We start from the raw sequence: 138,500 nt of genomic DNA on the forward strand, positions 1-138,500 counted from the left end.
ATTTAATCCTTACAGCAGTTATCTGAAGTAGGCATAGCAAGTATTAGTTCTGTTTTGCTAATGAAAAGAATGAGGCTAGAGAACTTGAGAGTTCTGTCCAGGGTTGCTCTGCTAGTTCGTGTGAAAGGCATGACTAGGACCCTGGTTTTCTGACTCCTAGTGTTGTCTAATCATTATTATGTTTCCTGTATTTAGAGATATCTAGTCTATTAGCCAAGCATGGTGGTGTGCACTTATAGTTCCAGCTACTGGGAAGGCTGAGGCTGGAAGATCGCTTGAGCCCAAGAGTTCCAAGCTGGAGTGCACTATGGGTGTGCCACTGTGCTCCAGCCTGTCAGACAGAGCAGGATCCCATCTCCAAACAAACCGTGATCCCTAGTCTGTTTCTCAGAACTAAACCAATCTGGAACTCCCTGGCATTCTGTCCTAAAACTCTGAAATCTAAAGAACCCTGTCTCCTGAGGGCTCTTTATGTTATAGGCTAGCCCAAGAAAAGCTGTCCCCCTAGCTGTGTCAAAGTTTAGAAAGCAGTTTTCCTAAGTTGGATACCCAGGCCCTAGTAGGAAAAAGGGTACAAACTAAGATTGCTGATTTGTAAGCCTGGTCTTCTGAGCAGCTAGTTCAAATGCTTGGCAGAGGATGTTAGTGAAAGGCTAGAGTGAGCTTAGGGCTCATTTGTCATCACAGCCCTCCAATATCGGTAATTCAGAGTCTCTTCTCTCTGGTAGGAGTGCAGTATGTTAGTTAAGTGTTTCAATAGAAAGTGCAGAAATACCATAGAAAGTGTTGATAGAACACTGAAATTTCAAATAAACCTCACTCTTAAGAACATAAATGCAAAAAATACAGTAAAATGTCAGTGCCTTAGAAAGCAAAATTCAGACATAAATTTGTATGACTCAATGTAAATCGAAGTAATTTATGAGAATTACTTAAAACTAAATATTGGTATTTTTTTAAGACTGGACTGAATTTGTTTTCTGAAAGTTAAAACATATACTGTATTTTTTCTGATGATAAATGCATTTAGTCTTCCCAAGATTCATTTTAGAAATTTTTCTAATAGTAGGGAAAATAACATCTTTATAGTTAAATCTCTCTTTTTAAGAGGAGGATCTAAAATCAGATTATCACTGCTGCTTCCTACAGTGCAGTCAAATTGAGGATTCTGCTCTGCACTGTAAAGCCAGAGGGCACTGTTGCTGCCTTTCCAAGCAGCTGTTTTTCTGGGGCTGCTGCATGATGTCATAGTAGAAGAAAAATTAAAAACACGAAGAAAACTATTTCAAAATAGACATTTAATTTTTAGGCCAAAGAAAAAAGCGATCATACATTGTCTCCAGTGGACCATCTGTGCCAGAAAAGGACCAACTCAGTCCAGCTTTGAAGGCCCTGATTCAGCCCTACTGGTATCGTTTCCCTTGATTGATTTGTGTATGCTCCTTATGCGTCATAAGGTGCATTTTACTCTTAAAGTTCCCAGCACCTCCGCTATCACCGTTTAGCTGCACAAGCAGTCTTCCCAGTGGGAGGGTTTCTTACCCCTTTCCTGCAGGGGTTCTTAACCTTCAAGGAGTTTGACAATCTCATGAGTCTCTTGAAACCTTGCCCCAGAAAAATGTATATATAACACAAGTCTACATATAATTTCATGGGGTTCATGGACTGAAGGCCCACTATGGTTTCTAAGGCGTCGAGGAACACCTGTGCCAGTGATTTGAGCAATGCAGTTGCCCCAGGGAAAATACTGACAAAGGGCAGGTGAAAGGCTATGTCACATGACCAAGTGACAGGAAGGAATAATCTTACTATTTCTATTTTGATTTGGGGGCAGAAATTAGTTCTCAGGGCCTCCCTTTTTCAAGAGCAGAACTACTCAAGAACCTAAGCAGCTATCAGCACAGGTTAGGAAATTGAGAATAGCCCCTGTATGGGGAATGTGCAGCGTTCCTCATTGAGCTTCTAGGACCTCACTTAGCTCCTTAACTGGAAGCTTTACATTTGATCTGCAGTGAGGGGGCATTTCTCCCATCCAAGTACTAACCAGGCCTGACCCTGCTTAGCTGACAAGATTGGGCATGTTCAGGGTGGTATGGCCATAGACTGGGGGAGTGGGGGGGCATTTCTAATTTTGGTTTGACCCACATGGAAAAGTGGACAGTGCCTATTCTTTTTTTTTTTTTTGTATATAGAGCACTAAGCATTGGACAATTAATTAGGGTAAGTCTTTGGAATCCTCATTTCCTTTATAAATCCAATATTCCCTACCTCTAGACATCTTAATATAAAGAGCTGCCCCACAAATTTATCTAGTCTAACCATTGCTTGCACTAAGAATCAAGAGGTTTAGCAAGAGCCTCTTCCAGGCATCCAGAACTCCTTCCAGCCTTATTGGAGGAAGGAAGAGATTACTGAAAACCAACTTGTAAGAATGAAATGAGGCTGACAGCTGTCTAACCTAACAGACTGCCAAATTAGGTTTACACTTTTTTATTAGACTTTTGAATGGCTGAGAGGCAGAATTATTAAATTTTAAACTTACGATTGTAGCCACCTTCCACTCCTGCAAACACCCAACACTGGTTTATTTTTCCAGCATGAAGAAAACCAAGGCACTAGAAAGCAAGCACATTTAAGTATTGAAGATAATTAAATCTTTATATTTTGCCTGAACTGTATATATTGTAGCATACTAAAACCCGTTCAAGGAAAAAAATCAGCAAATTGAAAATTCTCCCATTCGAGATTGGCATTTTTGCTAACTGACAAATTTAAGATTTCATTTCTCTTCCCCAAAAATGCAATCACATAAAATCAATACTATTTTGAATTAGCTCTAGAAATCACACTGAAACTATATTACATTTACAAATATTAAATTTATTATAACTAAAATGAATTTAATGGTTCTCAGATTTGGCCACCTTATAGCTCCGTTTAAGGAGGGGATTTTTTTTTTAAACAGAAAAATGCATTATAACTTGGTCAAATTACTTTCACATTTAAAAAATTCTAAAAAGGAAAATAAGAAAAGCAACTCTTCAATTTCACATAATTAAAGAACAGGAGAAAGCACGCAAGCTGCATCATAGCTAAATTTACGAAACCAACCAAAGCCAGGGGGATTTTCTCTTCTGATTATGTGTCATAAAAAGGTCCACTGTCTTATATACACATGTATATAATGTTACATTCCATCACTGTAAAAAGTCCCCTTTGCTCCCTCCCCCAAAAAGTTTCAGTCTAGTCTCCAAACTTGGAAAGCGGCGCTCGCTCCTGCTGCCGGTGCAGTTCGTTCTCGGTCAACAGCTGGAGATTCTCGGCGCGCAGCCGGTCCAGCTCCAGCTCCAGCTCCCGCACACGCGCGTCGTCGCTGCCCAGTCGCTTGCTCTCCAGCCGCAGCCGGTTATTCTCGTCCTCCATGCGCGAGAGGCACTTCTCCAGCTCCAGGTACTCTTTGATGAGTTCCTGCTTGCTCATGTTCTGCAGACTCTCCGCGTGGTACCGCTCGTAAGTCTCCGAGAAGTCCCGCTGCAGAAACTCGCTGCCGTCCCCTCCCATCCCGTCGCTGCCCCCATCCTCCTCGCCCGCTTCTTCCATAAAGTCCTCATCGCTGGTGTCGTCGGATTTGGCGGCGGCCCGCTTGGAGTAGAGGCCAGTTTTGAGATCCGGCTCCTCCTGGTCGTGATCATCCATGAGGAACTGCGTAGTGTTATAGGGCGCGACCGGCTGGCCCTTGGCGAACATCTCGGCTCGTATCCTCGAAGCTCGCAGGCTCTGTTTCTCATCGAACTTTTTCTTCTCCTCCCAGGTCAGCTTGATGTACGGTTTCCAATGCCGCTTCTTCTTGGAAGGGCGTCTCCTATGTTTTTTCTTGCCCAGCTGTCTCTGCTGCTGTCCGCACGCCTCCTCGCCCCCTGCAGCAGGAGACCCCAACTTGTTGGCCTCAGAGTCCTGACGAGACTGGGCGATCAGCTCGGCCTCGGGCCTCGGTTCCCCTCCCGCCGCTGGCGGGGAGTCGCCACCAGCGGACAAATCGTCCCCATTCTGGCCCTTCTCACCCGCTTCCAGGCAGCTCGGTTCCGAACAGGCCTGAGTCTGCAGGGGAGGCGGCGGGGGCTCCAGGCTCCCTTCACCCTCCAGCCCTGGAGGGCCACCCGGCTGGGGGGACGCTCTCGATTGCCACCTACTGTCCTCCTTGGGCACCCGCTCCTTCGCGCCTGGGGGGCGCTCAGGGTTTCGCTCTTCATGGACAACAGCAGCACCTGTACAGTTGCTAGTTTGAGGCTGGTGTTGATATTCTGACAAGAGTGGCTCGGCCATGGCTAGTAAAGTCCTCTTCTCGAAGTTTAAGAAATTTTGGCTAGTAAGTCCTTAAGGAAAAAAGATTTTTCTTTAAAAAGAAAAAATGTCCAGCAGAGTCCTCTTCAGTTTGTGATTCCTGCAGTGATGCCTTTAGCCAGTCCTTCCGTCAGCAAACTCCAATTGCAACCTGGAGAGCTCAAGTCAGCAAAGGGTTAAGCGCCCACAGCGCGGCCAGCAAGCGGGTCCAAGGGGGTGCAGCGCAGGAACAGTACGTAACGTGCGGAGGGGGTGGGCCTCAAGCCTCCCCGCAGAGCGCCCCCACGATCGAGGAGGTGGTGAGCAAGGTGATGAGGGTTAAGTCCAACGGGTTAAACCCAGCCCCGAAGGGGTTAAAACTACCGATGACGCTGCCTCCGAGGGGCCAAATCCACAAAGGGTTAAATCCCCTGCCGCAGAGCCCACAAGGGGTTAAAGTCCTAGAGCCACCTCCTCCCACTTCCACGGGTGTCGCTCAAGCCCGAGTTCCCAGTTCCCTAGGCCCGGCCGGAGCCTCAGCCGAGGACAAACTCATCTCCCCTTTGGCTCGAAGCTCTGCTCAGCTCAGTTCTCCTCCGCCTTCTCTTTTCCTCCCTCCCTCCTCCCCCTTCCGACAGCTCCTCTTCCGCCTCCTCCCCCGGCTTTCCCTCCCAACCTGCCTTTCCACCTGCCAACTTCCAACTGCTGCCTCCCAGGCCTTTGCGCCCCTTTTATAAAGAAGCCTGTTCGCCCCGCCCATGCGCATGCGTAACGGGGTTCTCGTCGCTGGAAGCTGGGAGTCGTAGTTCTCATCTTTCAGGCCCGCCGTCCTCGCGCGCCGTGCGACGTAGCCAATCTCAGTACGCGTAGGGGGCGTCTCCCAGGCCACCGCCTTCTGTCGCTTATCCCTCGCTAAAGAAACGTGAGCGACCATTGGTCAAGAGTCACACGCCTGGCGGAGGAAGGAAGACCAATCGCAGAGAAAATGGGGCGGGTTCTGGACCATACCATTCTGTTTCAGGAATACGAGAAGATTCGATGGCCTGTGAGAGCACACACAGAATATTTTTATGAAAAGGTGCGTTGTAAAGGCTATCATCGTATTCTGTCCTCCGCGGAAGAGTTCTGAAGGTCACAAACCTGTGTTAACTAAAGCAAAAATGGTTTATTCCTAAAAAGTAGTCCCTAAAGTGTAAAAGAGCATTCAGTCCTATAAAGAGAGATGTTGGCTCACGGCTTCTACCTCTAGATTCTTAAGTTGACATTAATGGCTTCAAGGCGTGTGGTCAGTGCCTGCGTCTGACATTTGCGGAAGGATACTGGATCGCATTTTTGTTAAAAAAAAAAAGCGCATGAAGAAGTAAACAAATGAAGAATAAAAAGTGCCGTCTTAAAGGGACAGTATGACTGCGTTTAGTGCGGCAGACTTCGGCTAGGCCTGGGAAGACGAAAGGGCCGGTTCGAGTCCCGGTGACGTCGACCCCGGGACTAGCCTCAGACCCTCAGGGGAAGGTGGCTCAGCCCTAGGTCTCTGAGAGCCGCCTCCGTCTCAGGGGCCAGTGCAAACTGGTGATCCGCGACTGAGGGGCTCTCCTGGGAGAAGGCGAGCAGGCGAGCCGTGGGGGTGGGGGTGACGGCTTTGCCCCGGCCTCAGCTTCTGTCGAAGAAAATGGCCTCCTGGGGCCTACTTGGTCTCTTCGACCAGGGGCATTTCATGAGCCGGGACAGGGCGGGTCCGGGCCAGTCAGTCAGCCTGTTTGTTGGGGAGGGGCTCGAAATACTGATGAGTTGGAATAATTAACCCTGGCTATCCAAGAGGCAAGCGGGTAGCATCCACGGAGGCCCCTCCTCAGTGGGCGCTGCGCAAGACGAAAGTTGGGGGCAGAGGATTCTGGCCCAGGACCATGGGGTAGAGTCATGGGTAGGGCCACAGTCTCCTTTGAGAGAAATTCTCCAGACTCGAAGCAGGCGCCCAAAGGACAGGGACTGGGAGGACCCAGAGAACCCTCCACTCCAGTCACTTAGGCCTAAAATCGTGGCATCATCTCCACTTTTCCTCTCCCCATACCAAGTCAGTGACCCATTCTTATTTCTTCCTTGACAGCAATCCCTTACGTTCCAACTGATTTGCACTTTATAACTTTCACATCCAGAACCGTTTGACCCCTCCACAGCCCTGTGAGTTAGGCAGGGTAGAAATTATTGTCTCCATTTCAGACATAAGAAATCTCCATGGCTGGGCACAGTGGCTCACACCTGTAATCCTAGCACTCTGGGAGGCTGAGGCAGGAGGATCACTTGAGCCCAGGAGTTTAAGGTTGCTGTAAGCTAGGCTGCACTCTGGCCCAGGCAACAGAGGAGACTCTGTCTCAAAAAAAAAAAAAAAAAGAAAAGAAAAGAAAACTCCAAGACTGCAGAAATTAAGTGACTTGTGCAAGGTCACATGGCGACTAATGGCAGTTTTTCTTTCTGTCACAAACACTAAATCGTCCCTTTTTTCAAGAACTCAGTATTTAGTTCCTTCTCATTTCCCAGTTGCTTCAACCTAATTCAACCTGCATTTCTTCATTTGGCTAACATTTGCTAGGAGGGCACAAAGATGAATAAAATGGCATCCTTGCCTTCAGGTTGCTCCTGGACTGTGTGGAGAGGCCAGCAAACCACCTGGAGCCAAAATGGCAAGTGAGGAAAATCCCTGTGGGAGCTTGTGAGCTGAGCTGCTTGGGAGTTGGAAATTGAGGACAGGTGTCATGGAGGAAGTGACTTCCTGGCTGGCTCTGAAGGATGAAGACTTTTCTGGGAAAGTGGCATGCAGAAGGGCATTTTATGAAGAGCAAGCATCATGTCCAAAGAAAGGGTTAGTCTGGGAACTCAGTGGTGCCTCTGGGCAGTGTGGGGTATGTGGGGGCAGTGGTGGCCACACCTCCAATCTCCAGTCGGAGGGGTACACACACTGGCCTCTGGGGCCCAGCCAGGTGTTCTGAAATGGACCATCCTCGCCCATTTTCCTTAGGCTTCAAGGATTCAGATCCATCTGAGAGGCCTTCCTCTGTGGGCTTCATCCATCCCTTAGGAGGCTCCCTGAGAGCTGAATTCAGGGAGCCCCTCTCACTGGGTGCTCCCTGAGGAAAAGGATTTTTGCAGAGAACTTGGGACAGAGACTTCCAAATAGTTAACTGCATTTTCAGACTCCAGAGGACCCCAAGTCAAGGGATTTGGAAGGTACAGCTGAACCCAGCCACAGTTTATTGAACAGGGCTCAGCTGTATGGTCTCATTTGTCATACTGGGGGAGGGGTGGCCAGACTGATAGATTGTGGAATTCTAGAATTCTATCAAACAACGGGCTGGGCAACCTTAATATTTGCTGAGTTCTAACGCTTTGCCAGGCATTTTACATGCCCCATCAATGGTTGGTTTTGCTTCTGTTTTTTGTTTTTTTAAGGACAGGGTCTTGCTCTGTCACCCAGGCTAGAGTGCAACGGCCTAATCATAATTCACTGCAGCCTCAAACTCCTGGGCTGAAGCAATTCTCCTGCCTCAGCCTCCCGAGTAGCTGGGACTACACAAGTGTGCCACCATGCGGGGATGCGATAGTTGTTAAACCCCAGGATTGCCTTATGGTGAAGATCATCCTTGTGTCACAAACAAGGCAACCCAGGCTCAGAGCAGTTAAGAATTTTAACCAATTTCACACAGCTACTCTGCAAGTGGTAGAGCTGGCTTCAGCCCCATGCCTCAGTCACAGCATTGGTGTGGTCCCTCTCCCCCTGCCCTGCTGTTGTCCATCCTTATTTATAAGGCGTTTATCCAGCCTCTCTGCTTGTGACCCCTAGGCTAGGCCCTGTGGAGCAGGAGGGTCCTTGTTGTGTCTATGCCCTCCCTCCCTTGAGAGAACTGATGACTAAAGAGTGATGGTGACCTCCAGTGGGGGCAGTGGTCACGGCCAGGGGCTGACGGTGGTGGTAGCTCAAGAGTTTAAGGGTCTCCAGCCAGCGCCCTTCAGAACTGCCTCTTTCTCACCGAGGGGCTGGAAGGTCCTGGGGTCCAAGTGCTGGCAGGTGCGGGGAGCTTGGGGCTGCTGCGAGCGAGTGGGGACCCTGGCGCCAGGCATCAGGAGGCTCTCAGAGTCTCTGGAGCCAGGGCGCCCCAAGGCAGAGGACACGGCTGCCACTAACTAGCCAGAGGGAGGCCTAGGCTGCCCCAGGTGAGAAAAAGTTCGAAAGCTAAGCAGCGGGCGCCACCCGGAGGTCTGTAGACATGCGGGCGATCGGCCCACCTCTATGGGGGGCTCCCAGCCGCGCTGGGGCCTGCCCCCCACTCAGGGCGGGGCGAACACGAGGCTCCGGCTGGGCCTTGGTCTTCAAGAAAGTTCCCTGGGGAGGCCTGGGAGCCGAGGTAATGGGTGGGGAACGCCAGGAACGAGCGGCTGAGGGGGCAGCCGACACTTCCGGGACCCCAACCCTACATCCAGGTCGCAGAGCTGGAGCAGCAGCCCTCCCCTTTGGGCGGGGGCCGAACCAACGCCCCGGCCCCTCCGAGCTCTCCCGGCGCGCAACTGGCCCGACCCCGGGACCCCGACCGGGTGGGACGACGGGCCGCACCTTCGGCCCTCCAACGGCCCCCTACCCCTGCCCGGGCGCCCTTGGTCCCCCTCCCTTACCCCTGCAGACCGAGGCGTCCTTTCCCTTCACTTGCCCGGGAGGAGGGAAAATATTCCTCATTCAAAAACACCAACCGCTGGCCTTTCGTGGCGTCCACGGAAGCTTTGGGGGAGGGAACAGGAAAGGGGCTTGTGCCTCGCGCGCCCGGACTCCGCTTCCCGCTCCCTCCGTGGGGGCCCAGACGGCAGAAGATGATTTTATTTTATTTAATGAAACATTCATTTGTAAAGTGAATCTTCGGTGAAGACGTCCTGAGTGTGTCGGGGGAGGAGGCCGCCAGGGAGGGAGGCGAGCAAAGCGGTGCTCACCCCGCTCCCGCGGGGCCTGCCTCTCCTGCCAACTCCCCGGCCTCCTGGCCTCCCTCCTGCGCCTACCGCCAATCAGCCTCCCAGGCCCCGGCCCAAGTCCCAACTTGCCCAAGAGCTGAACCTCCTCGGGGAGAAGCTAGGGTGGGAAGAAAGTCAGATGACCCAACGAGTGGGGAGGGCAAGGGCTGAGACCAGGCAGCCCCGCCCCCGCGTCAAGGCCAACCCCGAACCCAGGATGTGCCCCACGGTGCAGCCTCCCGGAGAGCCCGGGTGGCTGGGGGAGGCGAGGAAGGGTCCTTGCGAAACAGCAGGGAAGGGCGGGGTCTTATCTGGCACCCCCACGGGGGGGGCGGTTTCCAAGGCAGACAACGGTGGGAGGAGGGATTCTTAATGCTGTTCTCCGAAACCCCGGGCCAGCAAGACTGAGGCTCCCAGCCTCCTCCGTCGGCTGTAGAGACCCCTTCATCGAGAGTCACCTCTTCCGAGTCCGAAAGAGCCACTGGACGACGAAGGGCCACAGGAGGAGGAAGAGCAGCGTGGGACCCGAGAGCCTGAGGGGCCAAGGCCGAGCACTGGGCCCTGGCCTCTGCTGTCAAGAGGGAGGGAGTGAGAGGCCAGCCCAGGCCTCCGCACAGCCCTCCTTAGGAACCTGCTCCAGCTCAGTGGGAGACAGCCCCCAAGTCTGCCCCAGGGAAGAGCCCCAGTGTGTCCCTGACAGGTGGAACTCTGCTCCCTCCCACATGTTCCTCCCCAGGGCAACCCAATGTGCCACACTGGAGGCTGGGGGAGGGGCTGCTGAGCATAAGGAGGGGCTTCCAGGCTGTCTCCTCTGGGCCACAAAGTAGTTACCCTGTTGGTATGACTTGAAGACCCTATATTGTGAAGAATGTACCACATATTTCAAATGAGAACCTTCAGAATTTAGTTTCTAAATACCATTCTCTACTGAAAGGAGCCAGGACTCTTTGAAGAAGTGGCAGATTCCAGGTCTGGGGCAGGGAAGGTAGGGGTGGATGTAGGACACTTTGTTCGAGAAAGCAAGGTCACTTTTAAACATTATTGGGGTCACGTTATAAGAACAAAGGACCCAGCTTGAAAGGGTCCCCACTGGCCAAAGTTGTGACACTCTGAGCATCAAAAAGAATGATTGCACTTGACTGGAATCTGTAAAATCCATGAGTCCATAATGATACTCAAAGAAAGAAAACCATCCTAGCACTCTGGGAGGCTGAGGCAGGAGGATCGCTTGAGCTCAGGAGTTCAAGACCAGCCTGAGCTAGAGTGAGACCCCATCTCTACTAAGAATAGAAAAATTAGCCAGGCATGGTGGTGTGCCCGTAGTCCCAGCTACTTGGGAGGCTGAGGCAGGAGGATCCCTTAAGCCCAGGAGTTTGAGGTTGCTGTGAGCTAGGCTGATGCCATGGCACTCTAGCCGGGGAAACAGAGCAGGACTCTGTCTCACAAAAACAAACACAAAAAACCCTGGAAATTTGTCACCATTGAGGTAGGTTTTAAATCAATTCCTTACTTTAAAAATAGATAATTAAAGAGAAAGAGCACTGTATTTCAGGGAAACCCAAGATGATCAGGGAAACACTACAGAAAAATGATAGCTAATAGATATTAAAGGAATAATAGAATTTAAAAGTCAACTTTTTTTGCAATCACTAAATAAATTTTTCAGGCAAGGATTAGCAATCGTTGCCAAAAACTGTGTGGCAAATGGAGTTGATGGGGAACTGGATATTCCCTGGCTGCAGGAGGAAAACATGACTTTACAATGGTGGGATCAGACTGCCACACCTTCATCTGTGCCAGCAGTCCATGCTAGAATCACTAATGGTGGGACATTCAGATATCATGTGTTCCTTGATGTGAAGAACATCACCCCTGATGTAATCTGGTCCAAAATGTTTAATTTGATTCTAATCTAAGTCCTTAGCTCTAACCTCCAGTTCACAGGGAATACAAAATGTAAAGGAACTAACGATGAGGTCATGACCAGACCCAAAAGGTGGAACATTCTATAGGACACTGTCCTGGTCAGGTCAGCAAGTCAACAGCAAGGAAAAGGACTGGTCTCCATTAATGGAGACTTAAAGGACAGGGGAAGCAGATGCAGTATGTGTTCCTAGACCAGACAAACAGAGCAGCTGGAAAAGGCAATTTCAGGATAACAGGGGACATCTGAATTTGGATTGGGTATTTGATGATATTAAGGAATTAATGATTGTGTGTGATAAAATGTTGTTTGGGCTAGGTGGTAGAATGTTCTTAGTTTGAGAGATGTGAACCCAAGTACTTCAGGGTGGAACATCATGATGTCTATAATCTACTTTAAATATTTTAGCATTTAAAATTAATAAAAGATAAAAAAAAAAGAAAAGAAAAGAAAAGAAAAAGGAAGCAAGCCCTGTCATGGGGGAGGGGCAGTGTCGAAAAGTGAGCCACTGTGGATCTGAGGAAGTCCTTGCCCCTACAGCTGACACCCACTGTGCTGAGAGATTAGGGGTCACCCCAAAGATCCCCCACATCAGGCAACTCAGCCCTCTCCTGCCCCCACCGCCCCCAGCTTCTCAAGAACAGACCCACTCAGAGTTAATGGTGGGTACCAGCTGTGGGGGGAGATAGACCAGGGTCCACTCCCAGCTCCATCACTTAATGTTAATAATAATATTAATATTAATAATATTGTGCTGGGCACTGTGTGATCTAATTCTCAAGGCAGCTCAGTGAGGCTCTCCCAGGCTGTGTGCCCTCAGGCAAATTACTCAACCTCTCAGAGCTTGAGATGAAAGGGGAGATGAAAAGAAAATCTATCTGATAGGGTCATTGTATGGATTGAATGAAAGAATGCAAGTAAGTGTTTGGCTGGTAGCTGGGGCTCCAGGAATGGCAGCTGTTGTTTATTTTGCAGGCGCCCAGGAGCCTGGTGTATGGAGCAAGCAGGATGGGGGCGGGGGTCATGCCACGGCTGAACTGTTTGGAGGCAAACCCTAAATCTGCGAACAGAAGTCTTTACTGAGGGGCAACAGGGACCCCACACCCAATGCAAAGAGCAGACACATCATGGCACTTCCAGCTCCTGGGATTAGTCCCCAGGCTCGGTTTCTCTCCAGGCAGAGGGACATAAGAACAGGAATGGGCCCTTCCTGCCCTGCCTGCCAGGCGGAAGCTTCACTCGACCTCCCTGCCTGCAACGTGAGCCACGTCATTCTCCAGACAAAGGTGTAGGCAGGTGGAGGCTTGAGGACAAAGACGTAAGTGCTGGATGAGGAGCCCAGAATAGAGACACTGAGAATTCTGCCCCAATATTGCCCCAGAGCAAGGGGGGACTCACCTGCTTAGGGGGCCGGGGCATGCTCTCCAAGCTCTGCAGTCTCCTCTGTACATTCCGCATGCTCTCCTGTAGTGCCTGAACTGTCCCCACCAGCCATGTGTCCAATTCCTGGGAGCCCAGCAGACTGCCTCCCAACCCTTCTGCGGAGCACAGACACACAGGGAAGGGGACTCAGGAGGCAATTTAGCTACTGGTTGGGTGAGGGCAGGCTGTGGCAGGTCCAGGGAAGGGTGGGAGTAGAACACGGTCCCTGCACCAAGTGTGACTCTTGCAAAGTCCATCCACGTGGCTGAATAATGGGCTGCTGGGGGTTTGAATCTCAGCACTGCCACTGATTATCTGTGTGACTTCAGGCAAGTCAATAACTTCCCTGGGCCTCATTTTCTCATCTGAAAATTAAGGGAAGATGTCACTTCTCTCACAGAGCTGTTTGCTTGGAGCAATCAAGGAGATAATATTTATGAAAGTGACCCTATGGGACTTGGCACACAGGAAGTTCTAGAAGGGAAGAGGGCAGAACTCACTGTTGTCATTTGATTCCCAAATGGGAGGCCCAGGGAGAGAGAATGACTTCCCAAGGCCACGCGGCTGTGGGGGAGAGAGCTGGATGGGACTCCCATTCTAGCTGTCCTTACTCAGCACCTGGTGGCCCTCAGGGAGAGGAGGCAGGGCAGGGACTTTGCCCATCCAGGTAGGTATCTGGCAACCCTTCCTGGATAGAGGCTGCTCTCCTCAGTGCCCAGCACTAGACTTTCCCCTCTGCCCGAAAAGGGCAGCCCAGGGAAGGGCAGGAGGGGGTGAAAGGTCAGGCAGGAGCTCACCCTTCTGTGCAGGGGGCACGGGGCTGTTCCTCGTGTCAGGCTCTCTTCCAGGGGCTCCCCTCTGTTCTGTCCAAACCTGCAGAGAACAGTCAGAAGTCTGAGGGTGGGAGCAGGAGCAAGCAGGGCACAGTGGGGTGAGGAAGGGGAGGGAACAGGGGGTAGTCTCACCAGCTCAGGCTCCAGCTGCTCCAGGGAATCACAGAAAACCTCAGAGTCTGGGTCCTTGGGTGGCTGGGACTCTGGGGAGGGGGTAGGCAGAGTTATTGCCCAGAGGGAGGACATGGAGGGAGAGGTGGGGTGTGCACCGTGCAGGAGACATTAAAGTTACTGCCACAGGATGCACAGGTGGGCCCCAGAAGTGAGGGCCTGGAACAGGAATCACAGTACGTGTCGCCCCTCCACCCCCACACTCCACCCCAACTCCCCACCTTCAGGAACATAGGAGGTCTCAGGGTCTGTGGACGTGAGGTGTGCAGGGCACAGTGTGGCATCCAACCTTCTCCCCTCCACCCCTCTTACATTTGGTCCTCTGTCCCTCCTGCCCAAGCACTAACCTGGGCTTGGGGGTACTGGTTCCTTGGGCAGGCAGGGAGGCTCTCGAACAGCCCCAACATCTCCATTCAGTACCTGCTTTTTGCAACCTGCCAAGATATAGAACCCAGAGGTGGGGCTGGGAAGAGGCTGGCACCTCCCAGTGACATCAAGTCCCTGTTTTCCATTGGCTGTGGACACTCCCTGAGACTCACCCCATCAAGGCACTGGCTGGGGTCCTTACAGGGACATTACCTGGAGCCCTCTCCCCCCACACCGGGCAACCCCCCCAACTGAGCAGCCCCCTCACCCTAGACCTAAGACAGTTCACTCAGCACATGTGGAGCTCCCATTCTGGGGGTCTAACCTGTGACCCTTTTCAGGAAGGTCTCTGGGGGCCTTGGCATGTCAGGGATCACCTGGTACAGGGGCTCGAAGTAATCAAACATGTCTTCTGCCACCTCGCCCAGGGGCACTGTGTCGATCACCTGTTGGGGAGGGCTTCTATTGGGGGAGGGGCTGGCCCTCCTGTCCACCTCCACCCTGCTCCTGTCCTGTCATACATCTCCACTCTGTGCCCAGTCAGGGACCAGAGATAGGCAGGGTTGGGCAGAAGCAACATGAAGGTGGTGATTCCCACAGGGGTGTCAATGTGTAGAAAACACAATGGGGGTGAGAACTGGAAGGGTGAGGGCAGGCCACCTGGCAGGGAGCTTGGGGACAGAGGACTCACGGCCCCTCCCTACCTTCTGTGCCACCAGCTTCATCTCAGTGATGTAGGCGGACATGGCCTCCTCCCTGCTCATCTTGCCCAGGCTGTTCCAGGCATCCCTGGGGGCAGAGGGCTGTGAGAGGGCTGGTTGACAGCTGAGGCTTGTTAGCCCAGCCAGTGGGGAGCTCACCACTTATATCGTCCGATGGGGTCCCAGAACCCAGGCCGGGGGACCAGGCAGGGCCCCATGGTAGCCTGCTTGTAGTAGCTGTAGAATCGCAGCATCTCTTCATAGGAGGGCCGGTAAGTGCCTGGGCAGAGGGTTGGGAAGTGGAGGAGCATCAGCCCCAGCTCGAAGAGAACCGAGGTGAGGGGAGAAGTACCCTTGGAGAGAGCAGAGATGGGGGGGGGAGTCCCACCCATGGCATCTGGACAGGGGCAGGAAGCAGAAGGGACCCCCAGGACAGACCAGCCAGGGACTTGTCAGCAAAATCTGTAGGGACGAGGGTCATTTCCTCTTCAGAGTCAGACCCCAGCTGTCCTGAACCCCAAAATGCGGGTCCCCGCAGCCTCACCGTTCTTAGGTAGGTTCTGAATGACGCTGACTGCAGCCTGGAACTGGGTCTGGCAGTCCGGCTCTGGGCTTTCGTTCTCGGTGCCCATGCTTATCCAAGCCCTGGGGCCCCACTTTTGAGCGACTCTGCAAGAACAAGCCTTCGTGTGGGCAGCCCTCCGGGATCCACCAGGCATGGTAAGCCACGGACCCATTTCCCAGAGGGGCAAGCTGAGCTCTTTAAAGGCCTGAGAGAGATGCCCCGGGAAGTCATAAGTTGCAACTGAGGAAACTCCTTTCCCTACCTCAAGGCAGCGTGGTGGCGCCAGGGTAGCGAGGACCTTAGTGGGTGGGTGGAGAGGCAGGTGTCAAGGGTCGCAGTGCCGGATGTGTACCCAGATGGGCCTCTCTAGGTGCACATCTCCAACTCCTGGACAGGCCAATGAGCAAACGAGGCGGAGTCAGGGCGAAGTAAACAGTCTCCCAACCTGGCCCCCAGCACCCCGGCCCGGCCCTCACGTCACCGCGTCCACTGTCCGGACACCTGCGTCCTCTCTCGCCACTAGCCAGCGGCTTCCGACTGACCTCGGGGTCCAGTCTGGCCGGGATGGGGCCGCAGAACGAGGGGAAATTTAAGCCAATGAAAGAGCCTGTTTCACATTCGGCTTCTCTACCTCACCCACTCAGTGCTTCCCTTTCAAGATTATGCAAATAGCTTCGCAGTGCCTCTCCCAATCAGGCGGGGCTCATCCCGGAGTCGGATTTCCCAGCTCCGGAGTGCAGAGGCGGGCGGCAGCGCCTCCTGGTGGACATAGTGAAAGGTCGCGGAGTCTTCGCGCCCCCTGGTGGAAATTCGCGTCTGTCGCTGAGCCCAGGCCTGGCAGGTCCGAGCCACCCACCTGGCTCTTCTGGCGCTTAGGCGCTGGGCATAAAAAGAGTCATGTCCTGGGGTCAGGCATTCTGAAGCAGGGACATCACAGCTGAATTTTGGAAACTTTAAGAGTAAGGCCGATGGAGATAGTAGAATGATGGTTACCTGAGGCCGGGAAGAGTAGTGGGGGGCGGTAAAGAGGGGTGGTTATGGGATACAAAAATAGGTATAAGGAATAGGATCTAGCATCCGGTAGCACAATAGGGCGTCTATAGTGAATGATAACATATTGTATATTTTTAAATAACTAAAGAGTGGAATTAGAATGTTCCTAACACAAAGAAGTAAATGCTTGAGGTGATGGATACTCCAATTATCATTACACTTTGTATACTTATATCAAAACATCGCATGTACCCTATAAATAGGTACAACTATTATGGATTCATATTAATGAAAAATAAAGGGCACGATCCATGTGGTGACCTCACGTTCTCCCCCGCTGCCCCAGACGAAGGATGGACATTCATGGCGAATGGGACCCCTCTTCTGTCTGTGCACCCCTCGCCTCTCCCTGCTGTGAGGAAAATATGTATATATATATATATATATATATTTGTTTTTTTATAATTTTAAAACTTTAAAAAATAGACCAGGTGTGGTGGCTCATGCCTGTAATCTAAGCCCTTTGGGAGGCCAAGGCGGGATGATCACTTGAACCCAGGAGTTCGAGACCAGCCTGAGCAAGAGCAAGACCTCTCTCTCTACAAAAATAGAAAAAATTAGCCGGACATGGTGGCACATGCCTATAGTCCCAGCTACTCGGGAGGCTGAGGCAGGAGGATCGCTTGAGCCCAGGAGTTTGAGGTTGCTGTGAGCTAGGCTGACGCCACGGCACTCTGGCCTGGCCGACAGAGCGAGACCCTGTCTCGAAAAAAAAAAAGTAAATAAATAAAACTTAGCTTATCAAAAAAAAAATAGAGTAAGCCAGGAGAAAAATGAGGAATATTATTCTTGGAGGAAAACATGGCAGGATCAAAAGTACAAGGGCAGAGACTTGACATTCAGGAAGAAATTTCAGGCCCCCAGAGCCAGGTGGAGACCCGATCCAGAATGTGTAGTCTCTGGGTAGGGAATATCTGAGAATGGGCTAGAGCGGGGCAAGTAGGTAGCAAATCCAAGTCCTAGGGAAGAGGCTTTCTCCGCGGGATGCCACACGGTTGGCGGCCACCGAGTGGCGGTGTGCGCCCAGCTCTCCGCCCGACTCGGGCACCTGCCGCGGACAACGCTGCCACCTGGACATCCCACCCTTCGCGCCCCTACTCCGGTGGTTTCATACAAATAGTAGGTGACACCTGACACGGCCACCGGAACCTGCACGCGGACGCCCACCCGTGGGGTGACGTCACCGACAGCTATACCGCGGGCGGCGGCTGTCCCGGGACCATCGAGCGCCGGGCTGGGGTTCCAACCTGTCCAAGCCTCCGGAGCCCCAGAACCAGCTGACGGGGACTCCAGACTCCGCGCCGCCTGGCGCTGTCTAGGCCAGTCAGCTTCGAGACTGTAGGAGTCTGAGGGGGCGGCAACTGGCCCCGCGCGGGGGTGCAGATCCTATGACGTCACTGCCAGAGCCCCCCCGCCCCCCAGCCCGCAGCCGCCGCGCCCGGTCCTTCGGGCTCGCGCTGCCGGGCCGCGCCTCAGCTCCCGGGATTCTGTGGGCTCTCCGGGCCCGGGGGCCCTTAGCCCAGGACGGGCGGCCCTGCACTCCCGTCCCCAGTCCGGCTCCCTGCTGAGGCCCGCCGGCGGGACGCGCACGCAGAGGGTAGAGTGGGGTCCTGCGCCCGCACTGAGCCAGGGTCCCGGAAGGGGAGAGGGTGTCTGTGCCACAGGGCAGCCCTCGCCCCCTCTGGCGGCCGCTCCCCCCACCCCCCAGACTGGGGGCTCCGGCCACCCATGGGGCCGAGATCCGAGGACCTCTCGGACGATGGGGAGGCGGACTCACGAGCAGGGGCGAAGGCGGTGACTCGGGGGACTCACGTTCCCGGGCCTGGGGTCCCGGCCGCCGCCTCGCGCCACCCCCGCGCGGTCCTCGCCCCGCCCCCTCCCTCCCTGGCCCTCCCTCCCTGAACCTCGTCCCTCCCTCTTTCCCTCCTCCCGGCTCCTTCTGCGACTCGCTCCCGGCGCCACTAAGTTTCTTCGCTCGGGACCGCGCACGGAGCCGGGGCCGGGCCGGAGCGGCGTCCCCGCTGCCCTGTCCTAGCGCGCTGACCCCGGGCCCGGCCCCGGCCCCGGCCCCGGCCCCGGCCCCACCGAACCATGCTGTGCGGCCGCTGGAGGAGATGTCGCCGCCCGCCTGAGGAGCCCCCGGTGTCGCCCCAAGTCGCAGCGCCAGCCGCGCTCCCGCACTCGCCGGCGTCTTCGGAAGGCGGCACCAAGAGGCCCGGGCTGCGGGCGCTGAAGAAGATGGGTCAGTGTCGGGCAGAGGGGCTCGGGGTGGGCGCGGATTGTCCCCAGGGGCGCAGCCTGGGAGGACAGGTTGCTCCGGGGAGCCGTTCTGAACTTCCCAGGCTGCATAGACTTGGGGAGGCTGTGGCGACGGGCGGAGTGCCACCGCTGTCCAGCCATCCAGCCGGGGGTCGCACCTGGGGTCACCCGAGATCCCCAGGCCGAGGCGGGCGCCTAGGATGTTCTTTTTTTCCCACCAGGAGGCGCCCGCGGGGCGTGCTGGAGCGCGAATTTGGGCGAGGGCGCGGACCGGGGTCTCTAAGAGCAGGGAGAGTGGAGCGGAGATAAAGGTTTGGGGTGCCCCTCACCCACCTCCCCAGCAACTTCTAGGGTCTGCGGGAGCTCCGAAACATCCTGGGGACTTGGCGGCCCTTAGGAGGGATGAGAGCTGTTTGCGGCTGGCCTCTGTGGAAGAGGCTGGCCTCCCAAGCCAGCCCTCCATCCCTGCTGCAGGGGCAGCAGCAGCTAGTGAGAAAGAACACTGTCCCGGGAGTCAGGAGGTCAAGGGGCCCATCTCAGACTTGGGGGAAGTCACTAGATGAGAAGGGAGTAACTGTGGCTTATGAAGAAGCATGTCTCAGAGACAGGCCGCCACCAGGTGATTTACATACCTGGTGTCGTGTCATCCTCTTCACCTCTCTGAGACGTAGGTAGGTAAAGCCCCATTTCAGATGAGGAAACTGACTCAGAGACGTCAAGGAATTTGTCTATGATCACACAGCTAGTCAAAGGCAAAGTCTGATTGGTCCCCAGGCCATGCCCCATGACCTGGCCACTGGTACCTTCTCAGGGTCCGGGCAGAATAGGACTCATGAGCATGGGTGTGAGAGTACTGTGTGACAGAGGGGACCGTACAGCCCAAGTGCTGTATTGGAGCTGCTGTTGGTAGAATAGTTAATGACAGGGAACAGAAGGGCAAGGCTGACCCGGGAAACCCGTGTGAATCTGGGGGCAGAATTTGGGGGTCCTGACTGCCAGTCTTGCCTTCTCCTTGGTGCTGGCCCTCCTCTCACTCACTCAACCTGCATTTATTGGGTGCTGTGCTCTGAGCACTGTGCCTGGCCCGTGCTTACTGAGGCATGAGACGCATCTCTGCATGCGCGCATTCCACAAACATTTCTGGAGGGCCTGTGCTGTGCTCTGCCCCGGGGCTTCTGCCCTGGGAGAGCTGAGGCACCTGCAGGGAAGCCAGACCATGAATTGGAGGGACAAGACCGTGGAAGGGGGGCATGTGAGATGCTGGGGAGCCAGCGAGGGCCCTGGCTGTCCCCCAGACTGGAGCGGTGAAGGGGAGAGGCTGGTGGGGGCTGGGTCCTCCAGACCCCTCCTTGTAGAGTTGTGGACTTGTCTAGAGGGCAGCAGGAGCCCCAGAAAGGGCTGAGGCAGAGTGAATTGTGTGGAGCAGAGGGTGGGGTGGAGGCAGGGGGGAAACAGGGAGACTCAAGGAGGAGGGCTGGGGAATCAGTTGGGCAGGGGTGGTGGGGCTCAGACTTGGGCAGGGGCACCCGAGATGGACTCCAGAACCCCCAGGAGGTAGGCTGGGCTGGACTCTGTGATCTGCGATATGAGAGGTATCTCTGGGTGGGGGGTGGTGCCATTCTTTGGGCTAAGAAGCAGTGTGGTTTGGGGACTGGAGGGGGCCGTGGCCAGGTAGCCCTGGGAGTCAGCCCCCGCAGGGCTCCTGGATACCGTGGCAGGGGCAGAGGTGAGCTTCAGAGCCGGCGGGCCCCTTCATTCCACACATGTTTGCTGAGCACCGTCAGCGGGCCAGGGCGCTGCGCTGGGGCTGGGCTACAGAGCTGCATATCACACAGCCTTGCCCTCCGGGCATGCACAGTTTAGTGGGCAGAGACATGTGTAGACAAATAATTATTATGGCCGAGGCCAGGATGCAGCACCTGTCAGCTGAGTAAGGCTGCACGGGAGCTCTGGGCACCTCATCAGGGTGACAGTGTGGGGAACTATGTGGGCATCAGGATGTCATCTCAGCCACCCTCCCTCCCCACCACTGCCCCATCCTGTTGAGTGACTGCAGAGGCCACAGGGAGCCCAGGGACAGGGTGGAGATGAAATCCAACCCTGGGGCCCCTCCCCTCGGGCCATCAGGGCCAAGGTCTAGGTCCATCACCAGGTAGCTTCCACTGCCCCCAGAGCCACTGCCCGTCACCACCACACCCTGCCACTGCCATTGCCACACCCCTCAGGCTAGCAGAGAACAGATTTTATATCAAATCAGGTCAAGAGACTAGGGCAGGGAGTGGCTCAGAGGGGCCCAAGGAAAAGAGAAGGCCTTTAGGGCCATACCAGGGAGAATCAGATGAGGGAGGGGGAGGAAGGAACCCGCCACCCCACACTGAGTGTCGAATGGGAGTTGTTTGTGCCCTTTTAGTCCCCTGTTTCTGGGCTGGGCCGCTGGCCTGGCAGGGAATAGTTGAAGAGAGAAGAGATGTAGAGCCCAGGGATGCTGAGCTTGCAACAGGCCTGATCCTGCTTAATCCTTGGGTGTCCCCGTGGGGAAGGTGCTGTCCTCACCTTAGGTCACTTACAGATGAGAAACTCAAGGTGGAGGGGAGAAGTCACTGCCCAAGGCCACACCGTTGACAGGCAGCGATTGCCGTCAAAGCCTAATCTTCAATGATAGACTAATGAATACTAACTAACACCTTTATAACACTGTGGCAGGCACTTGTCACATAACAACTCATTTAATGCTCACAGTAATAGGAGATAGGTACCATTAGCTTCCTTTTACAATCGAGGAAACTGAGGCTGAGAGGCTTTTGGTAACCTGCCCAGAATTCAAAGCCAGGAAGTAGCTGAGAGAAGGTTTGGAACCAGGCAGTGTGGTTCATAATCCGTGCTCATAGCACAATGAATGAAAGAGAAGCTTGTACCTGGGGAGGGCCTGCTACTCCTCTCTCCCCCATGGCCCTGCCAGCCCCAGGGGTGTCCTCATAGGATTGCCAAATGAAATACAGGACACCCAGTTAAGTTTGAATTTCAGATAAACAACAAATAATGTGGGGCATACTTACAGTAAAAATTATTTTTTGTTTATCTGATACTTACATTGAACTGGTGTCCTGAATTTTTTCTGGCAACCCTACCTCCCTAGAGCCCCATCTACGCCTGTGCCCCACGCTCCACCCCTGCCCCTAATCCTCCCAGCGGGCAGAGGCCTGAGTGGGCAAAATCCTGCTCCTGTCCCTCCCCGCCCTGCACACACCACCAAGTGCCCCTGGGCAAGAGGGCTGTCCCGATGGCCTGCCCGGGCTGCCTCCTGCAGGGTGAGTGGGGCTGCTATGGGTGGGTTTGGCAGGTGGGGTCTTTAGAGGGACCCTCAGCCCTGGCAGGTGCCTGGCCTGGGTGGTGGGGAGGGGTGGGCAGCCCTCCGGGGTAAGCAGGGGCATGCCAGGCAGGGCGGGGGTCCTGGCTCTGTCAGGCCTTGTGGCCCCCTTCCCTCTCCCGCTTCCCTCACCCTGGCTTCTGCCCCCGACCAGGCTTCATGCCTGTTCTGGCCCTGCAGGGAAGGGTGCAGCCACCTTCATCTCTCTGCGTCCGGCCCAGGGCCAGGGGAAGCACTGCCTGCCTTTCCTGACTTTGTTGACTTTCCAAGGAATGTTAGGACTCTGGCACTGAGCCCCTCGGGGGTCCTGCCCTGGGTGTGGCAGCCAGCTGGGACATGGGAGACATCCTTGTGCCTGAGGTGCTGAGGCTGCCTTCTGGCTAATGGATTAGGGTGGGCAGGTGTTTGGGACCCCTGGCTGTGGTTTGTCCTCTTCCAGCATCTCATAGCCCCAGCCACCTGGAAACTGCTCTTTCCCTCCTCCCGCCTTGGCCTTGGCCCGAGGCTGTCGCTGTTCCCGGCATGTCTGGCATTCCTGCTGGCTCTCTCTCACACACAGCCCGCCTATCTTCCTCCCCTGCCTGACCCACCTTCCTCCCGCCCCACCTCCCAGCCCATGCACAGGTGCACACACTCCCCCTCTACGTACACCCTGGCACCCTGCTGTCCGTGTGCTGCCCCTGCGTGTACACGCCTGGAGACCACACAGAGCTCCCACCCACCCCGCTGGCCTGCTCTGGCCTCTGCCTGCCCCTGCATAGCCCCTGCGCCCATCCTGGCCTTGGGCACCCTGCACGGTTTTCAGCACACACGGCTTGCCCTCTCTCAGCTCGGCGGCCCGTCTGTGAAAAGGGTGGGATTTGGGGGCCCATTCCAGCTCTGCAATGAGGAGTTTCATGCCCCCAGCCTTGGCCACCCGGACAGAACTGCTCAGGCCCCACACCCCCCAGACTACCCAGGCTGCAGGTAGACGTCCAGAGCCTCTGGGCCTGCCCGGCACTCACCACTCCTGGCCGCTCTCTGTGGGCTGAGATAAGCGGCTCAGGGGAGGTGTCTAAGCCCAGCTGACAACACTGAACTGGCGGGAAATGGGCCCAGCTGGTGGAGGCCCCGGGGCACCTGGTGCCCCTTCCCTCCTGGGGCACTAACACACTTCCCCAGAGCCCTGCCTCAGTTTCCTTCTTTATTCTCATTTATTGAGCACCCACGATGGGCCAGGCCCTGGACTGAAAGCTCCGTGTGCCTTTGCTCATTGTGGCCACACATAGCCCTCTGGGGCCGACTCCCCAACTTCCACCACATGCCAGCTCCATTGCTCTCCGACCTGGTGGCCGGGGACAGCCAGCTAGCTGCTCTCTGCCTCTTTAATAGCTTTATGGAGATATCAATTCACATACCATATAATCCATCCATTTAAAGTTTACAGTGGCTTCTGGCATATTACATTATTAAATTTTAAAAATTATAGTAAAATATACATAACATAAATTTGGCCATTTCAACCATTTTTAAGTGATTAAATCACTGGCATTAATTACATTCACACTGTTGTGCAATCATCACTTACCTATTTCCAAAACAGAAACTCTAGCTCTTAAGCAGTGATTTCGGCCAGGCGCGGTGGCTCACGCCTGTAATCCTAGCACTCTGGGAGGCCAAGACGGGAGATCACTCGAGGTCAGGAGTTCGAGACCAGCCTGAGCAAGAGCGAGCCCCCATGTCTACTAAAAATAGAAATTATTTGAACAACTAAAAATATATATAAAAAATTAGCAGGGCATGGTGGTGCATGCCTGTTGTCCCAGCTACTCGGGAGGCTGAGGCAGAAGGATCGCTTGAGTCCAGGAGTGTGATGTTGCTGTGAGCTAGGCTGATGCCACAGCACTCACTCTAGCCCGGGTAACAGAGCAAGACTCTTGTCTCAAAAAAAAAAAAAAAAACGGCAGTGATTTCCCTGTCCCCGTCCCCCCACTGAGGACCTCCAATCTACTTTGTGCCTCTGTGAATTCTTTGCTCAGTGTACCTCGAATAATGGAATCATACAGTATTTGTCCTTTTGGGTCTGGCTTCTTTCAATTAATGATGTTTCCAAGGTCCGTCCGCGTTGTAGCGTACATCAGATTTCACTCTTTTATGGCGGAATACTATCTGTTGTGTGTAGAGACCACATTTTGTTATCCCTTCCTCTGTTGGTGGACAGTGGGGCTGTTTCCACCTTTTGGCTGTTGCTCGCCCTCCTTTTTACTGCTCTTATCTCACGAGGGTTCCCACCCACTCTGCTGAAGGTAGCCTGGCACTGGCCTGACAGCTGCCGGTCAAGGCAGAGATGGTTTGAACAAATGGAAAACCCACGGAAACAGTAGGGGGTGGGCGGTTTGGGCACCTGCTCAGAGCAGGTAGGAATGAGGTCAAGGCAACACCTGTGGGTTTGGGACTGGCAGGTCCTATGAATGTTTCCTGGGTGTCTGGGCCAGGACCGGGGGCCCTCCTGCTGCCCTCCCCGCCTTACCTCTGTTAACACCCGGGCCCCTGACCGCCCCAGGGTTCAGAAGCACCAGCAGTGGAGAGATGGGGCAGCCAGCTGGGCCAGCAGGTACTGCACCCTTGTTCTGTTTGGCTTTGCCATTTTGTGTGTGGCTGGAGGCAGGGTCATCCAGAGGCCAGTGCCAGTCAGGCGGACAGCCTGGAATGTCACTCCTTCCCCCAGCATGTTCCTGGGGAGCTGGGGGGTAAAGGCCAGGAGCAGGGGCCCCCTCACTGTGGGAACCTGCGCCAGTGGGGGCCCAGTCAGGTGTTCAGGCTGCCCGTCTCCAAGGCCTGTTTGCGGAAGGCTCTGGACAAAGCAGGCCCTAGTGACTCACCTCCATTTCCCGTCTTAGTCATTCACCAGCCCTCCCTCCTCCCTCACCGTGGGCTTGGCATCAGAGGACTGGCTGGGTTAGGGGAGGTGGCCCCAGCTGCAGAGCCTGGTGTCATGGCAACGAGCAGTCCCCTTTCCCACGGCTGAGGGAGAGGGGGGCCCAGCCATAGTGGCACTGCTGTTCTGTCCCCACTCGTCATTTCCCAGGATGAGAGAATTCAGAGGTTGCCAAGATGTGGCAGAGGGGAGGATCTGGTGAGTCCCTTAGCCTGGCACATGCCTTTTACACCCAGCTCTTTGGAAAGAGGAGGGTTCCGCTTCCCTTTCCCAACCAGAGCGCACTGAAGGGGTACTGACCCAGAGAGCCACATGCTGACCCCAGAGGGGACCACAGCCCACTAAGGAGGGCACGCTTCTCCTCCTGCCCCTGAGACCCTGATTCTCAGTCATGGTCACCCTTAAAGTCACAAGGTGGGTTTTTTAAAATACAGAAGCCCACTTCCCACTCCACATCTGCCAGGTGAGACTCTCTGGGCAGTGGGGTTTGCAACCTCCCCCAGGTGATTCCCACGAACAGCTAGGGTTGAGAAACCCTGGCCCATAGGCCTCAGCCTTGAAATCAGACAGATGGGCCAGGGCTGGGGTAGGCTGCACTCAGTCCCCATCTGCCCGTCTACCTGCCCCCGCCCCATTAATACACACTAGCTGTGAGCCTGGCTCCGGGGTGAGTGCTGCAGGGAGGAGATAAGACCTCATTCTGCCCTCAGCTTTATTAAAATCCCCTGAAATTACATTAGAGGTGGGTTTTGTTTTTTCTTTAAGTTAAGAAGTGCTGTTGGTGGTCAGAGAGGGAGAACTCTCATTTGAGGACAAATCAAAGAAGGCTTCCTGGAGGAGGTGGTGTCGGAGCTGGTCCTTGAAGGACTCCGATATGAGGAGGAACACGGGGAACGATCCTACAAAGGCTCCAAAAGAGAGCAAGAGGGGAGTTCCAGGGATTTGGACTTGATTCCTTAGGTCGGAGTTTACAGCTGGGCAAGCAGGAGCCTTGGGAGTGCAAAGCCAAACCCAGTCTTGGGGGCCTGTTAAAATAAAGGGAAGAGGAGAGGCCCACTGATGTGTTGTGTTTGGCCCACACAGTGGTGGTTTTTTTTTTTAATTCCATTTAGTTGCCAAGATTAAAAGATCTGGTGGCTTCACATACAGATCCAGATTCCAGTTCTCTGGAAACTCTGGGCCCTCAGCCCCTCCTGGCAGTCCTCCCCCTTCCAAAGGGCATGCACTTTCCAGGTTGCCTGGTTCCTGCTTCTTCTATTGTCCCCTGGCTCATAAACCTTTAGTTGTGACTCTTGCTGAGGCATTTCAGAGCAGGGTGTGGCACCACCAGGGTTGGCCATCACACGTTCGAGGGGTTAGGGCCAGGGGAAGGCCAAATGTCTTTAAGGCTCAGTGTTGGTCACACTGGAGAGAGCCCTGGATTTTGGATTTTGCAGCAAATATTACTGTGGTCTCCATTTTATGGATGGAGAACATGAGGCTGAGAGCAGTCAGGGGTTAGTGCCACCAGGGCCATGTAACTGGGAAGTGACTCCCCCAGCCCCTGAATTTAAATTGTTCTCCTCCCACCTCCACTGCCCAGGGTGGCAGCAGGGAGCGGGAGGAAGGGAGACAAGGGCAGCAGAAGAGCTGGGCAGCACATGGGCCCAGGGCCAAGGTGCTAGAGTGCCACCTCTGGTTGCTGCCTGTGTCCACCACTTCCCCGCTAGGGAACTCTGGCGAGCGACTTAAGCTTCCCCGAGCCTCAGTTTCTTCATCTGTTAATACAAGAGCAGGGCCTGCATGAAGGAGGTGCTTTGTGAGCATTTGCTTTTATTAAGGAAGGTGGACAGTGGCTGGAGAGGGCATGTGGACTGAGGGGTCGTAGGGGTTGTGGCAGTGGCCTAGCAAGAGGGATCACCAAATGTCATGGAAGACCTTCCTTTCAGCAGGGCCCCACCAGGGCACAAAGAGGACACCTGGAGATCAGCCAGGCAGGGCTGGTCCTGGAGTCTGTGGCCTGTGACCCTGGAGCCAAGGTGGCCTCTGTTGTCCTCCCATGTCTTTGGGAAAGCAGAAGAGAGGTGCTTGGGTTGCAGCAAGAAAGATTTAGGTTAGATAGTGAGACTACTTTCCTGATGGCCACAGTTTCACACCAAGGGAAAAGGCTGTTGGTGGCAGATTCTGGGCTTGAAGGCTGGAGGCCATGGTAGAGGAGGGTGGCAGAAAGGGTGACCTTTAGTGAGGCCTGAGTCCCAGGCACTGGCTGAAGGGCTGCAGGGACCACTGCTCAGAACTGGAGAGGGAAGGCCTCTTACTGGGACCCACCTCCATCCCCACCCTGGGCCCCAAAGCCTAAAGCCAAACCCAGTGATGGTGGCTGGTTACAGTAAGGAGAGGAAGGGAGGCCTGCGAGGGGCGGCGAAGCTCACTGCAAGGTGAAGGCCTGGGTTTGGGAGGCTGGGAGATGGGAGCAGCCGGTCCCGGGATGGCCTGCAGGGTGAGGCCAGCACCGTCCTCCTGTCACGGTCCTATCCACAGCTGGACTTTGAAGTGTTGGCCCAGTTCTTGGGCTCCAGGCTTGAAAGAATCACAAGCCTTGGCCCTCGAGACAGAGAGAGATGACAGACACTCAGCAAGTATGCGTGCAGAAGTTATTGGAAGGAAAGTTGAAGGGTGCAAAGCGAAAGTACATTTCCCAAGGGGACATGGGTCTGTCTCCGCCAGTGGAGAAGACACTGTCTAACTTCTATGTTTTTCCTTTTATATGCTAGTAGTTTAGGTAAAGGTTAGTTATAATTATTCACAACTATGTGTCACTGTTTTGAGGACTGAATTCCTTTCTATGTTCGGACAAGACTGAACGGCTCTGTTTCAGTCGTACTTTCTAACGTGCGTAAGGTGGGGAAAGCGCCATCACCTGTTTCCGGCGTTTTCTCCTTCTCTGACTAGTGGTCCTTTTCCATGGCCTAATTACCCCATTCTTTAAGACCGAAATAGCCGTTCCCTCTTTTTATTTTTCTGTACCCATTTCCTCCTTATTGCTTTTCTATAACTGCTTTCTGCTTTCTGCTTTTCCGATTTCCATTCCTCTCGCTCGTTCCCCCCCAACACTCCCGCCCGCAGGCCTGACGGAGGACGAGGACGTGCGCGCCATGCTGCGGGGCTCCCGGCTGCGCAAGATCCGCTCGCGCACGTGGCAGCAGGAGCGGCTGTACCGGCTGCAGGAGGACGGCCTGAGCGTGTGGTTCCAGCGGCGCATCCCGCGCGCGCCGTCCCAGCACATCTGTGAGCGGCCGGGCCGGGGGCGCCGGGCGGGGGAGCGCCGGGGACGTCGCGACCCTGCGGCCACACTGACCCGCCCTCCCCGCAGTCTTCCTGCAGCACATCGAGGACGTCCGCGAGGGCCACCAGTCCGAGGGCCTGCGGCGCTTCGGGGCCGCCTTCGCGCCGGCGCGCTGCCTCACCATCGCCTTCAAGGGCCGCCGCAAGAACCTGGACCTGGCGGCGCCCACGGCCGAGGAGGCGCAGCGCTGGGTGCGCGGCCTGGCCAAGCTGCGCGCGCGCCTCGACGCCATGAGCCAGCGCGAGCGGCTCGACCAATATCCTGCCCTGGCTGGGAGGGAGGGCCCCGTCCCGGGACAGCCCCCAGTCCGAGGGGAGGCACGGCCCCTGCCCTTAGTGGGCACAGTCTGAGAGCGGGACCGAGGCCGCGGTCTTCACAGCTGACCGTGGGGACACACGCCCTGGCTTGGGCTGAACTCCCACCAGGAGTGGAGGCAGGGCCCCTCCTGCCTTTGGGGAGCCCCAGTCCCATTGCTCCTGTGCTCAGGGCGTCCACAGGCCAAGGGGAAAGTGCAGCCCCTAACCAGAGAAGCCCCCAGACCCAGGTGCCAGCGGCAGGGGAGGGGACGCCTGTTGCTGGTATTTCCTGAGCACCCACACTTGGATCCACTCCTATCTGCACCGGGCAGACTCCAACCAGGACAGCAAGATGAGCTTCAAGGAGATGAAGAGTCTGCTCAGAATGGTCAACGTGGACATGAATGACATGTACGCCTACCGCCTCTTCAAGGTGGGCCATGGCCTTGGACTTTGATCTCTGGCCCTGCCACCCCTCTGGCCTCTCCCAGCTGAGTCATCAGCTAGCCCCCTGCCCCAGCTTTTTGGAGGGAGCAGCCTGTCCCTGCAGAATGGCAACATCTGGGCCTATTTACCTTTTTTCCCTCCCCTGAGGCCACTGGGCCAGGATGGAATTGGGGAATGGCCATCCAGAAATTCTTCTTTCACCAGCAGTAGAGTGGCACCTTCCCGCCCCTCCAAAGTGAGCAGCCAAGTTGTTTTCGCTTCTCTAAGTCTGCAGGGCACCTTTTGCACCCGGTAGCACGGGGGGGAGTCAGCCTGCAGACACACATGTGCACACAGACTACACGCACACTCTCCTCCGTGCACCTCCCACGTGACCATGAACACCTCCTGCATGGGGGCACAGAGGCACACAGGGGTGGGCCCTGCATCTAGGCCCAGTGGAGCACATGGCAGACACCTGCGTAGATGCTGACTGTGACCACCCTATGACCCTGAAAGACAGCAAAGACCATGGGACCCGGACACTTGGGCCACAGCTCCACAGGGACTGCTCCATGGGTTCTCGTTCAGGTGTCGCTCTTCTACCCTGGGTGTGAGTATGTGAGCGTGAGGATGGTAATGTGTCCATGTAGGGGGGGTCTTGTGGCCCAGGGTTGCCGTTTTTCCTCCCACGTCTTGGTTCTGGGGCAGGCCATGGTACAGAGGGACAGACACTGACCTGAGACCTTCCTTAAGACGCGGTCCTGCAATTTACCAGCAGTGGGACCTGGAGGGGCCAGAGTCTTGATTTCAGTTTCTCCACCTGTGAAAAGGGGGATGTCGCCTTCCCAGCTGTGCTAGACGAGGGCATGTCAATGGGTCCCCTGCTCTGAGTGTCTCCCCCTGCTCCCCAGGAGTGTGACCGGTCCAACAATGAGCGGCTGGAGGGGGCTGAGATCGAGGAGTTCCTGCGGCGGCTGCTGAAGCGCCCAGAGCTGGAGGACATCTTCCATCGGTACTCGGGCGAGGACCGCGTGCTGAGCGCCCCTGAGCTGCTGGAGTTCCTGGAGGACCAGGGCGAGGACAGCGCCACGTTGGACCGCGCCCAGCAGCTCATCCAGACCTATGAGCTCAACGAGACAGGTGGGGGTCTGCATAGTCAGGTCTTGGCACCCGCCAGGGCTGCGCTCCCAGCCGAGCCGTCTCTACTGTGGGCTGGCGGTGGGCACCATCTCGGGCAGGTTCTTGCCTCTTCCAGACTCTGCTTCTATATCTATAAAATGGCGTAATAATGTGTCTTCCTCACGGGGTTTGGTTGATGATTAAATGGCATAACTTATGTAAAGTCTAGTCTGTAGATAGTCTAGTCCTCATTACTCAGTTGAATGAGCCTTGGGGAGGGAATTTGGGGCTGGACATGGGGGTCCTCCAGCTGGCCTGACACCCTCTCTTGCCTATCCCTGTAGCCAAGCAGCACGAGCTGATGACACTGGATGGCTTCATGATGTACCTGCTGTCACCTGAGGGGGCTGCTCTGGACATGGCCCACATGCAGGTGTTCCAGGACATGAGCCAGCCCCTTGCCCACTACTTCATCTCCTCCTCCCACAACACCTACCTGACCGACTCGCAGATCGGGGGCCCCAGCAGCACCGAGGCCTACGTCAGGTACCATGGTGGGGGTGGACACACATGGGAGCCCCGCTTGGAGGGGACATGGGGCTCAACCCTCACTCTGGGCTTCCTGGGGCCTCCCTGGCTCAGCCTGCTGTTGCTGTGGCCCCCACACACCACCTTGGCCATCTGTCCCTCTGTCCGTCCGCAGGGCCTTTGCCCAGGGATGCCGCTGCGTGGAGCTGGACTGCTGGGAGGGGCCCGGGGGTGAGCCCGTCATCTACCACGGCCACACCCTCACCTCCAAGATTCTCTTCCGGGATGTGGTCCAAGCTGTGCATGACCACGCCTTCACAGTGAGCCCCTGCGACCCCCACGCCCAGCCCCAGAGCCTTCCCAGCGACCACCTGCCCAAGAACCACTCATTCACCAAGTGCTGCTGGGATAACTGTCAATGGGGTGGGACAAAGCTGAACAACATGCTCCCTCCTCTCCCACCTTCATATTTAATAAATGTATTAAAATCACAAGGTTTCCAGAAGAAAACCTTGGGGGTAGGGAAGGACATTTAATCATGACTTTCAGAGTTAGCGATAAAAGAAGCTCTCCAGTGGCCTCTACGTAAACATTGCAACTTCTGTCAAGGTGTACAAATCAACAAATGATAAGTTTGCAACATAACTGACAGGGTCAATGTCATTCACATGTAAAGAGCATTTATGATAGAAAACCATGCCTGCAGCTGCCCTCAGCCTCCCAGCAGACCACGCCTCCCGAGGCCTCAGATCTGACCTCTGCCCTCCACGGACACACGGTGCCCACGTGTGTCCCACATCCCATCCACTCAGTCCCCCTCCAGTGGGTTCTCCAGAGCCCGGCCTTGCCTGCCTGTCCTGAAGGGGTTGGGGGCGGGGTGGGTACTGGCAGGGGAGGGAGGAGTGGCTCTGAGACTTTATCCTTCCCCCCACAGCTGTCCCCATACCCTGTCATCCTGTCCCTGGAGAACCACTGCGGACTGGAGCAGCAGGCTGTCATGGCCCACCACCTCCGCACCATCCTGGGGGACATGCTGGTGACACAGGTGCTGGACTCCCAGAACCCTGAGGAGCTGCCGTCTCCAGAGGTGATGTCCCCCAGGTCTCCAGCCTGAGTGGAGTCCCTGCTTGTGCCGCCTCTCTGTCCAGGACCCCTCACCTCTCTTTGCCTTGACCTTTCCCTGCTCCTCCATCACCTGACATCTGCCACCCCCAGTCTTGTCCCTCTGCTGCCCTCTGGCTCTCCATTCTTGCCTGGGCCCACCCCACACCCTTACCTGGCCTTCAAGGCCTTCCTTGACCTGGCCCTGCCCTGCCTGCTGTGTCCCTGCTCACAGAGTCCCTGCAGGCTCAGCCATTCCCCTCTGCTGGTTGACACTGTCTTCTCCACCTGGAACTCCCCTCCCAGCCATCTACATACACCAAGTGCCACCTGCTTAGAATTCCAGCTCAACGGAAACTGCCTCTTCCAGTGGCCTTACAAACTTCCTGAGCTCTCTGGCCCGAGGTGGCCTTCCTCCCTTCCTTCCCACCCCGGAACATTGTATCTGCCATCTCAGGACATTTATCCTGTTCAGACTCCTTGAGAAAACTCCCCTACCCCAGTCTCAAATGTGCGGGGAATGTTGCCTTACCCTTGTGAGATTTGGTTTCTGTTAGTATGAAAATCACATCCATATGGTAAAAAGCAAATCAAGCTGTACAAAGGGTGTGAAATGGAAAATGAGTTTCCTCCACTCAGGCTCACCCTGTCCCATTTTGCAAGAAGTAACCATCTTCGACAGTTTGCGCGTCCGTCCAGAATTGCACGGCATGTACACAACACACCCACGTGCAGAAACATCTTTTCTTGCAAATGTTGCCAGAAAGGGGCCTGTGATTGCATGTTCTACACTCACTCCCTCCACGTAAGCTTTCTGAAGAGGGCTTCTCCTCCTCCACCCCCGAGCTGCCTCATTTATTTCAGCAGCTGCTGTGACTATTCTGATGTCTGGAGGGACAAACTTTATTAACCCTCCCGTGTTGATGGCCTCCTAGGTTGTCCCCCACTTTTTCCTATGAGAAACATCCCTCGTCTGTGTGTCTCCTTCCTGCCTCTCACACTGTGGAGGGTGAATGACCCACCTGCTGCCATAGGGGCAAGAGTCCTTGACCCTCCCTATTGGCCTCTACAGCAGCTGAAGGGCCGGGTCCTGGTGAAGGGGAAGAAGCTACCAGCGGCTCGGAGTGAGGATGGCCGGGCTTTGTCAGACCGGGAAGAGGAGGAGGAAGAGGAGGAGGAAGAAGAGGAGGAGGAGGCTGCAGAGCAGAGGCGGAGGGTGAGTGGGCTCGAGGGCTGGGCCTGGGTTAGTCCCACTGCAGAGCTAGGGGTGGGGGGGGAGGGGGGAAGGGGAGGAGGGTAGGTGCCAGGGGGCTGGAGCCAGCTGACCCCGCTGGGTCTGGTCTCCCAGGCCAAGCAGATCTCCCCGGAGCTGTCAGCCCTGGCCGTGTACTGCTGCGCCAGCCGCCTGCGGACCCTGCAACCTGTCTCTGGCCCTGCCCAGCCCTGCCAGGTCAGCTCGCTCAGTGAGCGCAAGGCCAGGAAGCTCATTCGGGAGGCAGGTAGGCGCCGGGATGGAGGGCATCCGGAGGCAGGAGGGTGGTGGGGGGTCTCCTGAGATCGGTGTGGAAAGGAGATGGGGAGGGCTTTGGGGCTGGCCAGCCAGTAAAGAGGTCAGGGACCCCAGAGAGAGGCTTTTGGCGCAGGGAATGAGGGTCCAGGTGTGGCTGGACGGGAGAGTCACAGGGATGAAGGCGGCCTGCTCTCTGCCGTCTCAAGGCTCACAGCCCAGTGGGGGCCAGACAGATGGGGGGGACAGGCAGGCCCTGACAGGGGCCGGGGGAGTCCAGCAGAAGCGGGTGAGATCGGGGAAGGGTTCCCGGAGCAGGTGGTGCCCGGGAAGACACATCGCTGGAAGGATGAGGAGGGAGCAGCCAGGTGGGGCAGGGGACTGGGGCTCCTGGCGGGAGAAGTGGGCTGCAGGAAGGCCTGGAGGCATGACCTATGAGCAGGGTTCCAGGCACCACGGTGTCGCTGGAGGGGTGTAGGCAGGATGAGTGAGGAGTGGCAGGGAATATGAGCCGGGGGCCAGGCTGTGTGGCCAGAGGGCTCAGGGGAGAGTGAGGAGGGGACAGGGAGCTAGGGATGGGACTTCAGCCTCTGCTCCCAGGAAGCCACAGGCCCTGGCATGGGTGAGGGACCCCAGGGGCCTGTCACAGTCCTGCCCCACTCTGCCCCAGGGAACAGCTTCGTCAGGCACAACACCCACCAGCTGACCCGTGTGTACCCGCTGGGGCTGCGGATGAACTCGGCCAACTACAGCCCCCAGGAGATGTGGAACTCGGGCTGTCAGCTGGGTGAGCAGGGCCGTGGAGGCGTGGAGGGGGCCGGGTGCCCATGGGGTTGGCCTCTGGGAGGCTGGGTGCCCTGCTGGAAGGCCTCAGCAGTGAGGGGGCCACACAGCCTTCCAGAAGGTGGAAAAGCGCATTTTGTTCATAATAACTATTTAAAAAGCTGTCAGAATTTTGGTGGGGAAATCAGGTTTTGTTTGTTCTGGACAGTGTACAAGTCTCATGTTTTAATGAGGTAGAAATGAAAACCTCCCCTCCTATATACCCCGACACACTCTCACACACCCTAGTGGCAGCCCTGCCAAGTCTACAATGACAAGGGTGGGCTCTGGGGACACTGAGCACTGCCCGAGGAGGGAGCGTGGTCCCCTTGGGGAGGTGCAGAAGCCCCAGGCTTCCTCAGCCCTGGCTCTGACCCCAGCTAGGCTGGGCCCTGAGGGTGAGGGCTTCTCCAGCACCCCCACCCCAGCCCACCCTCCAGGGAAACCAGGGATAAGGTACAGCTGACAGTGAGGGCTGGGTCCCCTGGCTGTCATGACCCCCTCCCGATAAGTCACAGTGGGGACAGGTAGCACTAACCAGACAGGAGGCCCCGGGCCCTCTGCAGAGAGGAGCTAAGTCCCCTGAAACTGCGCATGAGGCGAGGGCCACTAAGAGCCCTCTCTGGCCCTGCTGTGTCCACAGTGGCCCTAAACTTCCAGACGCCAGGCTACGAGATGGACCTCAATGCTGGGCGCTTCCTCATCAATGGGCAGTGCGGCTACGTCCTGAAGCCTGCCTGCCTGCGGCAGCCTGATACAGCCTTTGACCCTGAGTGCCCTGGACTCCCTAGAACCACTCTCACCATCCAGGTCAGCAGCCTGGACCGTGCCCTCGGCTGGGGTCAGAGTTGGTTCTGGAGAGGCCCTTCCGAGCTGGAGGAAGACAGGAAGCCTGGGGGTGGGCTTGTGCTGCGGGTGGTCCGAATGCCCATGGCAGGGGTGGGCATGGGCCCCAGCAGGCCAGGCCGAAGCTCCCTCCCTCCCTCCCCCAGGTGCTGACTGCACAGCAGCTGCCCAAGCTGAACGCCGAGAAGCCACACTCCATCGTGGACCCCCTGGTGCGCATTGAGATCCACGGGGTGTCTGCAGACTGTGCCCGAAAGGAGACCAACTACGTGCTTAACAATGGTGGGGGCCCACTGCTGGGAATGGGGGGGAGACAGCAGAGAATGGAAGGGGTGCGGGCCTGGCTGGGCACTGGGCTCTGACTGCCACGCCTGTGCCCTAGGCTTCAACCCCCGCTGGGGGCAGACCCTGCAGTTCCAGCTGCGCGCTCCAGAGCTGGCGCTGGTCCGGTTCGTGGTAGAAGACTATGACACCACCTCCCCCAATGACTTTGTGGGCCAGTTCACGCTGCCTCTCAACAGCCTGAAGCAAGGTTGGTGGAGGCTGGTGGGGGTGGAAAGGGGCGGGGTCCGGCCTTCCTGTTCACCTCTGTGCTTGGCCCGGGCCTGGTTCAGGGCTGAGCCCAGGGCTGGGCAGAGGACCTAACACCTGGCTGCCCTCCTCACAGGGTACCGGCACATCCACCTGCTTTCCAAGGACGGGGCCTCGCTGTCACCAGCCACGCTCTTCATCCACATCCACATCCAGCGCTCCTGAAGGCCCCACTGACCCGCCTTGGGGGTCTGCAGATACCAGTCTGCGTCCCCTGCAGAGCCCTCGCCCCCTCTGGAGTGGAGGGGCGGTGGGAGTACCAGCCACCCCCCCCCAGCCTGCCCATTGGGCCCACTCACCTGGTGCTGGGCTCACCTGGGTGCTGACGGGTGCTGAGGGCTTCCTGGGTCCCTCCTGAAGATCAGGTATGATCTGTTCCCAGCATAGCGGCTCACGTGACTTCAGTGAGCCCCAGCTCCTCTTGTCCTCAGCCCTCCTCCTCACCTCGGCTGATGAAGAGCCAGGCCTGTTGCTGCCAGGAGACTTGGGGAGCAGGACACCTGTGAGCCCCAGCCCCTCTCTGCCCGCCAGCAGGGCCATCCCTGCCTCCTTCCCCTAGAGGAGCACAGCTGCCCCCTTGCCCCCACCCGGGGCATTAGCCAGCTCCTGAGCCTCCTTTCCTCCCAGGCTTTCCTGGACTCCCCCAGCTCTTGAACCTGAACTCCCTTTCCCTTCCCAAAGCAAGAAGGGAGCACCGACACTCGGAGCCCTGGGGAACCTGGCAGTAGGTTTTTAACTTGTGTCCTACAAGAGCCCTGGAGAACAGTAGAAGGAGACTATCTATTTTAAAAAATAAAGACAGCCGGGCATGGTGGAAAGCCCTATAATCCCAGCTACTTGGGAGGCTGGGTAGGCACTGACCAGAGGCGGGAGGATCGTTTAAGCCCGGGAGTTCGAGTCCAGCCTGAGCAACGCAGTGAGACCCCACTCTAAAAAAAAAAGAAAGAAAAAATAAAGAAACAAATTTATTTTACCACTGCCATCCCCTGAGTCCCTCTGTGATGCCACACCCACAGATCCATGGGGGGTGGCTTGGAGTGAGAGTCCCTTGGGCCTCTCCCCTCAGCAGGGCTTTGATTTAAGACAGCCAGGGAGTGGCAGGAGGAGATACCACAGCTCAAAATAGCCCTGACCCCTAATCCCTGCTCTTGGCTTAAAGCTGCTGCCAGTATCACAAGACTGTCTGAGGACACCAATTCACAAGGTCACCCCTCTCCCCTGAAGGCACGCACTCGCACACACACAGGCCTTGAATGGAGGGCAGGACTCAGGGACCCTCAGACAGACACCATTCCCCAGGCTCACCTGGGTGCAAGGCCCCCGTCTGCTCAGTAGGGCAAATCCCAGGGACTTGGGGCTCCCCTCCCACCAGCCAACCAGCCTTTTAAGCGAAGGTGGGAAAGCAGCAGGCCAAGCCAGGGTAGTGCCAGAGAGCGCATGGGCACCAGATGACAGAATCCAGAGAAAGCCCTGGGCCCAGACCTGGCAGAAAGGTGACTTTATGGGGTTAAATGTGGAGCCTTGGCATTTTAGGTTCCATCAGGGAACAGCACCAGCACTGGACAAGGGCAGGGCTTGATGGCCATCTCCATAGAGTGGCCCGGGATTAGGCAGGGCTAGGCCTTGAATTGGCCCCAAGCCCTTCAGGAACCAAAACCCAAGGCTGGAGCGGTCTCGCCCTTCCTGCAGCCCCATGACCTGACACAGAAAACGCCAGCCTCCCCTGCTCTCCGTTTGTGCTGGGAGTGGCTCTTCATTCTGATGAACTGGTGTATCTGAAAGAAAACGATCAGGGCTCCAAGGGCCCAGAAGGAACGGGCTGGGCAGCCCAGGCACCTGACATACAGTGCTGTCAGGAGGGCCAGGCAGCCAAGCCGCAGCCCCGGGGGGAGGCACAATGAGGCCAAGTCCAGTTTTAATGTACAAAGAGCAATGAGTGTTATCCAGCCCCCACTGAGCCAGCTCTGTCAGGGGCTGGCTGGGGTCCTATGTCAGGTGAGCACCAGACCCAGGGCCGGGCCCCCATGCTGCTTTGCTTCTCTGGTTTGGTGTTGCAAGAGGAAGGGCTGACGCCTAGGATGGGGGCCCAGAGCTGGGAAGACTGCCTTGAGAGGGCCATAGTCTTCAAGGCTAGGAAGCTGACAGGATCTGAATATGGGAGGTGGGAACAAGGGGGAAAGCACAGCTTTTAACCCTGGAGGTCCCTGGATGGAGACTACCCACAAGGCTGTGTTCTCCCTGCCCAAACCTCAGGGCAGGAAAGAAGGCATGAGCCTTCAGGAGCCACAGTGACCTGGTCTGGGACAGGAGGGTGGCAGACAAAGGTGAGGGCTTAGCGGGGGTCAGGCAGGTCCTGTGTCCTCTAAGTTTCCGTGGAAAGGGGCTGGAAGTCACCAGCCCGAGGGGCCTGAAAGGATCATGGGGTCCAGAAATAGGCAAGTTCGAAAGGACTAGAACAGGAGCAATGGGCCCCAGCAATCTGCTGTGTTAAAATGCACCCTCTGGGGGCCTCAACAGAACCACCTGGCCACAGTGGGAAGGCACAGGGCCTGCACCCTGCATTGGAGGAGCCACTGCTGACCTGGGCCGAGGGGGCTGCTCTGCTCCCAGCTGGGAAAGCCCGGGCTGGCCACCCTCCCAAGGTGCTCGGGTGCTGGCGTAGAGCCCAGCCACTCCTCTTACATGGGGTGAACCCGGGTCAGTACCAGCTCCTCTCTGGCAGGTGGGAAAGGTTGGGGGGAAAGAGCCAAGTTTGCCTCAAAAGAAGGGCAGCCATGCCAAAGGCAGGGCTTCCAAAGCTGGGCGGGCCCTATGGGCCCGAAGGCCCTTCTTGCAGGGCCCTGTTGCCCTCGCTGTAGCCCAGGCCCCAGGACTCTGTCGGTTCGCTGTCACCTGCTGACCAGGAATACCAGGAGGGCAGAAGGGTTTGTTCAGCTGCTTCCTTTATTAGAAACAAGTGAGATGTATTGAGCGGAACAATGCATTTGGTATTTCCTCCCCCACCCTGGAAATGGATGCCCCCCTACAGCCCAAAGAAAAGGCAAGACAAAAAGGTGAATCTCCCCCCTCCCTGTTCCCAGATGTGGCACCTGCCTGCCCATCAAGTCAATATTTTGGAATTTAATTGAACCAAATTGTCCTAAACAGCCTCCCTAGGAGCAGTCTGCTTGCAGGCCTGCCTTCACCTTGCAGCAGGGCAAAACTGACGCCTTGGGGTCTCCTCTGGTTCTGTGGCAGGTGGGCCAGGCTGTAAGAAGGCTGCCCCCCAGGCCGGTAGGTGATGACCAGGGACATTGCTGCCCTCTCCCCTGACCTGACAGTTAGTCCGTCTCTCTCCTAGACGGCAGCTCCACGCAGCTGTCCAAGGTCTTTGGGTCCTTAGGTTGGTTAAATGCTGGTCATCTTTGGGGAAAGAATTCAAGACCAAAGGGACACCCACCTCTGGACTTCAGAGAGCCAGCAAATAAGGGGGGCCGTGGCAGTTACAAGGGAGCTGTAGGCAAGACCTGAAATTTTCCATGAACCTTGGTGTTAAAGTAGCTTGGCGTAGGCTGGCCTTCAAACAGGACATCAGGCTCCGGAAATAGGCATGTGTGGGGAGAATGAGCCCTGTGTCGGCCCCAGTTGGGAGCTGAAACCTCCTTTCTACCCAGCTCTCTCCCTCCACAGATACTGGAGTCTGTGGTCAGATGCAGAGTCAATCCAAAGGCAGGGGGTTAAGGTGATCTTCAAAACACAGCAGTCAAAGGACTGGGTGGCAGAGGGTGGGGCCACAAGGAGGTCGTCCAATAGCAGCTGCTTGAGGCAGGTCAGCTTGGAGGCGCTGGGGTCCTTCCCTTGTTTGGTTCAGGCCAGCCATGGTGCCACCATACTGCAAGGCTCCTGTGGGGAGGCCCTGAACCCCACGATGGCACTCTCTGACCTGAGGTCCCAGAAGGGGTTGAGTGATGAACCCAGGGGCTGTTTGGACAAAAACAAGACTAACAGCACCCCCCGAGCCAACTCCTGCAGACCGGGTAGGGTCTTCACGATGAGCAAGAGTCCAAGGAGCAGGCCATCTGGTTTTGGCAAGGGAGATGCCGGGGCCTTTGCTAGGAGATCTGTTTCTTCCAGACCAGCCACCGGGGCCTCACCGTTTCCATTCCACAACCTGGGTCAACCAAAGCAAAGCTCACTCCACAGATACGTGCAGCCCAAATCTCAAGAGGCAGTTCAAGCAGGGACCTGGCCCAGAACTGATCCAGACTAGGACAGGGAGCCTTTCCAAGTTCCAGGTCACCCCAAGGTAGGAAAGACTTGGGCACTTTGTTCTTTGATATCCTCAGAGGTCTGGACAGGGTGAGCCACTCTTGGGGCGCCGTGTGTGCCTGTTGTGAGGCTGTAAAAGCATGCCCCTGCCTCTCCGACTCCGCCTGTCTGTGGAATGCAGTGCGCATCTTGCTAAGAACAGTAGCTTCTTTGGTCTGGATATCTTGGAGTCAAGGAGTCAAAGGTTAGCCGTGATGGCTAGTGTCTGCAGTTTGCAGCACAGGAACAACTGTGAGAAGGGAGGCCCCTGGAGGCCTCTGATGACAATCCGCCACAGTAGGGCTGCTGGCTGTTAGCAGCAGCCTGCAGAGAGCGGGCAGCATTCCCACCGGTGCCACAGCCCCCATCCCAAGCACACAATTTCCTCCAGCTTTGGGGACTCCGCAGAGTTAACCTCTACTCTAGCAAACCACACCAAAACCCACAGCCTGAAACAAACCCCTCTTGGCCTGTAGACAGTTGCTTCAGTTAGTGCGACAAGGCTGAGCCTGACCTCCTGGCTAAGGCTTCATTCCTGTACAAGCCGAGCGGTGAAAGCAACAAGGAAACCCCCCATGTCACACATCACGCTGCCCACCCATTCGCTTCCTCCTGGAGCAAAAGCTACACATAGCCCTGCATATGGGTTGCTGACAACTCTGCAGCCCGATCCTCTTCCCCAGGCTGAACTGAAGAATGCCAACACGGACAGCCATGTGACCAGAAGCTTGACTACTTTTTGGGAAACCGGCAGCACTGATAACCACCACCACCACCACAAAAATCCACAAAACGGCATCAGTGACAATCAGACTCAGACAATGGCAATGTGAAACCCTTTCTGTTGCCAAGTCCAGATCTGTCTCTAATCACCATTTCCTGCTGCCACTTGCAGGCTGTGTCTTAGAAAGGAGCACAGAAATGGCTAATGGGCTGGAAGGCACAGGCCAGGTGGCTGAAGGGGTCTGGGCACTGGCTCCATGCCGTCTCTGCCCAGCCACCCTGGGGACACCCAGGTGCTGGCTCTTTGCTCTAAGATGAGCTAAGCAGGGCTTACACTGATGTGGTCTTCACAGGTCCCAGATGCTACCAGGAGGTGCAAGGGCTCCTTCGCACCGCCTGTCACCCCAGGCAGTGGAAAAGCAAAATCACAGAGGACTCATCCCTATAAGGTTGGCAACAGCTGGCTAGAGAGCCCTTTTAAATCAGTTGGCAGGATGACGTCCTACAGGGAACAGGCCAAAGGGATGGAAGGGACTCAATCAATGAAATCTGTGTCCACACATCGTCCCCGTTGCTGTCTCAGAATGCAGAAAGGCCTGGCCCTGCAGCGATCAGCCTCACCCGGGAGCTCGACCTGCCACTCTGTGAGGTCTGAGCCTGTTCCACCTTCCCTTCCTTCTCAAAACCAATCACTCCAGCCGATTCAGAAGGGGACCTGGACAAGGCCCCCTAAAGCCTCTTTCTCCTTCTACCCCAAGAAAAGTCAATGCCTCCTTTTGGAGGAAACAATTAACTGTACCAATATGTCTGTCTGCCACTATCCTTGGGTCCTAATTTTGAGGAATGATCTGGATTCAGATTTTCATTAGAGACCAAACATCCTTGTACATTTGGAACATGAAAGATAGTTAAAATATTTATATATATATAATATATATATATACTTTTATTATTCACCCGTTAACTCCATAATATGCCAATCACGAGCTAGTTTTCAGCAGTTACATTCCCTTGATCACGGCTGCATGAGGATGTGATTAACTGGAAAACAGGGAGACCAGAGACACAGCCAAAGGTGACGTCACGCAGCCCACGCCATTGCAATACATTGTCAAGTTCGCTGGCGGTTTGGTAAAGCCGGTTTAGCTCTGTTCCCTTTGCCAGGGATTCTCACGTTTGTGAAAATTGGACCAATTTGTGGGGTTCCATTTCCTGGTTGGAATTCTCAGTGGCTTTATCCAGAATCTCACTGCCGACTGGTTATTGTAGCACCAGCCCCACCTAGAAGAGCCAACAGGGAGAGGCAGAGTTGAGTTGACAGTTGCCCTAAGACACTCCCACTCCCCCTAGGCCTGAAGTTCCAACTGACCGAGCCCGCAGTAGCACCGGTGCCAGGCCTCCACTCAGCCTCCACGCCAGGGTCCACACATCCACCAGACCCTCCCAGGCAAGCAACACTCAGCTTCCCAGGACAAGTGGCTCCAGCTCACCTGTCAGAGTTTTGTAAATGCTGCCCTGTGGCGCTAAGGAGGAAGAGCTAAGTGCGTGGCACTGGGATCAGGGCATCCCAGGGCGGTAGCCCAGGAGAGGAAACACTCGTCAGATCCTCCGACCCTAACCTCCTGGCTACCCGTGGGCAGCTCCACTCCCACAGTTCCCTCAGGCAGTGCGAATGCTCGGCCCAGCCAGATGAGGCAGGCCAGCTGGTGGGGAGAGAAGCTGGAGACAACCTTCCAGCTCCTTTCCTTTGGGGAAAAACTCGGGGAGGGGGGCAGGGGGGGGAACCTTCTAGTTCCCATGTGGCTCTGGGACTGTCTGCTATCCTCACACCAGGTGCTGAAAGGGGAACACAGACCTGCTGACCTGGCCATCAGAGGGAGGCACTGTCAAGGGCCCAACACCAGGTAACGAGGGCCTAGACTGTTCCAGTATCCCTGACCCATGACCCTATTTCTGCTGGAGATACCAACTCTCTGAGCCAGGTGGGTCCAGACTCCAGGTGCTCGTGGCACGTACCTTCTCTGCCCCCATGCTGGGGCATTTCCAATTGTAAAGGTAATACTGCAGGTTGCCATCCCCAATGCCAAACTTGAGCTTCTCCAGGAAGGTTTTGTTCTCCATGAGATCCAGTGCATTGAACACGTCAAAGCCTTTCTGCATGGAGGCAGGGAGAAACACGAACAGGTGAGGACAGGTGAGCGCTGCCCTGCCTTCCTGCCCGCTTTGCTATCATATCAAAACCGTCCTTTAGGTGGCCACAAGAACAAGGTTTCTTCAGAAGCTCTGCTGCTTCTGCCTTACATCCAAACTCCAGCCGGCACCCAGCTTTCCAGGTGCAGTTCTCAGGACACCGAGTGCTACCCCTCCAACCTGGCCTATCCTCAGTGTCCCTCTGAGTCACACTTGTGTATTCAGTGTCCAGGCCACTGCTCTTGCTGTTCCTTTCTATGCCTCCCTGAAACTCTCTAGTACTTTCTAGTCCTCTCTAGGGACCAAGCCCTGAGCCCTTCCTCTGAGAAGCTGGCTCCTGTCAGCTACTTGGCATCTGTGTTGCTTCCTTACTCCACGGACACCCCAACTCTCAGGCCCTCGGTGAGCACCATGTGACTGTACGGCACCTGCTCCTAAATCTCATCAACTGGGTCGGAAGCTGTCACAGGGCAGGGATGGGCTTGCCCACAGTGGGCTGGGCTGGGCGCAGGAGGTCACCAGAACCACGATGAAGGACCAATGACCTCTCCGCCCCAGCCTCGCTAGTCAGATGCTCCAGTGACTCACCATGACAGAGACCAATCTCCCCTTTCCCACGCCGGGCAAGCTGTGAGGAGAACCCCTGTACTCCCAGAGCAGGCCTGGCTATTCAGGCTCCTTGGCCACACCTTCTTGGCCACACCTCCTGTGAGAACGAAACTCACTGAAATAAATCAGGAGGCCTTCAAGGCCTTCACTATGTCTGGACGCTCCTCTCCTCCTCCTAGTTTTGAGGTTTTGGCTGAAAACTGTGGGGACACTGCCTAAGTGGAGTGGGAAGGAGAAGCGGGCTCAAAGCCTCCCAGCCCCCTCCTGGGAGCTACGCTTCCCACTGCTGCCCTGCCCTGCCCCCATGTCTCTGGAGACCCTCCAGCCTGCTCCTCACCATTTTGGCGAGAACAAGGGCGTCGCTCATGAGGTCTAGAAGAGGGGTCTGGGTGTGCACGTTGTAGAAAGAATAAGCAGCTTTTAGACTCTTGTGGGTTGGATGGTTCATGATGGTGGAGGGAAGCGTATAAAAGCTCAGGAAATCCGTCACCTCTCCATTTGCATTCTGAAGGGAAGATAATAAAGAGGCCATGTCAAGCATGCACAGGGGCACTGCAGCCGGGAACAAAATGTTTTCTCTTACTCCCATGCCACCTTCAGGCAGCTCTGCCCTGCCAGACAAATGGGTGGAAATGGCAAAAGGATATGTAGGGAGGAGACACACTGGCTAAGGGCACCTGAGAGCAAAGCCAGGCTGACCATGGGCTGAACCTTTAAGCCCTTTTGCCCAGCCTGGGCACTGCCAGGGACCCTCCTCCTACAGCTCACATCCCCCCAGACTGTGTCTTTGATGTGTGGCCAGCACTGGATTTAGCCGGGCCAGGCAGGGGATCGAAGGCTCGCTTGACTGGGACAGGCTCGATTCTCTCTATTCTGTTATCAGAGGTGGGGGCAGGGACAGGAGGGCTCAAGACAGGCCCAAAGGGCATCTTTCCAGCAAATGCAAGATACAATGTCCTGTGTTAGGGAGGACCAAACACAGGTGGTGAAGGAAGCCTAGGGTACCAACACTCGAGCCCTGGGAACCCGGCCACTTCAGGAGGATGCCTCTCTGGGAACGAGCCAGAGGCCCCGCACGCTGCCCCCCGACTTACCTCCACCACGAAAGTGTCAATGATATTCTCCTGGGGGAAGAACCAGTGCTCTACCTCCTCCTGGTTCATGACTGGCGTGAGGTGAAACTGCTTCAAGTACCTAGTGAGGAGCTGGTGCACTACTGGAATGTCCTTTTTTTCCATTGGTCGCAGCCCAGCTGTCTTGGGAGTCTGGAAGGAAGACAGAAGAGGTGGCTCAGGCGTGCTGATCACCCTAGATCTATTCACCCAGGTCCTCAAGAGAGAACCCTTAATCATCCTCAGCACCTTTGGCACCTTCCTCCCACCCCTGTGCCTGTTTGCTCAGGGTAGGTCCCGCCCTGGGCTTTCTCCTGGCCCTTCCCCTCCCAGTCCAGGCTGTCATCCAGGCTCCATTATCCGCAGGGCCCCAGGCTGTCTTCCTAAGAAAACACACCCATCACCCCCTACCCTTGTTTCAGCCTCCCAGACCTAGAGCACAAGACCTTCCACCCTCGGGCCAGTTGGCTATTCTAGCTGTACCTTCTGTCCTTTATCCCAGAAGTTCTCAAAGGGGGACAATTTGCCCCCCAGGGTGAATTTCCTCTGAGCCCTCACAACCTTGTCACACTGAACTACAGCTGATGTCTTCCTACACTCGCTGGTCTCTCAGAGCGCCTCACAGACAGCCCAGGGCCAGCCAGGGTCTGTACTGGACGCATGCTTTGTCTGCTCACCCAGACGCCACTGCACTGGTAGTGGCCCTGACAAGACACTGCTGCAAGTTACATTCAGAAGAAAAGCACCCAACTCCCTCCAACGTCCTACCCCACAGCTGCTTTTCCTAGAAAAATGCTTCAGTGGAAGGAAATCACATGATACTGGCACCGAAAGAACATCCCCCAGGGGCTCAGACACGTAAGGGCGGGGCCAGGCCAAATCTGCAGTCAGGGTGGTGTCACAGTTTATTGGCTTCAGCCTCTGCCCAATATAACGCTTCCCAGCACAGGAAGTACTTTCAAAGCTTCAGTTACAGGTCTTCCAGCCTCCAAGATTCCTTGTCAATCCTTGTCTCTCCAGGGAACTCATACTGACCCCTCTCTACATGGCGGCTCCCACAGCGACCCCTCAAGTCCTGACTGAAAACACAGGCATGCTGGGGTTCTCATCTTGACATGGGGAGACCCACACATTCTTTGAGACTGCTGACGGCCGCCCATCTAGAACGCAGGGCAAACCTGCCATGACAACAAAGTGAGAAGGCAGCCACCAGGGCCCCCCAAACCTGTTTTACAGCAGTGTCTAACTGCACTGCAGCAGTCTCTCGAGATGGGACACTTATGACCCCAATCCAATGGATTAGCCTGATTCCCAGGTGACTAATCCTGTTTGGTGGCTCAGGGACCATGGAGGGCAGCCCTCTTATCAGCTGGCTCCCGTAACTGTTTGGACTGACAGCCAACAGGGAGTGCTCGGAGGAAAGAGGAGAGATTTTAAGAATCCCTACCTTGGGATGCTGAAGCCAGGCATAACTGAAGAACAAGGAGCGCTGGTTTTGGGAAAGTAGGAAAACTGAGACCCCAAACAGAAACCGGCTCACTCAGGTTGCCCAGTCCTTCGGTGCCAAACCTGGGCTTCCCTCACAAGCTCAGGTCACCCCCCTCCTTTGCCTGACTTGCGGAGAGGTGCAGCAGACACTCTAGTGTCACTTGCACTGGGACCTGGAAAGTGCTGCCGTGTATATGAAGGTACAGTGAGTGAATTCATCTTTCTATTTATGCTTCACTTGGGCTAAAATTACAGAGACTAGGTGTTCTCTGAGCCTATCAACAGATGGCAGGGAACTAGCCCAGGTGCAGACTCAGGGGAACCGAGAAAGTCAAACTAAAATAAAACCCTCGCTGTAGATAACAGGAGCAACAGAAATAGAAAGTATAGGAATCTGGAAACAATGAGCAGGTTCACTTTCCTGGTAAAAGAGATGCCGTCTCCCCACTTGAAGCCCTCCCTGATTCTCTTCTACTGACAGCAAGGCTGTCCCGACCACCCTCCGGCCCCTGCCCCTCGCCTCCAGCCACCACTGGCCTCTGGCAGTCGGTAGAGCTTCATGGTACGCTGCATGGTCATATTTCTGCTCAGGTGGGAGAACTTCACTTCAATCAACTTCCGTGGGTTTAGGGACCGATGCCAGTACCTGTGGGGACACAAATGTCCTATCCTCACGACTCTGGCCATTAGGAGGACAATGGCAGGGAGATCTCCAGATGGCCAGCAGGTGGCGTGAGAGACCTATGCACCCTGCTCCCCAGCTTCCCCTTAGTGAATGCAGAGCTGCCTCGCCTTCTGGATTTTCTTTCTCCCTGTTTTTCTTTCTCAATTTCAAAAAGCCACTCTTCTGCTATAATAGTTGTCTGGGGAGAACAATCCTCACCCTGAGAATCAAGTCAAAGGAAGAGTTAAAACCATGCCCAGAAGACTGAGGCAGACGTGTTCACCCTCCTCCCTCCTCTTCTGCATTTATACCTGGTGTTTCTACTTTTAAAGGTCTCTAGGCAGAGATTATTCAATTGTTTCAAACAACTTCCTAACGCAGAGGCTGTCCTTGGATCAAACAGGGATCAGACACCTTCTCTTTGGCCCACATAATAGTCAAAACAAAATTGGGCCACCCATTTAACACTTTAGGATGTTTCCCACAACAAAGTCCAGATTTGGGCTCGTCCTTAAAAACAAAAACAAAACCCCCAGCAGACCGACACCCCCATATCCAAATGCCAGTGACAAGCAAATGCTGAGAATGGCTCAGCCCTCTGGACAAGGCAGGCACTCTCCAGGCCGCCATCCCCACAACCCTCTCCCTTCAACCCCCACGCTCCCCGCCTGGCTCCCACCACCCACCTTACCAGACACTAGAGAAGCAAGGTGTTCAAGGGCATGCACCCAGCCTAGGGCACAGTTGTGACATAAGCTCCTAACTAGAGCAGGGGCACCAGTATTTCCAGGACTTTACAGGAAGAAATTTTTACCTGCAGGTGCCAACAGGCTTTGGTAGTACCACACCGGCAGTGTAAACAGCTTGGAAAATGCCCTCCAGGTGAACCCGCCTGGTTATCTCTCGGATCAGGACTGGAGCCACCCTCTTGGAGCGCAGCTTCTTGTGTACACACAGGAAGTTAATCTCCACCATCTTCTTCTCTCTGAAGAGGGAGGAAAAATACAAAGACGGTAATGGTAATCCCAAGCATGGGAAGCCAAACCTGGGAGGGCAGGGCCTCCAGCACAGGTACGCATTTTGCGACACCTGCACTCAGCACTCAGCACCAGGACTCACTCCCGCTCCTCTACCAGCTTCGTCCAGGCGAGGAGCCTGCCTGGCCACACCACAGCCTCCACTTCTAATGGAGAATGGGAATGAAGCAAATGCCCTTGTTTAGAGGCACCACCAGCATGTCCTTAATAAATTCCCAGTAGTGGGCTGGGGAGCCCCCACTTTAGCATGCAAGGAAGCAGCATAGGGAACCCCACAGAGCAGGCCAAGGCTACTCTAGGGTTTCAAGGGTTCTGATTCCCCCAAGAACACAGCCCATAAGCCCTGAAGACTGTGGCAGATGGTTCTGACACTTCCAGGGAGAACGAAGAGCAGAGACTGAAGGCCCCAAGGACTATCTGAATCTGGGTCGCTGGCTCTGGCCCATTTCTGATGCTGCTCAAGTACATCCACATGCAAATGGTACGGGAGTTCAAAGACGAGCCCCTGCTGAGTGGGCACACTGGGCTCCAGGTGGGCTCCTCCCAGCCCTGACCACAGACAAGGGAGCCAGCTGCAACTCAAGTGCAGAACAGGTGGCTCCCCTATGATGAATTTCTATTCCCAGCACCAGGTGTCCTCCCTTCCTGAGACCTTCTCTCTGTCATGCGAGGTTTATGTAGCTTTTTTCTTCTCCCTCCCAGACCAAGCAGCATGGTGGTGACGTGGGGGTTGCGGGTGCTTACGTGTCATAGACATGGATGTTTGCTGGGATGGCGCTAATAAACCCAACCAGTTTCCGACTTGAAACCACTCGAACCCCGCAGTGCCACTGGGGGAGCCAGCCGGGTGGCCGGAGAGCCCTGGAAAAGAGACAGGGGCCGGGGCTGTGGTGCTGCTTGCCGGCTGGCTGGACAGGCTGTGTGGGTTCCACAGCCAAGTCCTAATCTGGCACAACCACCTCCCTGAGGGTTAAAAGCCTAATTCTCTTCAGGGCCAAGCCCTCCTGGACACAAACAAATCAAGCCATTGCCATCTCTGGCTACTCAGCCCACTGGCCTACTTACTCAGCCAATGCAAGGCTGTCACACTGAGAATTCTATGCCTGATCTGATTTCTGTGTGTTCATTTTGAAAGCCTGAATCAGGGGACTGACCTCTCTGGTTCAGAGACCAGGGGGTTCCATGGCTGGGAGCTGACTGTGGCACCCCTGGGGCTCTGGTCTCCTGTCTGTCCTCTGGGTATCACTCCCCTCCTTCTGCTTACAAATTATTCCTTTCCCACCCCTCTCAAGTAGTCTCTCTCCATGTCATGCCTCTACCTTCCTGGATATTAAATGTGGCTCAGGCAAGTGGAAGGCTCAGCCAGGCCAGGCCATTTCCATACAACTGAGCACACTCAGGAACTACAGAGAAATGACCCTTTTTTTCCTTTTAAATCTTAGTGGGTCTCACCCCTCCTATACATTTCCCTTCTTGTGTAAAGTCACCATACAATATATGATCTTTTCTTCTGCATACCAAGTCTACAAAGGTCTCCCTCACTCTGTCAATCTATCTTAAATAAGGTTTCAGTTCTAAGCACCACTGAAAGCAAGTCTCCTTCAGATGCAGATCTCAAAAATGACACACTAATTTGCCATTCAGAAGTTGGCAGGGATGAGGCCGGGCGCGGTGGCTCACGCCTATAATCCTAGCACTCTGGGAGGTCGAGGTGGGTGGATTGCTTGAGCTCAGAAGTTCGAGACCAGCCTGAGCAAGAGTGAGACCCCCTCTCTACTAAAAACAGAAAGAAATTATCTGGCCAACTAAAATATATGTATAGAAAAAATTAGCCGGGCATGGTGGCACATGCCTGTAGTCCCAGCTACTCGGGAGGCTGAGGCAGTAGGATCGTTTAAGCCCAGGAGTTTGAGGTTGCTGTGAGCTAGGCTGATGCCACGGCACTCACTCTAGCCCAGGCAACAAACCAAGACTCTGTCTCAAAAAAAAAAAAAAAGAAGTTGGCAGGGATGAAAACTCTGGTGTTCCATGGTGGTTCTGCTCTGTGCCTTGCCCTCAAGAGCCTTAAGAAAGCCCTTACAACTTACCATAAAAGAAATTCTGGGGAATAATCAAATCGGAACATATTGTCATCATCTTCCACATAGTTCTCATTCAGGAGGGTGTATAGTTCTTTCAGCTGCAGAGAAATAAGGAGCTTACTTAGAGGTTTAGAGGTGTTCTGCCAGGTGGAGGACCAACTCCAATACCCTGCGGCTCCAGGCTTTTCAGAAGGACCAAGAAAACTACCAAAACCTGTGTCTAATCTCACAGATCTTTTTCACTCCGGGCATGGCAGGCACTCTTTTGGAACAAGCACCCTAGCTGTAATAGGAGAGTAAGCCACCAAGGGGTAAAGTGGCAGACCAAGAATGCCAGGTAGCTAACCAACCACTCCATCAGTCTGCTCCGCCAGCAGTAGAGAGCCACTGGGCTCTACTGCTGTGACGATGCTCTGGAGAGATGACTCTTGGGACTGGCCAAGGAATTACTCTGAGGAGAGTCGCTGCCATTTCCTACCATGTTTGGTTTTTATCCTCTGGCCCAAACAAAGGCCTTTTGGCATTTTTCTGTCTACCCAGCTATCTCCATCTCCTGGCCCAAATTTGGTATTAAAAAATTCTGTTCGCATTTTCATCATTTCTTACAGGGGAAACAAATCCCTCAGGTCAAAAGAAGAGGCTCTGGGTGCTGGGGTGGACAGGGGAGAAGAGACTCTCATTTAGCAGTCCCAGCTCATCAGTTAGGAGACAGACTAGAAATCAGACAAGGGAATAAATGAATGAATGAACAAAAAATGAAAATGAGTGAAAAAAGGAGGAGCTGCAGAGACTAACTCTTAACCTGCCAGAACAGCCAAGTGCTATTTATGGGGAGCCTTGAGCAGGCCCCAGGAAGGAACAGATGGCGGACTGTTCAGACCCTGTAGCTCAGCTCTCAAGAGTCTTGAGGAGGCCTGGCGTACCCGCTGTCTCGGGATGACTGCAGGGCTTACTATGAAAATGGTATCCAGTTGCACTTGTAACCTGCCAGGGGCCCACTCACCACACCACGGTCCCCCAGGTCCAAGGCATCCCAGGTGAAGCCCTGGGGCAGGGTATAGGGCTCCTGGCGGATGTTGTCTTTGTCAGGTTCCACGGGACCGTGGGTGTTCACCACTTCGCCTGGAAGAAGAGCACAGCCATGAGCCTCACCCTCTGCCTCCTAGGGGAGAGAAAGGGCTCAGCTCAAAAACTGACCAGAGCAAATTCCTCCTGTCCCTAGGAGCCCTCCATCTGAAGAACATTCTGTGCTTGGCAGCTGCAAACCATCTCTCCAGCTACCCTGGCCCCTAATTGAGGGCCAATTCACAGCAAAACTTCAGAACAATCACTAGCATCCAAGGTGGTTCATTTTTTGGAAATCCTTTCAAATCTCCCTTGGGGTACTGAATGACAAACATTTATCTTTACTAATTTGGCTTCCTGCCTCCTAGTTGGTGTAAAAAGTGCCGGTTGGAACAGGCCAACCGATCTGGATGGATTTATAGGGAGTTGCAACAAGGCTGCTTTTGTGTCAACAGCAACAACAATGTCCTGGGCCCATTCCTGAACCAGATGATGGCTTCTAGGCGCCAGGCTCAACTGTGGCCCTGCCAGCCTTGGCTTTCAGCAGTGTGGGCCAGTTAACGGCTACTGCCAACTCAGGACTTCAGTGTTTAGAGTCCTACAAGTGCCTTTAGACTGAATCTCTGAGTCTACACAGTGCTGCCGGGAAGTCACCCACCGACCTGACATCCCCACCCTGAAGAGCATGCCCCTCCTCTGTGGGAATTTGTGGGGAGCGCTGGGGAGTGCTTGGGAGTGCTCAGAACATACAGCTCCCAATTCCTACCCAGAGCTAAATCAAATCATACTCATTTGACAAATGTGGACAAATTAACCACTTAATTTTGGCCATTGGAATTATTTAGTTTCTACAATTCAGAGCTCATTCAGGTTCACAGTCTTCACAAGGGACCCACTCAGTATAGTGCTCCTAGCACAGGGATCTGCATACATACACTAGGCACTCAATTCATGCTTTCACTGACTTTTAGACTCCTGACTCAAATATTTCATTCTAATAGGTAACAGGCAGCTCTAGACCTTCCCAGAACGTATCCCTGGGGCAAGTGTAGTGGAAATGGCTACACTGGGCTACAGCTGAGGACACCACCCCCAGGACTGACCATCTCACTCTCCTCCATTAGACACATCTGCTGAACACCCACTGCCGCGTCATTGACTGTGACGGGCACTAGGATACAACCAGGTCCCTGTTTTCACAAGACATAGCATCTTCGGGGGAAACAGTAAATAAATGAGTCATCATCCAAATGCTAAGGCTCAAAAACTGGAACGTGCAGGTAACAATAGAGACACATAGCAGGGAAGCATCCAGCTACCTCTACTTATAATGCGACCCCCCCCCCCAACAAGTTTGCTTAGGAGAGAGGTCATATTTTTCTCCCCTAGTTAAGAAACTGACCTTCTAATTTATTTACAAAGTAGCCCTTGTGAATTAGTTTAATATAAGTCAATCTGCCATGTATATAAAAAAATTTTTTGAGCCCACAAAACCAAGGGCCAGACCTTATAGTCTTGTCTAGGTGCTAGCCAATTTCCCATCTTGTATTGAATTTATACCTTTTCCAAAACATACTTCAGAACCTTTAAATCTTCTCATTTAGGCTGACTGCCAGGTCCTACATGCAAGAGGCATTTCCACTCACTTTCTCCTTCACCAAGTGTTCACTGAGTCCTAGAACGTGCCAGTTCTGTGACAGGAGCTGGTGAATGAAATGGACACAGGTCCTCTCACCATCATAGACATCAAAGAGACAAGCAGGCAGGCAGGCACCTGCCACCCAGCATGGCATGGGGCTATGAGAATGAAGCATGGGCTGCTACAGGACCTATGTGTGCACGTGTGCATGTATGTGTAAGGGAAGACTTATCAGAGGAAAATACAAAGATAAGACATCAAGGATAATTAGGAATCAGCCAGCGGAGTGTGTGGGCAGGGAGGGTGTGCACGAGGGAGCAGTACGTGTAAAGGAAAGGCCTGGAGATGAGGGGGCGGAACTGAAACTAGATGAGGCAGGAGAGGAAAGTTGGGGCCAGTCACAGGGGGCCTTCAAGCACCATATTATTGAGGCCGAACTTTATCCTTAGGGCTATGGGATATCCTTAATGGATTTTTAAGGGGCCAGTGGGGCATGTGGGAGATATCTTCAGATCTGCATTTTACAAAGAGCACTCAGGAAGTGCTTGTCAACTGACTCTAAGCGAACTTTTATGCAATATTCAAATGGTATGTATGTCTTAATCTTACTTTTATGCAATATTCAGATGGTATGTATGTCTTAATCTATCTTTTGATAAACCAGCTCACAGGTTATCCTAAGACTCTTTGATATCTGCAAGACACAGCTGACAAATCAGAGTTACAGGAAACACTGAGAAAGCAGCAGCCGCTTTTAGCAGACTCCCACTCTGGAGTGCCAACGAAGCTGAGAAGCAGCCCAAGCCCCTGCACTGTCCTCATCCCAGTGCCAACACCCAGGCTTCTGCCTGTCCTACTCTGGGGAGCGGCTGCCCTCTACCTTTCATAAGAGCTCTTGAGCACCTCCTGCTGAGTAGGTGCAGGAAGGCTGCTCTGCAGAGCACCGAAAGAATGCAGCCAATCCTCTCAAGGCCACCACCAACCAGTAACCCACTGAGAAGGACACTTGGAACTTGCTTTAAAAGAACTTGGAACTTTAAAGAAAACCCTGGACTTCCAATGGGTTTCTCTCTGTACACTCTGCCCCCCTGAAATTCTTTCTCTGCCCTCCAACATCAAGGACCCAAAACTAAACACTGTGGTACAACTGTGAAGGACTTAGGGGTAAAGAGGATGAGATTTGGGAGACAATAAATGAAACAAGAGAGAGGGAGAAGAGAGGGGAAGCTTCTCTCTTGGACCCACAGAAACCAAGTGAGTCCACATTCTCCCTTTGAGAGTTACTTTTTAAACTAATTTGAGAGTGGCCAGATCCCAACCCACTAAAGTGAGGCAAAAAAGGATCCTACTCCCCCCGACAAGAAAAGGAAAGGGGGTGAATTTAAAAAGAATGATGCGTAGCACAGTGATGCATGCCTAGCTACTTGGGAGGCTGAGGCAGGAAGACTGCTTGAGCCCAGGAGTTCCAGTTCAGCCCAGGCAACATAACAAGACCCCATTTCTTTAAAAAAAAAATTAATCAATTAATTTTACAAAATAAAAGTAAGTCTGAAGAGGGGGATCAAATGTTCATTTGGGGGCACAGACTAAAACATTTCTGCTTAGAAGGCCTTTGAATGGTGAATCTAGGACAATTTTAAACTTCTAAAGAATTGTAGGTCTCTTTAGTGGACTATAATCTAATTAGAAGGTCCCAAGAAGGTGGGGAGTGCTGTAAACACAGTACACTTGATACGCAGGAGTTTTACAATCATTTGTCTCCCATTTAAGTGGAAAAAAATTAAGGCAAGAAGCTGTAGATGACACCACCCTAAGGATACTCAGAAGCAGAACTAGGGTGACACCTCAGCCATGCAGACTCACTTATGCCAGGTAAGGAGGCGCTTTCTGCAGGCTGACTCACTGAGACAAAGGAATCCTTAATTTGGGCTTGACTGACCATGAACCTAAAGGCAGACTGGTCAGGTGCTCAGGGCAACCACTCTTCCAAAGTCCCAGCCCACATGCTGTACAGAAGGAACGTCCAGAAGTAAAACAGAACCTTGTTCCACCTTCCTGACAGTGTCAGGGCCACTGTGAATAACTGTGTGGCTTTCTCAAGAGCTTTTTGAGAACCAAACTGGAGCACTTCCTGTATTTACAGGTGAGACACAGAGGCAAGCAACAAAGTGTTGCCAGGCTGAAGAGGGAAAAAAGCCCATTAATCCCAATTCCCGTCTTCTCCAGGTCCTATCATCTATGAAGAATGGAGCAAGGTTACCCATTCGCAAATTCCTAATGAAAAAATAAAATCAAACCCAAACTCCAAACACCATATGAAAACGGGGCCAAGATGTATGGCAGCCACCTCAAAATGCCTCTTTATGGATTTCATTCAGAGGCAGAGTATGTGGCCCTTCATATCCTCCCTGTTCCTTACTGGGCGTGGTCACTGGGTCCCTACCCTAGTGGCAGCAATGCTGTGACCCAGTGCCTTCTGGAGGGCTTAGCCAGTGGGCCTGGGACCTGGAATCAGCACCACTCACATTCACCTGCTTTCCATCCCCCGTGGGGACACACTGCCTCAGCTTGCTCCTGAGCTGTGAACAACCTGTCCAAGACCTGCATCTGCTCTAGAGCAGAGCTTCTCAAACTTTCAAGTAGACACAAATCTCCTGCAAGCTCTGATTCTGAAGGTCTGGGAGCAACCTGAGATACTGTTCCTCTACAAGCCCTTAAGCAATGCCCATCCTGCTGGTCCATGGACCACCCTGAGCAGTGAGGTTCCACACTGCATGCACCCCACTGCTATAGGTGGAGCCCCTTGGCCACAGCTGCCTTCCTCCCCTCACTAGTCTTTGGCCCTTCCCTGTCCAACCCTCCTCATCCCCACCAAACATACTGGTCAAGTCTCACTGTGATCCTGAAGGGAAGCAGTAACATGGACAACTTGAAGGTCATTTACATCTGGTATTGGAACATGTTTTTCTCGACATACTGTCTTAGCCACACGGGAAATACAAATTTGGCCATCAGTGGGTCCAGATTTATGATGCAACCATTCCAGAAACTTTTTGTCAACCGCAGAAGGTAGCCATCAAGGTTGGGTGTCACTCAATCTTGGCAGGCACCTCTAACTCCATTAGGTCCAGTCTCTTCTAGAATCCATTTAGACATTCTGCCTGTCCCAACCCTTTAGGAGTTCATTATAGCTTTTTTCAAGGGGTGCTGACAAATCCTACACATGGTATTCCAGGTGTTAGACCATCACTGTTAAGCAAAATGTGAAATTCCTTCACATTTAGTAAGCATGCACTGGCTGTGAGATAAAGGGAAGAGGCTGTGGACTCTGCCCATTTCAGGATTCAACATTTGTCCAGACCAACAAGACAGTTCCTCTATAAATCTAAATGGGAAGACAGACCTCTGGGCAGACATCCCCACTCATCGTGTGCCAACACATGATGGACTAAAAGAATCATTATTTGTTCTCAGTGTGTGCTGCTGTGAAACGATAAGGTCTCTGAACAAGTCTTTTTTTATGCTGCATTTAAAAGACTCTCCTCTAAAAATAAACACCAAGGAACTCCAGGACTCTATTGCCCTCCCTCATAAATTCAGGGTGGAACTCCCACAGAGGCACAGCTGAGGCATGTCCCTGGTCCTCAGCTGGGGAAGAAAGCACATACATACCCAGTTTGGGGACGGGCTGCGTATCCCAGAACTGGTAGCTTCGCTTGCTAGCCTCCTCCATGGTTTTGGCAGGTCCCTGACCCACTGAGAACAGCTCAATGGCCTTCTGTATTTCCTGGATCCTCTCTGCTGGCAAGGAGTTCATCTGGGCAAGACAAATTTGGGGAGAAAAAAGGCCCATTATGTTGGTAAGACTTTGGATTAATTATGAGTTCAAGAGTTAAGGGGTGCAAATCAAAGAAGGGGTTTGGTTCCTCTGTCCTAATCCCAGAGGTCATATGTTCTTGTACAACAACTGGAGAAAGAGTGATTGACCATGGAACTCAGAATACACAGATGATGGGTCGGTGCTGCCTGCAGGGTTTCTCCCCTTATTTGTCTCGTGTTGTTTGATGGCAAAAGTAATACAAGCTAGTGCAAAATTTCAAACAATGCAGAAATGTACAAGACATATAGAAAATAAAAACCCAATAAACCCATCCCTCAAATATAATCCTTGTCATCGACAGTCTTCACTTAGGAGGATGAAAAGAGGCAAATATTATAGAATTTCAGACTGACTTACATCCAGGTTCCAAACACACACAGCCACTTTTCAAAAACTAAAATTGGATTGTATAATATTCTTCTACAAATTGCTCTTTAGACACTATACCTTAAACACCTTTCCAGGTGGGGACACATTCTAACAACCAAGTCTATTGTATGCATAAACCACAGTATATTCAGGCAGTTCCCTGCTGATGGGTATTTGGTGATTTTGTTCTTCAGTTTTACAAGCAATGCTGTAATGAACTTTCTTATCCATCTATTTTTACTCACTGGGATATGTATTTTTGCAGGATAAGCTTTAAGAAAGAGGCATGCTGGGTCAAAGGATATGCAAATTTGAAATTATAATATATATCATCAACTTGCTCTCTAAAATTCACTGATACTTGTATTGCAAATATCTTCCCAGTTTGTTGTTTATCTGTTGACTTTTACAAAGAAGTTTTAAATCTGTCAATTTTTGTTTCATGGCTTTGGGCCCTATGGCTTAGCCATGACAAAAACACACATATTTTCTTTTGAGACAGAGTCTCGCTCCGTCGCTTCAGGTAGAGTACAGCGGCATCATGATAGCTCACTGTAACCTCAAACTCCTGGGCTCAAATGATCCCCCTGCCTCAGCCTCCAAGTAGCTGGGACTACAAGTGCACATCACGATGACCAGCTAATTTTCCTATTTTTAGTAGAGTCTGGGCCTCACTCTTGCTCAGGCTGGTCTTGAACTCCTGAGCTCAAACGATCCTCCCACTTTGGCCTCCCACATATTTTCTTCTAACACTTTTCCTTTACTTTTTTTCACTTAAATTGTGAAGGGAAGGACGAATATGAATCAGTATGTTTATACTGCTTATTCTCGGGATGTGAGACTATAACTGATTTTAATTTTCTTCCTCTTGCTATGCTTTTCAAAATAAATTCTCTACAATGAACTACATCGCTCTTGTAAAGAGGAAAACAGAAGAGCTATGTGAATGGTGTTTTGTTAAAAATTTCTAATTTCATCACAGCACACCTGATGCATGAAAAAAAAAATTTCTAATTTCAAAGTGACCTATTTTTATATAGGCTTGAGCTCAAATCCCCATGAAGTCATCCAAACATCCACACCCAAACCAACAAACAAAAATCCCTAAAGCCAAAGCAAGGGCTTGAGCTAGAATTCTTGACTGAAAGGCTTGGGTAAGTCACCTCTCTCATCTTTAAAACAGGAAGACCCCCCCCCACCTACCTTGTAGGGATGGTGAAGGTTTGGGGCTACTTTAATACATTGACTGCCACACTAGGAAAAAAAAAAAAGTTTCCTTGTGGCCATGGTGTTTTATTACAAAAACAGAATAAAAACTTCAAAAACAAAATGATCCTTTCTAATTTAATGAAAATGTTGTTATTTTTTATTGTTTTCTGTGCATGAGTTATATGCAACTTGAAAAATAGTTCTCGTGGCTCCCAAGGTGAAGAGACGTGAATTACATATGCTTCACGAGGCCTCAGGCTCAAAATTAGTGTGAGTTAAATACAAATCACATGGCAGTTAATGTGTTAAATGAAATGAAGCAGCTCGTAAGCCAACATGGTGTTCAACTAATGGTATTTTTTTCACAGTGAGTTTGATATTGGAAATAGTCAAAAATTACTTGAAGACATGTCTCAATAAGGTAGGAGATTCAAACTGAAGCATAACATTTGAAGCACAAAGAAAAGTATGGGTATACTGGATTTCTCTAGAGGCTTGTAAACTGTTTTGGAGGGCATTCTAAGGGGGAATTATGAATGAGCTGGCCCCCATACCAGGCCTGCTTTGTAGAACACAACACTTACCTAAAATAAAAGGTTTTCTTTGCAATGTTGTTTTATTTAAGAAACAAAATAATCCTTACCCATACCTCTGGGTTTCAGCCAGTGGGTCAGTCTTGGGTTGGAAGCTCTAGGCCAGTGGTTCTCAAGAGGTAGAACCCAGAAACAGACTCTGTGGGACTCACGGTTTTCATCCATGACTATGGCATTAAGAGAACCCTTGCAAATATATAAAAGTCTGCCTTAAGAAGCAGAGGCCTTGTGACCAGGCATGGTGGCTCATGCCTGTAATCCTGGCACTCTGGGAAACTGAGGTGGCAGGATTGCTTGAGTTCAGGAGTTCAAGACCAGCCTGACCAAGAGTGAAAACCCATCCCTACTACAAACAGAAAAATTAGGCAGGCATTGTGGCAAGCACCTATAGTCCCCGCTACTTGGGAAGCTATGGCAAGAGGACTGCTAGAACCCAAGAGTTTAAGGCTGCAGTGAGCTATGATGATGTCATTGCACTCTACCCAGGGTGACAGAGCAAGACTCTGTCTCAACAACCAAAAAAAAAAAAGAAAACTCGAATGGAGAAATGTGATGTGATAACCATAAGCACTTAGACCAATTCATAGCAATTTGAAGGACTGTACCCAAAGGGCGTTGATGAATGATGAATAAATCTGTGGCACCTGGAAAGCAAATCTTAAAAAAAGAAAAGCAGAGGCCTTTTATTCTCACAGTGGTGGGGACTTAAGATAGAAAAGGCCAAGAACCACTGCTCTAGGCACCAGGGGCCGTCACACGTAACTATTCCAGGGCACCTGGCACATGCAATATGCACCTGTCCATTCTGATGGGCACCATGCTCAGGAGTCAGTGTCTAACCTACTGTGTCTTTTAAGGTACTGAGAGCAGTTTCATCACCTAAGTCTAGGACAGCAGAGGACAGCATTGGGATTCAGCTCTTCCATCTTGAATACCAGTGGAGAATGTCAATCTAAGTGGTTCCTATCCATTCACCTCCAAACTCTCTCATCTGAAAAAGTGACTCGGTCACAAGAAAACAGAGCCTCCTTGTTACCTTCACAGGCTGATCCTGGGTTGAATCTGTCTCACTGCCTTTTTCTTTCTTCTTTTTTTGTTTCTTTTTCTTCTTTTTGGCTCCAGTGTCATTGGCTGGACTCAAACCACTGTAAGACAAAGTAAATACTGATGCAGGATTTAAAAAAAAAATCATCTGATTTCAGCTACACTGACAAAGAGCTTTCTGTGGAGCCAGACCTTCCTGAAGCAACCCTGCTAGCTTCAGAAGCGGCCTGGAGAACCCAGGTCCCAGAGGGGGCATTTGGAGGACACAAGCTCTCCTCCCTACTCCCACCTCCTCCACTTTCAGGGAGGGAGCGCTGGGCAAGGAATGTCCTATTTGTTTGAAAGGGGCTTTTCCATTCTTGCTTGTATTTTATGTACTTATTTTCTTTAAATTGTCAGGGTGATGGTGCCAAAGGCACACGATAATTGTTAACAGGGCATTCACACCACCACCACTTCCTTGGAGCTCTGAATTTAAAAGGATGACAGCCAACAGGCAGTAGTGGTCTTTTTGGAGTGTTTTGCCCTTCCCTCTCCAACCCCCAAATGCATGGAGGCTATATGAGTTTCCCCAGCTGGATATAAAGTACAAGACAGCATGGGGAAGGGGAAAGGAATGAGGAAAAACACAATCTAACATTGCTGTGGAGCCCCCTGCAGTGGTCTAGACCCAGCTACTTGGGAGGCTGGCGCAGGAGGACTGCATGAGCCCAGGAGTTCAAGACCAGCCTGGGCAACATAGTGAGACTCTGACTTAAAAAAAAAAAAACAAAAACCCACAAACCAACACTACTGCTGCAATTTGTTCAAAATAGTCAACACTGAGAAATGCCTAAATCAGGTCTATAGGATTGAGGATAACCATTGTCCAGCACTAGCAATCTTGGGAAAATAAAAAAACAAAACAAAACCGACAGTAACACCCAGCTACTCCTGCTCTGGAGTGATCACCTGCATGCGAACACGGTAAAGGTGACCTCCTCATGCTGCTTTCCCTCTACGTGACACACCCAATAGATGTGGCAAAAACAGCTTCTTAGCCACACTAAAAGTCGAAATTAGGAGTCCATACCATGATAAGGCTACTACAAAAAAATAAATAAATAAATTAGGCGTCCAACCTGAGAGTACAGTGAAGCCTAATATGCAGGATTAGCTAAGCACAGGGCATGATTTTAACTGTATATTCCAGATAGCCAGTTTTCAAAAAATTTAAAAAAAATATAAAATACATCTTCTATTAACTTTATGGTAAATACCATTTATAATTCAGAAAGACTTCAGGGTCTCAAAACGCTCTGGGGTTACCATGAATATTACTATCATCTCATAGCAAGTGGTACTATTTGCTGCCATTTCCTTTACAGAATGTCTTCAGATTTACCTCTTCCTATTCCTGACAGGCATGCTTGTGTCGGACTTCATGACCTTACTCTTGGACTAAAGTTACCTCTGGACTTTACTGGTTCTCCCTGGCTTCACTATCTTTTTGCATCATCCTAAACTCTGTATGTCTCTGAGATTTACCTCTGTGAAAACAGCTTTCCATGTGTCCCTCCCATGCTTAAAAGCTTACAGTGACAGCACGTTCTTAACTTGGAAGGTGTCAAGCCGGACTCTTCCCCAAGCTGTCCACCCTTACCTCCCACGGCCCCCATCTTGCCAGGCCTCTCAGTGGCCCCTGATGCAGAAAGACTGTGCGGCCAGGGAGATCCAGGAAAGGCTGGCAGCTCCTTTAGTCCAAGCACAAGGTCATGAAGTCTGGATGCAAGTGTACCTGCTAGGTATGATATTAATGAGACAGAGAAGGCATAACATGGGGGAAAGACTGAGAACATTCAGAGGGGAAATACGGTGAACTCCTTAAAACCAGATACCCAGTAAAACCCCCAACACCATGGCAGAGAACAGGAACCATAAAGTTAACTAAGGCCTGAAGCTAACTTTTTCCTCTTACTAACTTAATTTTGTTATCACATACAGGGCACTTGCAGCCTGAAAACTCTGTGGTTTTCTTGTTCCAGATATCTCGCTACAGTCTCAGGATTATGTACAGTGTTACAGGATTTAAAAACTGGTCGATTGGTGGGCACAATGGCTCATGCCTATAATCCCAGGACTCCAGGAGGCCGAGGCAGGAGGATCACTTGAGGTCAGGAATTCAAGACCAGCCTGAGCAGGAGCAAGACCCTCTCTCTACAAAAAATAGAAAAAAGTTAGCAGGGCATGGTATCATGTCTGTAGTCCCAGCTACTCTGGGAGGCTAAAGCAGGAGGATTGCTTGAGCTCAGGAGTCTGAGGTTGCAGTGAGCTATGAGGACACCCCTGCACTCTAGCCTGGGCAACAGAGAGAGACTCGGGAAAAGAAAAAAAAAAGCAAAAAACCCAAAAATCTGGTTGATGTTAGGAGATAAAGCAGCGTCCCATTGTTGGATACAATTTATAAGTCCTTATTCGTATCAACTGATGGAATGATTTATCTGGTCCCTGTATATGAATTACCTAAGAATCATTTTTTATAATCCTATGGAATAAAGAATCAAAAAGGTCAAGGGGAAGAATTGCTGTATATTAACCAACTGGGTACTTACGAAGCACAATTTCATAGAAGGAAAACAGGAGAAATTTTTTTCTTTTTTTTATTTTAGCATATCACAGGAGTACAAATGTTTAGGTTACCTATATTGCCCTTGCCCCACCCGAGTCAGAGCTTCAAGCATGTCCATCCCCCAGACAGTGCACACTGCACCCATTAGGTGTGAATATACCCATCCCCTCCTCCCCACTCCCATCTGCCTGACACCCAATGAATGTTATTTACTATATGTGCACTTAAGTGTTGTTGATCAGTTAATACCAATATGATGGTGAGTATATGTGGTGCTTGTTTTTCCATTCTTGGGATACTTCACTTAGTAGAATGGGTTCCAGCTCTATCCAGGATAATACAAGAGGTGCTGCATCACCATTGTTTTTTGTGGCTGAGTAGTACTCCATGGTATACATATACTACATTTTATTAATCCACTTGTGTATTGATGGGCACTTGGGTTGTTTCCACATTTTTGCAATTGTGAATTGTGCTGCTATAAACATTCAAGTGCAGATGTATTTTTTATAGAATGTCTTTTGTTTTTTTGGGTAGATGCCCAGTAATGGGATAGCTGGATCAAATGGTAGATCTACTTGTATCTCTTTGAGGTCTCTCCATATTGCTTTCCACAGAGGTTATACTAATCAGAAGAAATTACTTCTTCCAACTTTAGAAGTCTTTACAAGTGTGCAAAATCACTATAAAAACTACCTTCCTGCCTTTGCTCTTGCTCTTCAGTGGAGATGCTTCTGTGCAGCCATAACCTCAGGGACCCCATTTTTGTGAATGGATTTTGAGCTGAACTCTGTTCAATGTATTAGCAATACAAGTGCCTGGCAAACTCCAAAACCCAAGCTAAACCCTGAGAGCTAATTTTCATTTTCCTTATATTGGCTTGAATTTGTACAGGCAGCTACTGAGCAATAATCCTGTTTCAACTTGTACATCAAGCATACAGACAGCAGAACAAAGAGTAGTTTTTTTTTTTTTTTTAAATGAGTCATTTTCATTGAGCTACCTACCATCCATGAGAAAACATTATGAGTTCACCATGGTCAACACTTCCAAACAGGAAGATGACTAACTCAGGGAACAGACTTCTGAGGAGGCCACTAGGGTTAGCTTTCAAGGCAATTATGACGATTTTAGTTATTCATAAGAAACCAAGCTCAGAGGCCTTGAGAATAAGACTTCAAGAAGCATCCATGGAAGTTAATAGCATTTCACAGAAGAATGGCTTCAATCTGGATTCGGGGAGAACCAAACTAGAGGACCCCACAGAAGCCAAACTATTCCTTCTCTAAGAATTTGGCATTGTTTTTAAAGGGACTTGAAGTCCATACCCACAGGTAGGTACCCCAGGGCATGATGGGATTCACCAAATTGAAACAAAAATCTCCCAGAGATCTAAGCTGCTAGTCACCATAATAAACTTGAAACCAAGATTGGCCAGAACCAAAACCTTAGAATATAGCAAATCAAAGTCCAACTTGTTTCATTTGGTTCCAAAATAAACAGCAGAGAATTTAGGTGAAATTTGCCTTGGGGGATGAGGGGGATACCTGCTATAGAAAGGGAGATGGCAGTTCACATAAAAATGTAGAAACTTAGATTCTAAAGTAAGTTGATCAACTCACTAATGACCAACCTAGCAAATACAGGGTGAATTAGCACAACGGTCCCCAACCTTTCTGGCACCAGGGACCAGTTTCATGGAAGACAATTTTTCCATGGACAGGGGATAGGGTGGGGGCAGCGCAGCGGCGCTCTGTGGCCTGGTCCCTAACAGGCCATGGACCTGAGGGTTGGGAACCACAGAATTAGCAGAATGACAGATCCAGGAACAGGGAAGCAAAGCCATCAAGAAATGTCATCTTTTTTTTTTAAGACAGAGTCTTGCCCTGTCACCCCGCGTAGAGTACAGTGGTGTCATAATAGCTCACTGCAACCTCAAATTCCTGGGCTCAAGGGATCCTCTTGCCTCAGCCTCCTGAGTAGCTGGGACTACAAGCTTGCACTATAACACCTGGCTAATTTTTCTGTTTTTAGTAGAGACGGGGTATCGCTTTGCTCAGGCTGGTCTCCAACTCCTGACCTCAAGCGATCCTCCCACCTCAGCCTCCCGGAGTGCTAGGATCACAGGCATGAGCCACCATGCCCGGCCAAGAAATGTCATCTTTTAATGAAGGCCAAAATATTCCAAGTTCAAACATATAAGAAATCCTGTAGATGCTCTTGTATAAAATCAGGGCTGGGGGAGGAGATGGAAAATGAACCCCAGCACTTACTTCCAGAAATAGAATGCAGCACCGGGTGTGTGAGCGGGTGGGAGGTAAGGGCAAGCTGACAGAAGAACAGAAGGAGCAGAGAACTTCCAGACAACACGAGCAGGGAGAGTCTACAAAGTGGCCTTCTCTCAATCTTACTGGATAAGAAAACCCAGCTAAGCCTCCAGTGCCGGAAGGAATCTCAGGACCATCTGGGTTAACCTGTTGTTTACAGATGAGGAAACCAAGGCCCAGAGAGGTGAGGGAAACTGGTCATCAACTAACAAACTAGTACCCAGGCACAAGCCTCTAATCTCTAAAGGCGTGGGGCCATCTCCCCAAATGCTAAAGTCTCTTTCCCTGTAAGAAGTGACCCGAGAATCCTCCAAAGCCAAGAGAATATTAATTATTTCACCACACTGGGCTCTAGAACAAAGTTTTAGCATTTGAGAGGAGTAAAGATTACAGGTAACAAGGAAAGTGAGCCATGTTTTATCTAGAAAGCCTCCTCTGACTACTCTACCTCTCTGATGTTTGTTTTACAATTATGATCTCCTAAACAGTTTAATACTTTACATATAATAATGTGCTGTTTTCTCAGCATCCCAATGACATTAAAATTTTCCTGAGCATAAGGACCACATCTTATGCAGCTGTTTCCCACAGCACCTCCAGTTGTGCTGAGCACACAGTTAGGGGTTCAACAAATATATGCTTGACTGACGCTTTCCAGGCATAACAGCCTAAAATAAAACCCTGAAAAGCTAGAGCCCAAAAGAGGGTCAGCAAAACATCTTTAGTACCATTTCCACAGGACAGCTGTGTCAATATTCTATGGAAGCGGTGGAAATGCTGTGCTCTTCTGAGCCACTGATGAAGATTTTAAAATTATCAACTTTGTTATTTGTTGTCTTCTCCCTCCTTAGGATCTGTCCGATTCCTTTAAGAGTTAAAACAAAAAAGCTCCAGCTGGGCATGGTGGCACACACCTGTGGTCACAGCCACTGGGGAGGCTGAGGCTGGAGGATTGCTTGAACCCAGGAGTTCAAGGCTGAAGTGCGAGATCCTGCCTGTGAATAGACACTGCACATCAGCCCAGGCAACACAGCAAGACCCCATCTCTAAGTAATAAATAAACAAACCAACACAAAACAAAACAGCTCCACTGTAACTATTTCACATGGTTTCAATGTCTTAAACACAGACAACAGTTTTATAATATCAGGAAAAAAAGCTCAGAAAATAAAATTCACAATTTTTGGTCACTTGTTTTCTGCCTCTAAAAAACAGAAGTGAATTCTTCAGGCTAAAATTCAAATTTTCCAGAGAAACCTATTGAAATAAATCCTAACCTCTAATATCCTCTTGATTCTACTTTTAGACATCAGGAAATCCTTTGCAAATCAATTTACTCTTAAAGTATGATATGTTCACTAGTAATCCTATTAGTAACTCAGAAAGCCCAAAGGAAGGTCACTGAAGTGGCAAGAATGCCCAGGAGGATCACACATGGCGTGAAGCGCTGTCAGCTGGCTACTCTCTGTACGTCTGTGGCTGTGGGATCACTTAACGCAACACGCCAAACTCTGCACATTCCTACCAGTTAGATATTTATATAAAAAACTGCTTGTGAATCCTAAATTATGGGAAATATAAAAACACTTTAGTAGTGCCACCACGGTACCCTAGAAGGCCTGTGAAAAGAACAGCAGGTTATGGGAAGGGATTACAAAAGATTGCTTTTACTGCCGCCCTCTGCCCTCCCTCAGATAGTTACCCAGAGTTTTGAGGTGAACAAGCCAATTCCTGTCACGGAGGATAACTTTTTTAGAGGGCACAAGGCTCTGATACACTACACTGCTTAAAATGGAAATGAGATAAACATGTAAATTCCATCCACATCCTCTGAGTTTGTCTGGTGAGATAGACTGTGATCTGGCAACTCCAAGGTCAAATCAAATGCTGTTCAGAGACCATTATCAGTAATGTTCTGAGCAATGATTCAATGCTGGCAGCAATTTCACCCACTGGAATAACCTCTGAAAAAGACAGTCTATTAAGGAGAGTTTAAAGGGACCAGCCACCTCCATTACCAACTGGCTCCTGAGTTTGGGAAAGTCCATGGGTTGCTAAATGGATCCAAAAACAGGACTCACACTGCTGCAGATTCAGGATGCAGAAGTCAACTCAGCAGGGAAAAGAAATCCAGCAAGTTCAGGATGGATCCTCTGAGATGTCAAAGGGAGAGGTGGGAGGCAACTCTCAAGCTTCACTACAAAAACTAACCCAATCTTTGTAAGTGAAATCATGGATGATACGATTCATGTAAAGAGCTTAGCACAATACCCACTACATCAGCAGTGCTCAGCCATTTTTGGGAGGTGGAACTCAGGCGGTGATGCTCAGCCCTGTTTTTATAACAGGCCCGGGACTGGTACTAGGCCACAGCCTGGGGACTGGGGACAGCAGCACTACATAGTAATAATAGTAACAGATAACATTTATTGAACACTTAACAGTAGCGAATCCTCAGTTGCCTCCCAGTGAGCAGCACTAAAAAATTTTTGAACCAAGTACCGATCCTGCAAAGAATTCTGGTTCAGTGTTTTTGGTGCTTTCAATAGAGAACACTATATTTTGTATGTCTTAAGTACAACAATCATACGGGCACCTTCTTTGAGGAATTAGAAGAGAGGATTAAAGGATAGAGATTTCAGATAAAAAGTCAAAGAGATCAGATCTAATGTTCTTCAATAAAAATAAAATATTTTTTAAAAGTCAAAGAGAAAAAGCTAAAGAACCATCTTCCTAAAGTTACTATATCTATAGTTTATAATTCTATGGGTTCCATAGGGAAAGGGTTAACTGCCAACTTAGTAAAGCTGAGGAATTTTAGAGTGAGCACATTAGTTGAACAATGTGAAAAATCAGCAAAACTGCTTTGCCATGAGCAGCAATCTCCCTGAAATAGGCTCTCATTTACTTTTCATTTCTTCTGCTTTCCAGTCTCTTCTCTTTGAAGCAGCTCTTGATTAGTTTCTTTTTAATTGCCACTTAATTGGGAAACAAAATTAGAACACTTATTTGATATCAGTGATGAGGTTTTTATTTTCATTTTTGCTTTGATCTAGTTTTGAAAAACCAAAAGCTGAAGAGAGGAATTAAGAAAAAGGCACTAAAAAGATTTCTTTCCAAGAGCTAGATGCAGCTATAAGCCATCAAATAAATAGGGAAAGAATGACTCTTGGAAAATCTGAAGAAGAAAACAAAGACAAGTAAGGACAGTTTTATGGGATTTACTTTCAAAAAGATTTTCTTTTCTTTAAGTTTTTTCGTAAGGGATAATATCTCAGGATCACGAAGTGAGAAAAACTCATAAGGATTCATGTTACCCTGTCCCATGGAGTGAGAGAGCAGGATGGGGAACAAACATCCCCTACCAAAGGGCTCTTTACCCAGGGCTTACCAGCATGTCAAGGATACTGATGATACGATACTATAAAATAAATTCCAAAAGAATCCTAGGAACACAAGAATCTAAAAATTCTTTCCTGTTCCAAAACACCCAGATAAACTTTATTTATTTGTTACCCCCAAATTAAAATCCATTGCCAGCTGATGAGATTTATTCTTTAGCAATTATTTCCTGGAAAGCCTTTCATTCAAAAAACAAACAAACAAACAAACCATATAATGAGTCATGAACTGCAGAGGGATACAGCATAAAGACTACCTTAGTTAGTCTGACTCTCCTCTCTATTGCTCAGGGTAATTTATGTTAGGCAAGTAACCGGGGGAAATTAAGTACATTTAAAAATACTAACAGAAAAACTGTAAACAGATACATACACATATATGTGTATGTTTATATGTATACATGAAGTTTTATATTCACCAAATGTTTATTCTTATTATTGAGGAAACACATGACTAGAAAAGTCAAGAACTAAACTCACACACAGAGAGACATAAGAAACTAGCATAACTGCATTCCCTATTAATCCAGGGCATGAACGTAGCTCATTTCATTAGTGTAAAGCACTATGAACTTTAGTTCCTGAAAGAAAGGCCTAAGAGAATAAGGATTAGTTTTAACCATTAACCTTTATTGCATATTGTACTTTATTTACTTTTAAAAAAATTTATTTATGTTAGCGACAGTCTCACTCTGTCACCCAGGCTAGAGTACAGTGGCACTATCATAGCTCACTACAACCTCAACCCCCTGGGCTCAAGCAATCCTCCCATCTGACCCTTCCGAGTAGCACTGGACTACAGCCGCTCACCACCGCACCCGGCTCATTTTTTAATTTTTTTGTAGAGACAGGGTCTCACTATGTTGCCCAGGCTGGTCTTGAACTCCTAAACTCAGGCGATCCTCCAGCCTTGGCCTCCCAAAGTACAGGGCTTATAGGCATGAGTCACCACACATGGCCTTGATTGTACTTCAGAATCTCTAGTGTTGAAAGGATAAATTTCCTGTCAGTTTGTATATGACTTTTAAAGATATTACCTGCCACTTCAGGAAAGATGGAAAATATTTTAAATAATATTAAGTAAAGACAAGAAACATTTCAAGAAGCAAAAATCAGTGGAAAGCTTCAACAACAAATTGAAGGTTCTTTGATTTCTGTAAGTATTTCACAAAAATTGTAATAAGGCTTACAATGAGATTTGTTTGGAGAAAAAAAAATGTGTATGTAAGAAAAATCTGACATCCTTCCACTCAGATAGGGGAAAAGAAACTCCACTAACACTGGCCAGGGACTTTATCGTTTGCCATTCATTCATACAGCAAATACTCATTAATGCCCACTAAGCACCAGGCATCTTGAAGACACAATCCTGTTCTCATGCACCTTACAGTCAGGTGCGGCAGGGATTGGACACAGTAAGCAAAATTATCAAATATGTTATTTAACTATTGTTATGATAAAAGATACAAAAAATACAGTCTGTGATAAGAGCAGAAGGGCAAGCTGGGAGGTTAAGAAGGTGTGAAGCAATACGAGGGAGGAGGGCTGCATTCCAGATGTTATCTCATTTAATCCCTAAGACAACTCTAGGTTGAGTACCTTTCCCAAGGTCACAGGACTATTAAGAGTCAGAACCAGGCTTTGAAACCAGATTTAAACGACTCCAAGATCCATGCTTTCTCCACCCTGCCATGCAGCTTTTCCCCAAAAACCACCGCTTCTTCCCAAAACTGTTTTCTCTGAAAGTCAGTGGAAAAATGTTGACTCTACCCAGATTGTAAGTGCTAGAATTAGATTCTCTCCTCCAGACTAGGCCCTCTGTTTTTCACTTGCCACCTCCAAACTCATTTTCACATACCTCTAGATTGGGGATGCTAACAAACGTAATTTTTTCACTCAGACCATAACCACGTACAGGAACAACAAAAAACACTTCCAAAGTTTTTTACTTTATCACTTAGTTGTACTACAAATAAAACAGAACTTTCTGGCAAACATTTTGCAAAGTGATTCATAGATTATAGGGAACAAAACCAATTATAGAGCTATGGACACTGGTCAGAACAGGAGTTAAGCAGAGAAAAATAAATGCAACTACCTAAAGAGCAAAGAAAATGCCACACTTTCACTTCTGAAATGACTTTCACATTCAACAACTCTCATCTATGATTCGGATCTCTACTCCGGAAGGCTGCACTTTCTCCTCTTTCTGTTCCTATTTCCTCTTTTTCAGCTATTCCATTTTTAGGAATATCAAACTTCAAAGCAAGATTTTTATTACGTTAGATGTGTTGTGAGTTATAGCAACAGAACAGTCTTATAAGAACCAAATTTGGCAAGCTTACTTTTCCTCTACATTCTTCTTGTGATTTTTAATGCTGGTTGAAGAACAAAAAAGCTAAATCTTTTGACCTAGGATTCATCACAAGCAGATTATAAACCACTTAAACATAGTTATGCTTAGCTTAACAATAGGGATACATTCTGAGAAATGCTCATTTGGTGATTTTTGTTATAGTTGGAACATTATAATGTATTTATACAAACCTAGATGGTACACCCAACTACATGCCTAGGCTACATGGTATAGCCTATTGCTCCTAGGCCACAAACCTGCCCAGCACATTACTGCACTGAATACTGTAGGCAATTGTAACAAAATGGTACATATTTGTCACTTACCATAGTACAGAAAAGGTACAGTAAAAATATGGTATTACAATCTTATGGAACCACCATTATACATGCAGTCTGTTGTTGACCCAAATGTCGTTATGCTGTACATGACTATAATCCCTTGCCCTCCCATCTATACAAGGTAGCAGAATTAAAAAAAAAAAAAAGTTTATCCAAAAACCTCAACCTTCTACTTTTATCTCAGAGTCTACCTCCAATACTGCAAATGACAAGGTAGCTATGAAAATCAGACTACCACAGACTCAGTAAGAGTTATATACCCAAAAGTCTCTCACCCAGTTTAAAAATATATACATAAATACAGATAAGAAAAGAGGAAGAGAGAGAGTGAGTACCGGGCCAGACGCTAACAATGTGAAGGAGGATGAATGGTAGACTGCGGCTTACGGAAATAAAAACTGACTTGAAGAAAGAACTCAACACTCAAACACCCGGTGCATCTCTTCATCCATAGGAATAAACAATTACTAAAGGCAAGACTGTAAAGTACAGGATATGCAGTATTGAACCCACAGATTCAAAATACTGTCCAAGAAGCAACATCGCTCAAGTTCTTGAAGCTTGAGGCAACTTCGCAAAGTTAACAGGACAAAGATGCTGGAAGACCTAATTACATATTGTTTAGGAAACTTATGGACTTGGAGCAACGGACATCGTATAAATCAAAACATTATCATATAGTTAATTACATAGGGTTTATAAGGTGAGTTTATATTTTGGTATTCTCTCGTAGTGATATTTTACAACATAATTATATATATAGTTTGCACAGCCTGATGAATTTCCTCGTTGAGGGTGAACTGTAGCGAAATGTTTTATTATTCGTTTATTGCTAGTCACGTTGTTCACACACCTCTGTAAGTAACGTTCCCTTTGAACTGTACTGTTACTATATTGCCCTGTGTTGTGCCATCGAAAACCATGGTCTAACATGCTCTCTTCTCCGGACGCGCCTGAAGCACACGAGTGGAACATTACACAGAAAAACTTTTACATAATAAAAGTACTAAATGTCTCCAGCCCCTAATATACTGAGCACCCGCCCCTGGTAAATGACAAAGGCAAGAACCAATCACCACGCAGGATCGCAATGCTTTAGCCAATAAGAATGTGGGGGTGGGGCTGGACTAAGCTCCCGGTGACTTCCCCGCACCCCAGAGACCTAGGTTGTGGGAGACTGGACGCAAATTGGACTCCGAGGGTCTCGTTACCCTCGGTTGTAGTTGTTGTCTTCCTCGTTCTCGCAATCGCTGCAGTGCTCATGGCCGTTTCCGTTCCCTTCCATCATCTGAGGCAGCGGAGGTGCCGGGGGCTTCACTGCTGTCTCACTCTCGTCCGCCATCTTGAGTTGCTAGAGCCGAGCTCCGCGCCCCGCTACATGGGAGGTTCCTATTGGACGAGGGAGACTTGCGCTGTATTCTGGGCTTTGTAGTTTTTATGGCGAGGCGAGCGCCACCAGGAGCGGTTCTGTCCCGGGAAACCGAAACAAGATGGACTACAATACCCAGAAATCATGAGGGGAGGCTGTCCTGGCGTCGCTAGCGGGGAGCAGCAATACCCGGAAGCTCAGTTGTCCGGCCACGCTTTGAGGAAAGAAGGGCCGCGAGGTTGGTGGGACTGAGACGCCTACCGACGCGGAGGGCCGCGTGGCATGCTGGGAGTTGTAGTTCGATGCTGGTTTAGGGTTTCAGGCGTGGAGGCTCCAAAATCCAAGGTTTGACTTCAACCTGCCCTTGCTGTTGCCTGGGCCGCTGGTGAGCCGTTATTGGCTGCCGTTAAGGACCGTTACCTTTCCCGGGTAAGTGAGAGGGCCTGACGCCCGCAGGTGCGACCCGCCGGGAGCCTGAATGCCCCGGACCTTCTTGGAGGGGGGCTTTTCTGCAAGAAGCCACGTTGGCTCCTGGCCGCCTTCCCCACTCGGGAGTCTGGGCAGCAACCCCAATCGCTGGCAGTTCAAGGCCTCATGAGAGGCGCCGGATTGTGGTGTGCGGAGCACTGACCCTGAGCCAGGAGATCAGACTACTCAGTAGGCAAGGTTCGCTGCATCTTGGCCTCCAGGTCGTGGTCTCCTCCAAGCTCTTCTGCACACATGTCCCTTTCCTACAAGAGCTCTCCACAATGACTCTTTAATGAGCACTTATATGCAAGGCTCTGCGGTAAGGCTTTTCGTACATTATCTCATTTAATCCTCTTAACAAGCCTAGAATATAGGTAACCTTTTTCACGGATGAAAGAATGTGGTCCAGAGAGGTTGGTAAATTACACGGTCACATAACTAGTGAGTGGCAAATCAGTATACAAATTCGGATCTGTCTGCCCCTGAGGCCTCTAAATTCTTTACCACCAGGAAAATCCCATTGTCTGATACACTTATCCACCCAAGGAAATCGGTTGTTGGAAAGTAACTGCAAGTCCAGTGTGTATTCTGGATGTTAAAAAAAAAAAAAAAGGTAACTGCGACATTTTAATCGGTTTTTATCCTTGACTAAATGTTTCAGTCCCTTGGTCTTACTCCTGTGATTGAGTAATCTCACCTGAGTCCTGAGAAGAGCATCCAAAGACATAGCTCCCATTCCTATTTCCTATTCAGGATGGTTGTGGTGGGTGGTGAGGGAAGGACTAGTTCTTACCATCAGAGAGCTCCATGGCCAAAAAGGGAAATGCTCTTTGCCTTTGGGAATCTCTCAATATGGGAATAAGGGTTGGATGGGACTAAACAGTTCCCATCTGACTCAGGGAAAGAAAACACAAAGAAAACATAGGGCTAAATATAGTCAACTCTGGTTTTTTATCAGTGGCAGGAGTAGAAGTAAATATGATCCCAAGCAGCAGAAAATCCCCAATTATTTATATTTGACTTTGGAAGGCAGTCAAACATACCCATTCAGTCTAAGAGCTGTCACCACAGTCATCTCTCTAGGGCCCAGACTGCTGTCAACACAATGCCTTATTTGTAGCTGCAGGGGAAGGGGAGGTCAGAGATAATAAATCCTTCTTACATGTGTTAGAAGGACTTATCTCTTCTAAATGTTTCACCTGCTTTAGCTCATATGACCTTGTGAAGTAGATAGGGAAGGGGACTTGAAGAAACTGTACTAACAACAACAAAAAAAAATGATAGTGATACCCAGTTGCAGAGCTTGGACCAGAATTCACCTCTGGGTTTCTAATTCCCAGCCCTGTGTTTTCTTTCCCCACAGATATGCAGAGGTTGAATGAACACTAATGAACCAGGACCAGGGAAAAGTATGAAGGAATGAAGGTGCTGGCTTCTTTGGCCCTTTCATTCTGTGGTTCAAAGCTTTAAGTAAGAAACTTTGCCTTATATTTAAATGCAAACTGAGCAGTTTTTTGTTGTTGTTGTTGTTGTTGTTGTTGTTATTGTTTTGAGACAGAGTTTTGCTCTGTTGCCAGGACTAGAGTGCAGTGGCGTCAGCCTAGCTCACAGCAATCTCACACTCCTGGGCTCAAGTGATCCTCCTGCCTCAGCCTCCCCAGTAGCTGGGACTATAGGCACATGCCACGATGCCTGGCTAATTTTTCTACTTTTAGTAGAGACAGGGTCTTGCTCTTGCTCAGGCTGGTCTCCAACCCTTGAGTTCAAGCGATCCTCCTGCCTTGGCCTTCCATAGTGCTAGGATTACAGGTGCAAGCCACCGCACCACTGAGCAGTTTTTGTTCAGTGGAAAGCCTTTCTGGGAGGTAGGCAAATAATATGGCTGTCATGACCAAGCTCAGAATGCAAGTACAAGTCCAAAGTTCTGGAATCCAGCACCTCTGAGAATTTCAGAGTTAGAAGGGACCTGAGAGGCAATTACTGAAGATTTTTCAAGTTAGAATCCTCACTTGGATTTTGCAGGATCCATGATTTTTCTATAATAAGATTGAAATTGTATGTTTTTAAAAAGATATTGCATATGTGTATATGATCACCTTCTTAAAATGACCACTTGATAACTAAATATTGCCACATTTCATTTTGATGCTTAAGTTTACATTTGGGTTTATAGTCACATTGATATGGAATGATTGCCCAAAGCAAAAGGATGTAGAGTTTCCTAAATTGGGTATACAGATATTTTCTTGGGGTTCTAAGAGTTCTCATATTTGCTCCATCACACTCCCCCATAAAAGAGAACTTTCCATTTTCAGACAGCTGTAACTGGTAGAAAGTTGACCAAGTTCTACCTTATAGAGTTATGCAGAAATATATAATCCTGTACCCTTTTAGATAGTTGTTACATTTTCTACAATTAGTATCTAGTTCCCTAAGATTCTTCTTTTTTCATTCCCAGCTTTCTGAGCTCCTCCTCACACTAGAATACCCGGACTCTCCCATCTAGCTCCACTGGCTCTTCCTACCCACCCATTCTACAGGAGCACCATATGAAGGTGGTGGGGTACAGCAGGGCCCAGAGGGTGACTGAGGATCATGTCCATGAAGTTCTACAGATTCTGAAATTTGCTCCTAGTGTAGATACCTCCATCATCTCTTCATGGTTGTTACTGGAGGCAGTAGAATATAGTGGGTAAGAGGCTCCAGAGTATGACTCCCTGGGTTCTAAATCCTGGCTCTGCCTCTGACTTAATGAATTACCTTAGGCAAGTCACTTAACCTCTCTGTGCTTCTGTCCTCATCTGCAAAATGAGACGTGCATACATAGCACTTAATAAAATGTCCGGGAGAAAGTCAATACCCAATTAATTATTATTTCCCTTCCCAGGAAGTCACCATTACTACTATGATAACCAAAGGAAAACTTTCTCATTGTGTCCATCACAAATGTACTCCCAGCATATCAGAGATACCCTGTCTTCTAGTGGGCCTAGGAAGGCATAAGCCAGGTTGTGATTCACTTATTCACCACTTTGGAGTAATAATAGTGACATGTCAGGCTCTATGGCAGGAAATGGAGAATCAGGGATAGAACAAGACCTTGTTCTATGAGGGCTGAGAACAGGTTGGATTTTCCTCACCTCTGTATTCCTAATGCCAGCACATAATAGTCTTGTTGGATTAATTAACGTATGAGTGAGTAAATGAGTACATGGTGAGAAAGAAGACATAAGGTCTTCAGCGTGGAGAAATGTAACAAGCAAAGGGCAGAGGCAGGATCACATAGTATATTGAGTCCTTACGTTTGTACAGTGCTTTATTGTTCACAAAATACACTAGCGCACCATCTTGTTTAATCCCTACCATCAACTATCTTGTTTGACTCTGCCATGAGCAGGACAGCTGTTATTCCTGTTCTACAGTGAGAAAACAAAGTTCAGTGATTTGTCCAGTTTCATTGCTGCTTAGTATGGAGTTCAGACTCGAACCTGCATGTTTTAACACAAAGCCTAGTGCAATAACTAGCTTACATTCCTCCTTTCTCTTTCCCAAGGGGGAACATATGGTGAGATACATGTCTAGAGTGGTGATCTGGGCCAGGTCACAGAAGGCCTTAAGTTTCAGGCTCAGGAGTTTGGACTTCCAGCTGGTGAGGACTTGCCAGAGGGTGTTTTACGTTTGTTTGTTTGTTTTTTGGAATCTTTTAAATAAAGGATAAATATTAATGGTATTTGTGAAGTGTGGTGTAAATTGAATTGCATATTAATATTTATTTAAAATAAATTTAAGAACCAGGAGTCAAAGGACTTATTTCTAATGGACTCAGAGGGTTGTTTGTCAAACAAAATTTGAAGCAGTACTATATTCCAGGCATCATGCTCGATGCTAAGGACACAGGTGACTGAGATGCAGGTCATGTCACGATGAAATGAGATCGAGTAAGCAGCTAAAGCTAGCTCAAAGTTTCTTATTGCTGTCCTGAATAATGAAGGATATTTGAGTTGGAAAAGCCCTTGATGGCATCTCATCAAAACTGCAAAGGCCAAGTCTCAGTACTGAGGAAGTCCGTGGTTGAAGCCCCTGCAGCAGCCCTTCAGCCTTTCCTCTGGGATTATCCCAGGGCATGGGTGCAGCTGCTGTTGGCAGATCGGACCACAAGGATACCTAGTTAGAAGACAAGGCCCTCACTTGTACACCAATAATTACAATACTGTAAGGCAGAACCTGGGAAAAGTAGGTCATTTGGAGGGGTTTCCTAACAGTATGCCCCAGGATGATCCAGATAATTGGCGGGGAGGGGAAACAGGTAAAGGCCTGTTCCTATCCCGTCACTGTCCTAGCCAGCCATGGTTACTGATGAGCATCCCTCTGATGTGTCAAGAGTAAAGAAAAGGTTGAGACCTACAGGACTAGGTTATCTGTAAGTTGTTAATACTGTTTGGATGTTTGTCCCTTCCAAATCTCATGTTGAAATTTGATCCCCAATGTTGGAGGAGGGAGGTGTTTGGGTCATGGAGGTGGGTCCCTCATGAACGGCTTAGTGCCCTCCCTGTGGTAATGAGTGAGTTCTAACTCTTACTAGTTCACCTTAGAACTAGTTGTTTAAGAGTGTGGCACCACCCTCCCTGCTAGCTCTTTCGCTCACCACGTGACACACCTGCTTCCCTTTCACCTTGATTGGAAGTTCTCTGAAACCCTCACTAGAAGCAGATGCTGGCACCATGCTTCTTTGTACACCTTGCAGAACTGTGAGCCAAATAAATTTCTTTTCTTTATAAACTACCCATTCACAGTTTCTCCTTTGTAGCAACACAAAAAGGGCTAACACAATTGTTTGGTCAAAGAAGGGAGGAACTGAGCTGGCTCTGTAGAATAGGTATTAGATTTGTCCTGCATGGCCACATGGCTTAGAACTAGGAGAAAGATTATCTAAGGAAGAACTTTCTAACTGCCAGGACTGGACTTCAAAAATAACAAACTGTCTTGAGAGGCAGTGAGTTCCCTGCGACTGGACATGTCCAAGTAAAGATGGCAGAGATGACGTTGAGATTTGGACACTGGCAGGGTGTTTGGACCAAATGGCCCTTGTGATCATAAGATGGAATCCTACTTATTGGGTGATGGCAGTAGGTCTCCTTGACTGTTAAAGTCAAGGAGAAGCTTTTAGGGACTGAGCTGATCAGACAAAGAAGTTAAACTACTTCATTCCCTAATATATTGAACCCCTACCGGGCCAGGCACTCGGTATTTGAGTCCTATAGACAAGATTCCTACCTTAAAGGAAGTGGAGAACAGAGATGCACTTTAGGGAGAGGGAAGGGAGGCCGAGTCGGAGTTAATTAAGGACCACCTACTATAGTGAGGCATAATTAGATGCTTTTTTGTATTTCTGATTCAACAACCCTGCATGGTAGTGATTATCCCCACTTTAAGAAAGGAGACAGGAAAAGAGGCTGACTTCCTAGGCTTGTATGGACAGAATGTGGTTTTACAGGCAAATGAGTTTACATGAAATGGCAAATGGATTAACCTCTAAACATAGTTTCCTGTTGTGTAAAATGGGGATGATGGCAAATATCCACCTTAAGGGCGGTGAGGACCTGGCAGGTAGAATCGGCTCCTGTAACTACTGTAGTTATCAGGGTCACCATTGCCAAGGCTGCACAAGTAGTAAGTGGCCGAGCCTTAATTTGAAGCTAAGACCCTGCAATTCCTCCCGCCTCTGTACCCCGAGCAATGGAAAAACTCGGGCTCCTGGGAAGCCCTGACCCACGCACCCCCACGCCGTCCCACCTACCTCCCGGGTCCCGCCTACCTCCCGGGTCCCGCCCCTGCGCCGGCCGGACGTCCGGTCCGCGTGCGCGCCCCCGAGGCCCCGCCTCGTCAACCGAGCCGGCCAGTAAGCGCCGCGGAGATTGGGCGAGCCGCGGCGGCCGAGGCCGGGTCGGAGGCGCCGGGTACGTAGCGCGCCGCGCGGCGCGGGCGGGCGGGAACAGGCTGGCCCCGGGCAGGGGGCGGGCCGGGCGGCCGCTCCGCGGGGCTGCTTTGTTCCCGTCCAGCCTTCCGGCGCGGCTCCGCGCGCCCGAGCGCCCCGCCTGGGTGGCGTGGGGTACGCGCCTTTTTTAAAGCCTGTATTGCATTGTCTTGAGCACATACTCTGTAGCCGACCGTGGGGCAAGAGCTTTATTTCCATGCGTGGCTCACTGTCTTAACAGCAACCCTGCGAAGCAAGGTGCTATTTCCAGTTTTACAGCTGTGGAGAAAGGTTTACAATTAGAAAAGGATGGAAGTTGTGGATACAAACCCAGGTTCAGGCCAAAGTTACTGCTTTAGAACTGCGTGGGCAGACCTCCGTTTGATTTTTTTTTTTTTTTTTTTTTTTTTGAGACAGAGTCTCACTTTGTTGCCCGGGCTAGAGTGAGTGCCGTGGCGTCAGCCTAGCTCACAGCAACCTCACACTCCTGGGCTTAAGCGATCCTACTGCCTCAGCCTCCCGAGTAGCTGGGACTACAGGCATGCGCCACCATGCCCGGCTAATTTTTTCTATATATATTTTTAGTTGGCCAGATAATTTATTTCTATTTTTAGTAGAGACGGGGTCTCGCTCAGGCTGGTCTCGAACTCCTGACCTCCAGCGATCCACCCGCCTCGGCCTCCCAGAGGGCTAGGATTACAGGCGTGAGCCACCGCGCCCGGCCCGTTTGATTTTTGAATCTAGTCTCTGCCACTTCCAGTTGTGCGACCTTGGTACTTTTCCTACCCTGAGTTTGTTCATCCGAAAAAATGGGAATGGTGATCTCATAGGGTGGATCTAAAGTGCTTTGCTAGGTAGCTGCTGTTTTGCTGAGTGATCATTTCCGATTTTCAGTCCTCTCTTCCCTGCTTCCATCTCCCCCGGAGACTACACTGTCTGTAAAGTTTAGTGAAGACCCCCAGGACTGAGGGCGGCGTGGATCTCCCACCCATCCACAAGTAAAGAGGACTGTCAGACCACCTGCCTGTCTTCCCACCTTCCCAAAGGAGGCATTGGCATCTCTGGTGTTTGCTTATGGAGTTTTCAAAGATTATTCGCTCTCCCTTAGTTATGGAAAATTTATCACTGGAATGATCTTTGACATTAAGTCCTAGTTTTAAAAGTGAGGAAATGGAATCCTTTGAATATGTTTTATATTTTAAAGGTGTTTTTTTTTTGTTTTTGTGGGAGAGGGAGTGCTTATTTTACCTGAGTAAATCAGATTGGTTTGGCATGGCAGGGTGCAGGCATGGAGAAAGGGGTAAAATGCCAGAGAGATCTGGCTGATAAAATAGAAAGTGGACAGGCCGGTTGGGGTGGTTTTCCTCTTTGCAGGGCCCTAAATTCTCACCAAATCCTCTTCTATCTTGAGCAAGGCCTGAATCTGACCTCCTGGGTGATACATGTAAAGGGCTACAGAGCCTCTCTTGGTGATTATGCCTTAGGGAGAAAAGATTAGGGCTGATAGCTTAAGTTAGGCAAGCAGTGAGTTTACTTTTGTTTTGGAAACTACTGCTGACACGTTTTCAGACTGACAGCCAAAATTTTTTTCTGAAAGTTTCAGTAGTTGGAAAGGATATGATTTCTGGCTAATTGTTGATATTTTAAAATAAAGCTGTTAAATTACTAATTTAAATCTCTGCAATGGAATCCAAATACATACCATAGTGATTTGATTTTACTTCCCTCATCTTTTGAAAAATTATGAACCAGTGTTTATTTAACAGAAATTTCACATCATTCCTTTTTCTTTCTTGAATTCATATTTCCACTCTGTTTCCTCACAGAAGTTTTTTCTACCATAGATTTTATACCTGAAAGCCTTTGGTTTATCATCGTATTTCTCTTTTGTATGTAACAAAAATACATAAAAAATTAAAATATTTTAAATAATTGTGTTATAGTATTAAACCTTTCTTTTGGTTTGAGGTTTTTGTTTTTTTGAGATTTTTTCCATTTGATGGCTCATGCCTGTAATCCTAGCACTTTGGGAGGCTGAGGTGGAAAGACCACTTGAGGCCAACAGTTTGAGACCAGCCTGGGCTACATAGTGAGACCCTGTCTCTACAAAAATTTAAAAAAGAAAGCTATCCAGGCATGGTGGCATGGGCTTATAGTCCCAGTGACTTGGGAGGCTGAAGCAGGAGGATCAATTGAGCCTAGGATTTTGAGGTTGCAATGAGCTCTGATCATGCCACTGCACTCCAGCCTGGGTGACAGAGCAAGAACCTGTCTCTTAAAAAAAAAAAAAAAATCACATAGTGATCTATCATCAGATCATTTATTAATGATCTGTCAGTTGATAGCTCTTTTAGGTCCTCCTTTAACTTTGCTAAAGGCAAAGGTTTGGAAACCACCTGATTCAGGCAAGGATTTGTTACTTAGTCACATTCTCAGCTTTGAATCACCCCTTTGTGGTGCCCTGGGGATTGTTGCACTGTGGGACAATGCACCTTAATAAGATTTGACATGGATGGCTAGTTATGTCTTTCTTTGAAACATGGGAGATGGGTAGGAAAGCCTGTGGGAATTGAGGTAGAAATTTATTCCCCTTAAAATTCTGCTTTTGTGCCACTTGGAAAAAATCTTCATCCATCCCCAAGGGATTCTCATTCCCCTGTGTGAAGACCACCTGCAACTACCTTGGGCAAATATCTAATTTCTTTTAACCTTCCATTTTCTCACCTTTAGAAAGTGCTTGAACAGTGGGTGTGTAGCTGTTTTCACTCTAGTTCCTCTCTGCTGGGAAACTCATCTTCCTAGGCACTGTCTGCCTCAGTTTCCTCATCTTTGAGCCCAATATATTGTCAGACCAACAATAATGTGGGGGTGGGAAGTGATGTGGAAAGGTTTTGTGATTCTCATTGTAGGTTTTCTGGAACAAATATGTTCTTTTTTTGTTTGTTTGTTTGTTTTTTGAGACAAGAGTCTCTCTCTGTTGCCTGGGTTAGAGTGCCGTGGTGTCATCGTAGCTCACAGCAACCTCAAACTCCTGGGATTAAGCAATCCTCCTGCCTCAGCCTCCTGAGTAGCTGGGAGTACAGGCACATGCCACCACGTCCAGCTAATCTTTTCTGTGTTTAGTTGCCCAGCTAATTTTTTTTTCTGTTTTTCTTTTTTTAGTAGAGACAGTATCTTGCTCTTGCTCAGGCTGGTCTCAAACTCCTGAGCTCAAGCAATCCTCCCCCCTCTGCCTCCCAGAGTGCTAGGATTGTCAGCATGAGCCACCGCGCCCAGCCCAACAAATGTGTTCTTATTTTAAAATAGTTAATGTTGAGTTCCTGCTTATGCTTACCCATGAACTGGACATTTTGCTGCATGCTGTACATGTATTCATTCAACAAATGTCTTTTGAGGGCCTTCCACTTGTCAGGCCCTGTTTTAGGTACCTTGGATTTAGCAGTACCCAGATTCTAGGGAGGGAGGCAGATTACAGTAAATAAACACATAGCCATATATGTTGATTAAGCACTGTGGAGTAAAGTGGACCAGTAAGGAGACTAGAGGGTGAGTGAGATGCTATTTTATATATCTCTGTAGTGTTCTTCAGTTCCCTGAACTTTCTTTCTGTGTCTTGACCATAGCTGCAGGTTTTTCCCAGCAGGCTCCAACCCAAACAAGGGCCTTGAGCATTCCCAGGCACTGATAAAGGTATCTAGGTTGTTGCCCAAAACACTGAAACAACCTGGCTCCAGCCCGGAGCTGCATTCCTTAAGCCCTCATATAAACCGCATACCCTGACACCTCACTGTGGACATACCTAGGTAGAACACTCCTTTTCTCTCTCTGTCTTGAGGATTGCTGCAGCCCTCTCTGGAAGTTCCCCTAATAAATATTGGAAACTGATCACCCTGGACCTTTAGTGCTTCTTTCTTTGGAATCCCAACTGCCCATCTCAGGACAGTCTGGGGCACTCTCTTGTGTGGGAACTCCCTTGCTGCTGCTTTTGGGGCATTTCCTGTCCCAGGTTCAGCAGGATGAAACAGTCTCTGATAGGGGGACAATTGGGCAGAGAAGGGAGTGAGCTGTGCAGCCCCCTGGGAAGAGCCTTGTATCAGATTGTGGGGATATTGGGACATAGTCCCAAAGTGGGAGTGTGCCAGGCATGGTGGAGGAGCAGTGAGGAGGCTGGTGTGTCTGGGGGGCAGTGATCTAGGGCGAGAGCTATGGTAGGAAATGCCTGGAGAAGACTTAGCTGCATCAGTCAGGAGGCCCTTGTGGGACTCTCAGAGGACCTGGGTTGTGCTTACTGAGATGGGAGCTGTTGGAGGATTTTGAGCAGAGGGCTGACATGATCTGATGCATTACAAAGGGTCACACTGGCTGCTTTGTTAGGAGGCAAAGGTACAGCAAGAAAGTCGCTGGGGGCTCCTGCAGTGATCCAGGATGGGACGATGGCAGCACGTGCACCAGGGGCATCTGGCCAGGCTGTGAAGGGGCGGGGGATTGTGGGTTGGATGAAGGGTGTGAGAGAGCAGACAGGAGGACGCAAGGTTTTTGGTCTGAGCAAGTGGAAGGTAGGCGTGCTGTGTAGGGAAATGGAGTAGGCTGCAGTGGCTGTGACATGTCACACACTGAGTTGGCAAAGATGAAGTTACCGTGACCTGTGTCACCTCATTTAATCCTGACAAGACTCCTGTGAGTAGTCATTATTAATCTCATTTTATACTCAAGGAAAGAGAAGCTCAGAATGCTGAAATAAATTGCCCTAGGCCACACAGCTAGTTAAGGGACAGAGCTGAGATCACAACCAAGGTCCCTCTGACTCCAAAGCCTCTGAGAGTGGGCATTCCCTGTGACACTTTCTGTATAAATGCCAGCAAAGTAGTCCAGTCCAAACAACCTCCTTGTCCACACATAAAAGCTCCCTACAGGGATGGTTTGTGCTTGGAGAGTGCTCAAGTAGAGAGGAGAGACCTGTCCCCTCCGTTGGTGCTGGCAAGGGGTGGAGGGAGAGGGAGGCTGAAGCCAGCACCCCATCTTGTGGCTCCCTCCAGGTGACTGGTAGCCTGGAGGGGGTGGTGGCTCAATAGGCCTAGCAGACAAAGAGAACTTGGACTCAGGTTTAAACAGCAGCCTCTTACCAATAATGAAAAATTAGGAGTAGGGAAATCATATATAAAAATAGCACTTAATAGTTAACTGGAAAACAATATGTTTTTGCAACCACTGGTTCCATGGGAAAATAATTAGGTCCCATGTCAGGGAATGACTTGTTTTCAGGAATGATTATATTGATCATTGGAGCAAAATAGATGCATCCCCTTCAGAAAGCAGTTCAAAGGAGATGTGTCTGGCCAGTCAGGCATACCCAGTGTGAAATCCCAAGAGGCCATGGGAGGAGGTGGGAAGGAGCTGCAAGCTAATGAGGGAGCCAGGGCCTGGCCCAGTACACGCAGGTTTGGGGTTGTCAATTGGAGGATGTGAATAGGACTTAAGTCCTGAGCTCTCCCAAGGGAAGAAAGAGAAAGTGTCTGTTCAAATATCAGTCCCTTATTATGTTTAACCCACTGGGTGTTTTATTTGTTTCCATTTTTTTCCCAGGAGAGATTGATTAGCAGCAAGCAGCATGTTCTAATGGAAAAAGGGACAGGCTGGTTCCGGCCTCCTTTTGCTACTAACAGGAGAATGTGACCCCAAGTATTTCCCTCTTCCCTGCACTGATATGTAGATCTGGTTATGGAGTCCTTTGGCCATTCATTCTATAAGAGTTATCAAACACTCCCTCTAATAACTAATAGGGGACATTGATCGAGTGCTTAGTGTGTGCCAGGCACTAAGCACTCTGTGTATTAACTCATTTACTTTTCATAGCAACTCAGAGAAGTACTTGCTGTTAGCTCCATTTTACAGATGAAGAAACTGAGTCAAAGAAAGTTTAAATAACTTGACCAATGTCACTCACCTGAGAAGTGACAGACAGTGGACATGATGCTAGATGCTGGAGACAGGTACAAACTAGACATGGCTTGTGGCTTCATGGAGGTTATTTTATCTAACATCTAACAGTCTCACATAGGAGTTGCTCTGAGCCTATTCTGGTTCAGGGGGCTGACAAGTGAAAATAAAAAAGTCATACAAACAGGCCAGGCATGGTGCCTCACGCCTGTAATTCCAGCACTTTGGGAGGCCTAGGTTGGAGGATCACTTGAGCCTAGGAGTCTGAGGCCAGTCTGGGCAACAAAGCAAGACCCTGTTTTCACAAAAAATAAAAAAATTAGCCGAGTGTAGCAGCTTGTGCCTGTAGTCCCAGCTACTCAAAGAGGCTGAAGCAGAAGGATTACTTGAGCCAGGAGTTCAAGGCTGCAATGAGCTATGATGACGCCAGTGCACTCCAGCCTTGGAGGCAGAGTGAGACCCTGTCTCAAAAAAAAAAAAAAAGTCACACAAATGGAAATAAAAGTACAAATCATGATGGGCACAGGGAGGGAAAGTAAGCAGGGTGGGAGCAATGCCAGAGGCCTGACTTGGGCTGGGGGTTGGACAAGGCTGCTCAGAGAGGACTGTGACTTCGTTCCTGGCTGCTTTCAGGCCCTGGCTCAGAGACCTCCCTGGCCCCTCATTTACAGTGATGACCCCCATTGCTCTTGCTACCCTTTGTCACTTCCCACCCCCACACGTACTGTGAGCTTATTGTTTATGCCCCTCCCCCCACTCCACCCCTGCACTGGAGTGTAAGCTTCATGTGGCAGGCAGCTTGTGGAACAGTGCCTGGTATCTGATCGGGTGACAGGGTGAGTGCAGATAAATAAGGAGGAGCCAGCCATGAGGTGAGTGTTGCCAGAGGGAACAGCATGCCCGGAGGCTCTGAGATAGGAAAAGCTTGCATGCTCAGGGACAGAAGGAAGGTCAGTGTGACAAGCAGAGGGCATGCACAGGGTGTGACTAAGGGGGTCACACAGGGTCTGGAGACCTTTGTGAAGGGCCAGGAGGAGGGGTAAGAAGGCAGTGAAGGTTTTAAGCAGGGAAGTGACATGATCAGGTGACCCCTTTAAGCAGTGACCCTGGCTACCTTGGAGAGAAACAAGGCAGGGACTGGAGGGTCAGGTCTCGAGGCCACCGCAGTGGTCTGGGCACAAGGTGCTGGTGGCTTAGGTAACAGTGTGAGCCTAGTGGAATTAGAACTTGGTCAGACCTCACGAAGCAGTGGGGCTTTATGTCTGGAGGCCTGGAGCCCACTCTCATTTTTCCTTAAGAGAAATACTGCCAGAGGGGTTCTAAGGGAGACTGCTCTTCCCTGAAAGTACTTTGTCTTCTCTGGGCTATTGGGGCCCAGGAGGTAAAAACTGAAAGGCAACGAGGCCAGGTGCAGTGGCTCACGCCTATAATCCTAGCACTTTGAGAGGACGAGGCAGGAGGATCACTTGAGGCCAGGAGTTCAAGACCAGCTGGAGCAACATAGCGAGACCCCATCCCTACAAAAAAAATAGAAATGTGGCACACATGTGTAGTCCCAGCTACTCAGGAGGCTGAGGCAGGAGGATCACTTGAGCCCAGGAGTTTGAGGTTGCAGTGAGTTGTAATGACGCCACTACACTCTACCCATGGCAACACAGTGAGACCCTGTCTCGGAAAAAGAAAGAAAAAAAAACTGAAAGGCAATTTGGAGAAGTTCAATGAGAAGAGCTCATCATTTTTGGAGCACAATAGACTTTGAGCCTCAGTTCACAGCCTTTAGAGCTCACAACCGGTTTGGGGCGCAGATGCCACCTCTCTCACCTGAAGTCCTTGCCCTTTCCTTCACACCCAGAGGGCCTCCCATTGACATGGAGAACGAGGGAAAAGGACAGGATGTGGCTTCCCGGGACCTGCTATTCCTTCCGGTTGTGCCTTGGCTGATGAATCCCCTGCCTGGGCTTAGTTTCAGAATCCAGCTTCCATTTCTCCTGCAGTGGGCATTAGCTCCTTCTCTGTTACCATGGGACTTGGTGTTGCCCCTCCTCCAGCCAAGCCAGCTCTGTGAACAGCTTTGGTTTTGAGGAGGAAGATTCCCAGGCCACCAACGGTCAAGGCATCTTTGGTTCCCCAGGTGAGCATTTGTTGGCTGCTCCCGGAAGAGCACTGCACCACGGACAGGGAGGAGGAAAGCACCAGCGTGCCTCAGCCTCTCCCGGGAACTGATGCCGTTGTTGGTATTGGAAGTGCAGCCCCCTCACTGACGGGTGTGGAGACTGAGGCCCGGGGTGGGGGAGGCATTCGGATTCAGCTGTTCCTCATTTATGGAGTACACACCACCCTGGGCCAGGCTGGTGAGAAGGCTTCCTGCTGTGACATGGGGAGTTTTATGACAGCGTTCAGAGACTGGGGCTCACGCCTCTCCATTTCCAGTCCACAGCCTTCCATTTGAGCCGTGGTTCTGGGCCTGGCTGGACTGTACTCTGCACTCAGTAGGCCAGAGTACAGCCTGGCTTCCTGTCCCTTTTTTAAAGTTTGTCCGGGGATTCAGATCACAGACAGGTTTAGCAGTCGCTGTAAGGGACCTGCTACTTCTGCGTAAGTGGCAGTAGAATGACAGAAACAAGTGGATTCTGAAGAGTGATGACTTAAGCCGGAGCAGGAAGAGGGTCATGAACAGTGGTCGTTACTTGTCCATGTGTGCCTGGCGGGGGAGCTGCCGGGCAGGTCTAGGTGGGACGTGAAGGCCTCTGTTTCCTCCTTGCTGAGCCTTGAGACGACAGTGGAGTCTCGCTTGCCGTGGCTTCCTCCCCCAGCAAGTCCGCAGATCCGTGAGCAGCAGGGTGAGTGGGAAGGCGCTCACATGCAGGCCCACCAGCAGCAGCCTGTTCATCTCAGCTGTTTTCATTTGTTACTGTCTGTCTTTTCCATTTTCCCGAAGGGCGAGACCTGTTTTTTCCTTTGGTTACCCAAGAGGTCCCAGGCACTGTTGCCGCATAGCACAGAGGAACGAGTTACAGAGGGGCTTGTTGGACAGGAACAGCTGTCATTTGTCCAGCCCTTGGAAGCCAGGGGCCCAGAGCCTCCCTGGGCATGTGTTCCTCCATCCCCTTGGCCTTCCTGATGGAGGCCAAGCAGCTGTGGGTCTGTGTCCACAGATGGTCATCCAAGACACTGAGCGGGGAAGATATTTATTAGGTTACCCCGGGAGCCTAGAATTGACTCTCTGCCCTGGTTGCTCTTCACAAGCCTTCCATTCTGTAAGAAGAAAACAGTATACTAATCAAGAAATCATTTCTCTTTGGCTCTGACTTGATTTGCCTACAGACAGATTCACCTTCCTTATTTTTTCTCATTAATTTAAAGGTAAATAAATTTTTCAGGCCAGGTGCAGTGGCTCACGCCTGTAATCCTAGCACTTTGGGAGGCTAAGGCAGAAAAATCGCTTCAGGCTAGGAGTTCAAGACCAGCCTGAGCAAGAGCAGGACCCCCGTCTCTACAAAAAATAGAAAAATGAGCCAGGCATGGTGGTATGTACCTGCAGTCCCAGCTACTTGTGAGGCTGAGGCAGGAGGATCCTTCGAGCCCAGGAGTTTGAGGTTGTAGTGAGCTATGACAACCCACTGCACTCAAGTTTGGGTGATAGAGCAAGACTCTGTCTCAAAAAAAAAAAATCATTCCTTGAGTACATTAAAGGCAGGGATCTAGACTGGGGGTTACAAACCCTGAATTCCATCTAGCCTTTGCTAATAGAATGAGCTGTGGCAGATTTAAATTTCTGGGTTGGTCCCCTGCTGCCCCAAGCCATGTACCTGCTCAGCCACATCCCAGTGGCTGCCTCTCCTGTCGCTTGGTGCGTTCTCAGGGGAGGCCAACTCATTTCAGTATAAGCTCAAGCAAAGTGTAATTAGGACAGTAAATCTGCCATTTAATAAAAAAGGTCCTCTGACAGATTCCAAGGTTCTAGAGAAGTGACCTGAGGATGATGAAGGAAGGGTGAGAGACCTGGCTTTGATTTCATTGCCTCTAGCCTGGGAGCAAAGTCCAAGACATGGTAACCCCATTTACTACAGAAAATGCAACATGACCATTCTATTTCTTAGTCATCTGCCACTTACCAGGCAGTGTACCATGGGCTGTGTGTACATTTTCTTTTTTTCTTTGTTTTGTTCTTTTTAATTTTTTAGAGAGATCTTGCTCTGTCACTCAGGCTGGAGTACAATGGCACCATCATGGCTCACTGCAGCCTCGAACTCCTGGGCTCAAGTGACCCTCCTGCCTCAGCCTCCTGAGTTGCTGGGACTACAGGCGCACATCACTGCGCCCAGCTCTGTGTGTGCATTTTCTCATTCAGTCTGCACAACAGCCCTGTGAGGCAGCCTCATAATCCATAAAACCTCATTTTATGGCTGAGAAAACAGGTCTAGAGAGGCAAGTAGCTTGCCCAGGGTTGCACAGCATATGAGTGGAGGAGCTGGATTGAAAGAGGTCATGCTTCTATCCTTTGTGTTGTGCTACTGCTGCTTGGTCTGAGGGAGCCACAAGCCATGACACTGAGCTCAGAGTTACACTGCCACCACCACCCTGCCTGTCATCCTATTCCTTACATTCCTTCTTGGCTAGGTCTGTATTTCTCTAAACCTCAGGCTTAGTGGCCACCAAGACACTGCTTGCCACCACTGAGCTACTGTCTGGGCCACCTCTTGGCTAAGGAGAAGAATTGTGCATATCAGTCTAGACTAGCCACCCAGCTAGTCCTAGTGCCGGTGCTCAAGGTGCGGTGGGCAGTGGGACCTTCTGTGGGGAGGGGGCTTTTGGGCAAAAGAGGGCCCAGACACCTGGACTCTATTTGTGGTCTCTCCTGCAACTCAGTTGGGTGGCTGCAGGCAGGCCATTGCTTCCCCTGAGCCTCAGTGTTCCAGGCTAGAAAGTGGAGCCTGGGAGGGCCTGGGGGAATCTGAAAAGTGCCTTGGGTTCCCCAGAGAGGGATAGGCGTCTGTCTCCCTTCCACACCTTTCCATAGGAAGTCTGCCTGCAGCGGGACACGGCCTCCTCCAGATAGCACCTGGCCTTGTTCTGCCTGCTCAGCGTTTTCCTTGCTAAATTGATAGTGTTAGTTTGCCTTCTTTATGAATGTTTTAAAAAAAAATACTGGATGCCTTTCCTGAAGGGTTTCTCCTCTCCAGATGGCCGCAAAGCTCCTTAAGCTCAGGGTGTGACCCTGCCCCGCTGGGCTGTGGCTGCCTCTCTCCCAGTTGTTTTGGCCCAAACTGATCAGGCCCGCTCACTTCTGACAGGTAAGTCCTGCTGGCTTTCCTCTGGTGACCATCCTGATTGGCTGAGCTTGCCCTACTCTGCAGTTGTTTCCCGGCTCTGGCTCCGTAATCTCTCGGACCTCCCTCTTTCCTGGGAAGATGTTCCTGGTGGGCCTTACGGGGGGCATTGCCTCCGGCAAGAGCTCGGTGATCCAGGTGTTCCAGCAGCTGGGCTGTGCGGTGATTGACGTGGACATCATTGCCCGGCATGGTGAGTTGGAGGGGGCCATTGGGAGTTGTACATGGCAGCTCCCCTGTGCTTCCTTTTTTCCGTTGCACCTCCCTTTTTTTAAGTCTCAGAGGAGAGGAGGGCTCCTGTCGGCCCTGGTCTGACTTCCCATCCTGCCCCTGCCCCGTGCCTGCCCGCCCTGCCTGCTCTTTGCTCTTCCCTCTCTTTAGAAGCCCCACCCCTGCCCCATCTTGCCCTGTTACCTGTGCGCTCTATTCTTTTCCTTAACTGCTTTCCTTCCCCTCATTTGTTTTTGTTCCACCTGAAAGAAGCACCCTGGGTTCCCAACATTTTTCCTCTACTCACTTGGGGTCCCCTGGCTGGCTGGAGGGCTCCAGAGAGTGACCCAGCCTCCTCTTTATACCACAGTTGTCCAGCCAGGATACCCTGCGCACCGGCGCATCGTGGAGGCCTTCGGCACTGAGGTCTTGCTGGAGAATGGTGACATCAATCGCAAGGTCCTGGGGGACGTGATCTTTAACCAGCCTGACCGGCGGCAGCTGCTCAACGCCATCACTCACCCTGAGATCCAAAAGGAAATGATGAAGGAGACCTTCAAGTACTTCCTTAGGGGTAAGACCCAGGGACAGGGACAGGGGTGGCGGCAAAGCCCTCTCCTTCCAGGGCCAGGACCCCTCACCTCTGCAGAAAGTTTGGCCAGGGGAGGGAGCTGGTCATCCAGGCTGGTGAGTTCACACTGCTCATGGCAACCCCCTCCACGCAGAGCCCCGTGCCAGCCCCAGAGGAAAGAAGCACATGTCCCTCAACTCTTAAGAGGGTTGACAATTTAATGAGAAGAGACACATGAGGTTTTTGAGCCATGATCCCAGGAAGTAAGTTGGTTTTTCTAGCAGGGATGGGAGCAATAATAGCTGGTGAATAATGAAGTCAGAGACCTGAGTTCAAATCCTAACCCTGACATTTTCTAGCCTGTGACTTTGTCGAGGGATCCAACCCCACTTCTGTGCTATGGGGATAATAATGCCAATGTGAAAATCTGTTAGGAGGACTGAGACTCCATGTCAGTGACAGTTATTACACAATTATAAACTGCAGTCAGTCTGTTTTGGTGCTGGTTCAGCCACCTGGGAAAGCAAGTTTGTAGCCTGGAAGTTGGGGAGGCACCAAGATGGGCAGGGCAAGCAGAGGAGGGGTTCCAAGTGGAGGATAATTCTCCAGGGCTAGAGCCCCATGGAGAGGGTTAGCCTGGCAGGTGCAGGGACACACAGGTGATGTGCCAAGACTGAAAGGAAGGAGAGTATTTGAAAAGCAGGGGTCTGGGGTCAGTTAGCAAGAACGTCCTCCCAAGCCATACGCCGTGGTTCAAGGCCTGTTCTTCAAGACAGTATTGAGCAGGGTGACCTGACTGTCCTGGATGGGGTCGGTCACCAGGAGAAGTGGTAGGGCAGAGAGCAGTGTCTCAGGATCAGGCAGGAGGCTGGCCTAGGGCCCCTGGCGATCTGCCTGTCAGCCCTTGGCATACGTTGAAGGCCTGGCTGCCCATCTCCCCACTGTCAGGCATGACGCTGAGACATTCTTTCCTGGAGGATATGGGGGAGCCTTTTAGATTTTCCTCGGGCTTTTACACTGTGACCATGGACAAACCCCTTCCTTACTCTGTCATGCCTCAAGCGGGGAACCTCCCTCCACTCCCATTCCCCTCTGGCCAATACCTCCCTCCAGAAGAGGGATGACTTGGCAGACATCTGTGACGGTGACCCTCCCCTCTCCCCTCCGGCCAGGGCTGGAACTGGCTCCGGCATCCTCCCTGCTGGACCCACTTTGCTCTTCATCTCAGCACCTTGCCACAGGCCTCCTTCCCTCCCTCCACACTCAGGAAATCTCTGTCTCTTTCTGCCTTTGTCCTCCCTCCTGTGTCTGTGCCAGAACCCCTCCTGTCCCCCACCCAAGAGTGCAGCCTTCTGCCTTTCATTCCTGCCCTTTTGCATTCACTCCCAGGCCGATTGTAAGTGCATCTGCAGGGCTTCAAGGCAGCAGCAGCTCTCCCCTTCTGAAATTAAGCATTGGATAATGTCATCCGCTCCAGAGCTCTCCCTCTGTGTCATCCACCCAGCCTCCTGCCTCCCCAACCACCACCACTTAAATAAAAGCCAGAAAGCGCTTTTCAGCTCGATAAGGTGAAAAATGGGGACGGCAGCTGTGGCTTCCACAGTCCCAGTTTTCCCTGATGAGTATAACAAATACAACTGTCAAAGTTGGTATAATCAAACGTCAGATAAGATCACCAGCTGTTGGATACTTCTCTGTGTAGGCAGGCGGATGTCTTAATAGAGTCAGGATGGTTTGCAGCTTATCAAGCAGGAGGGATGTGACAGCTGAATAGCCCTTTGCTGGTGACCCTGAGAGCTGGCCATGAGCTCCCAAGAGGGGCCCGAAAAAGGACAGTGAGGGGAGAGGAGGCAGCGGGAGCGGAGCAGGAAAGGGAGATAAGAGGCCCGGAGAGGATCTGGTCTTGGCTCCTGCTCCAAGTTTGGGGGTGGAGGAGCTGGCCTCCCTCCTGTAGTAAAAGCCATCATATATGGTGCACTCAGGAGGGGCTGGGAGAGGGGTGCTGAGTAGTGTACATGCATTCAAAGCTTATTTCATCTTTACCCTCATCTGTGAAATAGGTATTCTTTTTACTCATTTACACAGAGGTTTGTTAAGGGGCACAAGGTCACAGGGTGGGGAGGTGGGGGGCTGCCAACCAAGGCACACCATCAGAGCCATGCTCTCACCCCCTTGTTGAACTGCAGGCTTCTCTTGGGCTTCCTGAGCAGCAGGTCCTGGGGACCAGGAAACCAAGCAGCTGGGGTTGTCACCCTGATTCCCTGCAATACCTTGAGTGCTGGTTTCCTGTGACATGCCTGGCATTGGTGTGATGCGTGTCTGGTTCTGTGGTTGGACGTGTTTGGAGTGGAACACTCCAGGGGTGCAGTCTCCGGTCCCTTACCCTCACTGCTCCCCCGGGCCCCTCCCAGCTTGGCACACACACAGGGGTCACTGATGTAAAGAGAACTAGGAGCATGTGGCCCACAGTGCTTCTGGGCAGCGCCTGTGGCTGTGCTCACTCACAGTGGGTGGGGGTGCCGCCTTTGGCCTTGGCTTACAGTGGGAGGGCCAGCCAGTGCCTTTGCCCCACTGGAGAGGGTTATGGAGGAGTAGTCGTGAGCACCCCCACTGCCTCCAGACCCAGGCCTTACAACTCCTGGCTGTAAGTCTGCCTCTGATGAGAGAGGCAGCCTCTTTCCTTTTAGGGCTGCTGCTGCTGCCACCCGAGTGAGCCTCTCATAGAGAGTTGGTAGAGCTAGCCAAATGTGACTCTTTACAGCTGGGGCCAGGCTTGGACCTGGCTCTGGGAGGAGAATCTATCCTTTTGGGGGTTTTTTTGAGCAAAGGTAGATGAAGTAGAGCTGAAAGGGCCCAGCTACTCCTGGAAACTCTCTCCAGTCTCCTGCAACTCTGTGTCATTTCCCTGCTGAGAAATAACAACTCTTGGGTTCAGGATCAAGGTGAACTAAACCTTTTGTGCCTGCCCTGACCACCTCCTCAACGTTGCCTCACACTGCCTGAGGCTTCTGCTTCAACCCGCACAGCAGAGCCTCCCAACTCCTCGTGCTTTGCACGGCCTCCTTCCTGGAATGCTCGCCTCCACCTTCTCATTTTCTAGTATCAGAAGTCCTGCCTACTTTCCAAGGCCAGCATAAGTGCCAGCCCTACAAGGTCTTCCCTGATGAGCCAGCCTGACTGATTTCCCGCAGCATTCCGTGCTGAATGGCATTGGAACTGGCCAGTGTTCAGGGTCTGTCTGTCCTTGGAAGGTCTGCCCCTCTGCTGAGCGCCGTGGACAGTGGGAACCAACAGTTTCATCTCTGTTCCCTTGCCCAGCACATAATCACTTCTCAGTGTGCGCTTGCAGAATTGAACTTGTGGATTTTCCAACCTCTGCGCAGGATACCGCTATGTGATTCTGGATATCCCCCTGCTGTTTGAGACCAAGAGGCTGCTCAAGTACATGAAGCACACGGTGGTGGTGTACTGGTGAGTGTGTAGCACGCTGAGGGTGGGAAGGAAGACCCCCTGGGAAAATGGCCCACATCACTTTTAACTTTGCCCTTTCCCCACAAGGCAGCCAGGAGGCACAGGGGGTTTGACAGGAGTGTCCAGAGTCTATGGAACCAACCTCTGCACCCAGATACTGCTGGGGGCAGGTGTGGGAAGCCATGGGCCCCCAGGTTTCTCTAGCGTTTGGGGAGGGCTCCCCCTGCTGGCCGCTGGAGGCACTGCCAGCTGCCAGGCCACACCCACGACCCTGTTGTTACCCGGCGGCTCCCTTCTCCCTCCTGCAGAACTTCACAACTTTCCAAACAACTCCCACACTTGTTACTTCACGCGGTTTACCTTTCAGCATGAGGCAGTCAGGGCAGAGGTTGATATTTCTGAGTTATTGAAGATAAAATCAAAGGGGGGAGTTAAGCAGTTTGTCCAGGGTCACCCATAGGCAACACCTATGAACAGGAAGCTGCATGGAGGGGACTGTCAGAGCCCAGCTAAGAAAGGAGCTTTGTTCTGAGAGTCCCCTAGGATATGAACCAAACCAGAATCCAGGTTTAGCAAACAGGAGGATCAAACTGTGGGAGAAAATGAGTCACAGCCCCAGTGGGTGAGAGAGTAGATGAGGCTACAGGGTATCTTTGCCACCCAGAAACTTCCGGATGCCACCCACAAGTACAGCAGACACATAGGTGGGCACTGGCTCTGCAGGTATTTTGGGCACAGGGTAGCTCTCAAAAGACTCATGCGTTGGATGCCCCTCTCCTCAGGTCCCCTATGGGCTGTCATTGAAAGCCCAGTCTGAATCCCTTGAGCCTGGTCAGGGGGACTCCGGACGTCCTCTCAGCTCCCCTACTGGGTCATGTCTCCCTCTGTAAACCTGCTGCCTCTCTGTGTTCTTTGTTCCCTGTTTGTGAGACTCTCCACTGAGGCCAAGTAGACCCCACAAAGACCTGGAATTCTCTTTGCCTTTGTAATACAATTGGAACTTTGTACCTAGGGATATAAATTTTTTAAAAAAGGATCTTAGGGCTTAGAGTGTGGGTGAGAAGACCGAATGGGGGCCAATTGCACCTGCAGTCACCAGTGCCCACCCCTGCCACCCTCCTCTTCCCACGCTTTCCTTTGAGGTCGGTCTGATTGCTGAGCGAAGAGATAGCTGTGGCTTCTGGTGGATGAGTGGGGCTGTGCTGGTCCTGCCTGCTCTCTGGGAGATCTTTAGCCCCACTCACTAGCCGGAGGAGCCTTGCTAGAATCCTGGGTGCCGTTCATGCCCTGCTTTCAGCACCTTTGGGTATACAAATGCTGAGAGATGCCAGAGAGAAGAGTAAGTGATTATTTGCTTTTCACCAAAGGGATCTATGCTTTACAAAGATAAGGATCCCCTCATGGATTTCTTTAACTGGCAAACTACTGGTGCATTTGGAATTATATAGGGCATTTCCCAAAGTGTGATTATACCAAAACATGATTACTCTTGTTTTTGAGGAATTTGTCAATTATAGAATAAGCATTTGGGTAAAAATCCCGTTACCACGATAGCACCAAGCTTTAAACTAACTCTAATGGACCATTTCTCAGCCCCAGGAAGGGCTGTTCAAGGTGCTGTCTTCACATCCCAGGAGGCCCTGCGGTCTGGACCACACCTTCAGGAGGATGTGCACCCACAGGGACCCCTAAGCCATCTCCATTCTCTCAGCCCCTCCTGCTCTTGTTCCCATGGAGGGGCTGAGGAGCTCATTGAGGTAGGCAGGTGTCAGAGACGACCCCATGCCAGAGGACTGACTGGAGCCAGGCAGGCCTAGCCGTTTCTGGGAAGCCAAAGACAGGAAAGGGAGTTTCCTAAGGAAGGACCCAGATGGCAATATCAGGGTGGGTGAAGGAAGTGTTCTTTGAATTTCCCTTGGAGTGGGGAGACCAGGTGTTGTTCATCCTAATCTGCAGTGCTTAATCATGTCCCAAGACTGAGGGGTCCAATTCTCGAGTCCTTGCTCCTCTTTGAAGCACCATGGGCTTGGCCATCCCACGTCATCGGTGGCGTTAGGCACAGCAGGCCCTTTCTCAGCACCGTCCTTCTCCTCTAGGTATGCAGGGGTGCAGGTGTAGAGGCAAGGAGAGGGTCTTGTGGGGCCCAGGCCCCCAGGGGGACTGCAGGAAGCGTCTAGCTTCCAGGCACAGGCCTTTCAGTAAAGGTCACCCATCCAGGGATCCAGGATATAGCTAGTTCAGGTGATCAAATCCTCGCATCTTGTGACTGGGAAATCTCAAGCCTAGTGGCAAAGCAGAGAGACCCCAAATGGCAAAAAACAACTACTGATCTTTCCCCTCCTTTTATAGTAAGGGGCTTAGGTGGCCCATAGAGCTATATGGTCCTCCCAAAGAGTGGGGTGACCTGGGAGGGAGCCAGTGAGCTTCTAGGCTTCCCTCCCTGGCTGTGGGACTCCAGCCCAGAGCAGGGTAGGATTCAAGGGAAGATCCAGTCCCCAGGCTCTGTTCCAGGCTGGGCCTGACAGGGCTGCCCACCCCTGTAACTTGCTGGTGAGAGGTAGGTGGGGACCTACAGTGACCTTTTGCCCTGTCCTTAGTGACCGGGACACACAGCTGGTGCGGCTGATGCAGCGGAACAGCCTGAACCGCGAGGACGCAGAGGCCCGGATCAATGCACAGCTGCCCCTGACGGACAAGGCCCGCATGGCGCGCCACGTTTTAGACAACTCGGGCGAGTGGAGCATCACCAAACACCAGGTCATCCTCTTGCACGCTGAGCTGGAGCGCTCCCTGGAGTACCTGCCGCTGAGGCTCGGCATCCTCACAGGTCTGGCTGGCATTGCCGGCCTTCTCTACCTGCTCGTCCGCTACCTTCTGCCTTACCCCTAGCTGGGCACACCAAGGTGGGAAGCCCCAGGCCTCCATCTCCTTGGAGGCCAAAGCCAGGTAACACATCCTGTTTCCTCCCAACCCCCTCAAAACACACACACACTTTCTCTCTCTCCCTCTCTCTCTCTCTCTGTCTCTGAATCTGGGCTGGGCCCCTGCGCTGGGCCGATCTTTCTTTGGAGCGCATCCTGTCTGAGGCAGAGAAACAGCCTGCTGGCAGTAGGTGCTCCTACCCACCTTTCCCAGGGCACCTTCCTGCTGTGGCACCACCCACAGAGCAGTATCCATAATGGTGCATGAGAGCAGCAGTCAGAGGCTGCTGTGAATTTCTGTGGGCAGCTTGGGGAACACTGTCTCTATGGCCCTCACCAGGGCTCACCAGAGCTGGGAGGCCAAGCGTTCCCTGGGCTTGAACCCCCTTTGAGGACGTGCCCAGTCATGGCCAAAACCTCCTTAGTGTGGACCATGGGAATCATTTTGGACCAAGGGTTTCTGCTGTTAAATAGGGTTCAACAGCATCCTGCCCTAGGTTGGTGCCCTTGGACAGGATGCAGTGAGGATTCCCTCGTGGGTGATGCTGGAGCCACCATCCCACCATGGGACTTCTCCAGTGCTCCCCACCCCCTGCTCACTCCCTCCCACCACTCTGAACTCCTAGCCCTGAACTCTTGGTCCTCCTCACACACCACACTGTTTCTCACCTCTGTGCCTTTGCCCTGCTGCTCCCCTGCCTGGAATACCTTTTCTTTTCTTTTTTCCTACAACTGGCTAACTCCCAGCTCAGGTACCGTCTGAAGCCCCAGGCTGGATTAGGTGCTCTGGGATACCACCCCCATGTTTACCTTAATCCACGGTACCATCATCAGCCAAAAGCTGGTTGGTTTCTCCTAGTAGCCTGTAAGCCCTTTGAGGACAGGAGCAGCGTCGCATTCATCTCTGTGTTCCTAGTGCAGAACCTGGCTCGCTGTTGGTGCTTAATAAAGTGTGTTGGTCTGAAATGCCCTGGACCAACCAAGGTTCCCAGACTTGGCTGATACCACTTGGGGTTACACTTGTCTTCTTCCCACTCTGGGGCCTGGGTCCCTCCCTTTCTGGGCCCCAGAGGGAACAGTAGTTGTCTGCCTTCTCCCTGGGCCCGAGGAAGACCCCAGCCAGGTCCTAGGAACATTTGTGGGAGGTGGGTGGAGATGCTGGGCAGCATAACTCCCTCCTACCCCCCTGCTTCATCTGCCTTCCCCCACCCAATTAGACCAGTGCAGACATCAGCCTTCCCCGGCTGATGCGTTGATCCTGCGGCTTGCAGCCTATTAAGGCCAGAAGTGAGTGTGACAGATGTGAGTGCTGTGGTGGCCATATTTAGTGCCCCCTTTCCCAGAGCTGTTCGTACCTCAGAGATCAGCTCATTAACTTACTGCAAACTCTCAAGGGGCAAAAGAAGGGTTGGGCAAGGTGGTGGTGAGCTGGTAGGTGGGTGGCCGGGCAAGATGAGAATGGCAGAAGCCTGCTGCTTCCCGGTTAGATGGGGCCTGGCAGGAGCAGGGAAAGGGTAGGGAAGATATGGACCCCCACAGTGCTCTGTTATCCCAGTAATTGAGTAAATGGCTCTGCATGCATGTCTGTGGTATGCCAGACGCTGCTGGGTGTGTGATACCCTAGAGAGTGAACAACATCCATGATTCCCATCCTAGGCCTGGAGAGAGGGAGGGATTCGATCCAGTCAAGCCAGGCATCTGAACTCTGCCCCCTGTGCCCTGAGCCTCTTCTCAGGAGGAGCAGGAGGCCTGAGACTGGGGCCTGGCCCTGTGTCCTGCTTGCTATGATACGACCTCCTGCGTTCAGCGTCTGTTCTCTAGTAGGCTTCGTGGTCCTGGTGAATGGACAAGATCAGTGGAGTACAGTGACAACCCCTTGCAAACTGCACCCTTCCCAAGAATTAACTTCATCCCTGACCCAGTCTGCTGAGCTTGATGTGAGATTGTCAAGAGGATGGCCGGCCGAAGGTGTGGAGAAGCCAGGAATCCAGTCCTGCGGTTGCCCTGGCGTCGCCACGGTGATGGTCAAGGCGGCCTTGAAAGAAGGCCTGCTTCCCCGCCCCGGCGGACTCGGGGTCCAGGCCCGCCGGTTGAAGAAGCTGCAGGCGCCCCCCCCCCCCCCACACCGCCCGGGAGCCCATCCCTGCCCGAGCGGGCGGCCTACCCTCTGGCCGGCAGGTGGCAGCACCCGCCTGGCTCAGGGCCGGTCCTCCGCGGCGGCGCTCGCCCGGCGCTTCCTAACTTTCTCCCTCAGGGGCCGCGGCCGCATCTGATCCCCGCCGAGCCGCTGCGGCGGGAGCGCTGCCTGGCCCCGGGCGCTAATTAAAAAGCTGCTTTGCTTGTCCGCGTCCTCTGCGCCCCAGCTCGCCTGGCGCCGCGGGGACCAAGGAATGTGTCCCCATCCCCATCTCATCCCCCGCGGGGGCTACGGGCGCGGGACCCTGGAGGCTCCAGCCCTCCAGCCGCGCGCCCAGGGCCGGCGCTCCGTCCCCGCTTGGGGCCTTTCCACCCGCAGCGAGGGCTGCACACGCGCCCGCCTTTTGGGCCTCTAAAACCATCCGCTCCCCAGGCCGGCCCGAGGGTAATTCGCAGAGTTTTAGTTTACAAAGCACATTCACGCGGTTATCTTCTGGAAATCCAGCTCTGTGAGGGAGACAGGGCCAGAATTTTACAGAGGCTCAGAGGTTGAGCCACGGGCCGGAGCTTCTCTCCCAGCACAGTGCTCCTCCGTCTACCTGCACTGCCCCCATTAATCACGCCTGGGCCCTCAGCTGGTAATTGACAACTCTTCTTCAGATGTGCAGTCTCTTGGGGGGGCCGAGGGAGGGCCGGGGAGATTTGGGACACCCCATGATAAGCCTCCATGGCTAGAAACTGAATGGGAGAGGGACAGACCTGCTGAGTGTCCCTAGTTCTCCTAAAGGCACTTTGGGTCAGAAGGAAACAGCCCCAGGGGCAGGAGAGGGAATGAGGTGGCAGAGATGATTTCAGGCCATGGGAGGCATATGGGGGTGGGCAAGGGAGACCCCTGGAGATGGCAGGAGAGAAGGAAGAAAATGAAGGTGTGCTGTGCTATGGGTTGTTTTCCTGATCCTTCCAGGAAAGGAGAGATGTGGCTGGTGGCTCCTCCATCCCACCCACTGAGCTGAGGCTGCACCCAGCTGGGACCCAACACTGCCTCTCTTTGCTCCCCGCCTTCCTCATCCCTCCCAGTCACTCAGATTCCAATACAATTTCCAGCTAACCAGCATGTCGATAGAACAAGTCGGGCGGCCGGATTGCTGGCCAATTACAGGAAATCATTCTGCTCCACAGCTCAGCGCTCAGGGAGAGGCAGGGAGGGAGGGGATTTGAGGAGCAGGCGCCCAGCTTGCAGGCTGGGAAGGGGCTTCAGGCAGAAGGCAGGAGCGCTGCCACCCTCAGAGGAGGGTGGTGGTGGATGGGAGGCTCCTGGGGGCAGTTCAGCCCCAGGCTCTTCCTCAGCCTCACACAGAGCTCTGGATCCAGCTTCCCTGTGATGGGGGGGATTGGTGCCCCAAGCAAGAGAGAGGGAGAAAGAGAGAGCATGCGTGCACTGGGGGCTGAGGGTGGATGAGGAGGGCCCAGGAGTCGAGGCATCTGGTTGGGACTGAATCAGATAGAAGCGGGCATGGTGAGACCAACCTCCCCCAGAGCCCTGTGCACTCAGGAGTGGGCATCTGAGTGCCCGGAAGCTGGGGCCCACACAGGCCAGACCTGTGCTGCCACAGCCAGCCACGGACCCAGGGGCTCCTAGGGGTATGACAGGGCAGAGGGGAGAAAAGGGGTTACAGCCTGCATCCTAGTGGACTAGCAGTACCTCACCCAGTGACGGGGTAAGTCTTCCATCCCAGCCATCTTTCCTCCCCAGGAGGTGGAGCAGAGAAACATAGGAGAGGCCTAGGGCCTCTTCTTTCGCCCTCAAGAAACTTTCACTCAATTGAAAGGACCCCAGCTCCCCTCCACTTTGCATCGGTCTGAATCCACCCTGACCTTCTGTGTCTACCTGGAAGCCTCTTTGCCAGCCCCACCCCATCCCTCATCACATCTCTCCCAGAACTGTCTCCAGCCCTGCCCCAGGCTGTCCCACCATGAGATACCCCACCCCCAGCACCAGTGATGAGCTCCCCTTCCCAGCCCCTTGAGTCTTCCCTCAAAGTACTGAAAATCCTTGAGAACCAGAAACTTCCCTATGGACTCATTCCACCCGGTTGAGTGCTTGTTGCCATGTTTGTCTTGAACCCCAAAAGGAAGCAACTGTGACCCAATGATCTCCTCTGCTCCAGGCTCTAGCCACCTCCCCAGGCCTTCTCCCCAATTCCCCACGATCTCACTGCTCCCTCCCCCAATTCCAAACCCTCTCCTCAGAATCCTCCAGGGCTGGGGCCTGGGTTGGATTCACTCTCCGCTCTTTGCCCAACCCAAGGGTAGACAGAGGGGCAGATATGGGAGAGGATATAGACCTTGGAGCCCAGTGCACCTGGCCCCCAGCGGCGCTCGGGAAATTTGCTGAGTTAATGCGGTTGAATAGTAAGGCCATCTTCAAAGTTGGTGAGGTGCATGGAGAGAGCAGGGGCAGCGCCCTGGGATCCCTCCTTCCCCAGGGTCTCTGCCCAAATACATAGGTTGAGACATGCGGGGTGGAGGGGTCGGGGCTGGCCTGGTATGCGTCACGGGCTTGGAGCATGACGGGCGCCCGTCCGCTTGGCAGAGCTGAGATTAAGCCGGGGCTCTTGGGCTCCTAGCGCCGCCTCCGCCGTCCCTCCCGCGGGTGCTGTCTCCCGCGGGCCGGGCGCTCGGTGCTCGGCGATCCGGAAGAGGGAGCCTGCCCGGCCCACGGCCGCGGTGCCCCCCCGCCCGGCTTGCCGCGCTCGGCGGCCCGCAGGCTCCGCGCCATCGATTGGGCCGCGGGGACCTGGGCGCGCCGCCTCCCTACCCCTCGCTTTTAATTGAAGTTTGTTTGAGCAGAGCGCAGAGCGGGCAGAGGCAGAAGCCAAATATTTAGTTGCTGCAAATTGGCACCTCAAGATCAATTACCCGGCCGGTGTCAGGGCCTGCGCCGCCCCCCGCGCCCCGCGGAATCTCAATGCCGCGCTGCCCACGCCCGGGCCGCCCGCGCCGCCCGCCTCCATTCCGCAGCACGTTTCTCATCAGCTCCAGTCATACATCACCCGTGGCCGCGAGGGAACAGATTTTCAATGGGAAAAGTTCCCTGGGAGGGTCCTCCTTGCTGATTCCTGCTGCGCCTTGCGCTGTCTGGCCCCTGCCCCCACAGGGCCTGTCTGATCCGGACATCCTGGGAGTACGAGTGAGCTCCAAAGCAAGGACTTTGGGTCACACGGACCTGGCCCTAATCCCAGGAACTCCTCTGACCCGCTGGGTGACCTTGAGGAAGTTACTTATGCTCACTGAGGCTCGGTTTCCCCCTCTGTAATATGGGGGCTCAACCTTCACCTTGCCGGGTCTACAACATGGAGGGACAGCCCCCCTGCAAGGGTCTGGCGCACAATAGCTTTCCATAGGTGTTAGTTCTCAGACCTGCTAGAGTGTAAAATAGGTTCTAGAATGAAGTGAGGGACACTGAGTGGGAGGCAACTCAATCAAGCAGCTGATGAATGACACATGGGAAAGCAGGGGGCAGCCAGCCCAGCAGAGGCCTGACAGGCCGCAGGGCCCTGGTCAAGTTCCATCAAGGAGAGCCCCGACTCCTGGCCCAGGTGCATCTGGGCACAACTAGAAGGAGAGCTGCTTCTGCAGTACTGAGGTTGGAGAGTCGGGCCTGGAAGTGAGCTGAGAGACAGCCGTGACTCCAAGGCTGCAGCCAGGCAAGGAGGCAGAGGGCCATGAAGAAGCTCCCGGAAGTCTCCTGACTCTCACCAAGCTGAGGACCAGGAGGCCATGCCTGTGGCAGAGGCGAGGAGGAATCAGGGCTGGTGACTGCAGCTGAGGCTTTGCCTTTTCCCAGCTGCATGACGCTAGGTCAGTGACTTAACCTGTTTTCCCATGTGTAAAACTGGGCTGACCCTCTACCTCCCAGAGCATTTGTGAGGAGCAAAGGAGATGATGTATGTACGGGAGAGGGAGCGAAACACAACAGGAGTGAGGAAGATGGTGCCAAGTTCAGGTGTGAGTTCTCTTCCTTCCCATGCTCAACGTTGCTTACCCTGATGGTGCTGGAGGCTGGGGGAATGCTGTGAGTCCCAGGCTTACACTCTGAGAGCCCTTCCTTAATAGATGAGTCTCCTCAAACTCCTCTTCCTCCTGACTACTGCCACAACCACCTTTACTCCCCAGTCATCCCCCTTCTCCAGGACAGGAGCCAGCCACACCTGGAGAAAAGTTCTTTTCCCATCAAACCCTGAGTCCAGGTGGAAAGACAAGCCTGACACAAAATCCAGAGCCCCAAATCCTGCCTGATGGGAAGCAAACTCACTCCTCAGCCTTGATTTTCCCAACTGTGAAATGGGACCACAGGTCATGGGCCACTGATTATGAGGTTCTGTTTGGACTGGTGGGCGACCTCTAGAGGCTACTGAATCCACTGTCCTGCCTTCCATACTCTGCTCCTACCCACTCCTACCCCCACCTGCCACAGGATTGTCACTGCTAAAAAAAACAACCCTGCCAGCCTCTTTGGGAATGGCAGGCCACCGTTTGTCAAGTCAGGAAGTCCTTCTGACAGTCTACCTTAAATCTCTCACTACTTCCCTTCAGGGAAAATTGAAAGAACAAACCACAAAAAGATAAATGCTTATGGATAGGCCATGCCACACTATTTTTAAAAAATACCCCCAAAGAGGGCAGGGGGTGGGAATTACCTTCAGACACAATGCTCTTTACACTAAACATCTTGGCGATAAATATAGCTGTGTAATTCTTTTTTTCTCCTTGACAGAGAGAAAGGCTGAGGCTGGGCAGAAAGGCAGAGGGACCCAAAAATATAAATCAATATGTGACTTTAATATATGTGCTCTCGGTGTCTGTGTGTGCTGGGGGATTATTAGTAACCTTGATTCCAGCTCAGTGTCCATGTGAGGCGGGGAGATGTGCGGCCCCCAGGGAGGAGAAGAGAAATTAGGAAGCCAAATTCTTCTCCTGATTGACACCTGGGTAAACATTATCCCGGCAGAAAGGGAAGAAAAAAAGATCAATGCTGGGTATTTTTATCACGTTCCAGGGACGGACAGGGAGGGAAATTAAAGAAACAGTCCCCTAGCATCATTGACTATGCTCATTTCCATGGAGGAGGCAGATGGGGTGGAACCCGGGGGGAGGGCCAAGCGGAGGAGCAAGGGTGGGAGAGGAAGTGGGCACGTCCCAGGGAGCAGCAGTCATTGTTTGTTTTGCCCTGAACCACGTATGTGAGTGGCAGCAGGTACAAAGGAGCCACACATTTCATGGCAGGGCAAAGGCCCCAGCTTTGATGGGGAATCATAGGCCAGAGTCTAATGTGAGATCAGGCTCTGGTTTCAATGGAGGCCCAAGAGGCATTAGTCTTAGTGCGGCTATCAGGGGGCTGTTGCTAGTGGAAGGTTCCAGAGCATGGGGAGGGGAGAGTGGCTTCAGCAGGGGCTGGGGGGACTGAGTACTCCAGGTCGGGTCCAGGCCGTGTCAAGGCCAGTGTGGAGGGAAAGGCATCTCTCTGGGTCATCTCAGAGCTAGAGTCAGGAAAGCCTGGGCTTCCCCCTCTGCCTGGCTGTATGACTGTGAGGCCAAGTCATTTGACCTCACAGAGCCTCACCTTCCCCATCTGTAAAATGGAGGCAGGCAACCCCCAGCCCACTGGCCTCACAGAGGTTTTACAATGAGGTTACACAAAATGCTGGGCAGGGCTAAGGGGCTATTGCTATCTGGAGCAGCACTGCCCAGTGGAAATATAATGCAAGCCACATATATACTTTTAAATGTTCTAATAGCCACATTTAAAAACGTGAAAGAAAACTGTGAAATTAATTCAAATAATATTTTTTAACTTAACCCAACATATCTAAAATATTATCATTTCAGTATATGGCACTAGCCACATTCCAAGTGCCCAGTAGCCACATGTGACAAGTGGCTTCCATATTGGACCAACACAAATCTGAACTGGGCTGACAGTGGTGGCTCATGCCTGTAATCCTAGCACTCCAAGAGGCCGACGGGGGAGGATCACTTGAGCTCAGGAGTTCAAGAACAGCTTGAGCAAGAGCAAGACCCCCATCTCTGCAAAAAATAGAAAAATTAGCCAGGTTTGGTGGCATACACCTGTAGTCCCAGCAACTTGGGAGGCTGAGGCAGGAGGATCCACTGAGCCCAGGAGTGTGAGGCTGCAATAGCTATGATCATGCCATTGCACTCTAGCCGGGGCAACAGAGCAAGACAAAACAAAACAACCCCCCAAAACCAAATCTGGACTGAGAAGCCCACAGGGCAGGGCTTCTGCCCCTGTGACAGTGGCGAGGGGCCTCTGGAGGCAGAGGGCAAAGTGAGCCCCTGAGAAATGCAAGGCAGAGTTTTCAGGTAGTGATGGCCTCCCCAAGAGAACATGCCTCTTGCAAAGCATCTCCTTCATCCCTCTCCAGAAGAGGAGAAGAGGAAACACAGGAAGAAGTGCCTAGTGCAGAGCCCCAATTCCTACTTCACGGATGTGAAATGCCCGGGATGCTATAAAATCACCACGCTGTTCAGCCGTGCACAAACAGCAGTTTTGTGTGTTGGTTGCTCTACTGTCCTCTGCCAGTCTGGAGAAGGAAAAGCAAGGCTTGCAGAAGGATGTTCCTTCAGAGAGAAGCAGCACTAAATGTCCCCTGCTTGAATGAATGGGAAACCATTCCAGTAAACATTTTGGATAAAAAAAATAAAAGCAAGGCAGAACACCCCTTTTGGGGGAGGCAATATTGTAGCCTCTAAGTGACTACACTGCCCTAGCAGCGGGTCTCTGGGTGAAGCAGACTAATGGCAGTGGTCTTCCCTCAGTAGGGCTGCCTGAGGTCCCCAGTTAGCCCAGGCAGGACTTGGGGCTGGGTAGACACTGAGCTCCCCTTTTGGGCATCCCCTGGCACCTAGAGGAGCTGATATGGAGGGAAGAGCCTGGCAGCTGGACTTGGACATATTTCCTTCCTGGTGCCTCTGTTCTGGCTGCAGGATCTAAGGCCAGGCCCCTCTCTGAGACACACCATCTCTCAACTGGAAATGGTGTGATGAACCCACTTCAACGGCAGTGGAAAGGTTTAATACACAAAGAATGCATGTTTATGAGCCATGAACACGTGTGAGGAAAAGAGAAAGTGAGAGAGGGAGGGAGGGGGTCCTCTTCTAATGTCACCCCTTCCTTGGGTGGCTGTTGCTGACTTGTTCCCAGGGTCTGCAAGGGCCACCCAACTTCTGAGGGAGGCAGGCTCCAGCTGGAGAGAGAGAGAGAGAGTAGGAGGGGAGGCCCAGGAACGGTGTGATTCTCCAAGAGCCACACAGCAAACCCAGAAGTGGTCAGACTGGAGCACCCTGGTTTGGGGCCAGGGCTATTTCAGGGCAATGTGAAGGGTGCCCAGTGCTGGCAGGGAGGCAGCCCTTTCAGGTCTTACCTGATATCTGGCCTGGGAGCCAGAGGAAGGGGCCTAGAAGCCTGGAGCTCTCACACCTGGCTGATCTGGCCCCAAATGGCCCCAACCCCTAATTCCCCACTGGTCTTCCCTGTCCTGGCTGCAGATTTGCCCTGCCAGGGGATGGGAGTGGGGAGAGACACCAAGCTACCCAGGACCAAGAACCCCCAGCCCGCCCGTTCTGTCCTGAGAGCCACTGTGAGCCCTCAGTTATATCTTTTGCAGGCTCTGCAGCTCAGGGGCAGATCTGGGATTTTAGGTGATCTAAACCCTAGGGGCTCCAGCAAATAGGCTTCAGGTCGATGAACACCCTGCCTGTCCCCCAACACCAAGGCAAAACCTTGTAAGGGTGCACATTTTTTTAAGCTAAGGGTCTAAGCTCTTGTTAAGGCTTAGAAGGATCCGTGACCCCCTGCAAGGGTCAGAACCACTGCTCTAGACACACACAGACACACACTCTCCTATAGACAACACACACACACAAACACACACACACACACACACACACACACACACACACACGAGTACACTGCACGTGCCCACATACGCACATATACACAAACACTCTCTTCTTATTTCAGGTCTCTTCCACCTTGGTTCCATCCTACACAGAACAGCGTCCACAGACATCCTCTCTGCACAACTACTAAAACTTATACTTCCTGGTTAGAGACTTTCTGATTCCCAGTGCCTGCCAAATTCATTTTCAAACTGCTTGGGTTGGCATTCCAAGAGCCCTCCACCATAAAGCCCTTTTTCCTGACACAAACAGGAATCTCCTTTCCAGCAGGACCTGCAGTGCTAATGAGCCCCCACCTTTGAGCCGTTTCCTCCTCCTGCAGTGTTTTTCCTCCTCTCTACATCCTCTTCTACTTATTGACACCTCATCCATCCTGCAACGCCTGGCTCCAATGCCACTTCTTCTACGAACCCTTTCCTGGTCACCTAATCAGAAATGCCTGCCCTCCTCTGATCCACCTCTCTCAGCCCCTTGCATGTCCCAGGCCCTTGGTCCTTACCCCTCACAGTCTCAGACTGGGGGTCGCCCTGCAGAAATGGTAAGCCCCTGGAGGTGTCTGTGAGTCCTTTCTGAGTCCATCTCCCACCAGCACACTTCCTGTCCTGCTTGCCCCCATCCCAAGGTAACACCAAGGTCAGATGTGAGAAAAAATAGATGAAACAACATTTTGCAAATCACAATGAAAACTCGGCTCAGGTGCTCCCCTCCTCCCACTATTCTTACTGGACTCCCGCCTGCCCTTGGCTCTGGTCCCTCCGGCCCTTCCCCATCCTCCCAGTCCAGATGGCCAGAGCCTGAGGCTGTCCTGGAGAGACACTGTCTCCCCGTCTCTGAATCAGGGGTCTCTGCGTTGCCAGCAGTCTCCGCCGTAAGAAAGGGATCATCACTGGGAACGTGAGGACCTACCTTTTTTGTCTTTTTTTTTCCTTTTCCCACTCCATTCAATTAAGGATTTCAAACAGCTTTCAGAGACACACGTGACAAGATAAAAAATGAGAGAGGAAGCTGGAGGTGGGAGAGGTCCTGCTTCCTCCTCCCCAGGCTCTGTCTCTGGCACCCTGCAAAGGGCTCCTTTCAGGGAGGCCCATCGCAGCTCTTTGCCGGGCCCATTCATCCTCCTTTCTGGTGACCTCAGGTGCGGACTGGGCCAGCGCCCTCCTCCCTTGCCGACCCGCCAGGCAGTGCTGCCAGCCCAGGCTGTGCCAGCCCCAGCTCACCAACAGCCCCTGGGTGCTCTGACTCTCCCGCTCCCACCCCCATCTGCAACCGCGGCACATCCCAGCTGTCTGATTAACTCAATTGATTAATTAAGCTCTAATGAGAGCCATGGCTCACCCCTGCAGCCACTGACCAGGAGGCCAGCTGAGCCTGAAAGGGCACAGGGGTCACAGGCATGGTATGGTCTTCAGAGGGTCCAAGGGCAGGAAGACCCGTGTTGAGTAAGGGAGGCACGAAGCTGGCCCTTGGCTAGGTCTCCATGGGGTGGTTCTATGGGGTTTGGAGGCGGTGGCTCCCTCAGCCACGCACTTCCAGGATGCCACATCTGGCACCGACCCTGCTGAAGGCAGTGAGGGCAGAGCTGATATTGATTGGCCGAGAGGTGCAGGGAAGGGACTAGATTCCCTCCAAGTCCCACCTTGACTCCCAGGGCCTGGAGGGGCTCAAGGCCCACAGGGTAGTGGAGGTGTGGAAGCTGGACACTGGCCAAAGGGGCCAGACTTAGCCCTGCCAGCAGCTGCCAGCTCCATGGTTTCTTCCACCCCCACGACTCCCAGCCGTGTGGTCAGACAATTCCCCCACCGGGCTGCCGGCTCCGCAGAGCAAGTCCCAAATTCCAGTTCCTACTTGCTCCTGCCTCCCTGACCAACCCTGACCTCTGACCCACCCCTCCCCCAGACTCTGTCCCTTGTCTGGTATGGGGGACAAATGCTCTCCATTAACAATCGTCAGTTGAGTGGAATTTTCCATCTCACAAAATAGCTCTGTGTCTCTTCTTCCATAGAATCCAGAGACACAAGACAGCAGCGCAGGGAGACAATCTAGAGACCAAGAGATTGTGCCTCGACTTGCCCGAGATCACACCTGGCTCTTTCCTGCTCCCAGCCTTTGCATTCGTCTTGGGAAAACACACCCCTCTTCACCTTTAAGGCCCGGGCTTAGAGGTCGCTTCAGCCAGGAAGACTCCTGTCTGCTCAGTGGCAGGCGAGGCCCTCAGATTGTGTTGTGGTTGTTCCCCTACTCATGCCAGCACCCTGCTCAGGGCCCCACGTGCAGTAAGGACATGATGAAGATTTACTAAGTGAAGGAAAGAAAGGAAAGAGGGAAGACTTGAATGAGTCACCGCAAGCGGCAGATATTTTGAGCTTCGGTCTAGTGCTGGGAGGACAGACATGGTAGAGGACCGGGCAGGGCCGCCCCGTCTGCGCATGTCAGCTGATGATGTGCTGGGAACCACTACACCTGTGGCCCATTGGTCCAGGGAATCCCCTCCCCTCCCCTCTGCTCAGAGGCTGTGGTTCCCAGGCAGGGAATCATGGGAGATGGAGGTTGGGGGGAGCTGGGTGGAGAAGGAAGGGAGAGAGGGTGCAGTTCTGGGGCTTTAGGGCTTCCTTCAGGGACACAGGAAACCTGGGGTGGGAAGTCAAAGACCTGGGGTGGAGTCCTGGCTTTCTTGACCCTGTGGGCATCTGGCCTCCCCAGTCTGGCCTGTGACTTGAGAAGGTCTGATGGCGGGGGCTCTGGCCTGTGTCCTCTTGTGGTCTGGGAGTCTTGCAGCCCCAGAGACATCTGTGACCAGAGGAAGGGCATGAGATGGTGATGGACAGTAGGAGGGGGGTTGCAACACCCTCTACTGCCAGCAGTGGGAGGGGTGGTCACAGCCAGGAGCCTCTCAGCCCCATGGAGAGCCCCCCCACTCTCCCCAGCTCCTCGGCTGCCTGTCGCTGCCCCTCAGATTCAATTACCGGCTCGGCTTTCAAATCGGGCTCCAGCCAGTAACTTTACTGGAGAAAATGATTATGTGATTATTTCAACCTTGCTCCAAACACTGTTTTAATTGGATCTGGGAAAAGGCGATTTGGGCATCGGAAGGGGCCTCTCGGGGGCGGGAACAGCATGGGAATATCAGGCAGGGCCCACAGACGGGGCTGCCCCTGAGCTCCCCCTCCCTCAACACCCCCCCCATGTTCATCCTGGATCCCGCATGAGCCTCAGCAGGAAAGAGAAAACTGGTGGGGGGGGGCCTTCCCAGGCAAGTGGTTTGGGGAGGGGGAGCTGGAGGGAATGGGAAGGAGTCCAGCAGCCTGTCTCCGGCCCCAAAGCAGCCCTCAGCCACTCAGAAAATGACTTTTCTGCCCATCTCCCTTCTCTGCCCTCAGCCCCAGCCACTTAGAGTAAATTTTTGCTGAAACGCTAGCCTGAGGAACCAGGGTTGCAAGGAACACCTGATTTTCCAGAATCCAGCAGAGCCGTTGAGAAGGATTTGGGATTATCTGCTCCAGGGATCACCCTGCCAGCTTTCTCCCTACTAGACAGATCACTGGAGTTTGACCACAAGCTAACTCTTCTGAGCCTCAGTTTCCCCATCTGTCAAAGAGAGGGTTGGTCCTAGGTGACCCCCAGGACCCCTCCCTGCAATGAAGGAAGCCATTGATCTGACTCTCCTCGCGTCCTGGCTCTCCACCGGGCTGGAGGAGTCGGCACCGACTCCTTGGCACCCAATTCTGTGGGGGGCCTGTGGGTTCTGAGCCTCATAGAGCCCATCTGCCCACAGCTGAGGATGTTCCTCCCTGCCCCTGTGTCAGAGCTCAGCCAAGTGCCAGGTACAGAGAGTGGGACTGGGACTGAAGAGGAGGGCAGGGGTGGGTGTGCCCCAAAGGCTGAGGGGCCAGGCGGAAGGGCACGTGAAAGGCCCTACCTTTGACTCCATCTCCGTCATCTCAAGGTCTGGCTTCCCCAGACTCTCCCTGACTCCTTTTCTCATCGCCTTAACAAACGCCATGTCAATGCCTTTAAAAAAAATTGCTTAGAAGGTGCCATTTTGGAGAATGTGCTCTGGGGAGCTACTCACAGCAGGAATGAATGTGTCTCCCTCATCCCCTCCTGCTCCAAGACATGGGCACTGGGACGCCAGGGAGGACTGGCCAGGCCTCAGCACACCCCAGGGTCTGCAAGCACTTCCCAGGCACGTGGTAGATGTGGGTGGAGGGACCGTGAGGCCATCGCAAAGGGAATAGAAGGTGTTGGTCAAATTCATTCGCCAGTTACTGAGCACCTGCTGGGTGCCAGGCACAGGGCCAGTCCCACCTCAAAGAGAATGACAATCGGGCCTGGGAGACAGGACACCCTTTTCCCAGGAATAACCTAGAACTCTGAGACTTAGCAGAAGAGATGGTTCAGAAATGAGGCCCCAAGCACTCAGGAGCCAGTCAACAGGACACAGCCCAGGCAGACTTCCTGGAGGAGCCAACTTGGCCGAGGGGAGCTTGGTGGACATTCTGAAGGACCAAACAGCAGAGATGCACAGGGAAAAGAGGAAAGGAGGGAAAGGGAGAGGAAGCCATTATATGTTTGCCTTTTTGTGCCTCACAACATCCCCTAAAGGGGGTGGGCGGCAGAATTAGAGTTTCCATTGTATAGAGGTCTTAGACAAAGACAGGTTCACAACCTTGTCAGGGTCACACACAGCCAGCCAGCAGTGACTGCAAACAAAGTCTGCCTGTACCCTGACCCTGTCCTTTCCCCGACTTCACCTCACCTCTTCCCAAACCAGCCGGCCTCATGCTGAGGGCACCAGCAGGCAGAAGCCAAGGGCTTCGTTGAGAATGAGGACTCCAGTTCCTGGGAATTTTCTGGGATCCACGAATAAGACCCGAGACAAACAGGACCCCAGCCCTCCGGGGAGTGCCTGCCTGAAGATGGGGGTTTCAAAGGCGTGGATCACAGGGGAAAATTACATTGTCAAAGAAGAAAACCAGTGCTGCCAGGCCTCCTTCACTCATTAATTTCTGGGGACGTATTAGCTGTCAGCAAGCAGCAGCCCTCCAATTCAAATTACAGAATTTGAATTCTTAATTTCTCCTAATCCATCAGTGAGCTGCCTTCCCGGGCTAATATTAGCAGCGCTGGTGAGGCTTTAGAAGAGTCATCGATGTCTCCCGCCCTCGGAAAGGAACCCTAATCAATAGGGCGTGGGCCCCTCGGAGGCAGGGACCTCTTCCCACTTCCCAGCTGCCCCCAGTTCCTGGAGGAGAGTGCGGAGTTTGACAGAAGTCCCTGGAGAGCCGAAAAGCAGAGACAAGAAAGAGCAAAGGAGAGGAGGGGAAGGTGGAATCAGAGCATGGGAGAGGCTGGGAACAAGGAAGGGAGGGAGGGAGAGGCCCAGAGAAAGACAAAATTAGTGTGACCAAGAGAGGTGGAAGGCAGACAGTGACAGAAACTGAGCCAGAGGCCCAAAGAGATGGATGGAGACTGAGCTGGAGAGGAGGAAAGGAGACTTCCAGAACCCAGAGTCAAACTGACCCATGAGCTGACTCTGTGAAGGGAGAAAAGACAGCAAAGGAAACTGAAAACCCCATGGGACTCCCACGGTGTCATAGGGAGTGTGGTGGTCCCTGGAAAACGTGGTCCCCACACCACTGGGCCCACAAGGCCACTTTGCCTGTAGGTGTCCTGGAGTCATGCACCTTGTCTCAAGTCATAGCTTGAAGGCCTCCTCTTCCAGGAAGCCCTCTTGCTTTCTCTCCAGCGGCACCATCTCTGTACCCTCAGGCTGTGACACTCTCCTAGTCAGCAACCTGGATCCTGATGACACCGACACCGTGCAGCTGCTTCTCTCTCCACACGGTGGGAAGAACATGGGCGCTGAGGCTGTAGGGACAGCGGCTAGGCTAAGCACCATACGTGCATTTCTTATTTAATCTCTTCAACAAGGCCGAGAGGTAGAGACTGTTATTACCCCTCTACTGAACAGGTGAGGAAACAGGTATAGAGTTAAGTCACTTGCCCAAAGTCATGGAGCAATGACATAGGGATGTTGGGTTTTGAACCCAAGCAGGCTGACCCCAATGCAAAGTACGTACCACCATGTCAGAGAATCTCGGGGGAACCCCCAGGTATATAATAGTTGTAAATGGCACAGCCCCTGTCCTTGTTGAACTACCAGAGGTTGAAGGACATGCCAGACCAGCCCATGACTTCCTCACATGCCAGTTGCATTGGCCAGTGTTCTCACTAACATTCAGACAGCCTTGGCCCTTCAGCCCCCTTGTCCAGCTCACACTGTCCCTTCTGTCTGCCTTTCCATCTCCCTGAATCTGACCCTTCATCTAGGCAGCCCCAGTTCAAGTCAGGCCTTCAGCTGGGAACCTTCCCCTACCGCATCTCTGAACCCCTATGGCGCCATCCCTCCCTGGCCCGGTCCTTGTCCTTTCTGTGAATATCCTGCCTCCTCAGCAAGTTGTGAGCCTCTCTGTGCACAGCTAGGTGTCCTCTGATGTCCTAGGACCTAGCTTTGTCCAAGGCGTGTGCTCAGTAAATATTTGTCGACTTACCAACTGATTGATTGGTAAAGTGAAGACAAGAGACCTGACACAAAGATGCCTGAGAACTGAGCAATGTCTGTCTCGGCCTGGGCTCTGGGGAAGTGTCAGGGAGCCGGACATATGCAGGTGGGGACTCCAGGGCTCAGCAGGTGTGAATGGCCAGGTGTGGGCAGTGCTGCACTCCCAGCTGTCCTCAGGTGACCCTGTCTCCCCAGGGTGGGAGGATTTGGGGACATGAGTGGGGAAGGGAGAATTGGGGCAGGGAGCACTGCAGTCACTCTGGGAGCTCCCCTGGTCCCCAGGCTCTGCCCAGGCACCCAGGGTGGGAGGCTGACTCCAGGGTCTTCACCTGGGTTGAGGTGTCTGTCCCCACTCCCTTTGCTGCTCCTGCTCTTTCCCCCACCCACCCACTCCTACCCAAGAGGCTGGGCCTGAATAGAACTATTTTGGATCAAACCTCTGAATTATGCATGGTCTGGATTATGCAGTCAGCCTGCCACTCCTGACCAGTGGCAATGGGGGTTGGGGAGTAGAGTGACCGACGCATTTCACCTTCGGCGTAAGGATCTGATTTGTGCAGGTGGCTGGTGGAGTGTGATGGGGTGGCATGCATGTGCTTGTGCAGATTTTGTGACTGAGGGATTGTGGGTGTGCACGAACAACTGTGGGTCCACAGGTAGGAGTTGTGGGGTCCTAGAAACACCCCCCCTCTCTGAGGCTCCAGGATGGTGGACCGCTGGTCCACAGCTTCCCGAGGGGTAGTGACACAGGTCATTGTGCCCCATCCCGCCCCTGCCTTGGCTGCCTGTGGGATCCTCAGAAGTCAAATGGACAGAAAAGACACATCACCCTATCAGAGCCAGCTCCAGGAAAGGTGCAAGAGAGGCCATTAAGTGTCTGAAAATAATAGTAGTAATTGGCCACCGTGAGTTGAGGACCTCTTCTGGGTCCAGGCCCTTTACATAGAGTTAAATGTTACAACACCTCTATATGGCAGGGACTATTACCCCCATTTTACTGATGAGGAAACTAAAGGTCAGAAAGACTAAATAACTTGCTCAAGATTGCACAACATGGAACTATTAGAATCAAGATTTAAACAGCTAAGGAAATACTAAGGCAAGCCATAGCCTGGGAGAAAATATTTACAATGCATAAATCTGACAAAGAACTTGTATCCAGTGAACTCTTACAACTCAGTAATAAGAAGACAAACAATCCTATTTTAAAAGCAACCAAAGAAGTTACAGACTGGTCAATATGTACATGAAAAGATATTCAATATCATTCGTTATCAAGGAAATGCAAATTAAAACCACAATGAGATACCATCACTACACAGGCCATTGGAAGACTGACCATGCCAAGTGTTGGTGAGGTCGTAGAGCAACTGGAACGCTCATTCAATGATGGCATTATAAAAATGCACAATGGTGCAACTACTTCAGTTTGTCAGTTTCTTATAAAGTTAAGCATACAATTACCCTAGGACCCAGTTAATCCCGCTATTAGGGGTTTACCCAAGAAAAATGAAAATATATGTTCACTCAAAGACTCGTATATACACACATGTTAATAGTCACTTTATTCACAATAGCCAAAACTTAGAAACAACACAAATATCCATCAACTGGTGGCCAAATTGTCACACATTCATGCAGTGGGATTCCACTGAGCAATAAAAAAGTGTAAACTACTGACATAAAAACAAGGATGCATCCCACAAACATTATGCTCAGTAAAAGCAGCCAGACACCAAGAGTACACATTACATAATTCCATTTATATGAAACTCTAGAAAAGCAAATCTAATCTATAGTGACAGAAAGCAGATCAGTGGTTGCCTAGGGCTGGGGGAAGGGTGGGGATTGACTGGGAAGGGGCACAAGGGAGCCTTTTAAAATGATGAAAATGTCCTATATCTTGATTGTAGTGGTAGTTATATGTGTGTATAAATTTGTCAAAACTCATCAAACTGAACACTTAAAATGTGTGCATTTTATTGTATGTAAATTATACTTCAATAAAGTTGCAAAAAGAAACCAAGCAAGCTGAGCTGAATCCCACACCTGTAACTGTTATGCCCTTTGTCTCTCAAGCTAGTGGAAGGTGAGTCGTGGCCAGGTGGAGCCCCTTTGAAGAGAGGAAGGAAGGGCTATGTTTTCGTTGTTTGTTTGTTTGTTTGAGACAAAATCTTGCTCTGTTGCCTGGGCTAGAGTGCAGTGGTGCCCCAGCCCTTCATCTCACTTACTGTTATTATCAATCATTTATTGAAAACCTATTAAGTGTTGGGCTTTGAGTTAAGATCCTAGGTTTCCTCTGTTAATCCTCCAGACAGAGGCTCAATGAGGCTGGAGCTGTTGCCCTCCACAGATGAGGATGCTGAGGCAGGGAGAAGGTCACGCAGCCAGCAGGTGGAGGCAGGCTGACCGCAGCCATTCTTGCATTAGCGCTGTTGGAATCCCTTGGAGCATTTTTAAAAATACAGATTCCGGGCCGGGCGCGGTGGCTCACGCCTGTAATCCTAGCACTCTGGGAGGCCGAGGCGGGTGGATCGCTCAAGGTCAGGAGTTCGAGACCAGCCTGAGCGAGACCCCGTCTCTACTAAAAATAGAAAGAAATTATCTGGCCAACTAAAAATATATATAGAAAAAATTAGCCGGGCATGGTGGCACATGCCTGTAGTCCCAGCTACTCGGGAGGCTGAGGCAGTAGGATCGCTTAAGCCCAGGAGTTTGAGGTTGCTGTGAGCTAGGCAGATGCCACGGCACTCTAGCCCGGGCAACAAAGTGAGACTCTGACTCAAAAAAAAAAAAAAAAAAAATACAGATTCCTAGGTCTTCACTTTGTCCTTATCTCCTCTGCACTCTCAGGAGTGTACCAGGTAGGGGATAAGCCCTGCCTCCTGCAGGGGCCTCTGGGCTGTGACTCCCCACCCTAGCCGGCCCACTACTGCACACTGGGCTCCACGTGGCAGGGCACAGCGCCAGCGAATCTGACCAAGGAGGGTGGGCAGGGCCAAACTTGGTCAGGACCAGCTAGGGTTGGGGGGCCAGCAGAGAAATGAGATCTACAAATAGCAGCAAATTGCTCATTGATTTCCATCCTGTTCAAGGGAGCCCGGGGACCGGCAGGAACAGGATTGGGTTTGAACTAGAGAAGTGGGAAGGGTGGCTCAGTTTAGGGCAGGAGGGCAAAGTCGGGAGGAAGGACACCGAGGGGGCCTGTGCCCCACGTAGGTACCAGGGCCTTGGCTGTGTCCTGTGGAAATGGTACACCTCCTCTACCTACTCCTGGGAATGCAGGTTCCCAGAAGATGGCCCCAAAACTTAACTTGTATGGCCTGCAAGTGGGGAAAGGGTGAGAAAATGCAAGAGACAAAGGATCCACCGCCAAAACAACTGCTTTTCCAAGATGCTCCATGTTTCAAACATCCTGCCCCATTGGGCCCTTAAGCACACACAACCAATCATACCATATGGGCAGCTGTGGGGACCAGAAAATAATCTTCATGCCTTAGAAGGACATTTGAGAGGTCCCCTAACCACCACCCTTCTTCAGTTCTTTCATATCCTGCCTGCACCCTCAGCTCCTTGAAGTTGGTTCCATATTCCCACACCCACGCCTTTGCACTGGCTGTTCCCTCTGCCTGGAATGCCTTCTCTCTCTCTTCTCCACGAATCCATGTCCTCTGGAATCCTGAAGACCCACACTAACTCCTGCCTCTTGCTGAAACCTTCCCAGCTGTCCGGAATCTCCTGTGTTCTTCTTTCATTCAAATCCTGTGGTCTGTACCACGCTACCTTAATGTTTAAATTCTACACCTAGAGGCTCAGTGAACACTGTACTCCTGTGGTTTCTAGGGCAACAGGCCCATCTCCTCCACTGGACAGTAAGGGCCTGGCCATTGGGGGCCACGTCTTAAACACCCTCTTCGTCTCTACCCCCGCAGTAGACAGCACCGCATGCAGTTGCTGCCTGCTCAGCCTGAGACTCATGGCCTCGGAGACTCCTGAGGCCAGAAGGAACCACGGGGGCATCTTGTCTCCTCCCCACCAACTCAGAAGGTTCTCATGATGGAAGACAGTCCTTGCATAGCTCTGGGAGTTTCTGTGCTATCATCTGGAGGTGGCTGCTGGAAGGGGTGACGGGCACATCCTCACTTCTGCTCTGCCTCCACCTCCTCCACCTCCAATTCCTGCAGCTCCCCAAGCCCCTTGCACTTCCCCACCTGTTCTCTGTCCTGAGCCAGCAGCCCTGGGCAACTTTCCAGCTCCTGAGCCCAGCCTGCATCATGCCATGGTGTGAGTGTCCCCAGTCCATCACCAGAGCAGGCAGTGACTCTTCCTGGGTCCCTAAGGTGGGGCTAGAGAGCAGAAAAAGGGTCCAGAATCCAGAAGTCATTGCCATCGTGGTCAGCCTTGTTTCAGCCCTAGACAAGTTACAGGGGCCTGTGGCAGTGCCTATGAGAGGAAGGGAGAGCCCAGAGATCACCCCTCAGGGAAGCTGGGGGCAGCACCATTCCTTGAAGGAGGAACTGAGCCTCCTCATTGAATGATGGGGAAACTGAGTCCTGGGGAAGGGACATGACTTGACCATAGCATGTCAGAGTCAAATGCAGGAGCAGGTTTCTCACTGGGCATGTGGGGTCTCCTGGCCCAGCTCCACGGTCGGCAACAGGCAGGGCTCAAAGTCAGCACGAGCAGATCCCCAGACAGGCCCCACAGAGAATGGGGGTGGAGGGACAGCCTCCCAACTCCGAGGCTAGGGCCAGCCAGAGCTTCCAGGGACACAGTGATTTCCTGTCACTTGGCCCCTGGGCCCAGAGCAGCTGCTTCCTTGTCTAATTAATGCCCCTGGTTCTCAGTCCTTGATGAAGGGGGATCATGAGCCATTGCTCTGCTCGAGACTCCAAGTCTCTGTGGAGCTTTCCATTAAGCAGGGGCAGCCAGGAGGGGTCAGGAGGGCCCTGGGCAGTGCACAGGCCCGACGTGCTGACAACTGCACCCCCTTCCCACCTCTCATCCCCCTCTCTGCCCTGGCCAGTTCCTTGTTCCCCCCTCCCCTTGCCCCAGCCACTGCCCATTCCCTGCCCTCCCAGGCCCCCTTTGCCTCCTGGCTGTCCCCCAGCCCACCCCATCCTCTACCCTCTTCTCAGATTCTTCCCCTGAGTCCTTCACTTCCTGCCCAGCTGGACCTGAGAGGGGAGTGGGCAGAGAGGTGCCTCTTTTTACCTATAGCTCACATCAAGGGCAGAGATCTTGGGGCTTTCCCTGTGAGACCAGCCCAGCCCAGAGCCATAACCCTGCAGGGACTGTCACTCAGCAACTAACACCCTGGCTTGGGCATGTGGACAGCCCATCATGGAAGTGATCAGTGAGCAGCAGTCAGGATTCTCAGAGGAGTCCAGAGGCAGTGAGGAAAACCCCTCCTACACAACTCTAGTGCGGCTGGTCCGTGCTGGCCGGTAGGAGTCGCAGGGGTCAGATGGACAGACTCAGGACTAGAGATCCAACAGCTCCACCACTGGCCAACGGGACAAGTCCTAGGAGCTGGAGGAAGTTCAAATTAGTCCCAGTCAGGGCCAGGGAAGGCCAGCTGTGACCAGCACCATCTGAAAGGTTGCAGGTGAAGCACAGGGTCTGGCAGAAAGTGACAGGTGATGGCCATTGAGGGGGGCGGGGGACGGGGTCCTTGTTGGATAGACGGTTAGTGAACAGTGGTTAGAGGTAGTTAATTTGGGGTGGTCAGTCTGGGGAGGTCTGTAGTGAGGGTCGTTACTGGATGCTGGCTGTAGAGATGGCAATGACGAGGGGTCATGTTGCGCAGCTGGTGTTGGGAGGCCAGTGTTAAGAGGTTGTACTAGCACGTTACTGTTGGGCCATCAGGCGTAGCTGGTCAGTGACAGATGGTTGGGTGGACATTGGACAGGTGCTTGGGCATGGGCCACCATGGTGTTGGGAAGTTGGGATGGGTCAATAGGTGGTCAGTACTTTGGGGGCTGGTTAGTCTCGGCTAGTCAGTGTTAAGAGGTAGATGCTGGGTGGTATTTGGAGGTTGGGAGAAGGTGGTCAGTCCCCACATCCCTAAGGCACGGCACCCCCTCTCCCACTCTGAATGGTGCCTGATAAGACTCAAGCAGCTCTGAGCTAAGCCCCAGTTCCCTGGCCCATGTCCTCCTCCAACCCCAGGCTACGCTCCTTGCTCAGCCAAAGCAAAGCTGTCTGGAGGCGGGAGTGGGGGCTTGGTTTCCTGGGATCCTGGTGGGTGGGAAGGCAGGGCCAGGTCCCTAGAAGCGATGCTTGGGGGATGGGGGGTGGAGCGGGCAGGGAGCCGAAGTGTTTAGGGATGCAGCCAACCTCCACAGGGGTGGGGGCTGCGAGGCCAGGATGCTCATTGATGAATCGATTCCCATTATTGATGCTGCTTGGAGAAGTTTTGAAAGACGGAGCTGAGAGAGAGGACAGGGTTCTCTTGGAGAAAGCCATGGCACAGCCTGGCCACTCAGAATACAAATGAGACTGTCCTCTTGCCTGGCCCTCACAGCTGCCCCTGCAGTGCCGGTGGGAGGTGGGGGGCCATGAGCTGCAGGCGTGCCATGAGCTGCAGAAGTGGGGGTCAGGGGTCCCATGGTAGGCACAAGCTACACCTCTTGAGTGGAGCACCCAGCACTGCACAAGTGGCAGAATTGCAGGCAGATGTGCAGGGAGCATCAGGTTTGCATGACAGTCACAGGGAGATGGATTTTGGTTTCCTGTGGGAACAGTTTCTCCAGAAAGCAGGTCGTTCTCCACGAGACAGCTTCCTTGCTTCAAGAGCCAGAAGTGCCCTGTATTGGAAGTGTACAAGCAGAGCCTGGAAGACCCTCTCTCAAGAAAGGTGGCCTCTGAGGCACCCCCCATCCAACCAGCCCTGCCTCTATATTGTCACGAGGGGACCCACTGGTGGTGTGAGTGGTGGGAGACAGCCGTGCCTAGCCAGGGGCTTCTGCCTGCTTACATGAGGGCAAGGGGAGCAGCTGCTGTGATGACCATTGCCAAGGGGCCAGACAGAGGGAAGGGGTCCACTCGGGCGGAGCTGAACTCATCTGGTAGCAGGTCACTGCAAGGAAGCCTCATGGGTCCGCAGGTGGGAGCCAGGAAGGGACAGAGTAACTCACTCCTGTGAGGTGGGGATGGAGTTGGGGTGGAGGGAAGATTCAGGATGGACCCAGTGCTGGAGCTGCGGTGACCACAGATCACAGGGGCAGAGGCAATCTGATGGAGGAGGTGTGATCTCTGCCTTAGGTGAATGTCCAGTCTGATGGACGAGGCTCAATCTCTGCCCTGGGAGAAGCAGTGTGATGTGAGAGACACAGTCCTTGCCTTGGGGAGCCCTCAAGTCTAAGGGGGGAGATAGTACCTGACCTGAGAGTGTCCGCTGCTTGGGAGGAAAACACGAGGCATGTTGTCCTGATGGGAGCAGATGTGCTGGGGAGACAGGATCCGAGATGGGAGGCAGGAGTGAGGAGGCCAGCTCGGTCCCAAGTCCACAGTGGAGGTGGGCTTAGACCGCACTGACTTCCCAACTCCAGCATTCCAGTGCTGGCCCAAATTCACCCCTACTGGCTGTGACACTCAGGGCCCCCGCTAGGTCCCTGATCAATTTTTAGAGATACTCAACCCAGCCGGAGGCCAGGGCTGCAGCTCCCTGGCAGAGGGGCCTCCTGCCACCGTGCACACTGCACACGCCACGCGCGCTCCGGCTCCATGCCCTCCTTTTGAGCACCCACCTCACCACCCCTCACCCAAGCACCATCACAGGATATCTCCAAGGAGACTTAGGCTCAGAAGACAGACAACCCCCTCTCCATCAGGCCTGGATCCTCAGTCCAACTGTAGCAACAACTTGCTGTGTGACTTTGGACAAGTCCCTTTCCCTCTGTCCCTCTGGACAAGAGTGGGTTGGACCTAATAGCCTTCCAGGCCCCTGCCAGCGCTGACCCCCTCTGAGCAGGAGTGATTAAGAGCAGTCTCTGCTTGAGGCGCTACCATTTAGCAACACGTGACCTCAGGCAATGCTTTAGCCTCCTCAAACCTCAGTTTCCTATAAAACAGGCACAGAAAAAAAATAATGGTCACAAGAGCTGAACCTGCCTCCTGGGATTGTTGAAAAGGTACAATGAGACAAAGCCAGTACACTGCTTGATATAGTGCCCGGAACATGGTACAGGCTTGATGCATGCACTTACGGCCATTGGTATTATTATTAATATTATTAGCTTCTCTAGGCTACTACACTGCAGCTGGCCTTCTGTCTCATTTTTGTCCCATACGATCAGCCCCCACACAGCCCACTGCCCCATTTCTGCGAGTGCCACCTCCCCCAGACCCTCTTCCCAGAGACAATGCTGCACAGCCAGGCCCCTCCCTATACTCGCAACCACTCAGAGGCCCTCTCGGCCCCCCTCTCCTGCAATTATGTAGAGCAAACAAGAGCAGCTGATGGGAAAGGAGTTGCTATTAGCTTAACCTTTCGGGACTGGAGCTGCTGGGACACGATGGGGAGGTCCGTGGGGAGGGGCTCCTGAGCAGGTGGGGCTGGGGGAGGGAGGCCGAGGAAGGAGGCCGAGGGGCCGCCTGCTCTGAGACACAAATGGGTATGATGCAGGCCCGGAAAAAGGCAAGAAAAGGGACAGGGAATGAAAGGAACTCACAGAAGTGGGGATTAAAGAACAAAGAAATAGGTTTGGGGGAAGCAGAAGGCTGAGACAAGGTTGGGAAGAAAATGCTCCAGATAGCCATACAGAGAGCCCCTTGTCCCGTTCCTTACAGCCCCCCAGCCCCCGGCACCAGTAGAATAGGACAGTAAAAGCTGTAGACAGGCTTACTCCATCTGACACTGTGGAGAAGCATAGAATGAGGATTGTCAGAGCTGCAAGAGACCTCAGATGCCACCTGCCCAGCTCTCCCATTTTACAGATAGAGAAACTGAGGCCTAGAGAGGGCTTTGCCTTTCCCAACATAGCAGTGAATGTTGGTAGAAACTAGGTGAACATTCAGGCCCTTGACTCCTGACCCGGAGCTCCTCCTTCTACATAACCTCCCAACCACTCATCTGTGACTCCATCCCCCCCACCTCCCGTCCAGCCAATAGCTCTGGGCACCGAGTTCTGGCTCAGCCAGAGCTGGGAGGCCAGTCAGTTTCCCTGCCTGGGGGAGCTCCAGTCTGGTGAAAGTGGCCCATGTAAATAGAGTAGCAAAGCACATGGGGGACAGAGTCCCACAGAGAGACAAAGTTCCTACGGGGTATGACACAGGATTGCCTCGCCTCAGTAAATTTATTATTATTAAAGTGTGTCAGTACCTACAGAGAACAAATGTCTCCATCTGTGTGAATCAGGAAGGCTTCAAGGAGGAGGTGACTTTGATCTGGGGCTTAAAGGATGAATCAGAGGAAACTGTGACAATTGTAATTTTCCCAGCAGAGCCAGGCTGAGGTGCTGGGAGAGCCGGAGGTTCAGAGAGGCTCCGACTCTCCCTCCTCCTCCTCCTTTCTCCTCTTGAGTTCCAGGAGGGAGGGAGGGTGAAGCAGGTGCGCAAGGAGGTGGTGAAGGGACCTTGGCTATGTGGAGGACTTTCCCGCTTGAGCTGGGATGGGTGGTGGATGGGGTGGTCCTGGGAGCTGTGGAGGGGTTGCCAATGGTGGTCAGGCACCAGAGAGGGTTTCTGCCTTCCTTCTCCCATCCCCAGCTCAGGTGAGCTAGCCAGGGGAGGGGATGAGTGGGAGTCCGAGACCTTCGGCAAGCCTGGGTGACACGTGGCCTGACCAAGCCTGAACCAAGCACCGGGACTCATTGTGCCCCTTTGTCCTCCGTCCCACTGAGGGGGCCAGGGAGGGGGAGGGGAGGCCTGACTCACACTTAGCCCACAGCCTCGGCGAGACAGCAAGGAATATTTTTAGGAGCTCATTAAACAGGGAAGAAAGGAAAGGAAGGGAAGGAAGGAAGACGAGGATTATGCATTATTTTTCATCCAAGTGACAGCTCTGAGCATCTCCACTGGAACTGTCATGCAAAAGAAATGGCATGTCTAATATTATTATGGAACCAGGGTGCGTGCGCGTGTATGTGTGTGCCTGTGTGAGCGTGTGTGGCACCGGTGTGCAGCTCTATATGGTGGGGGTCCCCGGGGAAGCCCGTGCGTGTGACACTGGGCGAGGGTGCTTGTGTGCACCGCTGCGCGTGAGCACTGGAAGGCCGAGACGCAACCGTGGGAGAAACTGTGGCAGTGTGTGTAATGGGGCGTGCAGACTGTGGACAACTCTGTGTAATTGGGTGTGTGTAACCGGGAGTGCATGAGCCATCGCTGGAAAGCCTGTCTCCCCGGAGCTGGGGGGACATAATCACAGGTGAGGGAAAGCCGGAGTGCATGGCTGCGGGGGGATGCACACACGGGGAGCGGGGGCAGAGTCAGGGGTGCAGAAGGGACCCAGAGTCTCCCCAGGAGGGGGTGAAGGGGACACTGGGCCCACCTGTCCCTGTCTGCATACCCCCGGCCCCCGCGCTCACACACACACACACACACAAGTCCCCTCATCTACCTGGCTGACTGTGGGGTGGGAAGGACACTACCCCACTGATGGGAGTTCAAAGTTCTCTTCGGTTGAGCTCTGTTTGGTAGGAGATCAAATAGGAGATCACAGAGATGATCTCATTGAATTTCCAGAACACTCTGGTGAGGTAGGTACTATGATTATTCCCACTTTATGAGTAAAGCGAGCATGAGCTATCTGAGACTCAAGTTTCGAACTTCCCTAACATCACGGAAGCCAGTCGGAAGCTAAGATTTGAATCTGAGTCTCCCGGTGGCTTCTCAGGGTTGGGCGAGCGGAGCACAGGAGGGGAGGTTGGCGAGGGAGGCTCGGGGGAGCCTTGCCAGGGCTCCTGTGGGGGTCCGTGTAGGTGGCAGGTGCCCGGTGCGTGGGGAGGAGAGGGAGAGGGCCCTGGAGAGCTGGCGGACGGCGTGGCCAGCCGGGCGGGTTGAGGAGATTCGCTTCTGTCAGCGCTGAGCTGCGGTGCGGCCCTGCCGACTCGGTAACTAAAGCCAACCTCGTAAGTGGCTAATTGATTTCTGTTCCCTGATTAAATGTGCAGCACTTTACATGGCAGCAGAAGGAGGTCAGCGCTCCCCCCACTTCTCTAGCGCCGCGTGCAGAGAGACAAAGAAATTGATTTTCCAATCGATGCTCTGAGCAATGATTAAATGTTCTCTGCACAGCGGGCCTAATGAGTCCCCGAGGGGCGTGCTGGCCCTTTAATTAGAGACTCCCATGGGGTCCTGGGATACGGGATGCCCTGGAGTGACGGGTCCCACCAGGGAGGAGGACTCATCCCCAGGGATTGGTGGGCTGGGTCTTGGGATAGTACCCTGAGAGATGCCATCCAGGGGTCCCTGGGCATAGAGACTGTGTGGAGGGGTCTCTGGGCAGAGTCTCCACAGACGGGTCCTCGGGCAGGGAGACCCTACAGAGGGGACTCCTGGGCTGAGAGGCCCCATGGAGGGGCCCCTGAGCTGAGCCTGAAAGGAAGAACCTGGGCCACAAGGGTTGGAGGATGGAGGCCCCCGAGTGAACACACAAACCCACCCATGTGGGCATGAGCCAGGCCCCCATGCTTTCCTGGGTGCTCAGACCCCAGGCCAAGGCCTCCTGGCCTCTGCCCCCAGCATCCAGGTAGCCACCGGTCCTCCCTTCGGTGAGTCTACCTCCCCATCGGCGGAGATGGGACAGGAAATGAATCCCCTCTAAGCGGCTGCTGCGTTTTCATTACCCAGCTGCCCCATTGGAGGAGCCAACTAAAGACTTTAGAAATTCAAATGAGGCTCTCGGGGGAGAGCAAGGCTTAAACATTCCCCTGCGCAGGCGGCTTTATTGAAGGAATAAACTATATTTGCAAAGTAAGATATTGAGGCTGTCAGTTTCTCTTAGGGATATAATGAGATCCTGGGAGGGAGGGAGCCAGCAGGACTGAGCTCCCAAGGGCGGGAGCCCCAGCCAGGAGCTGGAGTGAGCTGCCCTGGCAGAGCCCTGCCCCCTGCTGCCAATGCCACCAGGCAGAACCTGGCCCCTCCCCTGCATCCCCATTCCACCTCCCCTGTCAGAGCTCCTGAGGGTGCAGGCCTGTGTGGAGGCAGGAAGATAGAGTGGCACTGCTGGGCCCAGGAACCCCAAGATAGTGGAGCCCCTGGAAGTCCTCCCACAGTGCTCCCCCCATAGATAGAACTCCATCCAGGAAGGACTAAGGGCAGGAGTGAGACTTTGGTGTGGGGCTGTGGTTGAGTCTAGGCTCTGCTATTTTGCAAACTGTGTGACCTTGGGCAAGTTACTTAACTAATCTATGCTTCAGCTATCTCATCTCTAAAATAATATTAGTAGCACCTAGCTCATAGGGTTGTTGGGAAGAATAAATGAATTATTACATATTATTAGCATGTACCTATTTTGCAGGTGACAATAAATAGTAGCTATTATTAAAGAGTTGCGGGGGAGATGCAGAGGAAGGTAGTGACCAGTCAACCTCCCTCCCTCCAGGAGTCCCTACCCTACTCTGACCATCCCAGAGCTACCAGTGCCACCTCTGTCATCACCAACATCACCACTGCCACCATCACCATCAGCACCATCACATAACCAGTACCACCACCTCCATCTCCACCACCATCACCACCCACACCACCACCATCTTCGTCATCAGCATCACCATCATGACTCAGACTTGGAGCCAAGCACAGGGCTTTGAGTTTGGAGGAAGGTGCAGAGAGCTCAGAGGCAGTGGGGAGGGTCCCAGAAGTCTTCCTGGAGGAGGAAGGCTGTGGACAATGTGCAGCCCGGGCACAATTCTTTCTGTCTCTTCCCTTTTTTCGGTAACTGCTAGTGGGTCAGGGTAGAGCTTCCCATTTTTTTTGAGCAGGAAACTAAGCTCCAAGACCTGAAAAGGACCAGGAGAGCAAGAGGATTGGATTGCCAGGCTCACCACCTCAGAGCTCAGCAAGGATGAGAGCATAGAGGGGTGCCAGCCCCTGTCCCTCCACCTCAGTGCCAGTCAGAGCTGCTGCAGCACAGTGCTCAAGCCAAGGGAGGCCCACCACAGTCGGATATGGGAGAGGAGGTGTGAGGTTGAATGGGTCAGGCAGCGCTGGGCTGTCTGTCACTCTCATTCTGAGGCTGGAGGGGAGATTGGAGTTGACAGTGTACAGGGTCAGGAGGACAGCAGATATAGAGCCTGCCCCAGGGGCCCAAGGAGGTCTGGGCTTGAGGCCTCTGTCAGGGCCATGAGGGGTAACATGCTGGCAGTCCTTCTGTCTTTCCCAGTGAGATCCCAGCCCCCGGTGCTGGGAAGGCTGCTGAGACCTAGGAGTGCAGAGAAAATGGCCAGGCTCTTCTTCTAACTACTGCATGACATTGGGGAAATCACTTGACCACCCTCGATCTCCATTTCCCCGACTGTGAAATGACAATAGCGTAGAGAAGGAACTTGGACTAGAAGTCAAAGGACCCAGGATTTAAATACCTCTTCATGCCTCTAGCCAGGTCACTTGATATCTCTGGTCTTAGTGTCTTTATCAAAAGGAGACAGTAATCTTAGGGCATTGCTGTGAAAATAAAGTGAGGCCACAGGACCTGGAATATAGTGGACCCTCAGAGATTAACTGAAACTGAGCTCTCTTCTAGCTCTCAAAATCTGAGCATACGATCCTATTTTTTATTTTTATTTTTTAGAGAGAGGGTCTTACTATGTTGCCCAGTCTGGTCTTGAACTCCTGGCCTCAAGTGATCCTCCCACCTCAGCCTACTGAGTCTTGGGACTACAGGTACCTGCCAACGCACTAGGCTCATAGGATTCTGAAATGAGCTCCCACCACCGCCACTACCACCTCCATCACCATCTCCATCACCACCTCCCATACTACCACCATCACTACCTCACTACCATCACCACCACCTCCATCGCCACCTCCACCACCATCACCACCACCATTACCACCACCTCCATCATTACTCACAACCATCACTACCACCACCACCATCACCACCTCCAATACTACCACCACCACTACTTCACCACCATCACTACCAACAACACCACCATCACCTCCATCACTACCACCACCTCCATCATCACTACCACCTACCACCATCACAACTATCATCACCACCTTCACCATTCCACAACCACCACACCCACCATATGCTTTTGTAAACTTGAAAGCCAGAGAGAGAATACACTGAGTGAAGAAAGGGACTTTCTCTCTGGAGTGTTCAGGTCATCCAGGAGGCAAATCCGGGCCTCTCCACCCTCGAATAAGAGGCTCCCCTTAGAACAGAATCAGACCACTTGGGAGGACAGCATGAAGCATGGATCCATGGTGCATGGCATGCTGGGTCCTCCTGCACCTCCCAACACCCCCTAAGCCTCCCCCCAACAACCCTTGAGGAGATGCAGTGTATACCACTGGCAAAGGGGCAGGGAAAGGGGCCAGCATTAGCTGAGGCCCTACTATGTGCCAGATACCATCTTTGGTGCTTTATATACTTAATCTCCTTTGATGCTGACAGTACCTTAGTGATGGGTATTAGTTACTGTGCTTCACAGAGAAGGAAACTGACTTGCAGAGATGAAGTGATTTGCCTAAGGTCACCAGGCCAGTGAGTGTCCAAGCTGATTCATACTATTGCCCCCATTACCAGATGGCCTGATTTTGTGGGAAAAATGAACCTGCAGAGGCAGGAGATGGGTGGGAAGGAGATGTCAATCCTGGAATGGGAGAAGGACTCTGGGGCATTTTCAGGCATTCAGCTGGAAGAGCATAATGTCTGGGTCCCCAGGCTGGGCACTGGGACACTGCTCCCTGGTCCCCTGGGGGAAACACACTTTATTGCGCATTTGTTTAGTTCTGATCAACTCTAAACACTGTGCAAGCAAGAACCTTGTCTGGCTTTTTCACTGGCTCCCAGGACACAGCACAGGGCCTGGCACTTGGATGAGTAACTGTTGCTGAGTAAATACATGAATGAACCTGGGAAAGCATGAATCAATCAAGACGTCAAACCTGGGTGGAAAGCTGCTTCAATGATTAAAAAACAGGAAAACAGAAGTCGATGCAACTTTCCCTGCTTTTTATTATTACTCTTTTTTTGCCTTTCTGATTTTATAGAAATGGTTGTTCTCAGATTGCAGAGCACAAACTGACTGATTGATGCCCCAGAACTCATACCTTGAGACAGACCCGAGGCGAGAAGGACGATTATTTAACACAGTACCCAGGGGCATGGGATGTGGGAATAGCGTCCTTGTGCGTGGTAAAAACAGATGAAATTAAAAGTTTATGCTAAAAACACATCAAGTTCCTCATAATGGCTTTCCTCCCCAAGCCCCTCCTCAAGCCCCTGTCTTGTGCACTGGTTCCTGTCCTGTCTGGTGGGTTCTGGGTGCCCGGGAGCAGAGTGTTGGCCCATGCTCCTGAGCCCGGCTACAGGGTCCAGGGGCCTGGGCAAGTCTGGTTAGCACTGCCCACCTTTTGGGGAGGAGGATCAGTTGTTCCCCTCCCCCCAACTGTGACAGTGGGAGGTAAGGGCAGCCAGCGGATCACTGGTTTCTTCTGGGTCCCTGTCGGGGATGAGATGGGCACTGACGGGTGAGTTGGCAGCTGGGCTGGAGTGGCACGGCCAGCCGCCCTGGGCACTGTCCTCCCTGCTTGTCACCACTGCTGCCTGCCCAAGCAGCAAAGCAAAGCCACAGTGACAAGATCCAGAGGGGAGAGGCTCCAGCTGGGGGTGGTGCTGGTCTCACAGGCCACTGGAGCAGCAATGTGACAGCTCCTCATCTGGGGGCCCTCTGTCCCCAGCTTCTGCCCCCTCTGCCTTGACCCTTGTCAGCCTGTGTTTCTTTGGCTTGTCTTTGTCTCTGCCTTGTGTCCATTCCAGCGGGTGTCAGCTCTGAATGGCCCTTGGTCCAGGCCTCTCTCCATCTCTTCCTCCCTCTTCCTTAGGGACTATTCCCTCCTGCCTCCCACACTCACACTCAAACTCACACACATGCTCACACTCACAGCCCACATCAGACAGGAAACTGGAGTTTCCCTCCCAAGACCTGTCTTAAGGCCTGTGGGGAGGGGCTGGGACCTGAGCCCACATCGGGTCTGTGAGTGTGAGCTGGTGTGTGTGCAAAGGTGTGAGCCCATGAGCATGAGAGTGAGCATCAGTGTGGATGTGGGAGTTAGAAAGTGTGTGTTGGCAACAAAGTGTGGACGAGTGTTGAAATAGTATGTGTGGGTGGGGGCAGTGTGGCCTTGGCCATGTGAGCTGCAGCCAGCATGCAGGGACGTGAGTGGCTCTGAGGGTGGAAGGTGAACCCAGGGGCGATGGACAAATGCATCCTTCGTGCTCATGTTCCCGGATGTGGAGGCTGCCAGCCCCACGCCCTCCTTCATCATCCCTCTTTGCCATCCTAGGCTCCCTCAAACCAGGCCAGAGTGTCGGGAAGGGGGAGTGAAGTCGCTGAGCTCTGGGCAGGGCTCCTGCCCGCTCCCTGGGCCTGTCAGCCACTGATCTGTTCCATGTTCCTATAAATATTTACAAATCCCAGCTGCTGAGGAGCAAGACATCCTCCACCAGCTGGGGCTCCCAGCCTGGAAGCCAGCAGGGAGGGAACTAGCAAGTGAGGAACATGGGGGAGGGAGGAGGACTGCACTGTGGAGGCAGGCGTCATGGACTCCTGAGTTCAGCTCCCAGTTCCACCAAAGGCTGGCCTGGGTCCAGCATGTCCTCACCAGGAACCATTCAGCCAGGAGCATCATCCACACCTCTGTCCCGCCCCTACCTGATAAAGACAGGGGCTCCCACTTTTCTGCTACCTCCTGCCTTCTATCCACAGCTCTCAATTAGGGGTAAAGGGAGGGGACGTCTTACTTTTTAAATGACGCAGAAAATTCTTCCGGAGTCCCTGGAGCATATTATCTCTTTGAACTCAAAATCTTTCCTAGGACACCTTCAGGCTCTTCCTGGATTGGAGGCAGGAGGACATGGCAGCTCAGTGACCCCCATCACAAGAGGCCCCTCTGCAGCCCTTGAGGGGAGCCAAATCATTTTCACTTGGCCTCACCGCACCCCCAGCCACCCCTGTCACTGCTGGAGCTGGGCTGGTTGTGAGAACCTGGAGGAGGTGGTCCAAGGGGAGCTGTGGGGAGGAAGCCCCAGTCCATCGACTCTGTGGCCCAGGCTGGTGGTCAGACTCCTGGTGAACCAGCCCAAGAGAGCTTCCCTTCTCAGGCAGAGACTGATTTTTGATTCTGGAGCCCCTATACCCAGTGCCCAGCACAGGGTCGGGCACACCACAGGCCCTTGGGCATTAGTGTGGCATCATGAGCCATATGCCTGGATCTCCAAGTCAAGCTTCCCCAACAGCACTTGGCGGAAACTCCAACTCCTAGTCCCAAAAGGCATGTGCCTGAGGACAGCACCATAAGGCCTGGATGTCCTGGGCCTTCCAGCTCAGGCAAGGCCAGCACGGACACAGGAACCCCTGAGATGAGAGCTCTTCCCCTGTCTGGGCTAAAATTTCAGACTTATTAATGTTGAGCCCTCCTGGCCCTCCATGGGACTCCCCTTGACCTTGCCCAGGTAGTGTCTATATCCTGGCCCAGGTTCTTCCAAGAAACCAGACACCAGGAAGGATCTGGAGTGGGAGGGAAAAAAGACAGAGGGAACCCCATGACATTGAGGGGCTCTGTGTGAGACACCCCGCTGGAAACTAGGCCCAGATGGAGCATCAAAGGCAGTCAGGACTGCAGCTTCCCATCTTACTCTCCAGGATCTGGGTCAGCTGCTTTCCCTAGGTGGGGGAGTCTAACCACTGCAATTCCATAATATGAGAAGGGCTGGGTCCATGCTCAGTCTGCCACCTCCCTTAGTCCAGAGCTGTGTTGAGGTACAGGGAGAAGGCACAGGGCAGGACAAAGGCAGCTCGGGGGGCTTCAGCTTTCCTTGGCAAAAGTCAACACGCCCCACCACTGAGAAAACTCTGACCTTCTCAGCTGCCAGGGAGGAAGAGGGACTGGGGAGGGAGAAGCAGGGAGAGGGGATACTCTGGCACTCTGTGCTCTGGAAGAGAAGTCTGATGAAGGCAGTGGCACGGGAAGGGTTAAAAATATTCCTAAAATAGCCAAGTGAGAGCCTAAGCCAGCCGGCTAGTGCCTCTCCCGGAGAGCAGATCTATAGCGGGAAAAGTCAGGCTGATGGTGCCCCAAAGTCAGGCTGATGGTGCCCCACCGCCTGCTGCCTGGATCTGGCTGCTAATTAAGCCTCCCACTCCCTTTCCCCCACCAACCCCTAACCCCTCCTGTCCTGGGGGTGGGGAATGATCAGTGAGCAGAGGGGCCAAGTCTCCCCAAATGACAGGAAACTCTAGCTGGGACGAGGAGTCCTGTGACCCAGAATCCCCCTGCATACATACTCCTGGCCTGGGCCAGGGAGGGGCACACAGAGGGACAGACAGGCAAAGTGCAGGCGTCATGGATGGGATCAAGGCCAACAGGACAGAGCAGCCAAGTTCCCCAACCCCACACATGCATGGTCAGCTACTGTTACCAGGTGAGGACACCCAAGAAGCTCATCAAATGCTAGCATCTCCTAGGTATGCATCTCCTTCCACTTGGGGGACCTTGGGGTGAGGTTGAGGCATGGAGGGGTCAAGGGAGTCCGTTCAAGAACAAAGTACATCTCTGTTTCAGGGGCAGGACCAGCTGCATAATTTGCAGGGCTCAGTGCTAACTGAAAATGTGGAGTCTGTTGTTCAAAAATTGTTATGACTTTCATCTTCTTCTTTCTCTGATAAAAAGATTTAATAATAAAAAAAGAGAGATAAAAAACAAAAATTGTTATGACTACTTGGGAGGATTGGTTGAGCCCAGGAGCTCAAGGCCATCCTGGGAAACATAGCAAGATCTCATCTTTAAATGAAAAAAAAAAAAATGTTAAGAATGTCAAGGCAGGACCAGGCATGGTGGTAGCTTGAGCCTGTAATCCCAGCTACTCAGGAGGGAGGAAGATCACTTGAGGCCAGGAGTTCAAGACCAGCCTGGGTGATATAGCAAGACCTTGTCTCAAAAAAAAGAAAGAAAAAAAAATTTCAAGGTGGTAAGAGCAGAGCATTGAACCAAGTTCAGGTCCCTTCTGGGGGCAAGGCCCCTGCCACCATGCCACTGCACATGTTGCATGTCCATGAAGCTGGGCCTGTGTGCGGGTTCAGTTTAATGAGCGTTTACTAAGCACCCAACTGCTCAGCTGTACTGCTCTACTGGCTCTGCTACCTTAAAGACCCCTCTCAGAACAAGGAAGGGCAACTGGGCCACCTCCGACCCTGGCTAATATGGACTCTTCAAGGATACTGCTGCAGCCATGTTCTAACCCTCACACCCAGCTGTTAGACCTCCCCACCCTCCACTACCCGGCACAGAGGCCAGCAGTCAGCCCCTCCTCCCTCAGCCTCTGATCTCTCACCTGGGGGATGCCAGAAAGACCCCCTGGATTCCCATCCTGCTTCTGTCTCAGGTTGGCACTGCGACCTTGGGCAAGATGTTTCCCCTCTCCAGGCCTCAGCTTCCCTGTCTGTCAAAGGAGGGGTCTCTAAGACCTCTCTGGACCCTAAGTTCTATGGTCTTCTGAGGTGGGAATAAGAAAGTACATTTTTCCTAGAAGGGACAGGGCTTGCAGAGAGGAAATCTTCCCGAGCCATCCTGAGGAGCAGGAGGCCTTCTCTCTGATGCCCCATCCTCAGACCCAGAACGCAGGAAAACCAGCTGCTTCCCACTAGCCCCAGTTCTTCTTCCTCCCTACCCTTGCCTTCCCCACTCCCCCCACCACCCTGGGAGCTGGGCCAGGGGGCTGGGGGCTGGAGGTCTGGAAGAGTCACAGCCTATGGGAGGGGGTGGGGAGCCCGTGGACCACGCTGGCCAGGCGGTGCCTTCTCTGCTGCCTGTGCAGGAGACTCGGCATAATTGCACTGCCTGTCACTCCTGCATCCTGCTATCTGTCTCTCCAGCTGACCTGGCGCACCCGCCATTATATTGGTTCCTGTTGGGCTGCAGAGACTCATCACTTATACATGCAGCTGGGAGACGCAGGCTGGGCTGAGGGGAGGTGGCCCTTCCCATTATGTCCCCCTCCCTCAGCCAGGGCCTTCTTGGGGCTGCTATGCTGAGTGGGTGGGGAGGATGCCCAGGCTGGGCAGGTCCCTGGAACACCCACGCATGAGTCCCAGAGTTCTTTAGTGAGAGAGGCATAAGAAAACCCGCCTATGACCACAGTACTTGGGCTCTGCCCCCTCAATCCCACACTCTCCTCTTTAGGAGACAGTGCTAGGGGGTGGGGCTCCTGAAGAAGGTCCCCTCACCAACCTCTGATACCTGGCCAGGACTCAGAAGTTCTGTGACCAAGCCTGGCTCAGCCCACTGAGGTGTGCCCTGGCCTCCCCACCCCAAGTCACAACTCGACTTCCATTCTTCCATATTTTCTGACCAAATGCTCCCTCTCCAAAGGGGTGTTGAAATTATGGAGGGTTTTTCCAAGAAGGATCTAGAAGTGTCTGAATTAAAATGTCATGGTGGGATTTAAAGTATTTTAATGGATGCCAATCACAGCCTCTGAGCTGCCCCAGACAATTACCCAGCCCAGAGAAAGAAATGGAAGCCCTAAAATGTGATGAGGCAACACATGGCAAGTTGGTGGCCTAACTGGGCCTTGGGAGCAGGTCTCTGGCTCCTGGTGCCCAACTCCCCATCCCATCCAAGCCAGGGCTGTAGGTTGGTGGCTTCAACAAGAAAACAAAAATATGCCTTTTATACTCCTGGGCCTTGACTCTAAAGTGCCTTTGTCCTCCCCACCAGGTGTGTGCCTGCTGGGCAGAGTGGGTGCTGACAAGCCCCTACCTGGGTCAAACAGACCTGTGTCCCAACTCTGCCCTCCCTCATACTAGCTGTGTGATCTCGGGCAAGCCTTTTAACCTCCTGAGCCTCAGCATCCTCATCTCCAACATGGACATAATGCTTATTCCTTAGACTTCTAGTGAGGGTTAAATGAAATTGAGTATCTAAAGCACCTGGCTTTATGTACTTTACATCTCAGTATCCAAGTAACAGCAACAACATTCATCCCTTCTTCATTCAATAAACATTTCAAGATACTTCCAGAAACCTGAAAGTTTCCTGACCTCTAACCTGTCCAGTCCAATCTGTCTACAAGTTAGCCGTTCCATCTCCTGCCTTCCCAAGTCAGGCCACGCTCAGCTCTCACCCGGGCCACTGCAACTGCCTCCTATTTAGTTTCCTTACCAATACTCTTACTCTATTTTAATCCTCCTCCCCGCAGTAACCAGAGTGATTGTTCTCCTCTGAAAAAATCTGATAATATCACCCACTTAACACACTTCAGTAGTTTCTAACATCCCTTAAGGTAAATTATAAACTCCTTGTCAAAGCCCACAAGGCCCTGCAGCTTGGTCCTTAGCACATGCTGTTCCCTCTGCCTGGAATACTTTTCCCTCCCTCCTTCCTCCACTTCTGATGGCCATCTTCTCCACCTTGCTGACTCCTTTGTCAGAGCTTAACTTAAATATCACCTCCTCCAGGAAGCTTCCCATTATTCTCTGCCTCCAGATGAATTTAGGTGACACTGCTGAGTGTGCCTATAGGACACATTCCCAGGCAGTGCACTTATCAGGCTAGATAGCAATTGCTTGTTTGATTGTCCAGGTTCCAGAAATACAATGTAAACTACATGAGGTCAGAAGCCTTTCCCGCTCTTCATTGTGTCCTGTGATAACAAAAGTTATGATGGTCAGTCAATTAACATGGGTTTATAGAGTGAATGAAGGATGGATGAATGGAGGGATGAATATATAGATGGAGAAAATGACACCCTCTCTGTAAAGTCTTCCTGGACTCCTCTAGGCAGGGCATTCTGAGATTCATAACATCTAATGCAAACCTCTACCCAAGCCTTAGATTCCTTGGCTATAAAATGGGGAAAATAGTATCTACCTCATGGGGTTATTACTATTAAGTGATATAAGCCACATAATAGTTTTAAATCCATGGTAACAGGTTAAGTTTAAGCGAGATAATCCACATAAAGTGCTTAGAACAGGATCTTGCATTTAGTAAGTGCTCAAAAAATGTTAGTTACAATAATTATTACAGTATTTATGATTTTTTTTCTGCCTGTGTTGCTCCCCAAATAGTGAGCTTCTCAGGGGCACTGCTTAGGTCTTACTCATCTTTGGCTATCCCACTGCTACCACCTCTCAGAGGCTAGCTAGGTGTTTTCAGGAAATGTATTATAAAAACAAGCGAATGCAGATTTGCCTGCTGATGAGTCAGGGCACAGCAACCCCCTTCATCACTCACAAACCCAGACACACACTAACACCCACAGTCTCTTACACATTCACACCCACTCACATTCATTCAAAGACCCCAAAATACCACGGAACAGCCACTCAGTTTCCTAAAGTCAGCTATGCATAAGTAAACAGCCTTACCTACCCGCCTCCCTGTACCCTCCACAATCCACTGCGATACCCAGCACCCCACCCCACCCCTGGAATGATGGGAGGGAAAGCAAAGCTGGACCTTCAGCCCCTAGCCCTGGCAGCATCCCAGCTACAGATGGTGCGGCCCTCCTTCCCTACTGTGGGTGCACTCCTCTCCCTTTCTGAAAACCCGGGTCCCTGGTGTTGGCAGGTGGTTGAAGAGGCTTGGGAGCCAGAACTCCAGGGTTCCTTCCTTACTCATCTAGTCCCATCTCTGAGCCCGCAAGCATAGACCCACTGTCCCCCATCTGTAGGAAGATGACAGGACCCAAGAGAACCCAGGCCTAGGATGGTGCGAGGGCCTTCTTAGCCTTGAGGTGAAATAATTATATTAGCTACCCTGTGCGGGTGCATAGGGGTCAAATACTAAGCCCAGAGCTTTACACGCGTTATATCTCATTTAATTCCCATAACCACCTTGTTCCAGAAGAGGACACTTGGGGCGCTGGAGGTTAGGCGATTTTCCTAACATCAGCAGGTGGGATTGGCATGCAGGTCTTTAATTCCAGAATCTTTAACTGCCAGGCTTTAGGGAATGTGGGGGCGAGGGGGGCCCTGAAGGGAGGCCTTCAGGTATTAGGCTAGGAGACAGCACCCCCTCCCCGATCGCCAGGCCCTCATCTCCGGGGATATGGGTGCTGAGCTCCTGGGGTGGGGGTTGCTTCTTTCGGGGACCTGGGCGGGGCTTGGCGAGCCCAGGGGAGGCACCGAACCGGTGGCCCCGGCTCACAAGCCAAGATGGCTGTTAATTAAAGTGCTGGCACCAGCTCCTCTCTGCAAAGTTTGAATCCGTTATTTTCCACTCCAGCGAAGCGGGGAGAATCCGGCTGGGCTGACGGAGAAGCCACACCGCGCCAGGGGAGCGGGCGCTCTGTCGGGGCGGGAGGCGAGGCGCTGTGCAGCGGCCAACGAGCCTCTTGGACGCCACGGCGAGCGCAGGGGTGGGTGCTCTTGTCACCTCCTCGGCCCGCCGGCGGCCAGCTGCAGTAGCGGCCAGCTGCGGTGTCCCCAGCGGGCTCCGAGAGGGCTGTGGGTGGCGGGAGAGCCCCAACACGGTAGCGGAGGAGAGGCCCGTGTACCTGCGTACCTGGGAGAGCCGGGTCTGTACAAATCATGTGCTAATGACCGCGCACATGCCCCTCGGGTCACCAGCCCTGTCACTCGTGGGGGGGGTCACACTGAGGAGACCGCCATGGGGGACCAAGAGGCTGGACTGGCTGACAGCAGACAGCTGAGGACTACTCAGCCTGGGGAGGTCCAGCTGCGCTGAGCCCCGCTTCCCCTGCACTTTGGGCAGTAAACAGCACCTGGAGACCCACTCTCACCGAAGTTGGAAGAGCTTGGACCCAGGCTGGGGGTTTGAATCCCTGCTCTACCACTTGTTAGTTGTGTGTCTTTGGGCAAATCTCCTAACTTTCCAGAGCCTCAGTTCTCCATCTGTAAAATGAAAATAATGATTGGCTTTACCTCTTTGGATTGATGTGAAGATCAAGTGTGATCACCTATGTAAACCATTCAACACAGGGCCTAGCACACAGTAAGCCCTGAGTAAATGCTATTTATTGATTTTTATTTTAGCTCCCTCCTTGGTGGTGGGGGTCACTCTAAACTGGACTCAGCCATCAGTGCTTGGAGGGTCCTCTCTCACAGCCCCTCATTAGATGTCCCCATATCTCTTTCTTTGCAGCCCTAGACAGAGGTAGGCAATCTCAGCCTTGAGTAGGGAAGGCCAGAGATCATACAGCCAGTGGTGACAGGTCAGCAGTGACAGTGTGAGCTGGGAGGGGGCCTGTCAGGAGAGAAGAGGCTGGGGTGTCATTCTTTAGCAGTAGCCAGAGCTCTCCGAATGGAATGGCAGAGCCCTCCCTGGTGGGCTGGATGAAGGAGGGTGAAGGAGAAGCAGTGGGGCAGCACGAGCTGGGTCTCAAATAATGTGACAAATATTTTGATGGAAGCAGACACATTTCAGTTTATGCAACCTAAACACTATTGCACTTGAGGAAGAGGAGAGACACAATCTCATGGGGAGAAGAGTTAGGGGTCGCTGAGGAGGCTGGGGGTGAGGGTGGAGCTGAGGGGCTGGGCGAGATCAACACCTCCTCCAGGCGGCTGGAAGATGGGGCCGCTACCCAGGGATATATCTGTACCTGTCAGCGCAGAGAAGTAACGTGGGGGTGCTCACCTTCTTAGGATCCCCATTTCTCCCTGGCCTAGAGGCAGGGATAAGGGGATTGATCAGAGAAAGACGGAGGAAGGGGGCACCAGGAAAAAGCAGCCTGGGCGGAGCTCAGTGAGGAAGGGGCAGAGGCGAGGAAAGGAAAGGCGAGGACCTGGCAGAAGGCAGGTCCCGGAACAGTCAGAGCTAGAAAGAGGCGGCGGCTCCTCAGTACTCGGGATCCGCCAGGCACGCTGACAGGTAGGTGTTCGATCCCGGGATCTCCCAGACGGGCGGCCTGAGTGCGGAATGGCCCCTCTCTGTCCTTCCTTTGC

The 138,500-nt window shown here is 52.1% G+C and overlaps 6 protein-coding genes and 1 long non-coding RNA gene across 22 annotated transcripts; 3 read left to right on the forward strand and 4 right to left on the reverse strand.

Annotated features, from left to right (window-relative positions):
- Positions 1 to 1,283: 1,283 nt before the first annotated feature.
- On the reverse strand, positions 1,284 to 9,070 carry HEXIM1 (HEXIM P-TEFb complex subunit 1). Its single transcript, XM_045526782.1, has 2 exons — positions 8,983 to 9,070; positions 1,284 to 5,363 (listed from the first exon to the last, which is right to left on the reverse strand). The coding sequence occupies exon 2, from the start codon at positions 4,321 to 4,323 to the stop codon at positions 3,244 to 3,246; it is 1,080 nt and encodes a 359-aa protein (XP_045382738.1). The 5' UTR covers positions 4,324 to 5,363; positions 8,983 to 9,070; the 3' UTR covers positions 1,284 to 3,243.
- Positions 9,071 to 9,174: 104 nt separating this feature from the next.
- Positions 9,175 to 18,206, reverse strand: ACBD4 (acyl-CoA binding domain containing 4). 7 transcript variants are annotated; one of them, XM_045526783.1, is made up of 11 exons: positions 18,122 to 18,206; positions 15,554 to 16,284; positions 15,271 to 15,395; positions 14,886 to 15,006; positions 14,730 to 14,814; positions 14,351 to 14,471; positions 14,007 to 14,093; positions 13,621 to 13,691; positions 13,453 to 13,528; positions 12,632 to 12,771; positions 12,158 to 12,536 (listed from the first exon to the last, which is right to left on the reverse strand). In XM_045526783.1, the coding sequence occupies exons 3-11, from the start codon at positions 15,356 to 15,358 to the stop codon at positions 12,288 to 12,290; spliced, it is 1,038 nt and encodes a 345-aa protein (XP_045382739.1). In that variant the 5' UTR covers positions 15,359 to 15,395; positions 15,554 to 16,284; positions 18,122 to 18,206; the 3' UTR covers positions 12,158 to 12,287. The 7 variants fall into 7 exon arrangements, with proteins under 7 accessions (XP_045382745.1, XP_045382744.1, XP_045382739.1 ...); XM_045526786.1 differs by having other exon boundaries at positions 15,554 to 15,678; positions 18,122 to 18,178; XM_045526784.1 differs by lacking the exon at positions 18,122 to 18,206 and having other exon boundaries at positions 15,554 to 15,678; positions 15,773 to 16,711.
- Positions 18,207 to 18,296: 90 nt separating this feature from the next.
- Positions 18,297 to 36,305, forward strand: PLCD3 (phospholipase C delta 3). Of its 3 annotated transcripts, XM_045526792.1 has the most exons (16): positions 18,499 to 18,586; positions 18,825 to 18,914; positions 27,993 to 28,154; positions 28,240 to 28,468; positions 28,812 to 28,941; positions 29,849 to 30,077; positions 30,401 to 30,602; positions 30,760 to 30,904; positions 31,519 to 31,671; positions 32,758 to 32,901; positions 33,034 to 33,184; positions 33,863 to 33,979; positions 34,658 to 34,824; positions 35,007 to 35,142; positions 35,243 to 35,392; positions 35,528 to 36,305. In XM_045526792.1, the coding sequence occupies exons 3-16, from the start codon at positions 28,022 to 28,024 to the stop codon at positions 35,614 to 35,616; spliced, it is 2,175 nt and encodes a 724-aa protein (XP_045382748.1). In that variant the 5' UTR covers positions 18,499 to 18,586; positions 18,825 to 18,914; positions 27,993 to 28,021; the 3' UTR covers positions 35,617 to 36,305. The 3 variants fall into 3 exon arrangements, with proteins under 3 accessions (XP_045382747.1, XP_045382748.1, XP_045382749.1); XM_045526791.1 differs by lacking the exon at positions 18,825 to 18,914 and having other exon boundaries at positions 18,297 to 18,586; XM_045526793.1 differs by lacking the exon at positions 18,499 to 18,586 and having other exon boundaries at positions 18,652 to 18,914.
- On the reverse strand, positions 26,680 to 29,970 carry LOC123621047. Its single transcript, XR_006728996.1, has 2 exons — positions 29,084 to 29,970; positions 26,680 to 27,471 (listed from the first exon to the last, which is right to left on the reverse strand). It is a non-coding gene; the product is annotated as an uncharacterized LOC123621047 (long non-coding RNA).
- Positions 36,306 to 41,389: 5,084 nt separating the features above from the next.
- NMT1 (N-myristoyltransferase 1) lies at positions 41,390 to 71,863 on the reverse strand. The gene is made up of 12 exons (XM_045526794.1): positions 71,686 to 71,863; positions 59,434 to 59,542; positions 56,019 to 56,163; positions 50,646 to 50,764; positions 49,649 to 49,740; positions 48,306 to 48,422; positions 47,339 to 47,509; positions 46,398 to 46,506; positions 44,355 to 44,525; positions 43,598 to 43,765; positions 42,478 to 42,615; positions 41,390 to 41,742 (listed from the first exon to the last, which is right to left on the reverse strand). Exons 1-12 carry the CDS (start codon positions 71,814 to 71,816, stop codon positions 41,722 to 41,724), a joined length of 1,491 nt encoding a protein of 496 aa, XP_045382750.1. The 5' UTR covers positions 71,817 to 71,863; the 3' UTR covers positions 41,390 to 41,721.
- Positions 71,864 to 72,045: 182 nt separating this feature from the next.
- Positions 72,046 to 97,729, forward strand: DCAKD (dephospho-CoA kinase domain containing). 8 transcript variants are annotated; one of them, XM_045526797.1, is made up of 7 exons: positions 72,046 to 72,272; positions 73,675 to 73,781; positions 89,406 to 89,516; positions 89,634 to 89,745; positions 90,133 to 90,336; positions 93,717 to 93,804; positions 96,402 to 97,729. In XM_045526797.1, exons 4-7 carry the CDS (start codon positions 89,634 to 89,636, stop codon positions 96,691 to 96,693), a joined length of 696 nt encoding a protein of 231 aa, XP_045382753.1. In that variant the 5' UTR covers positions 72,046 to 72,272; positions 73,675 to 73,781; positions 89,406 to 89,516; the 3' UTR covers positions 96,694 to 97,729. The 8 variants fall into 8 exon arrangements, 7 of the variants coding, with proteins under 7 accessions (XP_045382753.1, XP_045382751.1, XP_045382752.1 ...); XM_045526795.1 differs by having other exon boundaries at positions 89,406 to 89,745; XM_045526796.1 differs by lacking the exon at positions 89,406 to 89,516 and having other exon boundaries at positions 89,517 to 89,745.
- Positions 97,730 to 105,270: 7,541 nt separating this feature from the next.
- On the forward strand, positions 105,271 to 105,525 carry LOC123621050 (40S ribosomal protein S27-like). Its single transcript, XM_045526803.1, has one exon. The coding sequence runs from the start codon at positions 105,271 to 105,273 to the stop codon at positions 105,523 to 105,525; it is 255 nt and encodes an 84-aa protein (XP_045382759.1).
- Positions 105,526 to 138,500: the final 32,975 nt, after the last annotated feature.

Source organism: Lemur catta, chromosome 15 (assembly GCF_020740605.2).
Source record: "Lemur catta isolate mLemCat1 chromosome 15, mLemCat1.pri, whole genome shotgun sequence".
In the NCBI taxonomy this organism is placed as follows: domain Eukaryota; kingdom Metazoa; phylum Chordata; class Mammalia; order Primates; family Lemuridae; genus Lemur; species Lemur catta.

What these genes read in the sequence shown, in the direction of transcription:
- HEXIM1 (XM_045526782.1), bottom strand. Translation starts at nt 4,323, where the DNA reads ATGGCCGAGCCACTCTTGTCAGAATATCAACACCAGCCTCAAACTAGC.
- PLCD3 (XM_045526791.1), top strand. Translation starts at nt 18,436, where the DNA reads ATGCTGTGCGGCCGCTGGAGGAGATGTCGCCGCCCGCCTGAGGAGCCC. An exon ending in GCGGGCGCTGAAGAAGATGG is followed by an intron (nt 18,587 to 27,992) that starts GTCAGTGTCGGG and finishes TCCCGCCCGCAG; the next exon opens with GCCTGACGGAGGACGAGGAC. An exon ending in TCTCAACAGCCTGAAGCAAG is followed by an intron (nt 35,393 to 35,527) that starts GTTGGTGGAGGC and finishes CCCTCCTCACAG; the next exon opens with GGTACCGGCACATCCACCTG.
- ACBD4 (XM_045526783.1), bottom strand. Translation starts at nt 15,358, where the DNA reads ATGGGCACCGAGAACGAAAGCCCAGAGCCGGACTGCCAGACCCAGTTC. An exon ending in CTTCCTGAAAAGGGTCACAG is followed by an intron (nt 14,094 to 14,350) that starts GTTAGACCCCCA and finishes ATATCTTGGCAG; the next exon opens with GTTGCAAAAAGCAGGTACTG. An exon ending in CGTGCCCCCTGCACAGAAGG is followed by an intron (nt 12,772 to 13,452) that starts GTGAGCTCCTGC and finishes TGTGCTCCGCAG; the next exon opens with AAGGGTTGGGAGGCAGTCTG.
- NMT1 (XM_045526794.1), bottom strand. Translation starts at nt 71,816, where the DNA reads ATGGCGGACGAGAGTGAGACAGCAGTGAAGCCCCCGGCACCTCCGCTG. An exon ending in ACCTGGGGGACCGTGGTGTG is followed by an intron (nt 49,741 to 50,645) that starts GTGAGTGGGCCC and finishes ATTTCTCTGCAG; the next exon opens with CTGAAAGAACTATACACCCT. An exon ending in AACATCCATGTCTATGACAC is followed by an intron (nt 47,510 to 48,305) that starts GTAAGCACCCGC and finishes CTCCCTCTTCAG; the next exon opens with AGAGAAGAAGATGGTGGAGA.
- LOC123621050 (XM_045526803.1), top strand. Translation starts at nt 105,271, where the DNA reads ATGCCTCTTGCAAAGCATCTCCTTCATCCCTCTCCAGAAGAGGAGAAG.
- DCAKD (XM_045526795.1), top strand. Translation starts at nt 89,634, where the DNA reads ATGTTCCTGGTGGGCCTTACGGGGGGCATTGCCTCCGGCAAGAGCTCG. An exon ending in CTTCAAGTACTTCCTTAGGG is followed by an intron (nt 90,337 to 93,716) that starts GTAAGACCCAGG and finishes ACCTCTGCGCAG; the next exon opens with GATACCGCTATGTGATTCTG. An exon ending in CACACGGTGGTGGTGTACTG is followed by an intron (nt 93,805 to 96,401) that starts GTGAGTGTGTAG and finishes CCCTGTCCTTAG; the next exon opens with TGACCGGGACACACAGCTGG.